This window comes from Fringilla coelebs (genome assembly GCF_963513975.1).
Source record: "Fringilla coelebs genome assembly, chromosome: 4".
NCBI classification, from domain to species: Eukaryota; Metazoa; Chordata; class Aves; order Passeriformes; family Fringillidae; genus Fringilla; species Fringilla coelebs.
In genome coordinates, this window is record NC_140032.1 from 24,837,225 (window position 1) to 24,955,950 (window position 118,726).

The 118,726-nt window shown below is 37.8% G+C and overlaps 1 protein-coding gene across 1 annotated transcript; it reads right to left on the reverse strand.

The window, feature by feature from the left end:
- Positions 1-7,312: 7,312 nt before the first annotated feature.
- Positions 7,313-99,220, reverse strand: KCTD8 (potassium channel tetramerization domain containing 8; the record flags this gene model as incomplete). Its single annotated transcript, XM_084204335.1, has 2 exons — positions 7,313-7,773; positions 98,377-99,220. The coding sequence occupies 2 exons, from the start codon at positions 99,218-99,220 to the stop codon at positions 7,313-7,315; spliced, it is 1,305 nt and encodes a 434-aa protein (XP_084060461.1).
- Between the last annotated feature and the right edge of the window lie 19,506 nt (positions 99,221-118,726).

Sequence of the window (118,726 nt, forward strand, 5' to 3'; positions counted from 1 at the left end):
TAAACATTTGAATAAAGCAGCCTGGTTAGGAATAATTGAAAATTTGGGCTGTATATTTCCAGGAAAAAGCGATGGGGAAAAAAAGAATGAATGAAAAAAGGTGACTATAAAAGCAATTAATAATTCTATATATGGAAACAACCCATCACATTGCAGGAAGGGAATAATCTTTTTTCCTACTTCCATCCTTCCATTACTGGCCAAAACTAGAATCTGTCCATCCTCTTTCCCCAAACACTATTGAACAGTTGGAAGAAGCTCAAGGAGAGTCATGAGATCTATTTGAAACAACAGTCCTTAAATTGCCATGGAAGCTTCAGGTAAGTGTTCACATAAGTGTAGTGACTTCAGTGACAAAAATAGAAGTCAAGCCTACATTTTCACCAGAGAGCAAGAAAGTGCTCTTTAATTTTTCCATTCAGGAAAAATGGGAGACATTCAGGACTGGAACCATAAAACCTGTGAAAGAGCAACTTTTTTCCTGAAGACTGGTCTTAATTCTGCAAGATGGTGAAAGCAAGCTTGCCCTTGGCAAAGGATACACAAGGAAGGGCCCCTCATCCTCCTGCGACTGAGATTGAAGCATCTCATGACATGTCCTGGAGGGCTGGGCTTTCAATCCTTTGGGATGCCTCCAAATCCACAGTGGCATGGAGGACTACTCTTACCCCTGTCTTCTTCAAGCTCATTTCTCAACTGTGTGGCAGGTGTTCAATCACTCAGCAGTCACCTAAACTGCTCATGTCAGAAGTTTACTAATGTAATTTAAATCAGGGGTAGGTATAAATCAGAACAATTCAGGGCCACACTGTCAGAGACTATTTTGCGCTGCATTGAAACAAATGCTACCTTCAACAGAAAAATGACACCATATGAAACACACAATTCACCTAAATAGGAAGAGAAACAGGGAATAAAGCTTTTAAGGGTCATTGATTGATAGTTTTCACAGTTCCTCCTAGGACAAACTAGCAATCCAGTAGGGATGAAAAATATTCTATCAGGTGTTGCCTGCTCTCAAAACTTTACACTTACTATGTACAGTATATATTTATTAAGAAAACAATCTTTCAGCAATATATCAGGAGGAATCTAAGTTTGGAGCACATTATCAATTGATCGGTGTTAAAATAATGAATTGCATGCATGCTAAGCAGATAAGAGGTAAGTGACAGTATTTCAGAATTAAATGTTGCTTTGGAATCTGGAAAGATTATTTATTGCATATTTATGATTTCCATTCCTTCTATGTAAATTTAATTTAATTCTTGTTACTGGCACTCATCTGTTCTGGGGTGACTGCTTGCTAAAAATTACACTGCACGTAATTGAAACACTTAACATGCTCACTGCTAGAACTTCATCTAATATGTCTGTGAAGGATTATATGAACTAGGGTCTTAGAATGAATTCCATCAAGCTATTTCTACATTTCCCTTTTATGTATATAAAAGAACATAAAGTAACATTAACATGGTGAAGAAACAGAAATTTTAATAGGCAATACAACATAGAGACATGGATATTCCCACTATATCCATCTGGTCAATTATTGTTTTTTGTAATTCCTTTTTCTTATTATCTGAGACAAAGAGATGGCCCAGTAAGAACAGGAAGAGTCCCTAGGGGAGGAGAAAACTCTCAAATACTTTTTCTGTTATATTCATCACTAACTGTATTGAGTCCATTTGTGCTTTTCCCCAATGTGCCTTACACAACCTAATGCCTGCAGCTGAGGATTGCCAGGGTGCCAGGCTCCAAACAGATGGGAGCACAGTCGGTGTGTTTCTCTTCTGGGCACCATTTGTACTCTCTTTTCTCAGCACCCCATTTCATGCTGTCACAAGCCCAATTTCAAAGAAGGAAGAGTTTGCTAAAGCAGGAGACATTGCCATTGTCTGTTATGGTTCTACACATAGGAACACTGGGATTTGTTCCCACTGAATGGCTGTTTTCTGTGCAAACAGTAATGATCCACCTGAACAAAACAAGATTCCCACTTCAAATAGTGATGCGAGGTGTTCTGCTATGAAGACAACTACCCACTACAGCAGCCTGAAACAAGCTGTGCATCCCCACAAATGGGAGTGTGGTGTGAGGAAAAGCTCCTCAAGGTCTTGCCTGCACCAGCCTGGTGCAGCCCAGCAGCACCATCCCTGAACTGGGGCGTCCACTTTAGCTGCAGTGCCAACACACAGCAGGTGTAGGTGGCCAGCAGGACACTGACAGCAGCAGTGGTTTATTTTTCAGTGAATAAATGACTTTGTGACTTGTTCCACTGGAGGACTGGTCTTTGCTGAAGGAAGGTGCCCCCAACAGAGCACAAGCTGTAGGGCAATGTGTCTTTGCCTTCCAGCTTGTGCTTTATGGCATCTTCTGGCCAGCAGTGCTGAAGTGATTCAAACCAGTAACACTGCCAGTGTGTCCAGCTTCCCCCACCAGTTTCCAGTGTAGTCTAGTCTCTTCTGAATTTGAGTATGTGTCTTCAGGCAAGGAACAGATAAGCTCTTAAATAAAAGTGACTGTATGAATGTCCATGGTAACAATGAAAAAGAGAGGGGCAGAGTGGAAAATAGGAAGCAGGGTGAAAGCCTCTTCTAGATAACAGATCCTGGAAAATGGGAAACTACTTGCTGGCCTGTAATATATAAGCTGAAGCAATGTGTGAATGTTATTTTTATGATGAGCCACACCAGCAGTGCAATTCTGCAGAAACCTGAAGATTTTTTGATAATTTTTGAGCATCCCAAAGAGCCTGGTTCAGGACATGAGTCACTTGTAAAAGGAACTCAACATTGCCCTCTCATTACTAATTTGGGTTTTCCACCTCCAGGAGGAAGTATATTTTTAAATATCATTACTTGAACAAAGACAACATTAGCAAGTCAAACTATATTGCATAAGCACTATTTTTTTTTCAGGAGGCCATAAAATTATGCATTTTACGCAATTTTTCATATTGCATTAATTCAAAGGAAATAAAAGTGAATTCTAAAATTCTATTTTAGAATTAATTTCAATTATTCTAGTACTTAAACATTTTTGTTAATGCAATAATCCTTCAAAACCAGACTAGTCGAGCACATCATTCTGGGCTTTGTTCACACATTTTCAAGGGTAAACATCACTGCATGGCAAAACTATCTCTGGTCCCCATAACTCAGTTAGAAAAATAAAAACTGCTGTGTGTAACATCTATGATGAGGGCTTAAAACTCACTTGTCTAGCAAATAAGTATGAGAAATAATAACATTACTTTGGCATCAGATTCTAATTAATGACTCTCATTAAATATTAGCTTAACTGTGAGATTATTTATAAAGGAAGATTTTATTTTTATCGGTTTCAAATCTTTAATCTGGACTATACCAATCCATTTTTCTGAACATGTTAAATGTTAAGAATTAAACTCATTGAAAAAACATAATGAGATATGTATTCCATGTTAAATTCTCAATAAGATCATAATGTAAGGAATTGTGTTGATTTAGACAGAAAATCTGCAGAAGAAAGAATTCTATTGCTTTCTTTCCAGAAATATGCTTGCTTAATTTACATGTTAAATTAATTCTTTTTATTTTTTCTTATTTATTTTTTAAAATAAATTTTATCAAAGCAGTTACCACCTAAACCTACCACTAAATCATTCACTAAAACGACTTAGTCTTTAATTACACTAAACAAAATTTGCACCCATCTTTGAAAAGGATGGTAAGGAGGCCCATGGGAACTACTGCCGTGTCAGCCTCACCTGTGTGTCTGGGAAGATCATGGGACAGATCCTCTTAGAAGCTGTGCTATGTTAAACAGCCAGCACAGCTTCACCAAGGGAAAGTCCTGCCTGAACAGTCCAGGGGTCTTCTGTGATGGAGGGACTGCATCAGTGGAAGGGAAGAGCTACAGATCTATCTGCACTTATGTAAGGCCTTTGACACAGTCCCCACAACATCCTCCCCTCTGACCTGGACAGACAAAGGTCTGATAATAAAAAATACAAGATTATAAGAAAGACGCGGAGAAATGTTTAATAGGGCCTGTTGTGAAAGGAAAAGGCTAAATGATTTTAAACTAAGAAGGCAGATTCAGATTAGTTATGAGTATGATATTTCTTATTATGAGGGTGGTGAGACTCTGGAAGAGATTTCTGAGCAACCTGATTTAGTTGAAGATGTCTGTGATCATTGCAGGAGGGTCCCTTGAAGAGTCCCTTCCAACCCAAACCGTTCTATGATTATAATTGAGGATCAACCAATATCAGCATTTGGATTTGTTTTGAGTTTTCTTTTTCAGAAAAACATTATCTTCATAAACTTCAAATGGAGTGGATATTTAGTGTGCTGACTGCCTCTGCTGAAACCCAATAAAAGGCACAGATTCCCATGGTAGACTATTCCAGTGTGCAACAAAGTGAGCAGCTGAAAACAAGAGAAAAACACTAAAATGAAAAAAGGAAAAGCAGCAATCATGAGAAAATCAGAATAATGTAAGACAATAGGAAACAATCAACCCTCCAAGTGCTTCTAATATACCATTCTCTTGTAACACCTGGGAGCTTTCAACCAGCCGTAGCCATCTCAGCACCCACAGGTTCCACTGAATGTCTCAGCTTGTGTTCTCCCTAATTGTCTGAAAACTGTAGAACAATAACTACATAGATAGGGTTGGAGCTCTAACTGGGTGAACTGGATGAAAAGTGTGATGGGAATTAGAGAATACAACTGAGGGATTCTCATGACCTGTGATTCATCCCCCCTCTCTATGACTACAACACATTGGAATTTTTCACTCTGAAAGAAGCACAGTATACACTAATTCCAAAACCAAATTACTCTGTCTTAAGATGCCACTTTGATTACCAAGTAGCAGTAATGTCATTCATCTGCCTAACATGCCTCATGAACACATGGAAAGTGATTAAGGTTATCAATATTCTTACAGTACTTACGTATTAAAAACACATATCAACAGATCCATTCCCCTCAAGAATGAATCAATATGTTTTGAGAAATTTTAGGCAGTATAATAAAAGAAAAAAACAGCTCATAAAAATATTTATATACTGACAAATTAAAACCAATAGACAGGTGAAAAAAATCACCTAAGCATTCCTCAGGCATTTACTTCCTGGAATACTGAGAATAACTGGGAAGGCAAAGCAAACCTCCAAATTCAACCACAAGGTTTACTTGGAATGCTCAAGGCACTGTCTACATCTTAACTGTGTAATCCCAGGTGGAAACAAAGCTCTCAGTATTAGTCTAACTTTGGAGTAAGTAAAACTAGAATTGCATCCACTGGAGGATAAGTGATGATTAAACAGTTGGAAGTTTCATCAGGTAAAGAACAGGAATCCAAAGATTAGAAAAGATAGTAAGTAAATGATAACCTTGTCTGAGAAGCATTGCTCCTTCAAAAGAAAGAGTGGGTCTTTTGGACCAGGAAAAAGCAAGCAAGGAACATAAAGGCAAACCTGAGATGTCAAATGGTCCCATACTGCTCTTCATCAGTTCAGACTAGACTTACACCAGATATGGTCCTTCAAGTTACTAAAAAACTGTCAAAATATGTTGAAGCCAACTAATTATCTGAATAGGAGAACAACTAGTTCTAGATGGGTTAAGAAAAGAACTGGTGAATGAAGTTGCTTCGAAAAAAATATTAGAAGTTTTTTAAAGGGGCCTTTTAGAGGACTAAAAACTAATACAGGTATCAGGAATAACCCTGGAAATTGCAATTCAGGAAGTCCTCAAGAAGTCCTCTTTACTTTAGCTAAAATGATTTAAAAACCATAAACCATTTAAAATTACCATAAGATGTAAAACATCTATTCTTACACAACTGTGCAGTTAGTGCTATAGAACACGTACGGAGATTAACCCTTATAAATTTGGATGTGTACATTTGTGTGCTCACAGTAATAATTTGAAATCTGTAAGAACTCAGCAGCTCTTTTGTGAACTCCAGCAGTCCTTACCCATTTCAGCTGTGGCTGTCTGAACCACAGTCGTTTTCTTGGTGTTCCTGTAATGAGAAAGGAATTTATTTTCCCATATCTGGGCTGAGATAACAGGTTTGCCATACAGAGCTGACTATTCACAGAAACTTTTCATTTGTAAATGTAGCACACTCTGCTGTGGTATTCTAAATTTTCTATTTCTAAGCTGATTTTTGTGAACTTGTCAAATTGGAAATGCTTTCTGCTCTGCTAGTAAAACCACTCAGTTTTTTAGTTCATCCTCTTCTGCTTCTTAGCATAAGTCTCTTTCTCTTAGGGTCTGTATGGCAGTTCCAATTAAACTGCACTACCCTAAATATCTTTTCCCACTCTTGAAATATGTTTTTGTTTTGTTTTTTTATTTCCAGCAGAGTAGTTATGAAATTACTGAACAAAAAGTAAAAACTTACTTGATTCTATTAAAAAGGAGAGGCAATAACAACAGCAAAGAAAATCCACTAGATGGTTCTTTTAATAAATACATTAAAGTCTCTTTTATTTTTCTCCATTTTTAGCGACTAACATAACAAAAACTTTCAGACCATCAAACCAGTTTTCACAATCTGCCATAAATTCGCATTTCACAGAAATAATCCTGACAAGCACTAATAGATGAACGTTGTTGGTGCAATAATAAAACAATATAAGGCATATTTACACCATCCTTACATATAGAAAGAACACTGTACACACAAAAAAATCACAGATCCAGAACAAAGTAAATTCAATCCCTTAGACATTTTACGTTTATAGGCTTGGTATCAAACAAGTAATTCTCCAAGCAACAGACAACCTCTTGCTCTTGTGTGATTTATTTGTAATATTGTGCTCATGCAAAATAGGTATTTGATTTATTGCATTAACATTGAGAGAATGTTGGGAATTAGTTCCAAAACCAGTTCAATTGAATTTTAAACCCTGTTTGTCTTCATCCTTAGTAAGTCTGAGTCATTTTTAATGGTGACATGAAATGAGGTGTTAACTGATGATTGAGATTTTTATTTATGTTCCAAAATAACAATGAAGATCAACAGACTGTGGTTCGAAAACCATCTTTCTTGACCATGCAATTTTTTTCTTTGCTATTATGAAGTGGCTTAGATGAGACACCTTTTGCATTTTTAAAGTTTCTATCTTTATATATATATATATATATATTTAAAGAAAAACATGTACTATCCAACATCCACTGTTCACAGAAAGAAATAAGCAGCAGGAATAGCTCTGGTGGCAGAGTTGGCCAGGAGGAGGACATCAGCAAGAGGCATTGTAACAAACATCAAATGCCTCAGAGATACGCCAGGAAACAGTTGATTACTATAACCCATATTTCTGTAAGAGTTCAGACTGCCAGGGACGTTTGCGCTCTGGAAAGTAATCTGGAATGTGGATTTTTTTAAAATCTTGAATACATTTTCTCATTTCCTCCTCAACGCTCAGCTTCTCACACACCTTCTTTTTGGAAAGGTTTGTTTCTCTGGACTTGCTAATGAGAGTTTGAAAGAGTTCGCTGTTCCTGCGTTTGTCTGGCGCTGGCATCCACTGCACCGGCGCCTTCTTGGATGGACGATCCAGCGTCAGGGTGTTTGGCTGGTGGGCTGTGGATGGCTGAGTGCTGGTGGCATTTTCTTGCGGGGTGCTGGCTTCCGAGTGGCTGTCACAGCTTGAGGTGGACAGCTCGTTACAGGAAGTCCCACTTTCACTGCCCTTGTCCAAAACTTTGTCGTGCTTCCTTTCTTCGTGGTCTTGTTTGGGAGAAACAGTTCGCTGGGGGGGCCCTAATAAAAAGCAGGAGAGAAGAAGTATTAAGCAAGCACTGCTTTACACATAAATCTGATCAGATACCGTTTAGAAAAACACGGTTCAGACTCTCAGCTGGCAAAAGTTGGTCTCATTTCTTTGTAGGCAACAAAAACTATACCCAACTGGTAAACAAACTGAAGGTCTGGTCCTCAAAATTCTCACCCCTAAAAATGTTTACAGCAAGAATAACTTCACTGCCTGCCTCAGAATCCAGGTAACGAAGTGTGCACAATGCTCACAAATTAGCTGCGCTGGAAATCCTTGCACACAAGTTTAAATGAACTAGTTTGCTATTACACTGCAAGAAGTTTATTGTGATAAATTAGATTTCGTTGTATAAGGGAAATTCTACTGTACAATTTGCAAGCTCTTCACTTGAATAAAAATATTCCAAGGACTTGAATTTTAATTTTTTTTTAAGCTCTTAATTCACTTTCCCTGAACAGTCTACTGATACTGTGCTCTGCAGATGTCAAGTCTGCAGAAGCCCTAGACAGAAAAAGGAGCATTAAACCTCAGATAACAGAGAGATCACTCACTGCTGACAGTCTTTAGGGTTTTGGGGTTTTTTATCCTATAATGATCTCACTACACTTCTTACTGTCAGTTGTTACCCAGACTTGGTGCAAGCTCAGAATTCAGCTGTACACCTCGTACTGCACAGGGTGGCAGGGAAAAGGAGGTTATGAAGTTATGGGTAAAGAGGCACTCTGCCATGGCAGGGGGAGCAGCCCACCAGCCTCTTGGCAGGCACTGCTCAGCAATTCACACGCATGAAAATCATATCTAAGCTCTTATTCCCTCCATATATCATTTTTGTTTTGAAGTCTTATGCAGAATAGGAATGTGAAAGATAAGTGGTAGCCACTAAATCTGTACAACCATTTTCAGTTTTGAAGACTTATTGGAAAACTCCAGCTGTGAAGTGAAATGATGCTATGCTGACATCATAGAAACGTCACAATCTTAATTTAGGACACTATCTAAAGATGACAGAAATATCTGTGGAGTTTAAGGAGTGTTGAAGTGGACTAAAGGGAAAAATTTCAAAGATGTTTAAGGATGTAAATGAAAACAGAGTGGGGATTTAGTGGCAGTTGTGTGTTTGCTACAAACCCTAAAAGCAGGTTGGGTATCTAAATATCTTATAAAAACTAGATTATGCCTACAGTGTATCCAGATACCATCAGCATCAGTTTACTGCCAGTGCCAGCACCAAAACTCAGAGTTTGACAGTTCTACCTTGGGTCGCTGGGACAGAGTTGCAAGATTTTCTGATTCATTTAGCATTTTATTGCTCAGAATTACAAATAAGAAATGCAATTACAATTACAAAAAATGCAGAAGCAATATGAACCCCCCAGTGGTCTTTTTGACAGTGCAGTTTGGTGACTCAAAGGAACCTAAGAAGATTGCAGTATTTTATATGAGACGAGGAAAAACAAAACAAAGCAACACACAAAGGAAAAGAAAGATTAGTCCAACAATAGCAGCATTCAACAACCTGCTTTTCTTTTGTTTTAGCCAGCATCCCAGGATGCTGTGTCCCATTTCTGTAGTCCATCTAGAGAAACCCATGAATAATCAAGAGCAAAAGAGAGACAACAATCCTACAGGGCTTGTACTTACATTATGCAGAGTGAAAAACAAGCAATTTTCTACTTCATTATACTCAACCCAAATATTTAACACATGGCTGCAGCGATTTCCCTCCTCCTTCTCTTTCAGAAGTTTGATCACCTTCTTAAATAGATTTACATGCTTTCCTTCTATTGTTGTATCTAGCATTTCATTTCATACCTCAAACGATTATATGAATATGCTAAGTTGAGAGTCAGCTGGCATTATGGAGCTACTCTGGCTTTGCAGCATGCAATTATCAAACTGAGTTGTTAATCAGACAGTGATTTCAGTATTGTTACTCTGATTTCCAGTAACATGATTAACATCAATATCTAATCTAGTTTACAATCTCGGCTTCTTCAAATATAACAACACACTCTGTGACTAAGAAACTAAAGCTTTTTGTTTGCAATATTCAGTACTTCAAATATCTTTTCTGCCCATTTCTTTTCCTGCAACTTCATATATCAAAATGTTATTTCTTGTTGGTTGCTTTGTACTTAGTTCTTGGTACTCCTTGCTTCTCATGGGCTCAAACCCGCAATGTACTAAGGATCTATTTCAGAAAAGCACATTGAAATACACCTTCAAGTATATAAAAAGATCCATTTCCTGCTATAAGATTATTCAGGAGCATGACAATAGGCAGGTATTTAAATGCTTTTTTGGATCACAGCCCTGAGGTTCAGTATCTTACAGCACTGAGTTCCGTATGCTCCACTGAATCACCTAAATTCACAATGACTTGAATCAAAACACAAGTTTCTCCCACATCTCTCCTTTTAAAAATTAACAAATCCTCCCTCACAAAGAATTCTTTATATACCTATGCTCTGCTTTCTCAGTAGTGTGTTATTAACAGAAGCAACAGTTCTGCTAGAGGGGAGGTTTTCCTCACAGTGTTTTCTGCCTGCTTAAACCCAATAGAATTTTAAAATATATACAGAAGGATCTACAAAAGTTTTGTTGAATTTTCAACGCCAGGGACTACTGGATAAATTTAGCTACATTTCTAATTCAAAAAACATCTAGGTTATTGCCCTTTCTGCTGCCACACTTTTCACTGTACCTCCTCAGCTATTCCAAGATAACACCAAAGACATTCAAGTAGTTCAGTCTACCTGAAACTACTTATTTTCCAAAAGTGCAGAATATTTCTTAAAAACTCAGGGAAGGTATATTTGCTCCACTGTGCACACAGAATCACAGGATCATATAAGTTTGAAAAAACCTTTAAGGTCATCAAGTCTAACTCCTAACCTGACACTGCCAAGTCTGCATGTAACACTAAAAAAATCACTGACTTGCAACCTGTCTCTTCTGCTCCTGCCTGTTCCAGGACCTCCAGCTGCTGCTTCCCCAACTTGGAGTGGCTGAAGTGAGTCACTGCATCTTGGTCCTCTCCAACTCATTCTCCTCTGCAAAGACATGTCCTGTTGCTCTCTCCACTGCCCAGTTCTCCAAACAGCTCCCAGGTAGCACTTCTCCTCCAGGCAGTTCCAGTAGACACTTTTTCCTTTAATGATCCTATCTGGCTGCATCTCTCATAGAAAGTTAGAAAGTGAGCTAGCCCTTTACCTGGGCTTACTCATCACCTCTGCTATGGTGGGGTCATGGTTTAATCCCAGCCAGCAACCAAGTACCACACAGCCATTTGCTCACTATCCCACGAGCAGGATCTGGGAGAGAATCAGAAAGGTAAAAGCCAGAGAACTCATGGGCTGAGATACAGACAGTTCAACAGGGAAAGCAAAAGCTGTGCACACGAGTGAAGCAAAACAAGGAATTAATTCCCTGCTTCCCATGGGTAGGCAGATGTTCAGCCACCCCAGGAAAGCTGGGCTCCATCACACCTAACGGTGACTTGGGAAGACAAATGCCATCGTCTCCAATGCCCACCCTCTTCCTCTTTCTTCCCACCACTCTATACAGTGAGCATGATCTCACATGGTCTGGGGTATCCCTCTGGTCAGTTTGGGTCACCTGTCCTGGCTGTGTCTCCTCCCAGCCTCCCACACACCCCCAGTCCCCTCACCAGCCTGGCAGCAGGAAAAGCACAAAAGGCCTTGGCTCTGTGCAAGCCCTGCTCAGCAACAGCAAAACCATTTCTAGGTCATCAGCCTGTGTTCAGCACAAATCCAAAACACAGTTCGCGCCACTGAAAGGAAAATTAACTCTTCCCCAGCCAAAACCAGCACAGAGGGCTACTAGACTCCAAAGTTTAATAAACTTGAAAGAATATTTCAAGGACATTTCTATGATCAGGAAGGCATATTACATTTACTTTGACTGTATTTACTCCTCATCTGTGTTGCTCTCCGTGCAGATTCTAGCCCACATTTCCTGAGAACCAACTAATGAAAGAGTCACTTTCAATCGCTAGAAAATATGCATAGAAAATTATCTAGAGACTTATAAACTTAATTCTCTGAAGTGAAAACCTGCTTCTATCAGTTATGACAACCAAAACAGAAACCAGAAGAAATTCTCTCAGACTTCCTGGTAAAACAGTAACTGAGCAAGAGAACTCCACTCAGAGAAAGAACAGGCCAAAAACCACAGCAAATCAGCCAGTGGCCAAAAACTATTGGTTGAAAATTGTAACCATGTATTTACATAAATTGTTGCAGATATTGATAAACTGCAGTCTGAATAACTATTTTAACCAGATTTTTTAGCTCTATCTCCTGCATCAGAGAAAAATACCACACTGGAAACATTAAAAGCATGAAATAATGATATTCTGCTTGTCTATATTTCAGGTTTTGGATACACTTATTTTCTTAAATACTTGTACAGCAGACGTAACACAAAAGAAATCCTATTCAAGCACTGTTACTAGAGAAGGACTTTGCCAGGAGATGAGCACAGGATGGAGTGACAGGATGGTGCTGACTCCTGGCCTGGTGGAGCAAGATCTGATTAGCACATCCTGGGTAATGCATCCAGGCAAGAATTCCCACCGGGGCAAACTGTGTAAAGAAGCAACTTCTCATGTGCATATCACATATGTGCATCAAAGATCACCCCAAGTTATGGGACAGAGGGTATCTCTGACCACCAATAACCCCCAAACCCCCTGCCAAATGCACCTCCCTTGATACCTGGAGCTTGGACAGTAAGATAAGCCACAGTGGGAACTTGAGATAAGATAAAGGTGGTGCTCCTGTCCAGGTGTTACCTCAGACTGAGGGGCAGGCTAACAAGGCTTGGGGAGAAGGGTGTATCACCAACACTGGGGAATGAAAATGCAGAATTTGCAGGCCACAGGGCAAGCCAACTCAGCAATTATGTTGAGGTCAGCTCTGACAGGGTAAAAGTTCTGGCGGGGGGAGATTGTGACTGCCAACTCAGGGCCCACCAACCCAAAAGAAGAGAAAGACTGAGCATGGGACTAATTAGCATTAGAAGTGAGGAAATGATTTAACCAATAGAATAAGAGAACTGTATAGACAGTAAAAAGCTATTAAACACCTTGGGACCCTCACCACCAAGAACTCCAGGGTGAAAAATGTCCAACAGGATGATGCTGGATTTATGGGTGGTGACTATCTTCTACTTGATTTCTCTCTCTCTCTCTCACCAGCCCCCCCCCCCCCCCCCCCTTTCTACTTGTTTCTATCTCTCTACTTCACATTTACTGTTAAATAAAATCTGTGTTATTGACTTTGGCATGTGGACTCATGTGCATCTTAATTCAGGCAGAGGCATCTCTCATCTTTGCAGCTCAGAAAGTCAGCTACATCCTGGCTGCATCCAAAGCAGCATGGGCAGCAGGGCCAGGTGGGGAACTGTGCCCCTCTGCCCTGCTGAGACCCCACCTGCAGTGCTATGTGCAGCTCTGGGCCCCAGCACAGGAAGAACATGGACCTACAGCAGCAAGTCCAGAGGAGGCTTCAGGGATCATCAGAGGGATGAAGCACCTCTCCTAGGGAGTCAGGCTGAGAGAGTTAGGGCTTTTCAGCCTGGAGAACTGAAGGCTCTGGGGAGACCTGCAGCCTTCCAGTCCTAAAGGGACTACAAGAGGAGAGGCTTTTTAGCAGGGCCTGTTGCAATTTTACAAGGAATAATGAATGATTTTAAACTAAAGGGGGTAAATTTAGACTTGCTATAACAAAGGAAGTTTTTACAGTGAGAGTGGTGAGGCACTGGAACGGGTTGCCCGGAGAGATAGATGGTGGATGCCCCATCCCTGGAAACATTCAAGGTCAGTCTGGATGGGACTCTGAGCTACTCAATGTAGTTGAAGATGTCCAACCTTCATTGCAGGGTGGGGTTGGACTAGATGGCCTTTATAGGTCCCTTTCAACCCAAATAATTATTTAGGATTCTCCTTTTTTTGGTGAAATACCTGGTTTCCTGTATGCACAGTGTCAGACGTGCATACAGATGAATTAATTTCTTCACTCAGCTACTTTATTTCTACAGCGTCTCAAAGATAATTTTTTTTTTTTTTTATAATTCAGTTTATTTTTACTGGAAAATGTTAAAAAAAGTTGTGAACATATGCACAGACTGCTGCAGTTAGCTATTTTAGTAACTACTGTGTTGAAATGAATAATGGAAAATCTTAGCTCTGGAGTACAATAGTTATAGCTGGATGCAAGACATGTAGATGAGCTGAAGCTGATATAAAAATGGTGATTTGGGAAAAAACCATAACCAACACTTTATATGTGCTCAATATGCACCACCTCAATCAAGAAGGATGAAATCTGCTGAAATCTGCTATCTTTTACTGTTTCAGAGAATATGCATAAAAGAAGTGAACTGATTTGAGTTTTATGAATTCCCCTGCTAGCACTATAAAATAAAGCCTGCTTGTTGATTTAAGTAAAAATCTAAACCAATTAAAAAATCAAACCAACAAACCCAAAATCTTGAGTCTTTCTGTGATGTAATTTTAGTAAAAAAAAGTTCTTGAGGGTATTTTATCTTCATAGTTTCCTGTTTCTTCAAATGTACTTAAAAACCCAAACTCAGCTCTACTTGATACAGTCTATGAATTAAATAATCCAATTAATTAAATCAGTTAATTTGAAATGACGTAGCCATAAACAAAACTATCTCCTGCATAAGCAATAAATGTTTTGTAAATATGTTAAATTTACTGAGAATTTCAAAAAACATCATGAAGAACATTTTTTCTTTCAAGAATATCTTCAAAAAATGGCAGAAAAATTTTAATCAAAATTATGATGTAAAATACTGAAACAGCAAATAAATTTCATGTTTCTAGTAGATTTAATAAAAAATGAAAATAGGAAGGCAACAGGGTTTTAAACTGACATTATATTGGATGGTTCAGGAACATAATAGCAATGAAAACAAAAGTTACTTTTATTTGTATCTGCAGAAGGAATTATATCTAATTCAACAATATTATTTGCAGTTTCATTCATAATTTTTGCAGTATGTGAGTTGTACATGACATTGCTTAAAATGCAATTTTTTTCCACATTGTTTCACATAATGAAAGGTCCTTATTTTTAGAGGCTACACAGGACCTTTAGTCTGGAACACAGATACATTAAACTCCTGGATGAATTTCTCCTCCCCCTCCTCTCTCAAAATTACCTTCTAGACAGAGTGAATGTAAGATGAAACCTATTGTGTTTTGTGATTTAATCTTTAGAATCTAAATGAAATTAACAATAATTAATATACAATTATACAATTATGGCTGAAAAGAATACTCATCTAATCTCACCTTGATAACTTATTCATCTAATATATCTAGGGTTTTTATTACCTTTCACCCAGACTGGAAGTATTACACTAAACTGAAAGCTTAGAGAGAAGTCACCTGTGAAATCTGATGACAGATTATGGCTACTGTGGGAACACTTTCATTACCATAAGTTTGAGTACTTAATATCACACTTCAATGGTAAATGATTACTTTTTTATGTCTAATTTCACTTTATTTATAAAAAAGATTACTTTTAAGAGCTCTGAAAGGATAGCTCTAAACCCCTGACATTTTCAGTGGCATATTAATAATATTTCCAGTTTTAGAAGAAAATCCTGTTCTTAGGAGCTCAGCTCAACACATGAATTCAGTTCGAGACCTGCACAGGACTCTGCTGGACTCTTACCACTAGATCTGTAGGTTAAAACTCTACCTTTATGGCTGGCAAATTTACAAGGTGTTTCCTGACTACTGCACTCTGTCCTATTTATCAAAAAATCAAAGCTAAATCCACTCCTAGGACCTAGTAGTAAGAGTTTATGTGGGTTTAACTCCATTCAGTTTGTCAAGAAAAGTTCACTACTAAGTTTAGTTATCACAATTTACATCTCACTCAGTTCTGGGGGACGAGGGGAGAAGGCCATGTCCCATTGAATGCCTATTTTAAGGCTAATATGCAAGCCTACACATGAATTAAGTGGTGTGCAGTCCTCAGCTGTCCCTCTGGCTATGGATGAACTTCATCCATTATGAACATACCAAACAAACAGTACTAATAACTGAATGTATAGTGTGAGAAATATCTAAGTGCTCTTGACAAGCTCTGCTCTAGACAACTTGCACTTGTGGGAAAAATTGAAGAGCTCAGCATAGAAATTTCCATGGATTAAAACTCTGTGTAGGAGTCCTTATGCTGTGTGGCATCAAATCACTTCAAATAAAAAAGCATTCAGTTTCCAAATTGGGTTTCCCCCAGTACACAATTCCAAACCACTTCTTAAATTAAAGGCTTGGTCCAAAGAATGCTTAGTATATAATATCAAAGTATTTTTGAGAAAGGAGGATTGAAATTTAGCCTTTCCTATTTTCTTCCTCCTTTGAGACGAGTGACACATTGCTGTGGATAGCCCAATGCTCACCCTTTCACGTTTTTTGACCCAATTGGGTCTTGGCAATAGTCAATGCAAAGTAGAATAGTTTCAAAAAACCTGAAAATCATGTCCCTTTCACCTTCAATTACTTCAGGGTAAAATAGTAATTTTGAAGAAGTAAGTTAACTTCCCTCAGGCATAAGGGAGAATTAGTATCTGTGAGGCTTTGACTTATTACTGTGCTAAATTCTGAACTCCTGGGTAAAAGGCCAGTGCTGTTGACACATCAACTTCAGTACTTTGAGCAGAACCTGAATTTTATGTGATTTAAGAAAGCCAAGCATGTGAGCCTTCAAATGAGACTGCCACAGAGAGGCTTGTGAATCTCAGCAGGGCTTCTCTGACATGAAGAATAGCACGTAGGTTACTCATACTTAATCAAAACAGTTTTGTAAACATGCCCTGTGTTCTGGCAAAACTTCAAATTCATATCTACAGGGCATGTGAATTGGTTTGGCTTCACTAATAAGATGGTTCTGAGCTGTGAGCCCAAAACTGCAAAAATTTTAAAGAAATTTTTAGACAGAAATGTTGATCCCATTTAAAGACAACGTACTCTGTGACCTTAAGTTAAACAAAATTTATTAAAAAAAAAGCCTGTTCATTCTAGTGTGAATGAAAAAAGACCTTATCAGAAAACCAATTTAATGGAGAAAATAAGGTGAAAAAATACTGTATCTTTTTGAAGAAAAAAAAAAAAGAATGATTTGTATAACTTTTCTGTACTTTGCTCAGAAAGCATATTTTTATTGGCCTCCCTAGACAATTCATCTCTAGATGAAATGATGCAAAATTACTGCAGAGAGAACTTTAGTCCAAATGTTTGAGCAAAAACCTATGAATATTATGTTCTAAAGAAAACTTCACCACAGACTTATCTATCAGTTTTGATAGAATATAGAACCCATAATAATAAACTAAAGTAATTATGAGAAAATGACAAAGAAATCATGATGATTATAAGAGATGAAGGCAAAATCTACTCCTTGATTACTTGGAACTGCTTTATGACATTCAGAATTTAATAGGACGTACAAATTATCCCACAATATTTTCTGTCCTCTACAAGCCCACGATGCATCTCACGTGCTTTGATTTCAACACAGTATTTCAAAGTGTGAACTGTACACCAAAGACTTCTTGGTAATGTTTCAGAGTACTAAGATTTTTTAGAAGTGTTTATTTTCTATTTCATGGATATTTCAATAGGAAGAATATGTCTGTGATTGCAGTCTTGATGAAGCCTCTTATTTAAATCTCCTTACCTGCCATGGAAAGATAAAAAGACACTGTGTAGTGACAGCATCTGTACTGGGCATAGCTCCCACAGGGGAAATTACCCTTTAATAGTGTTAAGCTTGATGGTGTGTGAATAGTTATGTGGTACTTGAAGTGAATGAACCAATTCATCTTTCAGATTAGGGCCACATGCCTGTAAGTGATAAGTGCTTTGTCTCAAAAGAAAAAAAAAAGAACACAACAACATAAAAATATTTTACTGTCACATTTACTGCCACCTGATGTTAAAATAACTTCTAGAAAGGGTGCAGTAGAATGAGTGAAATAAATCAATGAGGAAAATTTCTTTGCTTCTTTCCAGTCAAGCTGTATTTTAAATATTATCATTATTCATGACATAGAAAGACTAATTAATATATAGAGAGGGAGCTATTTTTGTTATATGGAATGTCAGAATAATAAATAATAAATCCTCTGTGCCCAGCTTGACTTCATGAGATATTTCACCTGAATCTTGTATTGAACAAATAACCAACCCACATTCTTCCATTTGTTACTTTTCCAGCTCGGTTTTGTGCTAGCCCAAACCGTACTTAAATAGGAGAGAGATGGAAATTCTGACATAAGCAATTTGTTGCATTCCAGTAAAACCAATGAAGAGACCACAGTTTTTATTAAATACATTAATCTGAAAACTCTGAAGTCATCCTGCAGTGTCTTTTCTAGGCAGATAAGCTAAAGATGACAGGAAAGACCACTGGTTTTCATATCCAACTGCAGAGTCCACTATTGAGGACAGTATTTTTATTTGTTAAGTTAGAGATGCCTATGACATTAATGCACTGCTGGACATAAAAGAAGAAAATGAAAAGTTTGGAATAGGAAAGTTTGGGATAGATAAGACAAGCTGAATCTGTAGCAAAAGATTCAAAGTTAGGAAAGCACCAATACTGCCAATATCCACCCACCAAGTGTTATGTGTGACAGATTTAGCCATTTCTGGATTGTATCACTAGGTCAATATTCTGCAGCCAAAGATGTCAAACCTCCTGCTTACCCTTGAAGAAAGCACTGTTTAGCAAACAGATTGCACAATCTTCTGCAAAATCCTAGAAGCAAAATTAAAAGTCTATCCCAGCTAAAGGAATATTGTAAAGTCACCTGCCAATTTCCTAGCAGGCAACACAAACTTTCAGAGTCAACCAGATGGTTCACATTTTCCACGTTCTGGGAAAATCATCACAATCTTCAGCGGTGGTCATGTGCTATATCACTCTCCACTAATAGCAGAGCAATAGCAATAAAATACAAATATTATAAGAGCAATAGCAATAAAATACAAATATTATACTAGCAGCACTATGGCTGAGTGATTTGGCTATTTTAGAATGAAACTAATTCGATATAAAATAAAAGTATTGGACATGTAGAATGGTGGATTTTTTTTTCCTCTCTCCACCTATAAAAATATTTTTCCCTCCCAAAATCGGAAAATGTAGGTACTTAAAATAATTTTGATGCTTGAAGGAGAATCTCAGAAATTAATGCATTGGTACACATGACAAATGAGTGCAGCTTTTATAAAAAGCATGCTTCTTTCATAACTTTACTTGTTACAGTGAATAGGCCCAATTGCTTTATTTCAGTAACATCTTGGCAACATCTGGCAGATGTGCTTGTCATTCATTTACAAACTGTAGTCGGTTAATACAGCTCTGATCTTGTATTTTTTGACTCATTATTTTCCACTGGTTTTCAGTTAAGAACTAAGATATTTTGTTCTGACCATGAGCAATGCTTATTTGTTACCTTTTAGATGCAGTATTTTCCCTAAAAGAAATAGCTAATTGATATTAAATGCCACCAAATTATACATTTGGCCTGTGAAAGTCAGTAAGACTTATCTAGTGATACTCTCAACACACCACAAAAAGGAGTTAGGGGAATGATCAAAGGCAGGATATTTGATCGTGTTGCTCTTGTAAATTCCCTTAGGACTTTGGTGCTCCTTGCCTTAACTAGTTCTGGGAGTAAGTTTACTTTGTTAATGATTTTGATCACTGGGAGAGTTCTGTGACACAGACTCCTCTTCCAGCTTCTACTTTAGCCCTTGTAGCTAAAAGCAGAGGTGCCTTCTGTTTCTTTCAACACCTAGGATACTGGACAGTACCAGAGAATCTCAGTGGCAAGAATGCTCAGTGTTTTTAAGCTGTTCTTTCTTAACCATTTTCAAGATGCAGGCTTGAGTTACAAAAAGGAAGAAAATTGATTAAAAGCTGACATCATACTTGCAAAAGCTCTAAAAGGGCAGAAGTGACAAAAATAAAAACAATCATTCCACATCACAGAAACACGTCCCAAATGCATCTCCCTCCCATGACTCACAGGACAAACTATAAATGACTGCTTAACCTGTGGGTTTAGATTCTCAGTTCTATTTCCTATTCTAGCTGTTGAGCTGGGGAGGGATACTGGCTTCTATATCCCTCTTTATCCCTGATATAGGCCTCCTTTCCCTGGGGGTCCCTCTGAGGCTGCCCACTATTATCATTCCCCTTTCTCACCTTCCCCTTTCTTCTAAGAACATATTTATCTGCTGGTCAATCAGGCATTTCAGTCTGTAGTCAACCACATTACTGGCTGCTGCATTCTGCTTTGTAAATATTAATATTGGTTGGGCATCTGCTCAAGTGTGAAATAGTCTTTTTGCCACCAGGTCTGTGTTTGGCAAAGTCCTTATCAGACTTCTAAGCAATGTGAAGCTGAATCTCTTTCCACTCAGATAAGCAACACTCTTCTCTGAGCCACTCACATTTCTTTTTTCCTAAACTCATTTTAAATTCTCGTCTGTCAGATGTGGCTCCCTATGTGGCCATATAAATGTTTGTGCCAGAACAACGGGCACCAGAGGAGGGATGGGAAAGGACTGTACCCCTCAGTGATGGCTTACAGCAATTTGAAACATGCAGGAAGCAATTGCTTGCCTTCTTCTGACACACACACACGTTAAATACATTGACTTTATAATGGCCCAAAGAAATACAGTTTACTTTTAATAAAAGTATACATGGAATGTAAAAAATGCCATCTCAAATAAGGTCTACCAGTCAGAAACATATCTCAGTGGAACTTCAGGGATTAAGTCACATCCAAAATCACTGCTTCTCTCAGAGGCTGCAGCATGAGTTAAAGCAGAGGGAGACTGACCAACACAAAGTTTCAGAAATATTTGCTTTGACAGTTTCTTTGTAGAAAAGTTTATTCATAATTTATTGGCACAAACTCTCTTTTTTGGGGACGGTCAGTGGCCTCAGATACCTTGTTCTAACAGTATGAGCAAGAGGAAAAAAAACCCAATAAAAAAGACAAGATCAACCATCATATTTGTGGCTTGTTTTCCCATTCAATTTCAGATACTACACTAGCAGTTTTCCTTGATAATTTTTATTTCTGTTTTTCTGAGTATCATCTCACATAACTTTTCTGTGTCAATTGCACTCTCAGTTCCTTTAAAAAAATAGGAAATCTTCATTTCTTCCTTCCAGCTCTTTCAATTTTCTTTTATGTCTTTCCTTCTGGCATGCAAAATAAATTAATGTGACTTCAGAGAATGTGTATAAGACATGACAATAGGAAGTTGTCAAAATACCATGCACTGGTTTGGTATTAAAAAAAGTCATATGTTAAAGAACTATTTCAGACTTCATCCACCTTGGTGGCTGAAACAGAATGATAACAGGCAATAAGCAAATGCAAAACAATGAGAAATGCAGACTCAGTAACGTTTGCTTACCAAGAACTAGCAGTGGATATATAAACTGGGCAAAAATCCACAGTCAATTAATCACCCTAAGGGTTGAAGCATTAAGAACAAAGCAATTCAGATTATACTCAAGATCATATTTTTATAGTTTATGCCCTTCCTTGCTGGTCCCTGGGATAACAGAAAGTTCTCAACCTGCAAGAATTCTGTGAGAAGACCAGAAATGTTTGCTGAAAGCTTTCCTTAAGTAACAGTGCTAGTCATCAGTGAGGTCCTTCTCACTTCAGTGTGTGCAGCATGAAGCATATTTGAGACTTACATTTCAACTATAGCAGTGCCATACACCTGTTTTATCATTCAGGCCTGGTATGAAAAACTATAAAGTAACACAAAATTATACATGTGGGGCATTCCATCCTAAACCATGTAAACACAGGCCAATAATAACAACTCACTATTTTAGATCCAAATTCCTAGATCACCCTAATGGAATAATTCAAAGAATTCGTTTAAAGCTACAGAAAATATGACTATACATGCAGAAAACAAAAATTATTTATATGATATATTTTTAAATTTTTAAAAAAGTCAATATCTAAGGGATAACGAATTCACTTTGCACAGAACAACTCATTTTTCCTCTGCAAAAAATCAAAATAGTTTGTAAATCAGTTATATTATATATTATATATATATGTATATATATATTTTATATGCATATGAACAAAGTATTATGACTACATAACGTAAGCCCACAAACAGATAAAGAACCCTAGAGGCTGAAATCGTTAAATGAATTCTTCTTGAGAAGCAGTGAAACAACACAGCCAAGCAAACTAAAATCTGTTTGTGATGGCAGTTGAGGTGGTACTTCTTTCCTGTCACCACCCAGAGGTGACAAAAAAAGACCAGGGTATGTGCCTTAGGACTGGGAGGGGAGAACAATGTAACTCCAGTGACTCAGATTTCCAAGTGCAACTGTACAGTGATATATCAGGGAAAAAATGTGCCCTGCTCATTTTTAGTATTCCCCAGAAAGGAGCCCAAGATAAAAATACTCCTCTCTTGTATTCACTGGCCTCAGCCTTCCTGTAGTGTAATATTTTGCTTCCTACATACTTTTTTTTCCTCTATTTTGATTCCCTTATAGGCTAAAACAATTTATCCAAGCTTTACCAATGGTAGTGTATCTTTCCTATTCAGCTGTACATTCAGCTTTCAAATTCAAGGCAGTTACCCTGAACAAATTGGTTTTCTTGCCTGAAAATGTAATTTTCTTTTGCTTTTCACCGTCAATATTAAAGTCAGGGTTCTTCTGTCTCACTTCCCAAGTTTCTCCACCTGTAAAATGTAAGTCATCCCTTCTGTAAAAAGCTTCAAGATCTGCTGCTGAAAATATTAAATGACAACTGATACGAATAATTTATATTATTAAATTGTGCTGGTTTCTTACAAAATAAATTCCAAATTCATTCTGGAGTTATAGATTAAAGTACAGCTGGACCAAGAGAAATTAAAATCCAAAACACAAACTAGGTACCAGTTTTATCTCATGTGACTGTAGAAGGTGTCCCTCTTTTAAATTCTTACTCCTATTTCTGGTCTGCTAATGTGTGTGGTATGTCACACAACTATTGTGTACTGACAAATTTAGGAGAGGAAAGGAAATCAAAGTCCTTAGTAGAAAAGATTAATGGAAGCCCAGGGATTACAAGTTTGGTTCTCCAGGATGCTTCTGATTGACTTTTTCTGATTTTCACTCTACAGTTTATAAAATTCTCCCTTCCATTTTTTTTAAATTAGACTTAAAAAGTGTAAAAGAAGAAAAATATGCTGATACAGAGTCCTACATTCTTCTCACAGGAAGGCTTCTTGCTGTAACTTGCACATTTCAGATCTGGCTTTTGTGCCATGCTTGGTGTGCACAAAGGGCAGAGCTTTAGAGCTGCCTGTGTTCCAGCACAGTCACAGATGGCAGATTTGCACTGGCACGGACTTTTAGAGACAGAAGGAAAACTTTGATAGATCCTTTTGTTTCCCCACACTCAAGCTTCAGGCATCCACAAGTGGGAGTGGCTCCCACACTACCCTGCTATTCCATTGCTCTAGCTGGGTGTGGTTTTGCTAATTATACTAACATGAATTAAGAGGCACAGTCTTGGCTATAAATTCTATTTCTTTAGTGAAAGATTTTAAACTGGATTTTGTGAACCGGTTAGGAAGTACTTCCTGACACAAATACCACCAACTGTTCTTTGTATTAGAACAAACACCATTCTTCACAGAAAACTTGATACCTTTTTGACTGCACTTTTCAACCTAATGTCAATGATGTCATTTATATTTTACACTCCTCAGTAGATGTTCATAATAAGAAAACAGAAAACACAGGGGCACAGGGTGTTTTTTATTATCTAATCATAGCTGAGATACTGCATTTTTTAAAATATATTAAGGTCTAGAAGACAATTGTTTCTTCTCTTGCTCAGGGTGGGTTTTGACTTCTGTCTTTTGTTTTAAGATATGTTCTTTCTTTCCAGCAAGTGAAATGCTTGTATTTTTTTAAAAAAATAATGTAAAATAAATGGGGAAATCCATGTAAGTTAAAAGAAAAAAAAAAACCCCAAAGTTTTTTATTACTTTCAACACTTTTGGAAATCACCTGTTTCTCTTAAATTTTTCTTCTTAAAACTACATTTCTTTTTCTAGGAAAAAAAAATTAAATCTACATACTTAAAATACTTTAACTTTTGATGAAATATTTTTCACTGAAAAAATATTACAGTGTTTTTTTGTGAACACAGCTAGTGCTTTAAATATATTTTCCACATCTTATATCACTTTACAGGAGTCTGTGACATAAGTGAAACAATAATTCCACACATCCCTTTTATGATATTTGTCTGAAGCTCTTTAAATGTCTTTATATGAAAGAATAGAAGGCAGAAAGGGAAAAAAAATTGGAGTAATTTTAATGTGTATGATAAGGTAGTTAGATTAAGGCTATCTCTTGATTATGCAGCATCTATGGTCAATAGAGAAGCAGTACTAGAAGTACAGGTACAGAAATACATTTCTACTAATGGCAAAATATTATATAATATATCCATATAACAAAAAATGACACCTATTTCCTCAGCAGGTAGAGGCAGCTGGTATTTCACAATCATCACCTCCTTTGCTTCCTACTGCTATTGTTGCACTCAATAATGAGATTTTCAGTTCTGCTGTTCATATGGTTACATTTCTTATAGCATGGCTGGGATTCTGAACGCAGTCACAGTGCTGTGAATCCAGCTTCACGTCAGCAAGGATGATGAAGGTGCTCTGCTCTTCATCATGCTCACACATAGGAAGACAAGTCAGGTTCTGTCGTCTCTTTTATTCCTACACATTGACCTAAATATGTGAAAGACAGACATACTCCTACATTGAGCAACGCCACAGCTGGACCTGGAGGTTCTCAGCTCCATTTTAGCAGCTGCTAAAACTTCTTGGTTTCCAAAAACTTGGAAATGTTTTCAATGGTCATCATCAAAAAACTCTGTTAGGTTTATGTTCTGTACTGGAACTATTGTGTTCCCTTTGCAGCTCATTTTGTAGAGTTTCTTTATTTAGATATGTTTTGTTAAAACAAAGCTGTTAGAAAAGGATTCACCATTTTTAGATGATGAATTTTCTGCTTTGTGGAACAACCTCAGTAGGCAGTCCAGGCACAGACATATGGACAGCTAAAAGCCTGGAAACAGGGAAACTCTGCTAGAGATTGTTTCCAGAGTGAAGTGATAGCTGAGCTGAATTTCTTAGGATGACATGTTGCACTCAGCTATCTAAGTTCAACCACACACGCCTAAATCTTCTCTTCTTGATGTGGATTTCAGTTTTACCTTAGCTGGAATACAGCTTAGAGATATTTGCCACTCTCCTGTCATGTAAGCAATGAAAAATTTCAAGTTTTATCCTCCTCATGTTTCTTTGATAAAGACTTTACTAAGCACATCAAGCATTTCAGTTTAACGCTAAGTACAAGCAAAAGCTTACAGCTGGGAAGTAAATGGGTGAGAGAGGTTTGGAAATGGTATAAGCAGTACCTGAACAGAGACAAAGCTAACAAAAATAGCACTGGATGAAATCCACACAAAAATCCTTCTTCAACCAGTACACAAGTGTCCACAAGAGTGTGCCATGCTCCTGTTCTGCCCTGCCTGCCACTGCAGGTTCCTCATCTCACTGGGGGTGCCTGTCCAACGCTGCTCTGATGAACATCCATGCAGGACAAGGGGCACCTGCTTCCTGCAAAGAGATCCACTGCAGGCTGACCACGAGGGTGGTGGGGCCAGGCATCCTGCTCACGTTTGACACATGGCTCAATGTGTCAGGACAGCATCACCCAAGGCAAGAGCCCTCAGGGAAGGGATGGGGGGTGACACTCTCTAGGGAGAAGCATCCATGCTGACCTTCGAGACAGGCTGCAAACCTGCTTCCCACTCCCTTCTGCTCAGGGACACGAGCTAGACAACCACGTCAGTTATACTTATTGTTTTTACTTGAGCGTTTTTCAGAAATAAATGGAACTCTTGCTTGTATCACGGGACACACTGAGAATGGGCTCAATTTATAGCAAAGCAAGTATTGTCTGATGTGCATGACTTCAAAGGAAAGAAACAGTGATAGTCACTGAATGGCAGTCTGCAGCATTAAACTTGCCCCCTCTGTGAGCAGCATGTCTTTTCAGGATTAACAATTTATGAAGTTAATGCACATGTAAGTATGCAGCTGTCCTTTTCTATTTTTAATAACCAAAAAGAAAATGTCACCAAGTAAAAGAGAAAAAAGCTGTTTCTCAGTTGGGACTGTACAGAAAACAGCGGCAGAGTTATTCTCTGTGCTGTAAAATGGTACTAACCAATTTTATCATGGAGCTTAAAAATACCAGATAGACCAAAAAATTTAAACTCTCTTTATTTTGCTTTTATGTTATTATTGAAGTGTTCTTTGAAAGAACTTATTTTAACTTAGATCGTAAAATTATTCCTACACTATGTGTAGCTTCGTATAAACAAGCATTAAAAAACCTACTTGAGATATTTCACTATTTAATTGCATTTTCTTTCTGTTTAACACAAGACTTAATACAAATAATCCCTTACTTTTCTGGGCATTTATGTATGAAGAATCCGTAAGTGCTTTGCAAAGCTACATACATGAAGGAAAAACTTTCAGTGTTTAAATGCAGTGGTCTCTGAGGAGGTTTATATGGAAACCTGTATTTTTCTGCTTGCCACCAGTTTCTTGAACTTTGGTAATGGCTGTGCTATAAATACTTTGATAGGAATAGAATCTGCAGCTGCATGAAAAGATGAATTTTGAGCAATAAATATTTTCCTCGAATATCAGTACAATTTCTCACTCATTCGAAAAGTATTGTGAAACTTGTGCAGTAATGATCTGCAAAAAGCCAGACAGGAAGAAGACTTATACAGGAATACAAAGGTGGTCACAGACTTGACTGTATGGGAGGTGAAGATGAAAATTGAATTGTTGAACTAGAGAAAAGTGGGTTCTTTTGTTCAGAATCATATTTGAGATGAGTCTCATTTAATATCTGTAGTAATGACCTTCACAAAGAAGCATGCTGCAGAAATGTGGCGACACAAAGTTGTAAGATATTACAGAGGAAAAATCATACTGAAAATGAGGTGATGCTGAAGATCTAAATAATAGAAACAGGATGAAAAGTAATGGTACAAAAATGCATCTTGGAAATTATCAACAAGAATTTCTTCTTTAAGCATCTGAGTTGAAAGAAAAGGAGGGCAAAGAATTGGTTGTGCTAATTGATCATAGCTCCCCTGAACAAAGTAACACAGTCTTTTAAGAAGAAGTTGTATGCAATTCCAGAACATAACAAGTGAGGAATACCCAGAAGGAAAAACTGTACTGCTCTGCAAGGTATAGGTAAGACCTGACCCAGAATACTGTGTTTAATTATGGCTTCTCACACTTATGAAAGACAATTCAAATTAAAGAAAGTGCTTCTAGCTTTTTTCTTCCTTTTTTTTTTAATACCTTTTATTTTATTTGAAAGGCCAAAAGAAGAAAAAGCAATGTGAACAGAAATAACTGTGTTGGTACAAAAATAGGTTGATTTTAACCAATTATGAGTTCAGAAGCTTTCTAAAAAGCCAGAACAACAAGGTTTTGCAGTTTGATAAGTTTATACACATGTGGTTGCTTGAGATAGTACAAATTCAGTAAATTAGGAATTGCCTTCCAGCCACATCGATGATGAGATCCCCAAATTAGCTACAACTTTGGGTTGGATCTGCATAGATAATTTTCTTATAGGTGCTTCTCAAAATCTTTTGATAAATTAAGGTGAAAGAGAAGAACAAAATCAAAACCAGGTTTTCCTTAAATTGCTTGTGTTGTGGGCCCACAGATTTTCTTTCTGGGAGCTGCACTCTTAGCAGCTTTGCAGCTCAAATCCCCTCAGAATTAATCTTTCCTCCCTTTGCCCAACCTTCATTGCCCACAGTGCAATGCACCAGCTTACAGAAAAATGAATGCATCCTGCTCTCTGTCATGACTCACAATGAGGCTGGCCAGTTATACAAAACCCAAATTTTTATAAATCCTGCATTCTTCCCAGAAAAACAAACAAAAAACCCCTACCGAGCAGGTCTTTCCAGGAATGTGCTCTACAGCTGGAAGTAGCACGTGCATTGTACACATGGTGCTACAAACATAGTGATTAACAGCCAAGCTCTCAGCAGAGCATGTGGAGTCAAGACAGTGTGCCATCCTGACAAGACAGGGCTGCAAAATATTTTGGATGCAGATGAGAATAATAACCCAAACCAAAAAAATATTGCACAGACTTTATACTGGTAGGAGACAGGATGAGACTGTGTTAGAAGATCTGCTAGATTCGAACAACTTTTATCATCTATTTAAAACTATATATGCTGCTCTTGATCTTTTGGAAACTGTCTTAACAACTCTGTTTATGTGTAATGATAGCAGATCCACCTTTTGGTGAAACCCTGTCATCATAATTGGAGAGTATGTACCCAACATGCTGTTGATTTCATAAGACTTCATCGCTTCCTTGGCTGTCAGTCTCAGCAATTGCAGTGTTATGTTCCTTCCTCCCACACTGTAATTTCTTTAGCACAGGGCAGGCAGTGGAGCATGATGTTTATGCTGCTATCTCCACTGCTGTTGCTACTTCATCGAATGCATCTGTGCTACAAGTTGCTCAACCATTATGAGAATAATAATGTATTATGAAGCAGGCTACTTATTATACCAGAATTATTCAGTAACGGTATTTTTAATGAATATTTAATTTCCATCATCACTACAATTTGCATAGAGCTGCCTATAAGTCTCAAACAAAAACAAATAATTGTAATCCAGAGTCATTAGTGCTACAGTTATGAAGTCAATTCATATACATATGGAAACCTTTATTGTTTCAGAAAGCTAAGTCTTTTGGGGCTATGTCAATAACCTTCTTCCTGAGCTTATCTGCATTAAGGATCAATTAGTGTGCTTAGAAAAAATAGTATACTGTGTTTACTTTTGGGACAACATGTAACACACCTTTTTCCTTTGAAGGTCTCGGCTGCAACTGAATAGAATATTCACTGCCACCAGACCCTAAATATCTGTCCATTGAAGAAGAGCCTTTAAGGTTTCGTCCATATTCCTTTTGAAAAACATGCATTTATATTTATACCTGTGCTATGGCTCCAGGAGGAAAACTTAAGACTTAAAATCCCTCTGGAAGCCAAAGCAATATACCTTTTTTGTAATATATTTATAAGGCAGATACATGGCATACACCAACACAAGTGGTCATTAAGAGGAGCAGAATTCAAGGGACATATATCAGCAGCAAGGGCAGACACCACCTGATAGATTTTGAGGAAGGGGGACAAACAATCTAAAGTTTAAACTCTCTGCTGTTCTCTTTGCACCTCTTTGCACCAATTCACAGCCTGATAACCAAATCTATTAATAAAACAACATTTCAGTGTTGCATTAATAGATATTACTTTTGTTTGGTTCTGACATTGTAGATCAGAGTTGTTCCTTTTATCACTGAGATACCATGTATTTCTAATGTAAACAACAATGCAGCCTTTTAATTTCTATTTTAGAAGCTGTTTTGCACAATAATCCTGTAGTTCACAGATAGTATTTTTGGTGATAAGGTTTCCTGATATGTAGCAAATACTCCACCCATAACAGAATATATTTAATATGATGACTTTATATTCTCTATTATTTCATCATTAAAACTAACTGAAAATTAAGAGAAAAGGTAGATAGGTACAGCCCCTAATTAATTAGCATCACAGTGTGTGCTGAAAATGCAACATAAATGCAACATATCATATACTATGGAAAGCTATTGTGCAGATTACCTGTTATGGCTTCTATTGGGATACTAGATATAGTATACATGATGGTGGCCAGGTAAAGTAGTTTTCATTGATTTCACTGATATCAGTGCTGTTATAACTGTTGAAAATATCCATTTGGACTTATTTGTATTTTTTGCAGTTTTATGAAGCCCAGTCCCACATTCACTACTCTGCAAAGAGTCGATTTTCTTCAGCCTAGAACCTAAATTAATGGAATACACTGAAATCTTTGAACTGTGGCATAAGGCTGAACTGTGCAAAGAAAATCTCTACAGAAAAATGCACTTTAATAAATACAAGAAAACTCATGGAAAACTCTACTGGTCAAGGATTGGCCTGTATCTTTTGCAAGTGGTCCCTTAACAATGGTATGCAATGCCAACAAGCTCTTTTTCAGACAGTGTTTGGGCGCAGCTTTAAAGAGCGTGTGGGTCAGGGTCTGTTCTCACAAGGTCAGTTGCATGTGGCCACAGTGGTTTTGGGTGAAGAGAGGTTTAGTGAATAATTGGGGACCTTTTGTCTCAGAAACACCTTGGTTTTTTTTAAGTTGGTACAAAGAACACAGTAGAGATGGCCAAAATTGACTTAGCGCCAACTTCCGCTTAGCTTTCTTCTATTTCTTTGCTGAGAAACCTAATAAATAGTTCAATAGTTGAAGGATCAAAACCATACAACCTAACTGGTGTAGGACAAGCACTTCTGCCTCCATTTGCCTGCTGCTCTTCTTCACTAATGGCCAGCTGCTCAGACAGAGAGCTTGCAGGCATTACATAACCCTGCAGCAGCTCTGACACTGAGTGAATGTTTCCACAACAGCCCCCCATGCCTTCAGTGCTGCAGGGTGCTACAGAGTCACCCTTCTGAAGTCTAAAGATCCCTACTGGCACAAGGCACTCGGGACAAGGAGTGAGGGAACAGCAATTTCTCCAGTGGCATCTCCAAATGCAACACAGGGGCATTACAGTTTAGCAAGACATCACAGCTGAAATCATTAGGAGTTACTTGCTGCAAAATGGTTTGGAAAAAAGAAAACAATTCTAGCTTGAAATCAGATTTGCATACAGGAACTTAATTTATCAAACTGTGGGATGTATTTTGGAAAAAGAGAGAATACAAGCAAAGAAAAGGAGAAGCAAATTTAGGATGATTATGCCTTGCAATTACATACATCTTTATGCCCTGTACTTATCTCCTGACATGTAGAGTTTCTATTCGCCAAATAAAATACCTCAATACCTTAATTGAAAACAAATATTTTGAAAAACAGAGGAAGAAGCATTTCCTAATCCTGTAAAGTAAAGTGATATAAAGCCAGCTAAGAACACAATAAGATAAGGAATATGGACTAATTGGTGATTAAATGTCAGTATTCCAATAGATGTATGCCCACAGTCCATTAGATTTAATTAGGCTCTCTCAGCAAGCAATAAATCATGCAAAAGATGAATTGAGAAAGAAGTCAACTGACTGCTGGGAAACACTCACAGGCTGGTGTACCCAGGCTAATCTTTAGAGTAAATTAAGAACTAGCCCAGACACATTAAACAGAGAATTTGAAAAAAAGAGCAATGTCTAATATTAGTACAGGATTAAGAGATTACACAAAGGCATTGTTGATCTACTCAGGTTTTAATTATGATATCACTTCTTGATATAATTAAAAAGTATTAAGAAAGACTCAAATGAAAAGAAGAACTAAGCTGGAAAACTGGGCTGGTTACACACAGCCCCATTCTGAAAACCAGCAACAAATCCTGTGCAGCACGTGGACACTGCAGCTTCACCCTGGGCTCAGCAGGGCTCCTTGGAGCTGCCCCTCTGCACTCCATCAAATGGATTAAAACCTACAGTTTACAGGGTGTGCATGGGAAATGAAACACAAATGAACTGGGGGTCACATCTGCAGGATCAGGGCAGAAGAGCAGCAAGTGCAACACACGCTGGCTGAGCGCACAAAACCAAGGAGGAAAAGGGAAAATGACAATGAGGAAATAAAAGCAGTAGTTCTTGCAGCACTGATGAGTGAAAATGCAACATAATTTAAAGCATCTGTTGGAATAAAAACTATGCTTTTTTGCTGACATCAATTATGGGATTGTATTTTTTCTCAGTTTTTAATTAAAAAGGTGTCTGAAAAAGCATGTGATATTTTAAAAAACTTTAAAAGCACCTGAAATACAGAGCACATGAAGAAAAAGAAGGGGAGGTTTTGGGTTAATTTCTGGTGGAGGCCAAGGCACAATAGAAATAAGATGATACAAAGAAACATATTTTTAGATTTGCTCAGAAAGTAACAACTAATTTTTAAAATTGTTTTCTTTTGTTTTTGCAGCCTAATCACAATAGATGTCAATTCTACTTATTTAAAATTGATTGGAAGAAACTTGGATAGAACAGTCACAAAGTGCTATTTCCCACAGGACAGACCTTCTCTTGTCATGTGTAAAAAGCACAAATAGCCTTCTTTTACTCAAAAGTAAATGACAGTAAATACTCAAAACTGTATGACAGTTTGCATCATGCCTTTAGACAGGCATTTAGTTGCATATTACAAATAGAATGGGATTCATGAGAGCAGAAGGTTGAAGACCAACTTTCTATGATTTTTAACTTTCAGGAAAAAATTCTATATTTTTTAAACTTCTGCTTCTAATCTGCCCTTGTAAGATTTTATAGAGGAAAGGAAGAGAGAGTGGAAAAGTTCTCCAAGTCTTTGTAGGTTTAACCATTATTTTGCATTTGCCATTTGAAGCTGTGTATTATTACTCTATGAAATTAGCTCAGTGGTAGGTAGGTAGGTAGGTAGGTAGGTAGGTAGGTAGGTAGGTAGGTAGGTAGGTAGGTAGGTAGCCAGGAGCAGGGATTTATTCTCTTAACTTAGGTACAAAACCCTGGCTTGTTCCGTGCTACTCTTCAGTTTGAGGCCATCCAAGCTCCTGACAGCTAACACATTACATCAAGAATCATCCATGGCATATTTTCAGAGCTGCACCTGAGCACCAGGGCAGTGCTGACACTCATCAAGTGCATCACTTCTGGCATCGGACAAGCTTCATCAGCACTTGCTGGAGATGTGCTCCACTGCCCTGTGCAGACCTGTCCTGTGGGAGGTAGAGTGTCCAAGATCCACTATGCCTTCAGCAGCTCATTCTTCTTCATTTTGTTTTTTATTAATTTGGAGATGTCCTTTTTATTTTAGTTTTTAGAAATGGTGGTATGTCCATGCAGGCTCTGCACATTTGCTGTGTTTAAATGCACTATTACTGTGACAACATCCAATGAGTCCACACAGCAAGGGGAATTCTGCTCAATGATTTCTTTTGTATTGTGCAGGTTTTGGAAGACTGGAGCCTTTCCCTGGCATTTTCTGATAAATCAGAGCTGCTAAATGTCTATTTTCAATGAATTTCCTGGTAGAAATTGGCAGGGTTTCCCCTATTGGATAAATATTTGAGAAAGGTTTAAATCTCCATGTAAATTTATTTGTCGGAATTTTTTTATTATTACCCTTTAGAATGTAATTTAGATGTTAGATCACAGCCTTCTGGCAGTACTAAAGCACTTATTGCTCAAATTCTTTAGTGAAACAACCCCCAAAATAATTTAGTTAGTATCTGCAACTCAGACATGCAGCCACATCCTCAGACTTATGTAGAATGTATACAGAGATAGGATATTTTTGGTAATAACTTGAAGATTTGTTTGATTAGCTAATTCCAGTTCAGAAGAGTTGACCTTGCTGTGACAGAGTGCTTGATATTTGCTCAGTTTAAAATTCTGTACAGTAGCCTAGGTTTGCTGATGTGTTTTTGTGTTTTATTAAAGCCTACTAATACTGTCACATTTTGTAAAATAAATAATTTGCTTTATAAATTTTGAGAAAAGGACATCAAACTCTCACCCAAATTAGTCTTTCTTTCCTGCAACAACCTTGCACTGAAATTTTCTTGACAAACCTACAGAACAAGAATTAAGCATAATTTGATTCTTGCAAACCATCCTGTACATTATTTTAAGAAAACAATCATTACAAATCATATGTCTAGTGGAAATTGGTTATTTAAGGGAGAATTTTGCATTTAATTTTTGTTTCAAACTGTTTGTATAGAAGAAAAAAAATGGAAACAAACAGACCAGACCTGATCAATACAGACTAAAGTAACCAGGCTGAAGAAGCACTTTGGTGATGGTTACCCAAAACTGCTCACAGACTTCTGTTGATGCATAGATGGAATCTTTTAATAATCACAGAAAAATAAAGTTATATGGTGTTTTCTGTTACTGAGTCTGTATTTGGACAATGAACAGCATCTACCTCCCACATCACCTTTGTTGGTACCTTTAAAGCATTTGCTGGTAATGGAAGAAAAGCTGTTTATGCTCCAAAAAGCTTGACCCTGAATGAAAAGTGTGTCTGTATGACCCAGAGCTATTTGGCTACCCTTAGATCTTTCCTTCATAATCCCTGGCAAGGCTAAAGTAAACATACAGGATTGCTGAGGTTAGAATGGATCTCTGGGGATCCCCCAACCCAAACTCCCACTCAAACCAAGATCAACTGCAGCAGGTTGCCTGGGACCATGCCCAGTCAAGTTTTGAGTATTTCCCAGGATGGAGACACCACAACCCCTTAGGACAACCAATTTCAGTGTTCAACCATGCCCCCAATAATAGGAAGTTTTGTTTGTTTAAATGTAATTCCTTCCATTCCCAGTTGTGCTCAATGCCCTTAACCTGTCATTGGGCACCACTTGGAAGGATCTGGCTCCATCTACTTTGCTTTTTCCCAAAGATATTTATACACATTGATAAGTCCCCTCCTGAGTTTTTATTCTCCAGACTAAACAGTCCTAGCTCTCTCTGAGTCTTCCTATGTGACACATGCTCTAAGCCTTTAATAATTTTTGTGTCTCCAGTATGTCCATGTCTTCCTAGTTGTGGGAAGCCACCACAAAATACAGCACTCCAGATGTGTCTCACAGGGCTGTGTGGCTGAGCAGTGCTCAGTATGGATCCTGAGCATTCATGCATGGAAGAAACCTGCTACTTTCCTTTTTCAAAAGAACACCTTTGAATCTCTTGATGTTACAGGAGACAGTAGCTGGTTCATTGGGGACTGTGAAACAGTGCTTAACAAGGAGGTGTGAAGATGCAGACATTAATAGATTTTATTCTAATTCCTGCTCTTTCCTTAGTTTTGCAGTTTGATTTAAGTAATTTCAAATTAAATGACGGAAAGCATACTATACTTCTTTTACCCATGTTGCCTGCATTCTGTATCACTGTGGCAAGAAATTTTAGATTCTCTCAACTAAGCAGTAAAGGTACAGGGAATTCTATGGATTCCCATTCTATGTAAATTCTTACATAGAATGGGAATCATCTAAAAGCATAACACAAACAACTTCCCAAAATTGATAATGACTTGTTATCACATTTTCTCTATCAAGAGCTTTGCACAGGATCCTTCTAGAGAGAACCATGTGAAAAACCAGAAATTACTCAAGGAAGAGCTGTCAAAGCTACCCAGGTAACACCTGAATCACACAACCACAGTTAATGCTTCCCAATCACCTTCTGGGTTGGAATGTGGATTACTGAAACTCTTTTCAGAATGTTGTGGGAGGAGGGTGGGTGCACACTGCCCCTGTGTCCAGCCTGATCTGACTCTCCTGGTGAGGATGCCTGGTGAGGTCTGCAGGCATGCAGAGAAAACCAGGGCATACAGTGGTATCAGCCAGCCTCAGGGCCACCCCTGGGGCACAGACACGGAGCCTTTGCATTCCCAGGGCAGAAGATGCACCCAGAGCTGCCATTAGTGTGAGAGCTTGGACAGGGGAGAGAAATGAGAGCGTCACTGACCCCTTTCTCATGGAGATTTATCACCCTGATATTTTCTGCACAATCCCTTCGCCAGGACTTTTCTCCTGAGAAGCTGAGGAGCCTCAGAAAAGAAATGTAAACAATAACTATCTGATTGCTTTGGAATGTGGTCTGGAGGTTGCTCACCAACAGGTGCATCTTTGATTGGTTCCATGTGAATTGTGTTGACTTAATGACCAATTCCAGCTGTGTCAGACTCTGGCCAGTCAGGGTTGTTACTATTCATTCCTTTCTAGCCTTCTGATGTATCCTTTCTCTTTCTTTAGTATAGCTTTAGTATATAGTTTCTTTCAACATAACATAACCTAACGTAACGTAACGTAACATAACCATAACATCATGTCAATAAAATAAAAATAAAATAAAATAAAATAAAATAAAATAAAATAAAATAAAATAAAATAAAATAAAATAAAATAAAATAAAATAAAATAAAATAAAATAAAATAATCAGCCTTCTGAGAACATGGAGTCAAATTCTCATCTCTCACCTCGTCCTGGGGACCTCACAACACCACAGAGATTCATAACATAATTGGCCACCAAAACAGCAGCGTCTTACTGTTTTTTGGGCTGCTGGAAAATTCTTCAAGCTTTGCAATTAATGTATGTTATTTTTGGGGAGACCTGGGTGAAGCAGGTCATTCTAGTCTCCATTTCCAGGACAGAACACAGTAAAGGGTAGAAGATGTAGGAGTGTTGTAACAGGTTATTACATTTTTGTATCTCAAGAACTTTACAACTTCATACATAGAGTCAGAGTTACTGTTTCTACTTCAAAGATTTTAGTATACTCCCCATCATCTGTGCTTTCCTTACACTCTCCTTCAGATAAAGAAGTAAAATGCATTGATACTTCTAGTAACTAATAGTTATAAGGCAGAAAAACTTCTTTCAAATTGTCATTTCTAACAAAATAATAAACCATTTGTAACAGCCATGCCTGATAAATACAAAGATGAGGAAGATTATGTATTTTCCTACCTGTACATTTCTGTGGTTCATCAGAATTTTTTTCTTCAGAAAATAATTCAAAGCATCTCTGGTTTAAGTATCTTTTTTTGTTATCTATCATACCATGTGTCACTGCATCACAGCCTATATGGCATTAATATTATACTGTGAGGAAAAGTGATTTATTTACTAACACAACAACATAGGCAATAAACATCTATTTAGAAAATGGAAAATAAGTGACTCTGAATTCAGTGTCTATTGGAAATATTTTGAATGTTACACATAGCAGTTCATTTATTTTATTCATTGACTGTTCTTCCAGATAACATGAGTATGCTCTAATGAAGCTAAATTTAACACCTCTAAGTGTTCAGAAGGAAAGTGCTTTTCCTTTGGGATGCATATTCATTCATTTTTTCTACCTAACTACTAGCAGCATCCAGACAAATTCCATGATGAGAAAATGATACTAACCATGTGTGGCATAAAATTGGTGATTTGTGACTGAATACTGATTTGAGTTTTGCAGATATGAGACATCAATTTCCCAGTAGTGGTCCTTGTATAAGAAACTAAAGAATTCTGAAGGTTAGTACTTCCTGAAGTTGAGAAGATTTTAAAGCTTAAAGAATTTTTTAATTGTAGAGTACAGGAAACCTGAAGGAGGTTTTTTAGGCTGGATGACACGAGTCAGGCTGTGGACCATGACTTCAAAGTTCTACATACAAGGCTGTAGGTACTTAAAGATCACAGTTGCCTGTCCCAAAACACGGCCAAGGCAACAAGAGGAACTTGTCATGGGATAAGCCCTGACAGCAGGAACTTGAGATAAGCACAGCTAGGAGAAATTTTCAACAGGAAGGCACTAATTCCAGGTCCAGTGGCTGTGAGGTCTGGTTAGCACATCCTGGTTAATGCACCCAGGCAAAAAGTTCCACTGTGGCAAACTGTGGGAAAGAAAGCAACAGTCTTTGCTTAAAAAACTGCTAAGCTGAAGAAGTAAGAAATCGCTGTTCCTCACAGCACAAACCAAGAAAAAACAATATTTAATAACAGCAACAACTAAATCTCCTCTAAGGGGCTGATAAACTGTCTGATAATAGAAACTTATAAAATTAATCCTAGTAAGCTTAAATTACTGAATTTTACAGTGAATACTATCTAAGAAAAAAAAAATCTAGTGTCCAGTAATAATAATTTGGTGTCCTCCTCAGTTACTATGGTTATATTCTGGATGCTAAAAACAGCAAAATAATAAAACCTAATTGGACTAAAAGGCAAAAATGCTAAGTCCTTTATTATAACAGCTGAACTCAGTAGCATGAAAAGCACCAACATATCCTAAAGGCATATTCTGGAAATAATTATTCCACTTTTATATAAAACAAAGCAGTTAAAAATTCTTTTCAAATGGTCTCACTTATACACACTTATCCATTTAATTCCTGCCACTATATTGTACCAGTAATCAGCAGTAGCAATCACATGTTTTCTGCTTCCATTTAGACACAGAAGTGTTTTCAGCCTATTTGATGAGATTGTGTGAAATACAACCTTTTCCTCACCTGAAAACCATGTCATCCCAACAGAGAAGCTTTATCACTCTCTCAAGAAAAGCAATATGCTTGTCCATATGATTGTCTTTGATAGCACTTGGTCAGAATAGGATTTATTAATGAAGAGTCAGAGAACATCAGTCTCCTCCTAGACCACAGCAGTGATGGGGAAATTAAGCTCAATAATCTTATGCTTTCTGGAGTCACCAAAATGCTTAATTCCATTTCTCCCCACTATTCTATTGGTTGCCAGAGTTCCCTCACAGCAAGAAAGCTGTCAGGAAATAAGAACATGAATGGGGAAACAAGTACTGAATCTCTTCCTGAGGAGTGGCTGTAAGTGAAAGGTACTTTTACCTTCTTCAAAATCAGGATATTAATGCAGTACCTAAAAGAGAGTTTGAATTTTCTGCACAGAGCTTCAAATTCTAAATTCCCTGTTCTTTGAATCCCATGAGCTCCAGTCATGGAACAATCTGTCTAGAACAGGAGAACACATGTTTCTTCAGCTATATTTGCAAATATCCATCCATGTGAACAAAAAAACCAACCAATCAAAAATAACCCCACCTTTTCTACCTGATGTAACCTAATAGCAAATGTGACCACAGACTGAGCTGTCAGGCTGACTCGAGCAACTTTGCCTAGCACACAGGTGATGCTAAGCACTGCAAGGTGATGGGGAAGCCACTGCTAGAGGTCAATACCAAAGTCAGCAGTGACTGCACTGCGGTGCAGAAGCACAGTTTAGCTTTAGTTAACTCAAAGCTACCAAGATCCTATTCCACTAGACATTTAATTACATGTAGAGCTGATCCCAGGCTCACACCAAAGGCTCACACAGTGTTCCTTGAACAATGCTGTGAACCTCACAGCTACAAACTCTGTCTTGCAGCCAGGGCAAGCAACAGCAAAGTCTGCAAAAGAAAAACATCCTATTCCTGGAAGAAGGCACTGAAGGTGTTAAGTTTACTAGAGCAATGAAGAGAAGATGAATCTTGCAGCATCATCTCAACATCTTCAGTTTTAGAGGGAGGGAAAAATATTAATTTATCCTGAAGTTCATCTTGCTCTTCTTTCTGGTGTGGAAGAGACAACTGTTGACTTCAGAGTACTGATAAATGAAGCAGTAGTTAGGCTGAAGTTTCTGAAATGACACTTTCTGAAGTAAATTCCAACTTGTATTGCAGGCAGAAGCAAAAGAGCTGTCAGAGAGATTTACCTCTCAAGAAGCAGTGTTTGGTAGGATGGTAGATCAAGTTTTATGTTCTTATCAAAACACATGAATTCAAAACTGACTTACACTTTAAGGATGAAAATTTATAGACAAAGAGTGTTTAAATTATCATAAGTAAATAAAACCCATAAAAGATGAATAATTCACTTTCATTTATGCTTTAGGCTGTCTTTCTCTTGAGAATTCATTCAGAAAGAAAAGCTATTTGTCCACTCCTGTCCACCACTACTGAAATGGTTCTTACTATTCAAGCAGTAAGGAGGCATCCTCTCAGATCAGGCAGTACAATCAACTGTCTTTTGAAAAAAAAAGAATCTTTAGTTCCAGTATGTATGGGCAGGTTTTAAAGAGAAAATGACAAATTGATTTTTTTTTCTAAATAATATTCTAAATAAGGAAATTGTTACCTATAATTTATAGCCCAAATGATCAAGTACTTGGTAGACAGCTCCAAAACAGTGCTCCCAGGTCTTTTTCAACTTAGTTTTCCTGATACCCACTCAACACAAAACAGAGAACAGTCTTTCAGGTCACCAACACATTTTCTCTCTTAAGTCAGTCTTCATGAATGCCTACTGCTTCTACCTCCCCTAATTCCCCTTAAGGAATACAGTCAATACATATTCAAATTATATTTAGAAAATTAAATCTAAGCCAATATTCACATAATTAAGCAGTTCTGTCAGTTTACCAGCTCAAGAAATGTATATAATAATAATAATAATAATAATAATAATAATAATAGTAGTAGTAGTAGTAGTAGTAGTATAGAAGTTATAGAAAAAGTAAGTGGCAAACTTCAGAAAGTCTCACCATTTTTTATTTATAGTTAAAAGCCCTGATGGTTACAGGTACTGTAATCATATAGTCCAATTAATAAAACTCTTTTTATCTCTCACCAAATATTATTATGGCAATTTTTTAGCAACTTCATTCTAAGGAGGAAGATTAACAGAGTGCATGATTTTGTCAGAACTGGTGGGTCTGTGAATTCTGTCTAAAAAGAAGTTTTATGCTAGCGGAATGAGACATATTTCACATCCTCTGCTGTAGCATGAGAGGAATAACATTTTAAAGGAAAAAACACATACACCCAAGGAAATAATTTCCTAAAGAGAAAGAATTAAAAAATCAAACAAAAGTCTCAAACCATTAAAAAAACCAGGTATTAAGTGAAACTTAGACAGGATTATATTCATAACTCTTGAATGGATGATTCTGGAGTTCATTGCCTGTAAAGAAGATAAAAAGATACCCCCAACTATTGGCATCTGCAGGCCTCCATCAAAGCCAAAGCACTGTGAATTTGTTAATATAGAAATACACCATTAGAAATTGATTTTCAATACACTATATTGCCAATTTTCTCATGTGAAGCCTCCCTGTAAGAAATCAAGATTGAAATCAATTCACTAATGATAGACTGGGAGATTTCCTCGGGATGCACAGGTGTGCACACACACACACACACACACACACACAGACAGCACTTGTCACCTGTGTTTTGAGCCAAAGCCAGGCAGGAAACTGTGGCATGAGAGGAGCACACGTCCCAGGTAAAGAGCTTTGCTGAAAGAGTGGCATTCCTTGAAAAGCAGGCTCAGAACATGTTGCAATGCCCAACTCTGAGCAATGCTGGGATCAGAGCTTCCTCAAATCCTGGGCTGGATTCATCTGCATCAGCCTGAAATGCAGCACCTCTGGTCTCAGAGGAGAAATCACCCTGGCACAGAGACCCCCTGCAATAGGGTGTGCAGACTAGAGGCTCTTTAATGCATCTTGCAGGGGCCTCAAGCTTCTCAAGTACCTGAGTCACCACCAGCTGCCTTGGAACAGCTTCTGAAAATCAGCACCTCTACCTGCACAACCTTCAACACCAAAACACACAGCGGTAAAGATTCTTCTGTCAGAGCAGTTATGTGAGTATTTCTTCACAGAAGATTAAGAAGTCCCCACTGAACAGCAGCAAAAGCTATAAATGGAGACTAAGATGTTAACCCTAAAGTCTTCATATGCTTTATTTCACTAAAGTCTTCGTATTTTTCTCTTAATTTTATAAGAAGATTTATGCGCACCCCTGAAAAAATAATACGATTTTCAGAAAAATTCTATCTTTATCTACTGGAACCAGAAGACAAATAAATTTTAAAATCCTAATTACAGGAAGAGAGATACTAGTCTAGATGCCAAATCAAACCCAAAAAAGCAATAGGGGCAGATGGCCTGAAATAAGAATTCTTTCATGCAATGAAAAATGTCTTTAATCCTTAAAATGGAAAAACCCCCAGGGCTTCTAGAAGTTTTTGGCCTAAAGAGTTATATTTTTAATGTGTTAACTACTTCTGATGTTTTTCTTTATACAGTTCACTGTAGGTTGTATGCATTTTCAAGTATCTGTATGCTAAAGTGGGAGAATACTTAAAACATTTTCTCTGCAATAAGAGGTTTAACACTACTTTGTTGTATTAAAAAAGCTCCACCTCTGATAGCCTTTTTTAAAACTGCATTTCCTTTTTGGTAAGATTTCCTATATAACTTTTTAAACTCTTCCATTTGGTGACATGATATTAAAATTGCAAAATATTTCTTGAAGACAAGGCAAGATGCATTCTTGCAGATTTGGGATTTTCCCTAAGAAATGTACACAGTGGATGAAGGCAAAATATAAAAGAGGGCCACTGTTTTATGTGTCCAGCTTGGGACAAGCTGGGGAGAGGTAATTGATCCTAAATACAATGGAATAGAATGGTGTAATATTTTTGTTAAAAAGCTATACATTGCTTTAAAATCATGGCCTAAAGATTTTCAAGCTTTTCAATCCATACCATGTGGCTCTGGATTCTCAAAAAACTTCCAAGGAAGTTTTAGGTGAATCCAAGTTCTTTTCAGGGTCTGAAGTTTCTGACAGCAAAATCCCCATAAATAAACCCTTATGTACAAGTCCTGTTATATTACCTAAATAAAGTGAATAGTAATTACCACTGCTTGCTTAGCTAGGAACTGCTCTATCGAGTCCTTTTATCTCTTGAAACAAATGGCTGTGGTGTGCTAAATGTGAATCAAAAAGGTACATGACTGTTTCAGATAATGAGAGGGCTTAAATGCTTAAAAACCTCAACTGATCCTGTGACCTCAGGTATTTGTCTTTTCAGCACTGAATCCAGCATGTCTAGAAAAGCTGATTCTACTCCTACCACCATCAACTAGCAGGACTAGGTGAAAATGAATACCTGGCAGAGATATTTTGTTTATTCTACGTTATTTCCTTAAACATATATACATAAACAAATCACCACAGCTCTTTAGAAAATAGGAGGTTTCAATATTGGACTCAGAAACTGACTTCCTTGACCTTATTTTGTAAGGAACAATCCAGACAGTATAACCTTGCTGTTGGCAGCATTAGAGATGAAGCTGATCTTAATTCCAGTTAAAGACTTGCTTGCTCTTTGATCACATGAAACAAGGTCAAACTTATTTTACCTGAAGGTGTACCCTGTAAAACTCAGAAAAGTGCAACAAAGAAGCAATAGAATCATTCATAATTTAAATGACAGCATGTTTTATACAAAGGACTGTCAAGGAATATGATAAGGCTATGAAGTAAATTGAATAGAATTCAAGGAATCAGTTGCAGGTGGTAGAGCTAAATGAGAAGGATTAAAATCAGAGTCAAAAGAAAGGGCACTGGAAATGAAAGCAGTTAGAGACAGATGTAAAATCACTTTAGTGAGTGCCTAGCATATTTCTAGTATTTTACAAAGAAAAAATAATTGCCTATTAGGACAAAATAGTTATTAACAGCATAATAAAAAAGAGAATGGAAAGACAGAAACTTGAAGAACAAACACAGTCAATAAAGAAGATAGGGCAGCCTGCAAACATACTTCAGTTCTAAGCTGAGGTGCTTTTAATTGTTGAATTTTTCTTACTAATGAATACATTTAGAGCCTCTTACACACCTCACATTGTCTTCTGTAAATGCCAGCAAAAAGATGCTGTATAAAGATATCACTCAAGTGAAAATGGAGTAGCTTAAATTCTGGTTTTCCCACTAATTTCTTCAGGATATTTTGTGCAATACTGAGAAATATTGTCTCAGGTGTTTTATTTGACTTTTTAATGGTAAATAAATCAAATTCTTTTTCCTGTCTTCAATGCATGCACATACACAGAGCAGTCTAATAAAACATTAAAACAGCAGAAGAAATAATGTAATATTGCCCAACTGTTTATCTCAATATAAAGCTTTATGCTCAAATTACCAGCAAGCTTCATAAGGGATGAAACTAAAGCAGGGAAAATGAGAAGACCCAATGAGATGAAGCCATGAGACATTCCAGGTTTCTATCAGTATCCATGTCCCTGAAATGTTCTTATTGCCTGGCAGTATCTCATTAAGATGAATGGGTCACTTCACAAGTCTTTGGAGACTTTCTGAAAGGGAATAACGACATGAAAGGGAGAAATAATAGCATTTACTTTCTGCATAATTTATTAGATATTTACTGGCATGGCAATCAGGTGCTTTACATTAAAAAAATGACACAGAGACCCACTCCAGTTTTTTGAGATTTTCCACTTTTCCTGCACAAGCTTTCACACTTGAAACACACAGATATTTTTTTTTTTCTTTTTCTTCTAATTAACTAGCTTAAAGTTTCAAATTCTTGGCAGTTAAAAGCTTCTATTCATATTGGTACCTCTCAAATATGAGGTACCAATGACAGGTAAGTGCTAACATACCTTCAGTGTGTAAAGGTTTCTTTGAAAGCCTGCTAATGCAGCCCTCTTGCTATTTAGTATAGGTGCACCTAATGTACCTTCTCCAGCTGCTCTGAAAGTTGTTAGTTTGTCTTCAGAGTTCACACTGACTGAAATAAAAGTAACCCTAAAAGCAGCAGGATAAGCCTGCTATTAGCTTAGCTTAACAGAAATTTCAGCCTCCTGATCAAAGAAATGGGAGTAGGTAGAAAGACATGGTGGTAACTGAAGATCTGGGATGCCTCTAATTAGGCCAATGTGATTTCCCAGGGAGCTGAGTAAATGCTCAGACAATTTCATGTCAATCTCCTGTTCAAAGTTTGCTGAGGTGGTACACTTCATCCACCACGTGGTGGGGATCCAGCCAAGCTCCTTTCCCCTTGAACCAAACTGCCTCTTGATAAGGTAAAGATTCCCTTGGTGCCCGAGAGAAGTGAAACAGACTCACTAGTGCATCTGCTCCTCATCCTGCATGGATTCTTTCTCTGCCTTCCTTCAAGGAATTCTAAAAGTCAGTCATGGTGCTATGCCTTCACTGCTAGTCAGTGAAGATAAAGGATTTTAGCAACATCTGCTATCTTATCCAACACCTGTAAAGGAGAAGAGATTGCTTGACCCCACAGCTACTTGATGGGTAGGTATCCACGTGATGGAACAAAACAGAGACAGACAGTGGAATAACATGATGTGATCTTGTAGCAACACCTTGGGAGATTCAGGCTGGACATTGGGAGAAACTTTCACTCCGCACAAGCTGCTCAGAGAAGCTGTGGAACCCTTTCCTTTGCAGTTTCCAAGGCTCAGCTGGGCAAAGCTGGCTGACCTGTGAGGTGGGTGAGGGTCCTGCTCCGGGCAGCAGGCTGGACCTGATGACCTTGGGAGGTTCCTGCCAACCAATACGACATTCAGTGAGCACTGTGCTCTTGAAAAGGCCAAGCTGGATGCCTGAAGCAACAAAAGGAACTGAGTCTGTAGAAGTGTCAGATGGCACAGAGATATTTGAACCTGCTCCTTATCTGTGGGACCTTTGGGATTATGAATTTATCTCTAACTAGGTCCTTTAAGCATATCCTGATATTCTTCAAAGAGTCAAAATGGTCTATTAACTTTGTTAGCATAATAAGGCTTTAGCTTTAAGGAATCTGTAGCTTCCTCAGCGGCTTTGAGCACATGAGATCTATATTCCTTTCTCACACCTTTGAAATAATTGCCAATGCCAAAGTGTGTTTTAATGCTAAAAAGTACCAGAGAAGCTTCATTATCCTGAATTGGAATTTCTCATTTCAATATTTTGACAATTGCTTGATATAATATAGCAGCCAAAGCCTCAGGTGATAACACCACCATTTGATGGCATATCTATCACTATATTAAATTTGCATAAATGCAATTATTTAAACAGCTATATAAATAATAGGTTAGCTGAAATTTGTCTATATTACTAGACATAAAAACTACTCAGCATTTTTAGACTTGCTCTGGAGGATCAAGTCTCAATACAAAATATAAAAATCAAGTCTCAATACCAAACAAAAATAAGGAAAATGCAGAAAACATATTCTGTATTTTACAATTATTTCAGGAAGTATTTAAAAGATTCAGATTTTTCTTGAAGCATTTGCAGTTAATTGATAGTAATTTTTAAATAATCTGAAGTAACTAATATGTTGTGAAGTTAAGTGCTTCATAAAGTTACATTTCATAAATAAAAATATTCCACAAAATAACTTCTCTTATGCTAGTATTTTCCTTCCCTAATTTACATTTTGCTTTGGAAATCTACAGTCACATTTTTTCTTAAAAGAAAGGGAAGTTCAAAAATATTTTTTAGTTTATTCTTTTGAGTAAATTATTTTTAAACTGAGTTTTAGTGAAAGGCTGTTCATGCAAACAATTTTGCAACTAAATTTATTGAAAATATCACTTGCTGTTATGAAAAAGTATTGTTCCCAAGGCCTACATTCCAACAGTTTTATAAATAAAAATTCACCTTACACAGACATACATTCAAACAATATTTTAAGAAATACTTTTAAATTATATTTTACATAGAACTTTTTTTACAAATGTGATTTTTTATCATCTCCCAAATATGATACAGTATTTGTAATACCTGAGTATAATTTTTCTATTGAAAATACAGATTACATGATGACTGCTTATCAGACGTGTTCATTTTTTAATCACCATTTCTAATATATCAGTGTCTTCTGTTAAAGAACTGAAATAAAGAATAAAAATATGCACATTAAGCCAGTTGGGTTTATGGCACCTTTGCCTGATTAACTGTTGGACTAGAGAAATTAACATGTCTTAAGCAACTGAAAAAACATTCAATTTTAATGACACAAAGCCATATATCTATGGGAATTAATTCTGTAATCAAAAAAAGTGACAATAACTTTGCAGAGCCAAAGGACACTGTTTACTAAAAGGGTGGTTTTAGTAACTCACAGATAAAGGAAGCAAAGTTGGCATTATCTTTTCTTCCTGTCTTTCAAAAATTCTAGTGAAAAGAACAGCTCATATGGAGCCATTTAACTTTTCTTTTCCTATGTTGATGTCAGCTTTGCAGTTATACTTGGCATAACAGCTTTGATTAAACATTTTATATAATTGTTAGCTTCCTGAGGGGACTCAGAATGGAACTGTCAGGTGCTTGGGTTACATTCCAGATGGCAAGAGATTTGCTCAGCTTCACACTCCTCTTCCCACTGATGATACTAAACCACAGTGGAATTCATTTGCAAGTAATTCCAGGAACCATCAGGCTGAATTTCAAAGAATTAAAAAAAAAACAGCAACTCAGCTCCTAAAACAAAGCAGATGATTTGTAGTATCTGTTTTATAAACAATTCCAAGGCTTTCCCTTGAGGAATTTTTAAACCTGTGTCTGCAAGGTTCGGTTCCAAAAGTGCTGCCGTTACACCAAGGTTACACATGAACTGAAATGTTTTCCAGAGTTAATCCTTTCCCACTCCTCATCTGATGCGTGGCTAAATGGATACTTGAGTCAAAAACCTCTAGAAGCAGACAGGTTTGGTAAAGGCACGCTGAGAAGTCAGCCCACAATCAGATTCATTTGGGCTGCCATCACAAATGGCCACCACCTAGACAAACTTCATTTACCTCAGCAAGCGAGCTCCTGCAAGCAGCCGGGAGGGATCCAGAGGAAGATCCTCTCTTTCTGCAGGTATTGCAGAAACAGCAATACCAAGGCACACCTTCAGGACGTTCAGGAACAAACCTGAGGACAGCTGCCCTATATTCTAGGAAGCATCAGATGTGGAGGTCTTGGAGGACAATCACAATGACCACTCTCAGAAATCCCTAATGCGCTGGACCTGCTGTTTGCCATTTCCCTGTTTCCAGCGAGCCGTCAGTTGTTCATACTTGTATAGATAGATAGATTGTACAGATGGAATGTTTTAAAGTGTGGTTATACATGCATCATGATTGAGCTGGACTGGCTTCAGGAGTTTTTCTATCCCATTAAAGTGACATCTAGAATGGGACTTGAGCACAGTGAAGTATTCCCACTCAAAGCTTCATCACAAAAAATCTCTCTGGCTACTGAACGCTCCTAAGGTCACTATTCTGAGTTCAGACCCAAGACCAAAGCAAGACTGCTTCTTGTCATGCACAAAACTGAACCAGGCTTAACTAAGTACCTGCCACAAGAACTAAATACTGAACTGGACTTTATCTCACTTTAGCATCCTCGAAGCCTTTATCTGCTGGATTTTAGGCTCAACACCCAGCAGCAGACTGGCTTTCTGCCTCCCATTCTCAGTAACACAAAGCTGTGACAGCTTGAGGATGCCTGAGGAAGAACAAGCAGCCATGGGGAAATGAGTACTGGTTTTATATTTCATCAAAAGACAATAATGATGTGATTGTCCTGCTAGAATACAATGAAAGAATGGTTACAGATGGTTACAAAGTCAGAGGAGAGGAGTTTGAAAAGATACTTTTTTTCTAACCTGGAGCCAAAGTTTTGTTCTGTGTGTGGAGCACAGCTGTAAGGCAGAATGAGAACTGAACAACTACAAGAAGTTACTGGCTAAAAATAAAGGCTCATCAGAGAGTATGTGTGGATTCACTCAAAGTTAGTGCAACAAGCAGAAGTGGTAACTGCAGTGAAATTAATGCCTGCTCTGTTGATCCCAATTCCTTTTACTCACTCTGTATTATCCACTTTTTTACTGCTAACAAGGAAAGGTAGAAGAGCAAATACACAAAATTGTATAACTTAATTCTCATCAAAAGCTACAGAGGAAATTGAATACCTTGGAATGGGCTTCCCTGCTATGCAGTAACTCATAGTTTTCCAATCAAGATTCATCAAAATACTGTCAGAATTCATCATCCTCTAAAAAACAATCAAGGAATTTAACTGTGGATAGTAATTTGAAAAATTAACATCAGTAATCTAATGTTGGACTGTCTTAGCAATGTAAGGTACGACTAAGTAATTCTTGGATGTCAGATTATTTCGGGACACAGTTATTTCAAACCCCACTTCATTCTGAGCAAGCAGAATATAGAAACACTGGACTGGAGCATCTTAACATAACAATATGAAGATGAACAAATTAATTTTGTGAAATGACCTCTTCTTTCTTATGAATATAGTTTGCAGATATTCCTTTGACTGGTGGGATGTAAAAGATAAAGCAGTATTTCACTATAAGTGATTCTTTGAATCAAAGAATTAAAAGTAATGTGAAAGAGAAAAAAGGTCAGATATATCTGACCTTGAAATATAAGAATGAACTGCAACTCTTTAAAGCTTCTGAAATCATAAAAATAAATTTAAAAGGAAGATCGTAAAGGATTTATTTAATTTGCTTATGAATAAGACTTTAATGAAAAATAAAACTTCTGTTTTATCACATGAGTAAAATGTCATGCCTGAACTATATTACAGATCCAGCAACATAAATGAGAATTGGAAAAAACATTCTTTCATCTCATATATATAGAAAACTATTAAAAGATGTAAACAGTAATATATTGGTTTAACTATTTTTTTTTCATTAAAATAATGCTTAGGAAATAACACTGTAATAATAGGAAAAGACATATAGAGTCAATTTAAAAATTAATGTATAGCCTAAAGATGTAACTTCAATTAAATTTTAAGTTTGAACTCTGTTTTGAAATTACCATGACAGGCATTTAGAAGTATTTGTTTACAGTACTGGTATTTTTGGTGTAGTTATATTTAAACCTTAGTTCTGAAATTTGATCAATCAGTTTGTTAAAGGGTTTTTTAAAATATTAAAATACCAGTCCTGAGTTTGAATAGAGTGAAGTCTCCAGGACGTAAGCATCAATTATAAACCACTGTTCTGACTGTCCTATTGATTTAAAAATAAAAGTGGAAAGAGCATTCAAGTCATAGCATAGTCTTATGGGACAGGAAGCAACCCAACAGCAGAGCTACAAAAATTACTATTTTATGCCACTTCAGAGACCTGAACTTGTAAAAAATTCAGAATCCATTCAAGGAACAACTACTTGAATTTAAATAACAAAGGATTATATCTTCTGTAGCTCTTACAGAAATCTTTGTGCAAAAGAGTCAAAAATGGACAGTACAACATTAGTCAGGAAGGAAATCTTCAGAAACACAATCCCACATCATTTCTGCAAGGGATGATTTTGCTTACAGTTCACTTGATTTAAATCTACTCATTTCCTTTTCTGTCCTCTACTTAGAAAATTCTTTACAAGACAAGTACTTTCAAAAGAATCTCTGGAATCATTCTCTTTCCATAAATAAAACTACCAATAAATATCTCATACCTGCTAGAAATTGATGTGTAATTATGTAACATCCCAAATTTTGAAAAGTTACATTTCAATGTCATTATGTCTGAGATTACTTGGATGTTCATGGACTTCTAGTCTGTCAATGATATAACAGAAAAAAGTAGGTATTATTACTCTGTTCATGCAAAATATTAATCTCAATTCTTATTAGAGTAGAAGTACTCATAAAGTAGACTCACAAAAAAAAAAAAAACTTCAAGCTATAGTAATTCTTCATATAAAGCTTTTTTTGGAACCTGTGAAGTGCATAGCTATTCATAGTCACATTTTGTCCCTGCCAATATTTGTCATAAAAGTATTCTAGGAAAGCTCACCTCAGAGCAATCTTCATAATTTTTATGAATTTATGTTTTTGCATTCCTTCTATAATGCTGTAAAGTAACAAAATTTCTCTATTCTTCTTGAATTGATTAACAAATAGGTATTTGGAGAGGTTTGAGAGCATGTAAAATGCCAGGAAGTTAGGATGAAAGGATAAAAGTATTTGCAGCTATAGTGATGTTACCATACTGATGTCGACTTAAGAAACAGCTTTGTTGTGCTGTTTACAGTACTTATTTAAACAATAAATACCTGAAACCCCCCAAAATTTTAAAATCTTATCCATCTATTGCATATATTCTACATTTTTAATCCAGCAAGGTCTCCTCTGTTGACTTTTACAGCCTTCTCCCTACTCCTGAACAGAAAATATGACTTTTATCTATGGAGAGAGAACATGGAAGTTCGATCATGAAATTATTTATCAAATGAATAATTTTATACATAGGTTAAAGAACACTCCTCCTTTTTAAGAACGGTGAGCAATCTGAGGCCAAGATTGCCTGACTGACAAGCTAGTCATTACAAGTAACCAGAAAATTTGTGAGGAAAGATGAATTGATGACACCATTTTGATGCATCCAGGTTTTTCTTTTCTTTTAGTGCAGACTTGTTGCCTGTTGCTTTTAGATGTTTCAGGAGACACATGTGAATATTTCAAATAAAAATGTGGCAGCTTAGAAATCTGCATTACACATGTTTCAAAAAGCATTTATGGGTCTGATGGTGGCTAGCTGCATAGAGCTGCAGAAGGGAATAAATCCTCCTAGCTCCTCTTGTGCACCCCTCTGGGAAGAACAGCAGCTTGGACTCAATAACACACCTGTTCTTTCTGCATTTTTGCCCCGAGAGAAGTTTCTGGACTGATTGAAAACATACTTGGGAAGGTAGAGGGAAGTGAATGTTCTGGTCTCTTTCAGCACATGTTCCTTAAGGTGCATTATTATCTGCACACTGTGCCTTTCTGAGGTCACTGAAAGGACATGGATTTTTCCAAAGGTATCTAAAAGAAAAAGTGAAGTAAACGGGCACGCTTAGTTTGTTAAAATACTGCTCCTTGTAACAGTCAAGTGTAAATATGCCTGACCTTCCCCTTTAGCTTGTTCATCTGTAAAAGAATCAGAAAGACAAGTAAATTTCCAGGTACAATAAACAGGGAAATTTGGAAGATGAGGAAAGAGGCAATTTTTTGGTTTCTGACTAAATGAAATAAGGGGAAACTCATCACTTCTAAATATTAGCATAGTGCTTACCCTCAAGGCAAATGAGACAGCTCAGATCGACAAAAAAACCCTCCCACGGCAACCAGTAAAAACAGGTTTGGCATTTTTAGGACAGAGGTTCTGGGACTGCCTACACAAAAGATTCATCAAAAATTTACTGAAGCTGGTAATAGGGCAGCTTTTTTCCTCACATGGGACTGGAGTGAAAACCCACAAATATTCAAACCTTTCTAAGAAAGGCAACAATGTACGGTTGTTTCTGAATGGACTCTTGCATCTGTGTCATCATCATACGTCAAAAATAATTTGGTTATAAGAATTTTTACAACAAATAGAAAGACTTGAAAGACAAGGAGAAAATAAGTGTAATACAGCCAGGAAAGGGAGAGCAAGGCACTTTGGGATTCTATTTTAGGGCAATGTTTTTATTAATTAATCTCACAATCACATACCATCTGTCAGCTATGGAAAAACATTAAGGAAGAATGAATGAAAATTGTACTAGAGAGGAAAAAAATAATGCATAATAAGCTGATTACAAAATTATCTCCCGTAGACCCTCAGAAGAATAGTAGGTTGAATCATACAAGGAACAAACCAAATGTGTTCATACAACCTGTGCTGGGAATGAACAGAGCCACATCTGGCTGAGACAAGGGGAAAATGCTACCTCGTGCTTTTATTCTCATGGGCAGAGCAGATTGACACTATGGGTGGCTGAAACCACAGAGCTAAATATTCATTACAAAAGACATGCATTGCAAATGCAGGTAAGCCTCTTCTGACACAATGAACCATTTGCAGGTGTATGTTTCCCAAATGTGTTCATTTTTTTCATGATTCAGACAATTAAGCTGGATACACTTTTACTGGGAAAAAAAATGAAGAACAGACTGCCTGGACTGTTTTTGCTCCTAATTTTTGGCATAAGTCTTGGAATCAATAAAATGAAATTAAGAATCAGAAAACAGAGAATGGTTTTCATGAGGTACCTATCAAAATGCATTCTGAAATTAAGGTTTAAGATGTGCATATTCCCCTGTATAGACCTCCGCTGTATAATGAATAACAGATACAAGTAATGGAATTTTGATATTAATTTTAAACAACAAACACTCTAAAAAATATTCTCAAGTCCCAAGAATTTTCCCATGCAAACAGAAATTTTCTGTGTAATCATATATAATCAATATTTTGACACAAAAATCACAACAGTAAAGCTTTAATTCATGGAGGTGTTTTACATTTTACTTGTATCGCTAACCACATAACTATTCCTTGTGCATCCCAGAGGTCTCTATGAATCACCTTTTAATTACTTCTCATTTATTAAGAACTACAAAGAAGGTTAATGTTGCCCTTTCATACTCTGTGCACTTTTTTTTCAAGAATAGAGAGTAATTTTAGTGATTTCCTTCAGCTGAGTCCCTGGCCATATTGCTGTGGTGTGTTGGTATTCACAGTGCAGGGCCAGAAATATTCCCACTGTCAGTAACGTCACACGTTGATTCTATACCATTAAAAATATATAGCACCACTGTCAGCTGAAGAAGATAATGAACTGAAAAGCTCCAATGCATTCTTAAAGGATGGCTCCAGTAAAGGACCTCTAAATTTCAGTAACTGCTACGTGGCTATGACCAGGAAAACTACTTCCATGGAGTAAATCCATGGTGACACGATGGTGAATGGGACTGCCCAACCAGCTTCTCTTTCCCTTTCTGCCTGTTAAGAACAGCTGGGTTATTTTTGTATTTCTATTCTCTTTATTCTCAAATACATTGGATATCAAAACATGGGGGAAAATTTTTCTTACCAAATCAATTATTAAAACTGAAGTTGTTTTATTTGTCTTGGCCTCAAATACAAAGCAGATGAATTTTCCTTAATTGCACCTGAGGAATTAGAACTGTGCTGCTAATGTGCAATTCTGCTTTTAACATGCTTTGCCTAATGATATTTAAATGAAATATTTGGTGTGCTCTTTGCCCCTGAAAGTCAAGCTTGTTTTTAATTTTCCAAGATAAAGAAATACTAGTTTTACATTCCATTAAAAGCAATCATTGCAGCAGACAGTTTCCAGCTGAACACCTCCCTCTCTGCCTAGGTGTTCACATGTCCCTTCGTGCATGTCTGCTTTCCTGTAGCAGCTCAACATTTCTCCAATCTACAGTATATGTCACAGCAGGTTATCAAATAAAGTGACTTGGAGCCGTGAAGCAAAAAAGTAAAAGATAAGGAGGTTCTCATCTGTATTTCTGTTTCTTCTTATTGCATTCTTTCTGTATTTCCTCTTTCCCACCTCACAAAATCATAATAAACTCATCATCCAGCCTGGGCCCACAGATGCTGGGAAGCAGACACAAGCAAACCAAGGAGTCTCAGGAGAGGCTGTCCCCAGATACACCATCAGTGTCTCTGTCCAAAGGCCAACACTGCTCGGTACAAAATGCTTCTGAGCAACTTCTGCCAGAGGAGAACTCTATATTCAAAAAGCCTCCCATGAGCACTCATGCAGAATTCACTGAGGGTGTGGAACAAAATGCAAAGGAGTTTGACTTAAAAATTACTCATGCAAGCAACTTGTGACTGTGTACAATGTTCTCCCAGCCAATCAAGCTTTCTCCACAGATCTTTTTTTCCATATAGATAAAACATCTTCCATTCCTAGCATGATTTGTTTTGAACACCTTATTATATACGATTAAAAGCTTAATGATATTTTGATACAAAAGAGCTTTTGCGTAATTACAAGAGAATGACATGAAGATAATACTAAATACAAAATTTTGTCTCTCATTCTATACATGACACTTAGTTAAGCTTTTACAGAGCATCTGCAAATGTTTCCATGAATTCTCCCAGTGTTTGCTTTGGTGTGAACAGAGTTCATCCCTCTAAATTATGATAGCTGCCAGTAACTTTAAATTATTCACAGCTAATGACATAGAGAAAAGCCCTCAGCACTCCTGAGGTTAGAAGGACAGATGTGGTATTAAACTGGTATTCTGTCAGCTGTGAAGACATGATGCCTGCACAGCCACTAAAACAGCCTTAACTGCAAAGATGCCCCTACAGCACTGAAAAGTAATGGCTCTGAAGCCCAGGGTATAGGCCATCATGTTCTGAGAATCCTGTAAAAAGTGAAGTGGATACAGTTCCTGCTACAAAGACAACACTAGTACTCTAATAAACTAACAGGTTCTTACACACAATCTTTTAAAAAAAGGACCACTTTCTGGCCTCAGTTATACTGCTACCAAGCCCCTGTAACTTCCCTGTAACTCATTTATCAGAATTTTGGGCTTTTTTTACAAGGTTCCAGAGTAGGCATGAAATATATCTTTTAAAATGTGTTATGTAACAAGCAAATATCATCAATTTCCCATTAACTCCCATTAATTTCAAATACAACTATTTGGTTGTTCCCTAACAAAATTGCTTTAGAAAGCATAATCCTTCACATATTTTGATTGACCTATGCACTTTTAAATCAGTCAGTTCAATCTTCTGGATTTCAGGATGCTAACAAGACATCTAGACATCCATAGCAGAAAAGAAAGTGCTCATTGCTAGGCAGGAATTCATGCTAGACATGAGTGCTCTGGTACCAAACACCTTATGTGTCACATCATCTACAGGTGACAGCGTCTAGCCACAGCTCAGGGCTGCAGATTTAGTGATCCCAATAATGTACAAGTCTGTATTGGAATACAAAACCATGAAGATACTATAATAATTATTTTTTTCCCTGTGTGCAACCTTGAGTGAAAAGTGTCTCAGTCATCTACTATCTCCCAGCATCTGAGAATTCCTGTAGGACTTTTCCCACCTTTCCCCTTCTTCCCTTCCCAGGAATGTGCATTTGTACAACAGTTATTCTTCCCTGAAATTGTGAAATTTTACAGTAAACTATTTTGAATACAAGACATTAAAAAGGCACTGCAACCTTAAAAAGACAAGTGAACTCACTATATGAAGAAAGATAAAATGATGGTGGGCCATATTGAGAAGGAAACTACAAAATCAGCTTCTTCTTGGTTCATCATTGTCTCCACATCCACGTGGAAACTCCTGCTGAAATAAACAGACATAAAAGTACGTGCACACAGGACTGCTTGCAGTTTCTTGTAAAAAAAATTTGTAATGCATTCTAAAAAAGTGATGACCAAGGAATGAAGTACATGATTTCACAGGTGACTCTTTTTTACAGTAATAGAGAATTATTTTTTTAATTTAATTTTTACCTGTACTGCAACTTGCAGTAAGACTGAGAATTTCTCTTAAGGAGAATCCTCAGCTTACCATGTAGGATACCTTAACTATCAAAAATGGCCACAAAATCACATCACCCTTCTCCAATTACAGTTGTTACAAGTTCTTTGCAATATTTCCATAGATCTTGAAATTACAAGTATGCATTAGAGAAAGATTGAAAAAAAAGAACCTACACTTTCCTGTACATGAATAGTTCAATTGAAACAGATTTTTTTGTTCCATTCATAGATGCAAAGTTTAGGAGAAACCACCAGGCTGAAGACTTATACATTAAGAAGAAATTTAAAAAACAATATGTAATAATACCAGCCAATAATGCCTTTTAAATCACGTCCCAATGACAGCAACCTTACTACAGTTCCTCAACACGAGCCAAACATTTCATTAATAAAAATGACAAATCTCATATCCCATTTAATCTTACTACTCTTATTTACACTGTTTTATAATAAAGACATTTCCTTTTGCTATAATTTTTCTAAAGAAGTGAATGATGCTTCTTTCTGACACATTAGATACATGCACTGTATTTTTTTGTCTATTATATTAGTATTTTATTTTGAAATAATTCCCAAAGGTCTGCTACAAGGGGACAGCAGATGGAACTTCATTCTTTTTAGTGGCTGCAAAACTTTCCAAAGTAATATATGTCTTGTTCATGTATTCATCACTCAGCTCTGATGTATGCTGACTAATTCTCAAGTTAGAAACATACCTACACAGAAATGGAACTGAATACACATTCTCTTTCTAGTCAAGATTTACTCCTCTGAGAGTTTGAAGGGAAGCCCTGAGACCACTCCTTCAGCACTGCTGAACGCTGCCTGTGAGGATGTGAACTCAGTGTCTATGAAGATCCTCTAAACTTTGAAGCTAAAATAGATCTTTATAATTAGTCAGAAGAAGAAAAAAGGAGCAATCTATTACATGCCTGAATAACCTAATATTAATTGCCAGCAAATGAAACCAGCTTTTTCTTTTAATGCCTCAGTCTTCTACATGTTCACCATAAAAAGCTGAATTTGTGGTACTTGAAGGGCAAAGAAACCAATTAAGAGCAGTAGAACCAAATGGACACATTTTGACTCAGGCAAGGACAAACAGTGAAACAGTAAATGCTTTGATGGGAACCTCAGCTGGAGTAAAAGGATGTACATCATGACATGTCGTTACAAAGCACTGAATATGGCACTGAAGTCGCCAAGAGAAGGAGACTGGGTTCCATTCACCTTGGCAAGAACGGGAGGATCAGCATTGTGTCAGTTGGAGATTTTGGTTAATTTTCACATTTGTCTCTAGAATGACATGAGCTGATTAGGTGACATTAATACAACATTCAAATAATTCTAACTAATTTTGAAAAGTCCTATTTTGACTTCAGAACCCGCTGTTTTTTCTGCATTTTTCACTCATCACAGGAGTTTGTGACAAGTTGACCTCCTCTGTGCTCTTCTTTAGGATTGTGCGTAATGGCCTTGATTTTGAGTAGGTTTTTTGGAATGCCATTTTTTAGGTTTTAGATTTCCTTTCCAAGAACTCTTCTTAATACTGTTCTCTTCTCTTCTCTTCTCTTCTCTTCTCTTCTCTTCTCTTCTCTTCTCTTCTCTTCTCTTCTCTTCTCTTCTCTTCTCTTCTCTTCTCTTCTCTCTATATATCCAGTTCTGTTTCCATGCGCATGCACGCCTTCCTGACACCCCTTAGTTTCAGAAGCCATAACAATATGGTTACTTTTAAATAATTTTCAGTTCAGCAAGAATGAAAAAATTTCACAACAGCATTTACTGTTTCAACTTGGGGCAGGCTGCTTGAACTTTCCAGCACTGACCTCCTGGATAAATACTAAACTACAAGGAGGTTCTCCATCCCCTTAGTGAGGAAGGCCAGAAGCAAAAAGAGAAAGAAGAGACATAGAAAAAGATGCCTGCAGGTAAATTTTACCTCTTGTTGCTTTCAAGCACCCCAGCACAATTTCACCAAGGTTTTCAGTGGTGACAGGTAGCTGGTATCACTCACAGCTCACTACATTGTCAAAAAAACAGGGGGGAGACTGAAAGCCCCAGAACTGTAACACTAATAAAAGTTAATAACATAACAATTTTCAGGAAAAAAATCCCTACAGATGGAGAGACATCACTGAACACACACCTCCTCATCTATTCTAGTAAACTTGAAGAGGTACTCCTTAAAGGTGTATCTACTCTCTAATAACTACTGTTCTTCCACAGTGGTTTGCCCATTTTGGATTATGAAAACATTGTGGAATATTTCAACTCTCCATAAAGTGTCCAGAAATTATTTAGCTACCTAATATATTTTAACAGACGGACTTAGTCCATAGCTGAAGGTTTCATCCTCTTTATGAAACATAAGGGGACATAAGTTCACAAAAGTGAACTGTACTTAATGGCTAGTCTAAGGAGACAAAGAAATTTTATACAAATAATACTAATTTCAAGCATTAAAATTCAAAAGAGAAGCCCACAATCATAACATTGGCTTTAAAATCTTGAAAGGAGAAGGGAAAGGGATTCATTGTCTTCATTTCATCCTACTGTGGTGAACTTGTCAATCATTTCTTTCTAACTTCCAAAAGCCAGTAACCACGTTAAAATAAAAATAATAACAATAGTATTAATAATAACAACAAACAAAGCTTAAATTCTGAAGTATAGGTGAACCAAGGAGTTTTGTTTAATTTTTTTGAGAAAGAATACCAAAATTGAGTGGGATATGAGGATTCTTGGTAAATCAAGGAAACTGTCATGGAATTTAGAGTAGGTAAAATGTTACATTACTTCATCTTTTAATAAGGAGATATATTCATGTACATTATAGTGTACTAATTGTATGTGGCTCCTAAAGACATCATCTCATAAATAGATACCAAAACACTTCTTGACAGCAATCAGAATCAGTACAGCTACTTCACAGACGTAAAAACTGGAACAGATGGAAAAACCAGGACACCAAGGACTGAAACTACCAGACAAAGCAGCAGCCAGCAAAACCCTTCCATTGACCTTATAGCTCAAAAATACCACAGAGGTATTCCTTCCCCAACAACATCCCAAAAGAGGCATTTCTACATTTACACATTTTACTCGTAGGCAATAAAATGTCCAAGATGAACAAAATGCAGCTTATTGTGATGTGGAGTATTGTGCAATTTTCTCATCCATTTTTTTCTAAAAATCCTATTTCTATGCTCAGCATCACCACCTGGTAAGAACCATTTTCCTGCAAGCTTCGGGTCTGATCTAAATATAAATACCTGTTCATTTTGTCTTTCTGAATATGTAAAGCTTTCAGGTCTTAAATTAGAGTGAAAAAACACCAAATAAATTCAAATTGCTTTGGTTCTGTCTTTGACACCCAAAAAACTAGGTAAAGGCAAAGTATAAAAAGAGAAAAGAAGAAAGGAAAATTTCATGGTAATATCAATGTCTTTGCCCCACGAATAGAAAAAAATCAAGGAATAGCATGTCATTAAATATAGTTTACCAAGTACAACACTTTTGTGGATATTATGTGCAAATATTTGGCAATCAGCACATAAATTTTATTATTTAATCCTGGGAAGACTTATGTGCAAACTTAAATTTACTCCAATGCCTAAAGTTTATTGTGTGCATAAATCTTCAGTATCACATCTGAGTCATCCATTTAATCTCTATGATATAAAACAGTGTGTCACCATATAAAGTAATGTATCACTCATTATTTTTGGAACAGGAATTTTGTCTGGGAAGATCACTCTGACTACATGGAATAACAAGGCATCATTTCCAAAACTGCACAAGAACACTTCACATGGGAAAAGCTGGACATGCAAATAATCAGATATTCAGAATTACAGCTCATGTTTACAAATCTCAGAGACTTCAAAATACAAGATCATTTGGCTGATTATTCACAGATTACAACTCTTGCCTCATTTTGACCTCTCACACATGACAAGCTATAATGTTTTGAAAATGAAAAAAAAAAATGAAGCATGGCCCTATAAAATAAAGCATAAAAATCAACTTATACTTGCAAATGCTCTGAACTGGAAAAAGGCTGCATTCACAAACAGCTTCCGTTCATTATGGAGCATGTTTCTAATTTCCTAGTGCTGACTCACAGCAATTAAGCCAGAAAATATAGTCAAGATAGAAAGACAGGCAATTCACTATTGGCAGATAAGCTTATTCACAGTGTGAATTTGGCTCTCAGGACAAGAAATGAGGTGTCACAAAATCCTAGAAAAGCAAAGTTTCAGTGAATTTTAATTTAAAAATTGCAGCAAATGGAAAGAGTTATATGGAATAATTAGGCTGACAACATTATGATTTTAGTTACAGCAGGCATAGCATAAACAGACAGCTGAAAACAGAAGGAATATAAAGTACTGATATTATTTTAGTGATGGAATAAACTGTCACCAACATCAAAGAAAATGTTTGGGTAAAAAATGCATTGCTCTGACAATATTAAGCACCACATGCAAACAAAGAAATAAACAAACCAAATGTAAAGTTACAGTGGGCCAAAGAACAAAAGATTCAGAGTCATAAATGAGGCTTTTGCATGCAATCTCATGAGCTGAGTATTCAGAGACAACAAATTTACAATAGCAGGGCAAATACGCATGCACAGAGGCTTGGGTAACGCTCTACTATAGTAATATCAGGCATATTTCAAACATGTAAACTTCAATAATGAGTTTTTATCTCTTTTATTCATTTAAACCAGCTGTGAAACTAACTGTGAAAGTTGAGAGAAGTTTCTGACAGTCAATTGCAGCCACTCATACCAGTGTTTGCATGATGCCACTTCACACCTGGATGTAGCACAGAAGAGAACTCAAAGACCACAAGGGAACTGCTGGTAACCAGAAAGCTGGGATAAAACACTGGCACCATCTTCAACACACTCTCGTAAGCACAACCATGGCAAGGATAAATAGTGGAAAGAACAACTTTTTCAGCTGTCTACCCAAAAGTAACTTGTTAACTTCTTTACCTGTATCTGCCAAGGGAGGAGGAGAGTGGGTGATTTTTAAGGTTCATTCCAACCCCTCAACATTCTATGATTCTGCATTTTAATATCTTCTCATCTGAATCCAGTCGCCAAGGTTTGCACTTTTCATAGGAAAAAGTCTTTTCAACTGTGAGAGGGGACACCTTGCCTAATCTGCTTCATACAGCTAATTCTTCAAAAGTCCCTTTGTCTTCTATTTCCAGAGCTGGCTTTTTCAAAACAGGTTTAGTTTTCAACGAAGGGCATTTCACAAAGGAGCAAATGCCCTGCATGTTACTGCTATTTCACATCACCAGAAGTACAGAGTATTTGATGTTTTAAAAACAACATGTTGAAGAACACTAAGGTTAGATTATGTTACAATGTTCCTCGCAAGAGCTGCTGCTGCATTCATCATTAAAGCATAAAGTGCAAACTACTGGTCTGGGCAAGCCTTCCAGCACAGATGGGCTGCCCCAGAAGGCAGGGATTTTCAGCTAGCTGAAACAAGATAAAATTATTTTCCACTTTACCCCTGAGCATTTAGAACCAAACAAATAAAAATCAATCTTTGATTGGTAGTTAAGTGAAGAAAGAAATACTCGTTGCTAGTGGAAACACAGGACAGGAGCAAACACTGTGCCTAGTCTTCTAAGTAAAAGTAGGTGTCTAAAAAAAGAGGCATAAAATTTACATAACTACATAAATAAGACTAGAGTTTAAAAATATTTTTACAATCAAATGCAGAGAGAGTTATAAATTTTTTTCTTATGCAGATGATGTTAATGTCCTTCACCATCTTCATGCCATTTAAAACGTGAAGTACATAGCAACATTGTTTAGAACTTGGCAACTATTTCTCATTCTCAAGGTCAGATGCTTATCTACAACCACAAGAGTTCAATCAGCACCATTTTTCTTTATGAATAAATATCTCAGACCATGGATTATCTTTCATAAGATGAAAAAAACTTGAGGGTAGGAAATTCCATGTCTACTGCATTCTATAAAAGCACTTCTATCTCCATCCTTTGAGCATTATTTTTTCTCTTCTACTTTTCATGTTGTCATTGACCAATAAAAAAACTTATTCTAAGTTTACAAACATATATTTATATATATGAAGTATATTTAACACTTCTATTCATTGTCACAAACCTTACAGTATTTCATTTTTAGGGGAAATTATAATATATTCAATTTTACATGAGCATTCTCCAATGAAAGAATTTCAGTATCTGGGGTTCTCAGAACTCCAGACAGGAAATTACAGAGACAACTGAAGACTGAGATCCTAATGCTCACAAAAAGAAATTGTTATTTATTCTTATTTCTTCTAGAATAGGTGTGTACAGAGTCCCACCTAAGGGTCAAAAATATCCTACCAGTCCAAACATGTTAAGCATTTGTAAATTTAATAATGGTTAACAAAAAAAAAGGCATACCAGCTCAAAATCATTAACTTAAGCCTACTTCAATTATCAACATCTGAATTTTGATACTGGGAAAGTGTTAGATGTGAAGTATTCATGAAGGAGAGAAAAAAAATCCTGCAGATAAATTATGAATTATTTTCTCAGCTCTTTTTCAGGACACCAAGTGATGTACTTTGGTGTCTCCAAGCTTCCTCTACTTTAAACATAAAACATTATCATATTTTAAAAATTCATGATCAAGTCATCAAGATATTACAAAGGATCTGTGAATAATAGCTACTTCAAGAGTATTTTAGCTAGCTAAAGTTTAATGTTGACTTTAAAATGAATAATTTTATCACTTGCCAACAAAATTGTCTACCTTTTCCTGGTCAAGTTTCTTTTGGACAAGATATATTAAATTTTAGGGAAAATACATAGTTTGCAAAATTATTTTCCAAAGTGTATCCAGACATTTATTTTCAGGTCTCATGCTTTAGTGTACCAGCATCTACATTTCAAATATTAACTGCCAAATATTTTTGCACATTTATATACAAGTAGTGGAATCTATACCATTATGGGATCATCAAAATTCATACACCTTTCGGGGCATTTGCTATTTGACATTGATCTTACCTGTTCTTCGTGGCTCTCTCTTTTGTAGCATTAGCTTTAAGGCCATGTGTACACTTCATTCATGACACCTTCTGCCAGAAGATCTTAATTTTGATATTTTCAAACTCTACTTCTTATAAATGGTTAAACAGCTCATTTTGTATTGCAACATTGTAACTAGCTTCATATCACCTCTTAAAAACATTCTAGACCTATTAAAAATTACAGTTTTATTCAGATGAAGTTTTAATTTTAAGAGCATGAACTTAGCCCCAGCTGAAATCCAGATAACACTAAAGGTGGTCATGTCACTATCTTAAAATATAGATTGTGCTAGTTTTGGCTGGGGTACAGCTAATTTTCTTAACAGTGGCAGGTATGGGGCTGTGTTTTGGATTTGTGCTGAACACAGGCTGATGACCTAGAAATGGTTTTGCTGTTGCTGAGCAGGGCTTGCACAGAGCCAAGGCCTTTTGTGCTTTTCCTGCTGCCAGGCTGGTGAGGGGACTGGGGGTGTGTGGGAGGCTGGGAGGAGACACAGCCAGGACAGGTGACCCAAACTGACCAAAGGGATACCCCAGACCACGTGAGATCATGCTCACTGTATAAAGTGGGGGGAAGGAGGAGGAAGAGGGAACGTTTGAAGTGATAGCATTTGTCTTCCCAAGTCACCATTATGTGTGAGGCAGCCCTTCTCTCCTGGAGATGGCTTGAAATTATAAGTGAAGAGGGTCTGAAGTGAAATGTGATCTAAATGCAACAATATCATAGCTCCAAAGACATCAATTTGCACTTGGAAATCTTTATTTCAATTCATAAAAATTTTATCCGTATACCTAAAAAACAAATTATTGGGGTGTGGCTGAAAAATTGCTTCTTGATAAATAGTCTAGATATTAATAATATATTATGACTTTTGTTTAGATTTTGTATATTTTGTTATGCACTATTATTTCTTAATTATGTTTTGTCACCAGAAAGTAATTAATTTTCCTCATATTTTTTTTATTTGAAAGACTTCAAGAACCTTGAGGCATTCTGTGAAAGCTTTGAACTTTAGATTTCCTTTGTACTTTCCATTTCTCTCCCTATTCTGCTAGTTCATACTTAAATTCTGAAAAACATTGCAAAAAAGGTCACAAGCGAAAAAGAGAGCTGTAGCAGTGCTAAAACAATACAGCATTTGAGTAAATAGAATGAAAAGTAAATCTTTACAAACACAGTTTATGAAGGCGACAGAAACTCTTGTTGAAACAATTCAGTAAATTGGTTTTTTTAGTCACACTGTTATCACTAGACCTTACATCTCAAATCTGATGCTACTATAGAATTGAACAGCCTTGGTATTCAAGTTTTCTAAACCATGAGTTAAATTGAGTCATCAAAGCCCTGATGTTTTTCAAATTTTCCTGGGCATCTCATACTTTAATAACCTTTTTATTTATTATAGAATTCGTGGAAACAGAAACCATTAGTTATTCCCAACTAGGACTGTCATTTCATATATAAACAATTAATATCAGCCAAGTACCTTGAGTTTAGTCTTCTAAAAGGAAAAGGCCACTAAGTATTCCAGAGCATTTCCAAACAGTCATAAGTACATGATTCCCAGGTGGAATAATCAGCTTTATTAGCAACAATTCAACAAAGCATGTGCAATGTCTTCCTAAAATACAGCTATTTAGGAACAGAGTGTAGTTTTGAAACACCAATGGCAAGACTTGACATCAGCCTAATTTATTGTAAGGATCACTGTTTGTGACACACTTAAGGTGACATTGTATACTACCTTAGTTGTATTTTTATATTGTTTAATTCTGTAGTGTTACTTTTCATGCACAGCATGTGTCTAGCTATAGCAATATACCGGTGTTGTTAGCTAAGCATATAAAAAAAAGCAGTGTCATTAATATCAATAACATTAAATTGTTTTCATTAATTTATTAAAATACTGTAAAGTTTCAAGAATTACAAAAGGCAATTAGTAACCAGCAAATTTATCTATTGCAAACAATCTCTCTCTTCAGTGCCAGAAATGCCATAAGTGCAAAGAAATGACATATGGTCATAAAACTAGACAGGCTGATAGCTGGCAACCGGGTAAGTGAACAGTAAAGAGGACAAGTACAACAACCTAAGTCAGCACTTGCCATGGCAGGCTGTTGGTTTGGTTTCTAAAGAGATGCAATGACTAAAGAAAGAAAGCTTAAGAAAAATCTCAGTATTGACAAATGTAAAGAAAGAGGTAATAGCAGTAGTGGTCATGATGGACTTGCTGATTTTCTCTCTGAAAAAGACACCAGATTCCTACATAGTCATGGAAATCAAGGCAGAAGGCAGAAAATATTATGTATGCGTATAAGGCCATTTAAATTATAAGTGGCATAACTATCCAGATAAGATGCCATTACTGCATATGCAAAGTATTGTTTCTGGCCCATGAAGAAATTCCATCACACACAGATCCTCCCGGGAAGGTGATTTTTTTTTAATACTACTAACCACCAGAAGTCATGCTTGTTTGCTGCCAGCTTCTTCACTAAGACATGTCCCACTCCACAAATACAGCCCTGGGGCTCTGGCAGGAAGGGTGTAATCCTGCAGAAGAATGACCAGCACCAGCAGGTGTGCTCCTGAGAGAAGGAAGCAGCAGTCCTGAGAACATGCAGCAAGCTCTCATAGCCTCAAGAGTTGCTCCCATCACTGCAAAAGAGTGCTTGGAAATCGGATCAGCGTACCTGAGATGCATTGAGCAACTCAACATAAGTGTTTCTGCATTCTGAATTTGATCTCTGAGTTCAAGAATAATTTTGAAACAGAAGAGAATCTTCCCAAAATCAACATGCTGTTCTTTCAACTGGCCCCGTTTACCATTATAGGTACTTATTGCACCTGATGTATGGAAGAACAAGATATTAGAAGAAATCATAGCCAGTTTTAGACATTTCTATCTACATCCTCTGTCATCAACTGGATATTTCAGTTCCACAAATTCAGCAAACTGATAAGGGTACTGCTGCTTCCCCTGCTGAGCTCTGAGGAATCTCTGAATATTGCAACATTGGCCATTCCTTCAGCCACATGTTGTGGGTCTGCCCTTCCTCTGTGCAGTACTTCAATCCCCATCCTTGTGATGTGCCACTGCAAAATGCTGCTGGATTGTGCCATTCCCCCTAAAGCAAGTCTGGATATTCATCTCCCTCCTTGGCCAATCAAGTCCTAGAAATTACCACCACACAGCCACCTCCAGAACATGCTCTTCCTAAACATTAAGAGAAAAAAACTGTTGGAAAAATTATTCAGAAGAAAAAATCATGTCGCTATATTCTTGAAGTGACAGTTGTTGAGTAACATTAGCCATGCTACACCATACCCCAAAAATTCTGCGTTTCAGAGCATATCCAGGAGAAAGTGTTAAATGAGTGAATCACTCGACTGATTACTCTGTGTGAGACATGAGATGCTATCCAAGAAGCTGTTGTCTCAAATCTGTATTGATGCCTCTGTGCTTTTCAAAAAAGAACACCCAGACTGTGGCAGATTATTACTTGAAATGAGTCAAGATCACAAACAACTAGTGCAGCAGTTTCTGCTCTTTGTCTGGTGTGACTAATGAATTACCAGGTCCTGTCATATCCAGCAACAGACCGTCATTTCTAATGGATTAGAGGACTCTGCTAGGAATCTCACTCATTTAAGATTCAAATGATCAGGCTGAATAAATGATGTAGACAGTTAAAAGCGCCTTACAAAGAACTGCCAAGGGAGACCAGCCAACAAGACTTGTCAGATCCCTCATCTCTAGCAGGTCACATCCACAGCTGGGCAAAGACAACCTCTGAGCTGCAGTACTACAGCACAGACTGCACCTATGTCTCTGTTGAAGGTAAGGGATTTTATTCCACCACCAAGCAGCCCCCATTCACAGCCCAACTCTCCTTGCTATTGTTACTCGAGAAAGACACAGTGCTGCTGTGTTTGCAGTACAGAGGGACTTGCAGTCTCCCAGAAAATTTGCCCAGTTGAGGGAGGTAGATACATTGCAGATGTGTGCTACATGTGCATGTTATAGAGATGGGTATTACATATGAGGAGAAGGAATGGATATGTACAAGAGAGGCTACAATTTTGGTGAAGAGAATGAAAGTTTACGTAGCTTGTAGGGAGATAATACAAATACAGATGAAAGACTAAAATCTGGATTTAAAGATTGTCCCAGAAACCTCACAGACAGACCAGGCAGTAGAGGCAGGAAATGGGAAGTCATACATACCTGGTATGTATATTTTTTCATGCTGTGAGTAACTGTACAATTGCTAACCATCTCAGTGGTGGTGTAAAGCATGGAATAATCCCGTATTTGAGCCTCATTGCATGTGGGTTAATCAAGCTGCTCTAGTAAAACAGCTCTGTGCATCTTCTGCAGAGACACTCTGTCATCAGTGGACAAGGTCCTGGCTAAGAGGGGACAGGTGAGAGATGGGAAGGTTTTATTCTCACTACTGCAGGAAACCTGTCAGCATGTGCACTGCAAGTTTCAAAGAATCTAGGAGTGCAGGGAAAGAATTTTAGGAAACTTAATTTCTTCACATAGTTTGGTTTAGAGGAATCAAAGACCATCCAGATAATTTGTATCCTTCTTCTGTACTTTTGTTGAGTGTGGGAATATTTGGGGCAAAGATGGCAAGAATGTTGTCTCTTCTTAGTCCCACATGCTTTTCTTTCAGTAAGGGGCCTCTGAAAAACGTGCACTGGTGAGAGATACAGTTTTCAGCCCCGTATAGTTTCAGAGGCAGGAGGGATGAGCAGAGTTGAATGCTGAATGCATCCCTCTTCACCAGCTGTTGGCAAGCAGAGGAGTATTGCACGCCCAAGTAGACAGAAACAGCAGATAATTGCAAATCAAGTCATCTGTGCAGAACCCTGTAGCAGGCTTGGAAAACTGCAACTAAAGGTGAAGATGTGAGTACAGAGAGAAAGTGCAAGAAATAAGGAACAAAAGTTGCTCTTTGAAAGGCTTGCTATTGATGATAGCTTTTGATAAAATTTATATCTTCATTAATTTTATCTGGGCTACTTCTAAAGACTGAGAAAATGGTTCAGGGTCCTCAGAGCTCTTATTCCAACCCTGCCTTGTCCCTTCTATTTCTGTTCTGTTTCTCCTATTCCTATCAGCTTGGCCATGTTCTGTATGCTTCTGGTGACAGCTTCAAGGTGTGGAGCTCACCAGTCTGCTAGGGCAGTGTCCAAAAGGTGAAGATGATCAGTAAGAACACAGTCCAACCCTCACTACATAATTGCTGAGACAGAGAGCCGCACCCTCGCTTTCTACGTGTTTTGTGCAAACTTTACAGGCTCTTAGCTGCTTCTGCATTTCAGTGCTCCTAAAGGATGAGGGATTGCTCCAGATGAATGCCCAGGTCTCTCAAGCACATCTTGTGTACTGTAAAATTAACCTGTCTGGTCTTGTCTGAAGCAGCTGCATAATGATCAAATGTAGCACTTGACTTGTGTGGATTTTAATTGCATCTTAGACATCTAATTTCCCATCTTACAACACAGAAACATATACAGGCCACAAGAAGTCACAAATCTCAAGCTGGATGGGTACTGTTGAGGACAGGCTTGAAAATTTATCTTAATGGGAAGGACGGGCACAGGAAGGTGCAAAACATAACCAAGAATGCATGGGAATGGAAAGGCTGAAGCTAGAAGAGCAGTCACTAATGCTGACAGACTGTAAATAGGGATGGAAGAGAAAAGGCAGATTAAACAAATGGGCATAGATGAAAGGCAGCTGGTTGTGCCTGGGAAGGATGGTGATTCAACAGCTCAGTGCTACTCAGCAAGAGACAATCTTTGTGAACACACAGCTAAAGTGAACTTATTATTTATACTAAAGCTGCTTGAAACAAGTGTGAAAATAGGTCACAACTGCAACAGCCTAAAGTACCACGGGAAAAATGAGCAGAGCATGTTCTGCTGTGAAGCAGAGTCAGAAGTCTGAAATCTGAGCAGTTGTATGAGTGAGAATTACCAGGGAAGTGCTCTCAGAACAGAAGTATCTGTATCTTCACTCAATTCTCCTTTTTATATATAGCAACTTGCTAAAGATCATGACGGATGCATCTGGGAAGTCAAAGACAGATAGATCATTATAAGGGCAGAAACTTTACTTGTGGTTGTGTGCTGTTAATGAGAAATCCTGAAAACTGAAGATTTAAATATGAAACACCTACTTATCTTTATCGCCATATGTTTCAAAAACAAATCCAACCTATGGTGCTATTAGCAACATCAAAGCTCTTGAAATTTTTCTGGAAGAATTACATTTTCCATTTGGCTCAAAGACACAGAGGAAGGCTTTTCAAAGCCTTTGGGAATATATCACAAGAACAGTTACATATATTAATAAGAAAATGCCCTGGCCTTGTAACAAAAAGACCAGCTTGCACATTATAGCCAAGTCCAGAGGGACATATGCAGGTGGCCTGAAATACAGGTGGGCTAATAAGCAAAAATACTGATACCAGCTCATTTCCATTTCAACAGGAGCTTGATATTACATATTAATGAAAAAGTTGGAAATCTTTCAAAGAAAAATGTGCTTGGTATTTCAAAAGCAGCTATCATTTTAGCATATTGTGTGGAACTAAAGGCCAGAGGAAAAGATTACTTTTCAAAATACTCGCTCTTCTTTTTTTTTTTTTTTTCTGCTTAGCTACTCCCCGGCAGAAATAGCAGAAATGTAGATTTTAACCTTTCAGATATGTACTTCACATGATTTCACTGATTGTAATGTTACACTTTCATATTTCTCTGTGAGGCAGTTGATGATATTGATGAAACAAACAGCGTCGTATGATAACAGACATCAAGCCTTTGATTGACCAAGGCTTCAATTACAGACATTTCACAGAAAGAGTATGAAAGATTGCAAAGCTTTAACCTGGTAGGTGAAGTCATGCTGTGCAGTGTTTTGACACACTTTCCATCATGAAAGTAATCAAAAAAATGTAAAGCTTTCTACATGGACTTGGGCAGATCATAGATGCTGGACTATAACTCAAACATAAATGACCATGCTAAGCACTTGAAATGTTGGCCTTAGAAAAATGACAGGTAAAAACCTATGTATTATTAGTAAAACATACAATTTCATTTAAAAGTAACGTAAGTACTTCTCATAGGCAGATTTCCATTAGACTCGCAAATGACTCTGTCTATTAAAGTCTATAAATAGAATGCCAACTCAACACACAGACTGGATTTTGTGCTTGAGAATCAGTTGGTCCAACAGCGCCAATGATGCCTTCTGTTATTATTAAATATAGTTCACAGCCAAAAATTACATATGTGAACATAAGTGTACAATTGGCAGTCCAAAATGCACCACATGTTATGGTGAAGAATTGGAAACCACTGATGAGAAAGTTTTAAATTCTGAATGTAGATGTGAAAATATCACAAAACGGGGCTTGTTGTGAAAAAGAGGTGAATAAAACTACACTAAATTTAAATCTAGCACTACTTCCTATTAATTGCAGAGTGCACCTACTCCAGACAAAGTTCTGAAGTGGACAGTCATGACTTGTATGCAGAAGAACTACATTGCAGGAAAGCTTTAAATTCACTATGTACCAAAAGCACAAGGCAAACAAAATGTCTAAGTAAATAGTAGTAGGAATGTCTTTTTGACTCTAGAAGAGATAATGAATCCTATCACTAAAACACAGCAGTAAGCCTAATTTTAAAGTCACATGTAAGTTATAACTTCGAAATTAGCATTTTTTATTTCACTCCTTCTTTTAATATAGTTTCCTAGCAAATTGGTACATAAAAAATGCCAGGAGAAGACAGCAGGAAACCACCAGGTCTTCCTTATACACTCTCAGACTCTGATAACCTCTGGGTAACTCAAACTCGAGTATGATGCAAGACAAATGGAAAACTTGGTCCTAAGAACACACTGCAGGGGTGTAGTGGGAGAAGGGCAGTGTTGCTGATGAGCGTGGAGTGGGGAAATCCCCCGGCTGGCACCCGGCAAGCAGTCAAGAACAGACTGTGCACTCAGGCTGGGCGCGCCTGCACTCCCCTGAAATGAAACTAGCTCATGAAGAGCCAGCTCCAGCATCTCCACATGAACAGCACACTGAACCCTGAGTCTGAAAGATTATCCTTGGATAACCGAGAGCTGACTGTATCTGGATGAGCTCAGCCCATTTATTAAACACATCACCTCTAACAGTGGCTACAACAAAAAAAGGGGAGTTTTCCTTGCCATATGCTGTTTACTGAACGAGGTTCAAGTGCTCAAAATCTCCAGTGTGTGAGCTGCTTGTTCAGCTAAGATAACACTTCTCATAATGACTTTTTCCAGTATTATGGATGTTGCTTTAGCCTGTCATTTTGCTACTGTTAGTTTTTGATTTTTTACTCAGCATGGAGGACTAGTCTGCACTGAAAAGACTAAAAGTATTTTTCTTCTTTCCTTTTTTTTCTATTTCAAGCACTTTTTATTCATGTAATTCCTCACCTGTGATTTGAATCTGCAAACCAATACAATCTCCAGTTTTTCACATGCTTAGTGTAGCCCTTAAAAATGCTTTGCAGATTTGTATTTTATTCTCTGATTGCATTATACTTTATTTAAAGGAAAAGGTAACCTCACACATTCTGGAGATGATATGAGCACTAAATCATATATTGAAAAGGCATTAAAATCTCAACTGTGATGGACCAAACAAGTCTGAAAATAATATTACTAATACCAAGAGAAATAAGACTAATTGCTGGTTTTTACCTTCTCATACCATTGCATTTTCATTGTCTCTGATAGCAGACATTGCTGTCAGCCTATCTGTTTAGCTTCAATCATAGGATATAGAAATACTTTTACTACAAACTTTGGGAACCACTATGAAACACACAGTATGACTGAAGACTGCTGCTGAAGTTTCAGCTCATTTGACTAAATAGTCTTTTAATGTTTTTATTTACTCCTGGGAAAAGCAGAATTCTGACAGGCTACAACCTAGAGTGCTCATTTCACTCTAACACATGCTAAATTTATAACTTCCCCTTCAAACTTCTAATGTTTAAAAAAATAATGCAATTAGTACCATTCTTTGACTCACCAAGAAAGCATATTTTGCTTTTAAAACATTCAAATGTTCAAGAATTCTATGCAGCTAATTTTCTTGAATCACTACAATAAAATTCATTAACAACAATGTCCAAATCCAAGGAAACAGGCTGTTATGTAAAAGTTTAAAAATATATTTGAATCCAGAACAACTTAGAGCCAAATATATAATGTAAAATCATTTTAACCCTAATGTATGCAGTTGTATGGCCACCATAGTAAAACCACAGTTAATTAGACCAATCATTTTCTACAAAGAAACATGCTGCTATTATCTCAGTGGGAGATAACCCCGGCCTTTAACTTGAAATAACCCTGCAAGTTACCTTCCTGATAAACAATGCAATATTAATATCACAGCTGGGAGCAGTTTTCTGAACACTCACAGCAGGTATCAAATTTGTTGCTTAATTTTTGTCGGAATTGCAGCATCCCTTTCTAATGGATATCTTTAGCATCAGGTAAGAGGGAGAAGTAGAGTTCAAGATATAATTAAAGAAATTTCATATTAAGCTAAGGGACAAAATTATCCACAGAGCAGCAAGTATTAAATCATGAAAAGCATGAAAGTAACAAATTATTCAAGCCGCATTTTAATGGTATGATTAAAGATTCTTAGTTACCAGTAATAGAAAAATAAGTGTAGACAAATTGAAAAAAACCCAAATACCTGGGGAAACCCTTGTGTCTGTGTTCAGCTTATATTGAGATTCCAAGTCAAACTGCATGATTTATTATGGTGTCATAGATAAATTTTGGAGGGCCTGTAGTGACAGGGTAATTGTTTTACACTGAAGAAGGGTCAAATTAGATTAGAGATTTATTTTTTTAACCATGAGGGTGGTGAAACACTGAAACAGGTGGTGGATCTCATAACACCCAAAGAGGTGGTGGATGCCCACTCCCCTGGAAGCACTCCAGGTCAGGTCGGAGAGGCTTTGAGCAACAGGAATTGTTGAAGATGTCCCTGCTCATTGAATGTGGGTTGGAGTAGATGTCCTTTAAAAGATCCTCTCCAACCCAAACTATTCTATGATTCTATAAAAACAGATCTCTCTATTGAAAAAAAAAAAAAATCAGTAACAACATTAAGCACTTTCTAGATTTTTAGAACAGAAGAAACCCTGCTTTGACTGGAAAAGGGCAAAAGCCTGACAGCTATTTCTCCCACTCTGAACACCACCAATCCCGACCAAACCATTCCACACCTTTCAGTATGCACCAAGGTGAGAGGCTGTCTTTTTGATAAAAACCACATTATTTGGTAACAGACTAAAAATCAGATGTAACACAGATGCATAGTAGGCTAGAGTGCTCAGTTATGAGATTATTCCAGATTGTATAACCAATGAATTATCTTGAAAAAACAAAAAAACCCTGTACCTATAGTAAGATTTCCATAACTAACATAATTGTCAATTAGGAAGTTGTAATGAATGACATTGAGTGTTCTGCTGTTCCTTACTCTCAGCTTAATCTTACCCACAGCTCATTCTAGCATTTTTCATGGCTTCTCTTACCTTCTGCTAACACTTGAGATACAAGATCAGGGCTTTGGTCTAATGGAAAAAAAAATCAAACCAGAAAACTGTGTTTCCCAAGGTAAAACAAGACTGCACTCAAAATTTGAAAAATATTTGTTTTGTGTTTGGTGTTTATGACAATCACATTGTAAGGAATCTTATTTTGCAGTATTTAGTTGTTTGGAGTTTTGGGGGGTTTTTAAGCGTCTTTTCCATTGTTCCTACAGTAGCTCTGGCAATCTCAAAGAGCAAGGAGATTTTATAGCTACAGAGTGCTCAGCAGTTTATGCACCAACAGTCAAAAAGAAACTTCTGAAATCCCATAGTCAGCAGCTCTTATCTACACTTCCTTTTAATTCTACATAAAATAAAGTGAGATTAATGAGAATGTCAGCTGCTGCACCTGTCAGTGTTAAATGCTGATGGAATAAACACAACATTGAAAGTAGAGCCTGTGTGTTATAACATATTGATGTTTTGCTGCACAACCAAAAAATATTAGTCAGTAATCTTCTGCTGCCTTTTACAGAATCCTTTTTCCAAAATTTCTTTCGTAATCTTTGGTGTTGAGATAAGATGCATATATATGTTTACACTCTCTCTCTCTCACACACACACACACACACATATATGATATCCAAAAGTTATTCTTAAATGCATTCCCTAACACTAAACCTATGGTTTTCAAACAGATATAGGTTTACATTCTTATAAAAATAATTCAAAAAATCCCCAGTGAAGACTGGCTGTAAAAACATATGCACAGTATGACAAACAACAGTGGATCTAAAGCAATATGAAACAGTACCTGGACTACCTCACTCAAGTAGCCACTAAAACCACATGTTAAAAAATAGTTTATAGAAAGGGAAGGACCTGCACCTGAGGCCACACCTCAAATCCTGCGTCCAGTTCGGGCCCCTCACTACAAGAAGGACATTGAGGAGCTGTAGGGTGTCCAGAGAAAGGGTAACAGAGCTGGGGAAGAGTCTGGAGCACAGGGCTTGTGGGGACCAGCTGAGGAAGCTGGGATTTTTTTGGCCTGGAGAAAAGGAGGCTGTTTTATCACTCTCTCCAACTACCTGAAAGGAGGCTGTAGCCAGGTGGGATCAGTCACTTCTCCCAGGCAGCCAGCAATAGGATGAGAGGACATGGCCCCAGGTTGAGCTAGGGGAGGTTCAGGTCAGCCATCAAAAGAAATTTCTTCACAAAAAGGGTTATTAAGAATTGGAATGGACTGCCCAGGGATGTGGTGGAGTCACCATCCCTGTAGGTGTTCAAGAAGTAACTGGATGTGGCACTTAGTGCCATGGTGTAGTTGGCAGAGTGGTGGTCAGTCAAGGGTTGGATTCAATGATCTTGGAGGTCCTTTACAACTTAAATGATGCTGTGATTCTGTGAATTTGATATTAAAACAAACAAACAAACAACAAAAAAAACCTGCTTTGCATCTTTGCATTTACCTGGCCACACTGTCCTGTATCTCTAGCTTGTGAGGCTTGCAGCATGGTTGCAACATGGTGGTAAAAAGACACAGCAGCTTATAGACAAGAAAAAACACCAAGAAACAGAAGAGATCAAGAAAAGCTCAAGAAAAACCTCCCCAACAATTAACAGGCTAGGACCAAAAGATCATCAAAGTAGTGTGAAATGTAGTGGGGTGAAGTGTAATACTACTACCAAGTGAACTGATTGCTGCACTAATGACAAGAAATTTGTCATCTGAAGAAAACAAGGCATGTGAAAGACATGACTATCTTAAAATAATGTCTGCATGATTTGGCTTTGGGAAAATAATGAATGTTATCCTAAAATGTGTAAAAGCCACAGCAACAATAAAAACTCATTAAATGTAATCTATACAATTCTCTCTCTCTTCAGAAAATGAACAGTTAAACAGAATTAGATGCAGAAAATAAATCTACTAGAGATCAGAGGAATCAAATAATAGCACATGAAAAAATCCTATCTTGTGCATCCTAGCAAACCAAAACACATAAAATATCTGATTGTTCTTTTAGTGGAAGAAGACCCACATGAACTGCAGCAGTAGCAGCACTTAAAAAGAATAAATTGTCTAAGATGAAGGCTGGACATTTTAAAGTGTTTTCTAACCAACAAAAGTACTGATAGTGAACAAAGCAGTAGTTCTTAAATTCATGCAGATGCACATTTAAATTGGTACAGGACGATGTACATTTACTTAGCTCTTTAGAATTTGGAACATTGCTCCCACTCTTGCATCCTACTTTCCTACAAGCCAACAAGTAAAGCTGGAAGCTGCACAGAGAGAAAAGTAAAAGAAAAAGCTAAAGGTCTCTCAATGGGTTACTACAGGAAATCTGTTATTTTATCTTTACCCTTGGTCTTAAGACACAGAATGTATTCCTAAATGAGGATTGAGAAATGAAATAATCCACCTCACTCAATTCTGCATGATAATTGATTGCTATCCTATAAGGGAAGATGCAGTATCATATATAAAATTAAGATTCACTACTAACCTGCAGAATAGAAGATCTATCCTGTGATAAGAGGAATATCTATCACTCCACTCCCACACAGCCACACTAGAAAGACCTAAGAATCTCTAATCTTTGCAGTCCACATTATGATATGATCAATTATATTTTAGCTCACAGAAATAAAATTATTATTGTATCCCATTAATTTAAATACTCTTTAAAGCAAAAAATGAAGCAGACTGAGGCTGATTTGTGGCAGACCTCAGTTAGAGCTAATCCTTCATAGTCCTCCTCAGCAGAACTACTAAAGCAGCCATGGATGTGTGGGTTTGTGGCTCGCTGCTGTATTTGCAGGAATTGTACCAGACCCAGAGTTATTACTTTACAGGGATTGCACTTCCAGAGAACAGAATACACCTTACACCACCAACTGGGCAACAAATATTAGCAATTTTGAAACAAAAAGATATACAACACCAATGGTTAACAAAAATCGGTTTTCAAACCTCACGTATTATACCACGTTTTTCGTAAGAGAACTGTGACAACATGAAGCTGAAGGTTCCAGCTCTCTTCACTTGGCTCTTCCATTAAATACAGTAGATGAATAAAACTTCTGTGACAGCACAAAGCTAAACTTCCTTCATCTGCACGTCACACTGATTGCTGCCTGTACTGCCACGACAAGTCAGAGCCCAGTAAAACATGAAGGAAAATTCATTATGCCAGACTGATCTATTCATACCAGATAATACAAGCAGGTAATAAAATCAAACTTCTGCAAATATTCTATACATGTTACTATGGAAACTTAATAGGCAGGTGTGGTTTTTTTTTGTTTGTTTTTCTTTTCACACATTTTAATGTATTAGAAAATCAAACAATGCCATAAAATCACTTAATCATTTTGGTTGGAAAAGACCTTTAGGATCATGAAGTTAACCTGACACTGCCAAATCCACCACTGAGCCAAGTCCTTCAGGAGGATTCAAAATCTTTTGTAAGCTGAGAGGAGGTGTGAGGTAGCATTCATTATTTATTTTCCTAAAAAACATCACACTCAGAAACAAGTTCCACCCTCCAGTAAGGGAAAGGAGAATTACACACTCAGAGTACAAATTCAGCAACCCTTGCCTAAGGATTTTTGGCAAATGCTTCAAATAAAAATTAACATCACCCCCAACTGAAATGATTTTAAAAATGCAAATGAAAAGGTGGAAAAATACATGATATGTAGTTTAAGAATGGAGGAAAATCTATAATGTGATTTGGGAAGAACACGCAGGACTGGGGTTTTCTCTCCCCATTGTGTCAAATACATCTTCTCTAGCTGTTTTGAAAGATTTTTAATTGGTCTCTCTGATACAGTAAATAAATAGTGACTGGTACTAAAAGGTATAGATTAAAGCTAATGGAAGAGAATGTTTTAGGGTGGATGTTTCATTTTACAAGATTTAATTCCACTGGTACTTTAAATGTCAGAAAGGAAAGTGAGTACACTAAGGCCCAAAATGATAAATATCAGGCACGTCCATCAAAGTCCAACGGGATGTGCTGGTGACCCCACCCTGTTCTGGGTTTTGTATTAGCAGTTGATCAATTAAGTCATTCTTAGCCATTAAGAAAACAAAAATGCTTTCTCTCACCTTGCCTTACCATGTTTCCAGCCTTCTGTGTCTGCCCTGACTGTTTGTCTCTAAGAGGTGTCTCACAGCCCCTCCTCGCACACCAGCCTGCCTTGCCCACGGCTGCCCCAGGAGAAACAGCACCACCCCAGGCTGCCCACTCCATCCAAATGTCAGAAATAGAGATGTGGGGAGCAGCACAGACTATGACAACATGCAGCATCCCAAACTGTAACAAACTTCCAAAGGAAGAAAAGGACTAATTTTAACAGCGGTAAACAAGTTCCACAGGACCAGCCATTTTGAATATTTAAATTAAAATGCCAGATCTGTTTTTGCCTTCTGTCTGTATACACTGCTGTGATCATTTCAGATAAATATCCTCTGTCTTTTGTTGTTGACTTCTTAAGAAATAGCATGATTGAATATGATGTTCCCTTCCCCCTCAGACAACTCCTCTTGAATTTTAATGCTTCATGATTCTCTTGTCATCTTTGTAGAGAACAGTATTTTCCATAAACACTCACTTCAATATAAAATTTCACAAAGCTAAAATGTCAATGAGGCAATGCTAAAATTACATACCTAAACTGGAAAATCAAGTCCACAGGATACAGTACAAGTAATAGAAATAGCCAATAAATGTTTGATTTTTAGGATAGCTTTAAAAACTCTTTTAATAGAATAACTTTCAGGTTGAGTAAAATTGGCCATTTTCCCTTTTATTTCTTAGAAACTTTTTTAAAGATATGAAAACTCACTACATAATGATGTAGCAGTATTAGCACAGATACTATTACATTTCAGTTTTGTAAGTTATTGCCTCTAACAGTGGGAAGGACATCTACCTGAGTGCCTTTGCTCCAATCATTAGACAGCACACTGGTGACTGTCTGAAATGAGGCAAAAAAACCAAAACAATGGAAAAAAATTAAAGAGTCCAACATCTTATTAGCTGTTATTTAATCATTTGCCTACTTTTTGTATGTGTGTCTGTCTTAAGAAATAAAAATGCATAGAGCTTTATTACTTGTGCACTGCAAGGCCAGCCACAATTTACCACATGCACCAACTTTTGAGTATTATGCTGTGTCAATCCTCAGGTCTCCTCATTAAAAAAGTGACATAACTGCTCCACATCTGAAGGAAAGAGGCATTTGCTAAATAAACAAAAAAGACCCCTACACAGATTTCAATAGTAGCCACAGCCTGCAGGGGAAACCAGAGGGCCAAACTTGCCTTGACTTAGCTGGTGCAGGCATCTGCAAGAAAACATTCACCAGAGAGCTGGCTTGGTGGGAACTTGGACATCCCAAGGTATCTTGCTGCCCATAATCTCCCTTTACATTTTTTGGAGAAGTGGCTGCATCTGATGAGAAAGTGTCCTCACCATCAGCGAGGGACCTGCACAAGCTGCTGACCAGGTTTACTGACTGTGAATAACCCAGGGCAGCTGAAATGACAGTGTGAAAAATGCTAATCTGGCTATTGTTGTAGATCCCCCAGCAGAACGTGGTCACAGAGCCCTGCAGACTGTAGAAGAAGTTTCCCGCTTCTCCAGCTGAATCTGAACCTTCTCTCTAGCAAACATCTCAGTTTTTTTCTGGATGGACTGAGGATTTGTATCTACAGCAGTGAACAAAAGTAGTAAATAATTCTGGGTATGCTGCAGAATTTTAGTCAAAAATGCAATAAATTAAGACAGCATAAACAGTGAAATTATGTAATTCAGCTCCTATTAAAAAAAAATGAATTGAAAGAAAAAGAAGGAAGCATAGCATTTTATAAAGAAAATACCAATCTCTTGTTTCTATTGTGCCACCAAAAGAATTTGCATTTATTTAGACCAGCATGTGACCGTAGGAAGTAACAGTTAAGGAATGCCAACAAGGGAACCAGCTGTTTTCCATATGTGTGGCATGATGGAAATGAGAAAACAAAGACAGTTAAGAAACAACCAAAGCTGATGTCTTCTAAAGGTTTTAGTTTTGCTTCAAATGAAATGCAATGTGATAGAGTGGACCAAATGCACAAATCCCACAGTTTTCAACTGCAGTAGAACTATGTATTTCAGTCAGAAGAAATTGTATAAGGAAACAGAATTTTTTTAATTAACACCAACACCAAAATGCACACAAAAGCCCCCAAAACTGAGAAAAGAAATGTAAAAGAAAAACAGTTTCACAGTGGAAAGCATAATGAATTAATTTATAAGCCTCTGAAGAGGAGTATAATCAACATGACCCAGGAATGCACATTCACAGCCCAGAAAGCCAACCTGATCCTGTACATCTTTATCCTCCTTCCTCCTGGAATTTCTATCAGCTGAACACAACCAGAATCATGAGTGGTAGTTAATGTTTGCTCTTTTCTGCACCTTTTCTGTCTTTTTCTTTTTCTAATTGCCTCTTCTCAGAATTCTGAGTAACATTTTGAGAAATCTAAAGTCAGATAGGTTTGGAGTTTGCTAAGTTTAATGGGCTAATCTAAAGTTCTGTGGAATGTTTTAAGTTGATTGAATGTTGCTCAAAAGCTTTTGCCAAAGTTCTCTAATTTTCTAAGTTGCCAGTAAAGGCTTTTTTTGTTGTTTTGACCTCTTGAGAGTATCTTGTTGGTGTTCCTCCCATGCCTCTAACTCAGAATATGTAAAGAAAAGTAAGCCTTTTTAAGTGTCTCATTAAGGTTGTAGTGGCCTTATTGCCTGTTGGAACAAGTCCAGAACCAAGTTGATCACAGGGCTGTAGCACCTCTTGCAGAAGGACAGGCTGAGAAAGTTTGGGCTGTTCAGCCTGGAGAAGAGAAGGCTCCAGGGAAAACCTTAAAGCACCTTCTAGAACTTCAAGGGGACCTGCAGGAGAGCTGGAGAGGGACTTTTCAGAAGAACATGTAATGAAAGGACATGGGGGAATGGCTTTAAGGCAAACAAGGGTATGTATATTTAGATAAGGATGAGATATTGAGGAGAATTTTTTCACTGTGTGGATGGTGAGGCATTGGAACTGGTTGCCCAGAGAAGTTGTGGATTCCCCACCCCTGGAAGTGTTCAAGACCAGACAGGATGGGACTTTGAGCAATCTGATCTAGTGAAAAGTGTCCCTGCTCATTAAGGTCACTTCCAATGTAAATCTTCTGTAATGGCAAGAGAAGAAAAGAAGCTGTATATGTCCAAGTAAGGGAGAGGAGACAAAAATCAGGAAGACAGCAGGAGTACTTAATGAGTATTTTGCAAGAGTATCTGACAAGCAAAGCCATTCAAAATTGATAAAGATTACGATTAGGATGCTTCTCCGAAGTCCAGTGAGTCAGAAGGATATCTTCCAGGCAATGGATGGAGTAATTCAAGTGCAATCTACAAAACTTGATCAAGGCGATGGCATAAAAGCTGCAGTGAGAAGTGCTAACATTAATTTGGCATGAGTGGCAGTGCTCTTGTTCCTGTGGTGAAGGTACATTTTTAGAATCAGAAGGAGGCCAATGAAATAGTGGGAAGGGGAAGCAGCAGTACAAACCCATAAGCAGTACTAGCTAAAGAGAACATCTTGAATATTTCCTTTGTGAATGCCTGATTATCAGAACTGGACAGAGCTGGCATTCATTGGGTTTGTTTTTCAGGAACAGAGCCAGAGTAAACCCAAGGAAACAATCTAGAAGAGCACAACGATTTTTTAGGAAATAGAAGTTTTAATCAGAAGTGTTTACATTTAACAAACAAGGGTAATCCTTATGCTTACAAAATCCAATTCTTGAAGACAAACCTCCTGCTTTCAATTAAATCAGAATATGAGTAAAGACAAATCATTTTGGTGGTTTGAAGTATCCTGGCATTCCTTTGTTCTTCAGATTCAATCAGAACAGATGAGCAAGATAAAAATCTTCTATTAGAGTCAACTTCTCTCAGCTTGCATGAACAAAAACCCAAAAACAAACAAAAAAAGAGACAGTTCCTTCTGTCTTGCAAAGTGCTGGGCATGTCTGATTAAAAGAAGAAGGGGAAATGGCTACAGAATGGCTACAGGTATCCAGTGGGCCTCCCTGCTTCCTGAATACTTGAATGCTTTCTACAATCCAGTTTTGAAAACTGGGTACTTTGGAAGAGTGAAACTCCTTATACCAAGGGAAAGTCCCAGTTTTACCATCCACCACAAGATGAAAGAGAACCAACCACGACAGAACACAAAAACAAACAAGTAACATCCCCAGGTTCAAATTTCTGCATAATACTGTCCATATAAATATTTTTTCTTAAACTCTGTGTCATTCTTCCTACTGATGTGAAGAAGCCTAATTGGAAGGGAAGTTTCTGTTTTATGAAAATCTCTGAGGGAAGATATTTATATTCAAATTCAGAAAGAAAAAAATACCTGTTGCAAAATGAATAAGTATATCCCTTGACAATCTAACCTGGCAGTTTGAAAACTCATCTGGGAGGTGGGAAGTCTATATTCAATCATTTGTTCTCTCTGATTTAAGGAACTGGCAACTTCTACCTCCCACTTAACAGCCCCAAGACTAAAGCTCATTTTCCCACACCAAACTCCAACTTAGAACCATTTGTTGCTTCCACTAACTAGCAAGGAATCATCTAAGCAGTACTATCAAATATAATTTGAATTGCATTTTTATAGTAAGCCATCTGCATCTTCTGCTCTGGCAGAGTTATGTAATAAATTACAGACAGGACTATCACTTTCTGTGACATGCAAAAAATGACAGCAAATAGCAGCATATTTTTAAAAAATATTCAGTTTCTGTGAATGCTACAGTAGAAGAGAGATAAACATCTATTTGGCCTGCTTTCCTTCCAGCAGTATTAATGAAATTTCAGCTATGGCAGAACCAGTAAAAAAGTAAGAGAAAATTTGTTTTCCTGTATTTCAATTTGGCGTTATCCAGCTCATTCAGGAGGGATGCAGCAAAAGAAATCCTGAATAAATAAGGCAGAAAATGCATGCAGTGAGGTCCCAGGAGCCACCAAGCTAAGCTAAATTTTCTTTAAGAAAATGTATTCATGGCAGTATGTTTCCCAGCCTCAGGCAAGAGCCTTCCAGATTTTTAAATGTTTAACTCCAATGAAAAAGGTGAAGGTATTGCATCAAATTTTCCTTTGTGAAGTATAAATTGGACAGAAACTTGAAGCCATCTTATTTTTGAATAAACCATACAATGAGAACAGTCTTCATAAATTTTACAAATGAAAAATGTCTTTGACAACTCTTGACTTTCTAATTTTTTGGGGTTTTTTCAGGTGCTTTTATACCTTCTTCCTTTCATCTATTCCTCATACAGTCAATCAATCCTATGTCAGGTGTCTTCTTTTTTTCCCTACTCTTGTAAGATATTTAATTTCTCCTGATAATGATATGTCTATTTCTTTTGTCTTCACTGCAGAATCTCTTGGTATTTATTGTTTCAAAAACTTCTGTCCCCTCTTTTCAGAGCATTGACTGGAGGATTTCTTTCAAGAGCGTTGAAAATATGAACAGTAGAGACAGATGCTTGCTTTAATAACCCTCTGTTTTCAAGGACCTCATCCATAAATTTTGAACATTGTTTACTAATTTTAAATTGAACTCCAACTACATTTACTCTTCCAGAGCCCATTTGTTTCTAATCATGGTGTCCCTCAATCCTCATTCCAATAACCTTTTAGTTAAAATACTACAAGTCAGCAAACTTCCAGTCTTTCAACTAACACACAATCCAGGATTGCATCCCAGTTCATAGGTGGAATTATGAGCCCCAGTACTTTTCCAGCACTAAAACAACAATATGTAGGTGCACCCCAGCACCTCTCAGCCCTCCACCACCACCCCTCCAGCGCTTGGTTTTCTTGGAAAGAGAAAGAAGCTGTGTTTTCTCTCACTGATTTCTCAGTATAGACAACATATGGCTCAAAACTGTGAGGCAATCTGCTAAGAGTCTGGCTGCACTCTCAGCTCTAACTCAATACAGCTTTTCACTTGAAGTTTCTATGAGTGCAATTCCTTGGGGACAGCATTGAAAGACAGCCCCAGTTCATCTCACATCCAGCCAACTCAAGCCTGGTTCGATCAGCTTGAATAGACTTCCATTTGTACAAAGAAAAAGGGAAAAAAAAATTTGCATTTTCCTTTGCCCATCCATATGTGGCTCATCAAAATCCAGTCTCCCACCTGCAATTCTTTAAGCTATGTATGTAGAAGGAAACATGAAACAGAAGGATTTCTTCCCCTCTGGATAAATTAAATCAATTCCCCTGTCATGCACTACTGCTAAGGCACTGCCATCTAGTGTGGAAAATCAATATAACAATGAAAGAGGAAAAATAGAAAGGAAAAAAAAAATATAGAGCATTTACAAAAAGGCAGATGAAATTCTATTGACTTCCATCAATTTTGAATACCGACTCATGATATGCACAACATTCATCATTCCACTTTATGGCAAAGCACAGCAAACCTCCCTTTTAAGGAAAATCCCTGACCTGATGGGCTGCAATGGATTTCATTAGATGGTACTGCATCATGTCAGACAAACTCAGCAGAGCCCTTAGTCCCAGCAGCCTCATTTGGTGTAACTCTGTGAAACTAAAATTCTACAGTATTTAATGGCAGGAATCTCTCAGGAGAAAATAGCTTTTTCCTAAATGCCACACATTTTACTGCAAATTTACAGTTTCAAGACTTGATTCTCTAAATCATGTTATATGGAAAGTATTGTAACATAGCAATCTGCAAGACCAGAAAATCAGAAATTTTTGGCTTTTGCCACTTTGTGTACCAGCTGGAGATTTTCTCTTGTCTTCCAAACATTCCTCTCCATGCAGCCCCAGTTTCCTTTGTTTTATGTCTTGTGAAATTACCTACAATTGTTCAATGAACATGCAAAGGATTTGACCTGTTTCGCTTGGACCAGCTTTGTACAGATGAAGTTAAGTACACATGACACGAACCAATGGAGCATAGATAGGATAAATTTACAAAAGTTGCAGAGCCCTCATGAAGACCAGCGATTACAAACACCTTTATATTATTTGGTATTTCTACAACTTGTTATAATCTCTGTATTACTGCCGTTATGATCAAGAATGTTAAACACCTGATTAACACTGTTGCAAACTTCCTTCCAGAACTGCAGCAAGAGAGTTTCATGTATTGCTGGTACAGATACTCTGTGTCATCCTGAACAAAAGCCTCTCTAGAATACAAGCTACATCAATGACTGAAAGTTCACACAACACACGCCAAAGGGTTTTGAATACCGTGTCACTTGAGTTTTGATTTATATTTAATGTGGACAGAAAGGGACAGACTAGCTGACACCCTCAAGACATCCAGATGTTCTCTAAGTGGATGTAGGCGAGCTCATAACAAGGGTATCTGTACCAACCTGCCCAATCCTTCCATTGCAATAAATAGTGATGGAAATACACTATGCCTTAACAACATATGCCCCACCTAGAAGAATAACTTTGGAGAAGAAAACATATTACTAGGCATAACTGACACAATTTCATTGATATTCAGTGTTTTGACAACCTGCAATTGACACAAGAACTTACTTAAGATCTTTTTATTATGCTGCTTCCCTATGATCATGTATCTATATTTAACTATTAGGTGTCAGTCAAAGCAAACAACATTTCTGTTTTAGTTTGTTGTCATAAGGGAATTTTTAACAGCACAAAGAACCTTCAGCTACATCACTTCAGCAATCCTTTCAGTAATGTGGGAAACGCAAGAGGAATATCCAACTTTTTTTTTTTTAATATAATCCTAGTTACTAGTGCCTCATGTTCTATTCTTACATTAAAATTTCAGGAAGGAAAAAATGCAAACTGTTGAAACCTCCTAATAATTAACTACCTTGTATTTATGATATGTATCCATTCCACAGTGTTTTGCTAACAAGTAACTCCATATTGTTCATATTTCCTTTAATATTATTTTTTAATAGTAAAAAAGGCTACCAAAACAATCCTCTTCAACATTTTTGCAGTTGCTGCATAAATTGATTCAAGCTATGCTAGGGGGAAAATACAGAAGCTGAAAATCAGCAGCAAAAAAAATATGCCACAATAAAGGAACTCAACACTGATTAAAACCATCAAAATGGAGAGAAACTCAAAGAAATCCAAGGCAGTCTGTCACCTTTTTGAGAGATTGCACCAGAATCTCTCTAAAGAATGACAATAAAAATTATTTTAAACAGTGGTGATTATTTAAATTTGTGACAGTTCTTTCTTCAAGCAACATGTGATCAACAATGGCAGCGCTATCCAATAAGTGGTTTGATTCCTTTTTTAGACACTCTCTTAACTGTGGCATATTTAAAAATTCTATGGATTTGAACATGGGCCAAAAAGTCCTACAAGAAACTTGATCCTGAAGCAATTGTTTCCATTCTGATAGAACACACTGATGTAAGTAAAAAGACAACATAAAGCTAAAACTTTGAAGTTTATGACTTTGAGAATAATCAGAATTTATAGCTTTCTAGCATCTACTTAATTTACCTGCAGCAGTTCACTTCCCCTTTTCTGAGAAGTGTCTTCAAATAGCCAATGTCGATGTAAATCACATCAGAGAAGAGAACCAGAAGATAACCAAGGAGCAGTCCAACCTCCTGCTCAAAAGCATGGTCAGTTATGAGGTTGGATCAGGTCAGCAGGGCTTGATGCAGACAGGTCCTGAAAGCCTCAAAGGCCACACAACATGCACAGCATCACTGCACAGACTGTTCCAACACCTCCTTAATGAAGGAAATGTTTTGCCTTTCAAGGAACTTTTAAGTCTATTAGGAAGCTTGAAGGCTGAGTTCTATGTGCCTACCATATGTAAGGTTTAACACTCTTAATTTCCTGATCCACAGTCTAAAACCATATACCTTTTTGAATTGAAATTATGGCAACATGCTCTGGACCAGCAGTAATTGTCTAGTAATTTGCAATAGTCTTGGTACATGACTGCTTGATAATAGCTTTTACTAGCATTGCTTTCACTGCTACAAACTGACCCAATTGAGCAAATTAATGAATGAGAGCTAACCACTACTGGAAAGCAAGGTGAATTTTGATAAAATGTCAATTTCTGGATTGCTAAACCTACGCTATAGCCACAGGATAAGGAAGGAAAGAAATAAGTGTGGTTTATTGCCAGTCACAGAGGTGATAAGAAAAACTACATTTTCCAAACCAGCAGTCTAACTTCAAATTTTTCTATCCCTGCTGCTTGCCTGATGCTCAAAGTGTAGATGGAAATTTTTACTGAACTTCTTGATTTTCTGAAAATACATTCAAGATTGAAAGCATTGATTTGGAGGTCAATTTTAGTCTCATATTATTCTCAAATGGGATTCATTACATGGTTCATTAAAAAGGGTAACTATTTTTGCTAGTAATCTCACTATGATGACAGAGGATAATTCTGATTCCAAAATCATGTATTTAAATATTTTTAAAAAACAAAGAATATCTTCTCAATGTTCAGAATATTTTTTCTGTATTCAGAAAATTCAGCTAAGCAACGACTCCAGGTTCCTTTGTACCTTTATGCATCACGTGTGACAATACAAAAAGTCTTCCATACATCATTAATATTAATTATGAATGAAAAAAAATTGCCACAGTCTAAAAAGCAAATAATTTTTCCATTTTTTTAATTTCAGGTTACTTATTGCTTATAACAACTGCTTTTGTCCCTCCATACTTTGCAGACAAATAAAGAATATTTAGATTAACTGTGTTAAGTTTGAGGTTACCATTGAATTTAAGCCGCTTCAGCAGCATGGTTGCAGGAACACAAACAGTGTGCCATAACTCTGCATAAATATTAGTTAGATGCAACTCTGGTCTTACTGGTGCCTTTGACCAAGAACCCTTTGGTTTGCATGCATAACAATACCTCAAGGAGTTATTTCCAGGTAGTTTGTGCTATACAAGTTTTTAATTGTGAATGCCCCACCCTGACTCATTGCTCTGGCACCGGAGCACTGAAGCACACCTGTGACCATGGTGCCTGGCCAGAGGTCACTGGAGGATGCAGGTTCTGACTTATTTGCTGGTATTCACAGAGGGCAGACATGGGAAATATATATAAATAATATAAATATACATATATAGCCATGGGACACCCCCAGGGCTGTAGTAGCCCTGACAGACCCACTGGGTTTGCCCAGCCTGCCCAGGAGCCATTCCAGCTGTCCCCCCTCGGGATGGCAGAGCCCAGGGCAGCAGCACAGACACCCTCCAGCTCCCCATGGCCTTACACCCGCCTTGCCAAGGGCACCCAACAGCACCATGAGCCCCACACACGCTTTTGGCAAGGGTGGGCAATGCTCTGCCCTGCTCCTAAGTCCATGTCTGACCCTGCAAACCAGAAAAGCAAAACCATCTTCTGAAGACATGGACTTGCACAGGCCATGCAGTTTTTATTCATGGCATCCCTAGCAATGGGATTTAGGAAGGAAGCACTGCCAGGAGACAGTAGCTGGGGAACTGATTAGACAGAGAGCATTTAACCTAATCTCCTCTGCCACGAGCACATTCTGCTTCCTGTAATTAAATGTGATCACAGATGCAATTATGTAGGGGCATAATTCCACAAATTTAGATGCCAAACTACTCCAGCTACAGGTGGAAAAAATAAATACTGAAAGTAGAGGAATAAAAATTGAGTGTTATGACTGGAGGCTGAACTACTAGGTAGCTAAAAGTTACATGAAGATATAAACTTAGCAGGTTATGAGGTAAAACTTCAAAAATTCCAATAATCTTCAAGTATCTAAATAACAAACAGTTCTGAAAAGTTTTCCCTTCTATCCTAAAGAATTACAGGATTATTTTGAAGCCAAAGGATGTCATTATCTGCTACTCCATATATTTCAGGGGGAACAAAACCACACAGACTGTGTCTCTCTACGTCTAAAAGATTTAGAGAGGTTATATTCACTTCCTCTATCCCCAGAAACAAACTGACAGTGTGAAGATGAGAAATTTATATTTGCAAGCTACAATATTAAGATAGGTAAACAAGCACAGCTTTCTGAGTGATTGGCAGCAGAAAATTGAAATCTCTGGGTCCTGGGAAAGTAAAAATTCCAAGCAGGATTGCTAATTACAGTGGTCTTAGCTCTGTTTCCTAAAGAGTTTTGTATTACTCCTTAAATATGATAAGGTTTAACTACACATAGTTCTTCTCCAAAGATGGAGATGAGAAATTTATATTTGCAAGCTACAATATTAGTCAAGTAGAAAGGCAGGTGTGGGACTTGATGCCAAAATTTTGAAGTTAAAAGAGGAAACAACTTTGCTTGAACAACAGTCCCATTCTATCTTCCATCGTAAATAGCCAAATTATTTTGTTCTTTCTTTTTCTCCCCCTGAAGTCCATGTAGCTTCAGCAATATTGATCAGCATTTGTATAAAGCTGTATAATGGTATTTTAAGAAGGACAGAATGAGTGATATTTATATTACCATACACTGGAAAGAGGCAAAAATAGATAGAAAGGCAAGAGTAGCCATGCCTCTCCTTTGTTTCAGAGCTGCTCAAAAGCCACAGTAGGCATTAACAACAGAAATAGTAACAGCTGTCTGAAAAGAACAATACTGGCGAGTGACTGCCTATAAAAGGGTGACTGTGAGAAGAAAGGGAAAGAAAATGTGTTTACTAAGAAAAGCTTGCAAAAAGTATTGTTTAGTTTTAATCTTTCTCCACTGTATTATCTACACATTACACTAATTAAATTGTTGGCACTCAATTTTACTGATTTATTTTATCTGCCTTCTAGCCCTTCTGTAGTTGATTTTCATATTATTTTGTATTCATGAGTTTCAATGAGAATGAAAAAGCTTGGATTAAGAACCAGAGTGTTAGAGAATAGTTCTGTATACACAAACTGGACATTTGTCATTGCTCTCATAGGTACGGTGGTTTTAATGATAATTTGAGTAACAAAAGAGGGGGAATGTCATTTAATAAACTGTTAGTAAGAGGTAATGAAATTAACCCTTTCACAGAAAAAATATTTATATAATCATGAATATATGTGTCTTTTTGCTTCTATAATTAAAGAGTTTCACAGATCCCTGTGACATACAAAATATTCACTAATACAAAGCTTTTGGAATGATAGTACACTTCCAATGACTCCTGTGGAACACACTGACATAGTTGTAATCATTGGCAGAACCTCTGAACATCTACATTCAAGAAATACAGAAAAATTTCACTACTAACTTAAGTTGTAGGAGAATGTTTACAACAAAATGTGACAAGAGTCCCTTAGCACTAGAACTTCTCTCTTTGAGGATATTTGTTAATACTATTAAAGGGTAAAACCCAGCAGGCATGAAAGACAAAAGATACAAATGCATCTGAAGGTTATTGTTGTTCGCTTATGCAAAAATAAAATACACTGACTAAGTTTCTGAATAGTATCTTTCTGATAATGCAAAGAGAACATCTCTATAATTATTAAATACAACTGAACATATGCTAGGCAAAGACTTGGAATCCTTACATTCATTTATGAAAAAAAAAAATTATGTTGATTTTTCCCCTCAGTTTCCCAGTAGTTTCTTCTACCCCTGAAGAGGTGTGCAGAATACCTATTTCAGTTGCACTTGTACCTGAATTGCTGTCTCTGCAAGGAGTTATTCACAGAATTTTTTTAAAAAAGTGTTGTACCATTCCCTTCAAAAGGAAGCACCATTATTTTTTTATTCCATAAGCTACTCTAGTTTTCTTTTTTTGCTAAGTGCATGTCATTGGGACAGGAGCAGATCAGGTACAGGGTAGATGGCTGGAGCAGTACAAAGCCAGCCCAGCGACAGTCCCCAGAGGCTGCAGCCCCTGCCCCTGCACCTCTTGCTCAGAGCCTCTGCCACAGGGTTCAGGCGTGTTAGGAACAATGAGAAAGGGCTCAACTACATTTTGACCCAGCTGCTCTCAGCTGCCAGATATTGATGAAGGAATCATTGCACCAGCTGTAACCCAGAGCAGTCCTCACATTGCTCAAGGCCAGGCAGACCCCACAGCACAAGGAACGGGCAAACACACTGCTCCAGATCCCTGGGGGAACAGCTCCTCCTCTGAGCAGCCTGGGAGAGACAACATACAAGTAGCCTCACAAAGAAATAGCATTTGCATAAACGTTTTTAAAGCATTGTGTTCATCTCTTTGCTAGAATCATGCAGCTCATTAACACCACTGTGATTTTTACTGGTGAAGTCCCCCAAATATTTAGAGCTGTGATGATACGAATGGAGTTGCGCCTTGCAGCAAGATGCACCCTTTAGTTTGTCTCCTGAAGCTACACTGTCAAAATGCAAAAAACATGGTTTTAGCTACCACAATCTTAGAAAATGCAACCAAAATGGAATGGCACCAGCTTCTAAAGTTACCACAAAAATTACAAATCATCACTGCGTAACTCCTGACAGGGTTTTGTGTATTAGAAACAGTTACAAAACCAAGTTACCACTCGTGTAGTTTGAATTTCACTTTTATGTGAGGGACTAGCACAAAGCCATTTGTTGCTTCATTCCCAGTGAAGCTGCAATTTTGAATGGAACTTTATTCTCAGTTTCACACACTGTTGGTTCTTATATATATATGATTAGTTCCATTTAGATCAAAGAAAAAAAAAAAAAAAGGAATTAATTCTCTTAATATTCCTGAATTTATAAGAGGTAAAAGCTAAATGTGCAATTACTGGCTTAAAAATAAAAAAATTTAAAAATACAAAGCGTTTAAATGAAAGTACTCAAATTCTGCTGAGAATCATATTTTACACATAGGACTTTTTTTCTCCTAACATTTATTCAATATATGAATTTTAAGTAGAGTATAAATTACTTCTTCTGAAAAAGAACATGCAGTTTGATCAAGCTGGAGTGAACAACCTCCACAGGAAATCCATCATGAAGCATTTGATTTGCTAAAGCAAAATGGAATTTGCCTAGTAATTTTTTTAAGGATTTTCCACTGGACTTCCAGTGGCTTGGTTTATAAAAGAGCTATGATTTGAGTGGCATTAGTACTCCACATGCTTTAGGAAGAAAAGCATGTCTTGTAAGGAAAAGTGAAACAAAATCATCCTTGGATATCAAAATAACATCAGTTTGTTAGGTTAGGATCTCAGCTGGTATAGTGCCTTCAACTTTTTTCAATCACAGCCAAATAACCACCAACAAAATAAGCAGTCTGTAGTGTGAAAAAGCCCTGCAAACACAACCACGGCCAGTTTAACTCTGTCACAGACTTCTGACAGTGAAGTACTCCAAAACTGGAGAAAGAAAATCTGAAGAAATAATCTGGGAGCAAAAGCAGAGCAGGGCTGCACCACTCGCCTCTCCTGCAGCGTGTGACACCCAGCACCTGCTGAGACAATGCAGGACAATGCTCAGCTGGCTGCAAGCTCCACCAAGCAGCACACCAGTCTGGAGCTGCTCAGGATGCCAGCAGGGTGAGATGGATGCACACCACCCTGTGCACTTTCCTTCCTGGCCCACCTGGGCATTCTGAGCGCATCCTTACACTGGTAACACACCAGAACACAAGGAATTCCTTCTGGCTGCTTTGTCCAGGCCAGGCTGGTGTTCAGCTGGACCAAGAAAAGGACCATTCCTGACACTCTTTCCTCCTCACAGCCACAGGATCTTACTTTTGGCCTCTGAGAGAGCTGCCTGAGCAGCTTTTAATTTCTGGACACCTGTGTGTGGAACTATGGCAAGAAAGGGGATAATCAATGAACAACCTGGTGGTGCAAATCTCAGTGAATTCTCACAAATTCTCACCACAGTGTAACAAATGTGGTATTTGCAGCAAAGGGGAAGGCCAGACATAGTGAAATACCAGCCATAGCATACTGAGAAAGCAAACATTGCAAAATATATTTTATTAGCAGTAATGTTTTAATTTTAAATCATCTGCCTGGAATATTAAAATAAAGTTTTTGTATGCATAACTTCTGTGCTTGAACAGTAGATAACTAGAATTTTGTGTGGATGCTAAAGAAAAAATAAAATAAGATTTGCTTATCTTACTGTGAAAAAATAAACATTTCCCAGCAACTACTGTCATAAATCCTTGAAAATCTATGAAATGATCTGACACCAAGAAGTGGCTCTCCTGAAAAATATTACAGATCCAGCAAAGTCAGCTTTTCTAATTCTGTCACTTTTCCCCCAAAGTAATCCACAAGAAATACCAGTCTGGGATAATATCAAAACCAGTGTGTTTCCATTTCCTGACATCAGAAATAACAGCTGCTTCCATCAATTCTTGCTTATTCTTTATCTAGCATTGCTCCTGGTTTATAATTCCAGGACAGTTGGTTTTCTTAGTTAATCTCTAATTCTATTTTTTAAATACCACACAACATTTTCAACACTCAGCTCTAAATATTTTAAAGGCTCCACAATACTTAAAATATGATTTTACTGTAGTAAGACCAGAAACTGGAGACAACAGATAAAATGTGATCACAAATCATTGTATTGAGTTATGCATATTTTGAAAGAAGTGTAAAAAAAAAATCAAGAGGTTCCTGGTATAGTTTTTTACTGCAGCAGTGTCTTTATATCAGCTGTAGAGGAATGCAGGTTATTTTAATTTTTTATTAGAAAGCCAAATCTGTTCAAAGTTCTTTTTAATCTCATATTTTAAAATATTTCTGAGATAAAGTCTATTGGTTGAAATGATGACTAACATCAGAATACCAGTTTCAGCAGACTAGATTATCACACATTATATCAAGTGGCAGCATAATAGTAATATTCCTATATTATTAATTATGACTGCACACTTTGATTCATCCCTTTGCATTCAGGAACATATATTTTGGAAGAATGACAAGAGAAGAAGCAGAGCATTATTTACTTAATTTTAAGCTGTATTAAGTGCTGAGCTGAAATTATAAAACAGAACATCCTGAAGTTCTGCACCAGTTTTCCAAAGTCAAAGGACTGCTGACAAAATCTCTCTTTAAAGGGCTTTGCTCAATAGTCCTGCCAGAAACAACATTCTAGATCTTGAAACTGTTAGAAATCTGAAGCTTTTCTACACTGTGCTTGTGATACTGATTTAATCCTTCACATCACCTCATCACACTAAAATTTGTACTCTAATCTTTGATACTCTGGTTCAGGTTCAAAGTAAATTGTCCCAGTTTATCTCCATGTGTCACAGAGATGTAATTTCCTTGGTCTCCTTTTTCTCCTCAATGCCTTACATATATTTATTCCACATTAAAAAAACTCCACCAAAGATGCAGCGATGGATGGAGAAGAGCTTGACATGGTCACAGGAACTATTTGCAGGATGGCTCTCACACCACTCTGCCCTTGGAAGAGCAGTTTAGGGTTATGTGCCACCCCACCAACCCCTCACTACCCCAGTGGATGCTGAACTGGATTTGGCACTTACAACACCTCAATGTATTTTACATGCAACCACACAATCAATGTTGGTTAGGTTTCATTGTTGTTGTTGGGTGGGTTTTTTTTTTGGGGGGGGGGGCGTTGCTGCTATCATTTGTTTGAGTTTGTGGGTTTTTTTAAATACCATACTTCCTCCTAAAAATTCATTTCTTCTAACTGCTTATTCCCCATCTGATTACAAAATTATTATCACTTGTTTATGACAATTTCCACAGCATCCAATGTAATCAGAAAGTGCTGTGACTTCTAGTGCAAAATAAGCACCATAAATCCATGCTAATGTCACCTGTTATAAAACAAAAACAGGAGAAAAGGAAAACAGAAACTGTCATATGTGAAACAGGAGTGTCAACACAGAAAGCATGTCAAAATTTTCAGGGAAAATTACTGTATTCTTCTTATAATAAAGATGTCAGTTCAGCATAGTAGGCTTTCAGCTGAACACAATACTCTCAAAACCCCTAAGTCACATTGCAGAGCAGATGTTAAAAGCAAAATCCATTAGGACTAATTAGATTCTACAGAAGAAAAAAAACTAGTAGTAGCATGCACAGGCAATCTTGCATTACACAACAGTACTGAGAGATAACATGAACCACAAAAAAAATTCCCTCAAAAACATTAAACATGTAAATTTCACCCTTTTCTCACAAAGATGTACACTAACAGAAGACATGTTACAGTGCTTGCAGCCACAGGAAGGAGCAAGGTCTCCTGTCTCCAGTTGGAAGCAACTTCTGTGATGGCCATAGCCTGTACATCAACAGGTAATTAATTAATCTGTCATCCTCTATGGCAGTGTGAAACTAAGCAGCAGAAGAGTTTGAGCATCCTTCCCAAACTGCATATGCATCTCACGTTACACTAACCTGACCCAAGTCATCCTCACATGTTCTAAGGTGAGAGTGTTAATAGCATGCAGCCAAAAAAAACCACTTTGTGGCAGTCTCTGATAGAGCCTTTTCACTACCACATAGTAGTTTACTCCTTTAACTGACCATTAGGAGACAGAGACTGGATTTGTAATGGACATCTGGAACAGATCTATGAGCACTTTTCAGAATTGAGCCACCAATGCAAGGTACAGGCTAAATTCTGGCTATGTACTAACTGTGTAGACAAATGAATCTGACATTGCATACATGATAGCTCAAACACCACTAGGGGCAAAGAACTTAATTTTTTTTTATAGGATTTATACATACTAAGAAGGAAATCTGGTTTTGTATTTGTCATGACACATTGCCAAAGGCTGGAGCGTTATTTCCCGGTAAGCAGTGTCAAATAACCTCTGGTTCCTCAATCAGAATTAGTCTGCATCTATCCCTAGATATTAAGCTGTTCATAAATGAGTTTAATGCATATGCAGTATCCCAAGTGAATTTGATCTTCCAGAATGTTTAAGAATATAATTTCCATTTTTTTAGAAAAGTGATAGATGATCATTTCAACTCAAAAATCCTACTAAAGTTTAAGAGATCCTAGAAACATATGTTTCACAAACCACAGATTAAACCTTTGTCTCTCTTTTGTGGCTCTTGGGTATAAACTCATTCAGCTACTTATGGCCCCAGAAAACAGACATGTTTTTCCTCATGTATGTTCCCAATCATTTTACTATCTACCATTACTAGGAAACAGAATTGTCCACAGTCCTCAGGAGAAATGGTGAAAAATAAGCTAATGGGACTGCTATGGACTCACAGACCAACAAATAATACAGTTGCTGCTGGTTGCAGATGCTCATGCTGTGAATAACAAATGCAAATGCAGGTACAGCTGTTTCCAGTGGGATATAAAACTGGGTTTCTTCTTTGCTAGCACCAAATTAAGTCTCAGGCACTGTCCAAAACTGGAATAGGCTCCCTAAAGTCTTTAGTCTTGATATTTTTTTTGCCTGTAAAACTTAGTCCAGGGCCGGACATGAGAGCTCTTGAAATCATCAACTTCCCACCAAAAACTGCTTCCCCTTCAGGGTTCATGGGGACATTTGGCAAGGAATGAATTGAAAAGCAACTGCTCTTCTTCTTGTGTCTTAAGCTCTGCTCATGAGCAAGGAAGGAACGTGGCCCTGGCTAAGGCTGCTGGAGAGCTTAGAGCCAGTAGCCCTGATCCCTCTTGTCACTCTTGCTGCAGAGCACAAGGCTTCCAAGGCTCACTCTCCATTTGCTGGATTCTTGAGCAGCTGTCAGGCAAGGCAGCAGCACACACACAATCCATCCAGGGCGTTTTATAACCATTATCATAATAAAGTGTTGTTTTATCAACAGTCTCCATCAATTGGAGATTTAGTCAGACTAAAAAAAAAGACAACAAAAAAACCTAGAGCATTTACTCCAGGCACTGTTTCACATGTTTCTCTTCCCATTTTGGTGATTTTCTTTAGTGCTGTTTCCATATTGCTATATTTCAGAGAAATGTATCTGATCACAAAACAATGTATAAAGTCATTATACAAAAAAGATTCTAAATGCATAGCAAGCAACCAAAATTAAAATATGCCCAACATCTTTTCAGCCTATTTTTTTCTTAGTCATTTTTTTGCATTCAGAAGTAAAACAAAACAAAACTCCCACCTGAAAAATTAAGCAAAACCATAAATTTTCAGTTAACTGTATCAATTTAAGTAATTAACTAACTAGTTTACTTTTCACATCAGAAGCTTGAAGACTAAAAACCAAAACAAAAATCATGACATACAACATCCAGTTCATCCCTGGCATTATTCCAAATAAATCAGTGGTATTACGCTGGGGATTAATTTGGAACACTGATGTGAATTAGAGGACTGTTCTATACAGCAGCCTCATTGTAACATACACACAAAAAAATAACCAAAACATTATGAGCATCACAAATGCTCATGAAAACAATTATGCACCTACAAATCTATTTAGAAGCAAACAGTACATACTATTTCAAGGAAATTTATTATTTAGAAAATAATTATGTCAAATTTTCTGAGAAAGACGGTTTAATAATCATGTAAAATACTTGATAGAATCCCACCCAGGAGAATTTGAAGCTCCTCTAGAGCTCAGTTTTCACATATCCCATTGAAATATGACCAGTGATAGGTTATGCAATTAATCCTCAAAAACAGTTTTAATCCAGTTTTAAAGATTGATCTGAGTACTAAAGTCTGCTCAGCAAATGGAAGTCACCACCTATACAATATAGAACAATATAAACTAATGAATTTCTCCTCCCAGTAGAAAACCATTCACATTTTCCTCCTCTGTTAAATACCGTGCCTAATTCCAGTTTTGCAGGGCAAACAAGTTGTTTCTGTTCAGCTGCCTAACTAGTGAAGTTAGTCAGAGGCTGCATCTCCCGCCTCACCACAGAGGCAGGCAGATGCTCTGCCAATTCATCCCTTCTTTGCTCAGAGAACGTGAGACCACACAGAGGCAGGAGAAGAAAGAAGTGAATGCAGACCACATCTCTCTTCTGCCGGCTCGCTCGACTCTCAAACACATCTGTAATGTTTAAGGCTGCCTCTGCCTTTCGAAGACAAATCTCTGCCAGGGGATGGTGTTCTCGATCCAGCTGCAGTTTCATGACCCGAACCCGCTGCTCAGCCAGTGCCCTACATAGCACTACACACTTTGCCAGACTGAAAATCATTCGTCATCTCTCGGTTTTCCTATCTGCGAGTGACCCGAAACCTCTAATGCTACCCACAGCCAACCAGCGGAGTTGCTTAGGAGCTGGCTATGGAGTGGTTAATTTCTCTTTTCCAATTTTCGTCCACCTTGGAGCCAGACTCTTTCTTGCTCCTTGGGAAGTTGGCTGTGCCCTCGCTGCCCCTTCCCTCACGGGGACCGTGCCCAGGCGCAGTGCGCTCACTCGAAGGAAACGCAGCGATAAAATATTAAAACCCTTCCTTGCTCGGGGATCTCTGCGTCGCCTCGCTGGCGGGAGCACCGCAACGCTCCGCGCCGGAGCCGGAGCCGGAGCCGCGCCCGCACCGCGCACCGCGCACCGCGCCCGCCCAGATGGGCAGCATCACCCCCCCACACCCCCCCCACCGAGGTCGTAGCCCCCCGATCCGCAGCCAGTGACCCTTCCCCCGGAACATCCCGACACGCAGGGGCTGCCTCTCGGCACCGAAAGGCGGGATCAGCCCAGGCTGCCCCACGGAGTGTGCGTGGGGAAATGCTCCCACGCCGCGCTCCGGACGGGGCAATTTAGGCAGTCCTGTCCCGCCCCCACAACGCACAAAATGAAATTTGAACTATGGCGGTGACAGAGCAGAGTGAGGGGAAACGGGGAAGCCCCCATGTCTCTCCAGCTACATGTTGCTTTGGGACAGCGAGCGCTCTGGGGGTGCAGCTGTACTTTAGGAGCACCCGCCGGGGACGAGGGCGAGGGGGACGACACCGGGGCGCGGGCAGCACTTACTGAAGAAGATGTACTCTGTGTAGCTGCTCCAGATCTTGTCGTCCCTGTACTGGTTGATGAAGGCGGCAGTGCCCGTGGAGTTGCAAGCCACCATGTGGAAGCCCGCCTCGGACAGCCGGTCGAAGGCTTGCTCCAGGTAGGTGAATTTGAGGTAGAAGCGGGAGGTGTACTTCTCGGGGGGCCGGTCGGGGTCACGGCTCTCGTTGAGGGTCTCTCCGAAGACCTCCTTGGCCAGGGCGATCCTACCGCACACCATGATGCGGGCGACGCGGCGAAACTTGGCGTCCGCCTGGTTGTCCCGCACCGTGGTGTAGGAGCCGCGGTAGCCCACGGTGAGGAAGCCCGAGCGCTTGTCCAGCGCCGCCCGCTGAAGCCGGTCGCTGCTGCCCTGCGAGTTGCTATCCTCCAGGTCGCTCTGGCAGCCCTCGTCGTTGAGTGAGCTCTGCTTGGTGACCTTGGGCGACAGCAGCTTCACCAGGTCGCCCAGCTGGAAATACTCGGCCTCCCGCAGGAGCCGTTCCTTCTCGGGGAAGTGCTCGGGCAGCGCCAGCTGCTTGTCCCGCAGGTAATCCAGCACGTACCTGAAGAGGAAGCCGTCGCGGTCGATGAAGAAGCGCGCCCGGCTGTCCCTGGGCAGCTGGCGGGCCGCCGCCGGGCCGCCCCGGCACGGGGAGAACATGGTGGCCAGCGTGCTGTCCGGGACGCTGAGCAGCGTGGAGTGCCTCGTCACGTACACCTGGCCCCCCACGTTCAGCTCCACCACCTCGGGGAACGGCGAGCCCGACGGCCCCGATACCATGTCGCTGATGGGCAGGATGCTGCCGCCCGCCTCCTTCAAAGCCATGGCTGCGAGCGGGCGGCCGCGAAGGAGGGTCTCCCTCCTAAAAAAGCCGGCCTCCCTCCACCCCTCCTTCCCTCCCCTCCCCTCCACCCACACCTCCCTTCCTCCTCCTCCTCCTCTCCCTCCTCCTCCTCCTCCTTCTTCTCCTCCTTCCCCCGCCGCCCGGCGCGCCCGGAAGCGCCTGGACGGAGCCGCTGCTCCGCCGCCCTCCGGCGCGGCAGCGGGCGGCAGGACCCCGGCCCGGGCGTCCCCTCTGTGCCCCGGCGGTGGGACAGCCTGGGCAGGGCTCTGGGCTGGCCCGGCGAGACCGGACCCGAGCGCCCCCCGGCCCTGGCTGCTCCGCCCGGCGGGGCGCGGGGCCCGCAGCCGCGCTGGCCTCGGGGCCGAGCGGCCGCCGGAGCCGGCTGCCACTTTGCCAAGCGCTGCCGCGCTGCCAGGCTCGGCCCAGGGAAGAGCCAAGCCCATACCGGGCTCCTCCCCTCGCTTCGGCTGGCTGGCTTGCTTCGGTTTGAAATTAATTTTTTTCCCCCCCTTGAAAATCTCCCAGCCTCCCCCAGATGCCTCTGCCTGTCTTACACTGTCGCTCCGGTCGGCGCTTGCAGTGCTAGAATGATGGTCGTCCTTCCAAGAGTAGCATCCAGCAGGATGCATATGACAGCATTTTTGCCCATCTTTCCTCTATCAGCATGCCTTTAATACGAGTGAAGAGGGCGTTTAATAGAGGGCACAAAAGAAGCCAGCGTTCAGCTGTGCTCGTGGCACAAATCTAATGGGTCCTGATGGGACACCAATGCTGTTTTTGATGTTGTGAGGATTCACTATGGCAAGGCACACTGGATCTTGATTTTCAGAGAATCTAAGCATGCTGTCTAGATTGATGATGGAATTGGGGTGATTCAGAGCAGAAAAAAAAGTCAGCTGCCTTTTGGATCCAAATGACAGACATTGATTTGGAACACATTAAAGTCTGGATTCTTGGCTGTGAGGCACCTCAATTCTACTATATTAAAGCAGTGTAGAGTTTTTAATTTTTATCTGTTTCTAGTGAGAGCCACAGCTCACCTGCATCCAGATTTCTGATGCATGTATTTCCAGGCTGTGCTGCTGGAATATATTAGGGCCCAGATTTGTGCTCATGCATTGGCTGAGAGATGTACAATTGCATTTGCCAGTAAAAATCAAGCCCTAAACCTGACTGTGTTACTCTGACTACCAGTGCCAGGCCTAAGTGTGACTGTTAAGCTGGGTGTTTCATACATGGGCATTTTAGCTTTTTTTTCTGTAATCCTTTAAATGGTGAGTGTTCAACCATTAACTGTGCCACATATGAGGAGCCCAACTTGCTCTTCATTTAAACAAGAGTGACTTCAGGACTGGGGGTAAAAGTCATCAGCAGGTAGATAGCACAAGTGTGCTGTGACCAAGATGACCAGTCATCCAAAGCTTGGTCAGGGTCTTTAAACTAGTAGTACAGACCTGTCTGCTTTAATGCAGTGACAAACACATCTACAGCACTTCATCTGACCTGTGTTAGACATCTCCTTCAGGTTGGAAGGAATCGGTCCATGGTGATACTTTCCTCACTTCATTTGCTATAGACTAACCCTAAATCTGTGTTTAGAGAGAGCTCCTTTAGCTTTTACTCAAGTTTCTATTCTTTTCTCAATTTATGGCTAAACTGAGAAAAGAATAGAAAACTAGATGTGTTGTGCTTCAAACATAAGACTTTTGTGGTATTTAAGGGGCGTGCAGACAAATGTGCAGGAAAGATTTCAGAAAGATTTTTGCAGTGCCCCTTCTTAACCACTTAACCACTTACTGAAACCAATTAATCGCTTTGAAAAAATAAATAACTGTAAGAAACAAAGTTTCTTTCCTTGTTTGTTTTGTTTGTCCCTTTCCTTGTTTGTTTTGTTTGAAATGGTCTTAAAGGCCAGAAAAAAACATCCAAATTGCTAGACAAGAAAGAAGGGCATAATTTTTTATTAACAATTTTTCCTGTATGTTTCTGTAGGTTTAATTCCTTGGGATATGAGAGGAGTCAGTTTTCATTGCCTTGTTCATTTCTGCAGGGGATATTGTTTCTCTTGGGGATTCAGATGAAATGTTTCTGCTGATTTCTAAGAGGACAGATTTCCTGTCCACTGTCTTCTGTGCAATATAGAATAATAGTTTGCCCACATCTAAGACAACTCACTCCAGAGTATTGCATGGCTGTGACACTGCAGCACCACACTTATGAGCAGCACTGAACTGTTCCTATGGTCAGAGTGGTGCCAGTAGCAAGAGGGTAATTGCATTTGGTTTTCCCCTTCAGAAGCTCACAGCTGCAGCAGAACTGTATCTTAAATATTCTCTCTGGTGACTTGTGTTTGCAAGGATGTGCAATCTAAGAATACATAGTTCAACAAGGTAGAGTGAGATCACTTGCCACACAGAATTTATCAGTTTGTCTGTTTGCATAGATGTCATGCATAAAACAAGTATTAATGTATTACTTATGGCAGTAAGAAGTTTCTTCTCAGGATTATCAGTGAAAGAGGGGACAATCTTTCTACATTCTTTCTAGGCTCAACAGCCACTGTGACACTTGAAAAATCCATACACCAAATGTTACAGTCATTTCCATACTAAGCTCCTGCATGCTGTCTATTGTTTGGTCAGCTCCTGGTTACCTCTGTGAATAAGCATATGCTAGGCCCATCAATGTCTTTGTCTTAGCTGATGAAAGTAACCCATGTAAACTTCAAAGGTAATTTTTTGTGAGAATGGACAGAGAGAACTTGTTTGTACTCTGTGGAGTAGGAGCCATCTTCTTAGAGGTCTGCATTATGTATTGTAGCAGCATCCTGCAGTGCTATTGGAGCGAAGTCTAAGGGCGGTACAATGGAGAAAAGTACATCTTAGAGTACATAAGTAAATATCCTTAAGCTTCAGACATGCAGTGGTTTCTGATGCTTAAAGCAAAGAAGAAAAATGCAGGTGAAAATCTGTCATTGTGTGTTTCTTTATCTGTCAGGACTGTTTTGAGATTGGGCTGAGGAATTCATGTTAGTTGGAGACTCCCTTAGGTAGGCAGTCTGGTGCAAGCAGCAGGCAGCAGCAACAACAATCCTTTTGGAAGTAGCCTGGAGGGGCACAGTCAGGATAAGTTCCTCAGATAAAAATATTTTCACTGCAGTCCTCCCTGCCCTGGAGTCAGTTGGTGTGCTGGTTTGACCAGTCTGCATGATAAATCTCAACTAACCTGAGAGGATCATGCTGAGAGAGGGGAAAAACAGTAAAGAGGGTCAGGAAGATCATCTGGACCACATCATGTCGATCAACCAGGTCATTCTAATGAAACATTCATGGAGATAAAAGTATGCATTTACTGCTGCTCAGACAGTTCTAAAATGGAAATTAGAATGTCAGGAATTAATACATTTACTTGGCTTACTGCTTAGCCATGTTTTGAACTGATTTACACAGGTAAAGGTAAATTTTTTACATATAAGAAATGCTACACTAATCTCTTGTGAAACTGTATTTGGTAAAATTGTTAAATAAAATAGCGTTTCTGAGAAGGAGAGAGGTGAGAGTGAGAGTTTTCTTCATGAGAGACTTGTTTTAAAGACACTCTTGAGTATGATTTTAAAAAAATCATTCACTATTACAATAAAAGGTGATTGGATAACATGAAATAAGGGATACATAACCACTTTTCAAATTAAATTATATAAAAAAAATCTTATTTCTCTATGAAACTAAAGAATTAAGTAAAGGATAATGTGTAGTAAAAGAACAGATACTCCCTTAGAGAGGGAGAAATATAAGAAATTCTTTAGTCCCAGCAAGGGAATGAATTAAGTGAACTTTTCTAGTAAGGAGAAAATTCTTCTGGTGGGCTCCTGGTGAAGTCAAAGAGACTTGGTCCTTTGTTCTGAGTTGCAGGATCAGGAAGGAAGAGTTCCTGCAAAATAAGTGCCCGATGATTACTCTGAGCAGGTCTGCAATAATTACAGAAATCACCTAATAAGCACTTAAGATCATTATGTTGTCTTTCAAACAGTCATCAGCACAAAAAATGGTATAAAAATTGTAGACAAGAGTGTGAAAAACTGCCAGTATAACCATGTTTCCAACACTGTTGTCTTCTGGCTCGGTAAGCCTACAAGTCTTGGCCACTTTCACAGTCTCTTCTTTCCTTTTGGTTGTCATTTCTGTCATTTTCACAGATATTAATATTTTCCTGTTAAGAATTCTTCCTGTTAAGGTCTTACTTGCTTCTCTGTTGGCAACAAAACATCATTCCAATGTACTGATTTTTCTAAAGACTTTGAGCTTGTCTGTTTTCCATCCACCTACCAGTCAACACTTCAATACATCTGTTCTGTTTGTTCCTTATTAGCTCATTCAGCACATTTTCCTTCCAATCCTAAGATTCATCCTTTTTAAACCTTAGATATACTTATATGTAACATTTCGTTATTCTGAAATGATTGGAATTCAGTCCGACAAGAATTTAGAAATGTTTGTATTTACATTGTATTTATGTTATAACTATATGTAGTTATCAGAGATGAAGAGAAGCAATCATACATGTAGATGTGCTGTGGGAATTTGTACATTCAGGACATTGTATACATTTGGGTTAGGACTATAGATTCTTTACTTGCAGTACTGGGACTTAAGTCAGAAGAAATTAGCCTGTAGGCCTGATTCTGGGAATCTGGGAACTTTCTTTACAGTCCATAGTTATTTATCGCTCTAATTTAAGTTGCATTTGAAACATAGCAAGCAGTTATTAAGATTTTAAAAATGATGCATTCTCAGGGAAAAAAAAAAGACCTGGTGAGAAGTTTTGTAAGCCAGGTTAATCAAGAAAGAATGTAGCAACTTTTGCTTCCCAAGGACTGCAAGTTTAACTCACTAATAGTTAATTTATCTGTTTTCTGACAGTATTTACAGAGGTTACCACTGTGAAGTCAGCTCTGTCATACTGTGGCCAAAGTGATTTGTTTCAATTATTCATGACAACAGCTGCATTAGCTTTACCTGACAAGTTCTTCAGGTCGAGATTCATTTTTCACTGATGAAAGTTAAAATGATGCTTGTGCTTTCATACTGTAGCAGTTTGGAGTATTCCCTCCTAATGAACTAGTATTCCCTGCTAACAATACCAAAGTGAAACTAAAAGAAAAAACAACCCCAGGAATTATAAACTTTTGTTCGAATATTTCAACTGTATTTTTTTACCCAGAAATATATGAGAATATTTTGATATTTTATATTATTGGATTTATTCCATGAAAGGTGCACAATTTCTTTTCATCATTAAGATTAGCAATCAGAATTAGCATTCCAAAAATATTTAGTTCGTAGTTCCTTTTCAGAGCAGAAATGTGTCTTCTATGTAAATTTACACTAGCCTAAATCTGACTAAATTCTAACTTCAATGTGTCAAACTCTGCATTTAACATATTCTGCCTAAAAACACCCCCATAGCAAGAATCTGTTCACTTGCTGTTAATTAGGCCTAATAGCCTGAACAGTTATGCAAGTGTATTCCAAGTATGACAATGACATTTTTCTCACTTTTCTCAGTGTAGGCTGTGTTTAGCATTTGAATGTACTATTTTTTTCCTTCTTCATTCATTTATCTTTTTGAAAAAAACATCATTTAAATGTTGATCAGTGTGAAGTCATTTCCACAGAAGTACTGCTTATTGATGTTCTGCTCAGCTGCTCATTTCTTTCTTATTCTCAAGCAGCAATTTACCAGAGCCTGCTGAAATGAACAGCTTGACAGAACATATATATATATATATATAGAGAGAGAGAGAGAGAGAGAGAGAGTATCATATGGTTTCCTTATAGTGAAGCTAGGCTGTATTTCATTAATGCTTCCTTAATATTAAGACATTTATTATGGTCACTTGCTACAGCAACAATTTTTATGCAATTACACAACTTTTTGCTGTGATCAGAACAGGGAACCTCATATTCTCTCGCTGCCACTTCATTATGAAGCTAAATTGAATGAAATACAGACATCTTGGGTAGTGAGGACAGAGGTGTAGTGGTACACACTTGTGCTGGAGTAGTTACAGTCTGAGTCTAACTGTTTTGTGAATAAAGATTTTGCTTTTTCTGTGTTTTGATAGAGTCTACACAATCACAGCTCCTTTTGGTTTCAGCTTGTGTTTGCAATGTTCAGGAGTTCTGACAAGTAGGCACTTAGTGTCTGAGTGGGTATGAATCTACAGTCTAGCACACAGAAATGAATGCAGAGTGTTTATTTCAGGAACTCCCTACAGTAGTGCAAATTATGGCTTCTCTAAATTCAATACTGATTTTTCCTGTTGGCTCCAGGTTATCTAATTTTGGAATAGATGATCATAACAATCTTTTCCTTCTTCATTAAGGGGGAAAATTTCAAAGAAAATATAATGCACAATGCTTTTCCAGTTTAAATTATGCCTGAGTTTCTACGCGCACAAAACCAAGAAAAGTCAGTGTTCTGGTAATATCCTAATTTGCTAGGTTGTATGTCAATGTTTCTGCTAGTTAAGTGAAAAAGGAAGAAGACATGTCAGTCAAGGCTCTGATTATGCAAAATACTTAAGGCCACATCTATAACAGAATATTCAAAAACCTTTCCCAGTTCACAAAATTTATTATGACTGAGGTGCCTAAACAGGAGGTATTATTTTGGCACTGGGCATACAAACATTTTTGCAGTTTCTGAAGAGCCCTGTTGCTTATGATGAGAGTACTGATTAATGTAAAAAGTATGCACATGCAATGCAGGATCAGAGATTATACTAAGTCTTTGCTTCTGAGTTAGTTATACTGCTGTTTTGTTAGTATAAATAGTATTTCTATAAAGCTTAAAACAATAATTCATTATGTTTTAGAGCTTACTGTCTACTCATGTCATTCACAATAGGAAAAAGAGCATAATGAAATATGATTATTTGTTTGTAATTTCCATATATTTTTATTCTTTCTTTGTGTACTTGTTATTTTCTTCCTGATGTTCCATTGTAAAACTAAATCAGAATACAAAGATAGAATTTCTTTGTCATGCGAGGTGCTGCATTCACAAAAGAAAGCAGCAGAAGGTGTTACAATGATAAATTAATGATAGCTTTAAAAGAAAAAAAGTATGGAAGTGACAAAGCTCCAAAGAATAGCACAGTAAATTAACACATGAGAATAAAAAAGTCAGTAATACTAATAACAATGTGCATTTGATTCTACAGCCAACCAAATTGTTATCACTATCAAAATAGTATTAGACCGTAAGGAAAAAATAAGATAGTAAAATTCATAGAGGTGTCTGCCTCCCACACTGTAGAAGACAATAAAAAAAGGCAGGAAAATAGACAAAAAATAGACACATAACACAGTTAAAGACATTTTGGTTCGAATGCTGTACCACATTATTTTCCCTTACTGTCATGCTGATAGTTTGAAACTCTTCTGTGTTGTAATTGGCTGACATTTTTTAAGGGTATAACTATATCTTAAAAGGAAAGAAGTCAAAACTACAGAAGCTTGTCATACTTGGTTGCACAAAATGAAAGCTGAGAGGTGTACAATTACTGTACATGACTATGGTATGAGTTCTGAAATCCTGAATGGCCAGGCTGGCCCAAGGCCAAATAAATTGAAACTGATCCTAGATACATTTATGCTGAAGACAGGAAGGAGGTCAGTTTCAGGAGAGGGGGTTTCTGACCGTCATACTTTATTGCTAGAATCAAAAGGATGAAAAAAAAAAAAAAAAGAAAAAGAAAAACCTGAACCAAACAACAGCCTCAACAAAGCTGCCTTAATTTGTTTCAAGATGTTTCTAGGAAATAATGAAATAATATATTTTATTTGCTAGCCCAGTCTCATATTCCTGGTTTCTCTGTTTGAATTGGAGCACCATATGTGGATGCAGAATTATAATGTTCCTGGCACAGCCAAATTTCTGGTCACAGGCACTGGTTCTCCTGGCACCTGCTGCAAAGGAAAGGGCATTGGGGAGTTTTCCAGAGGTTGTCAGGGATGACACACATACTGGAAGGACTAGCCTGGGGTGATGTTGTCCTCGATGTAAGAACAAGGAGGAACTGTCAGGGCTGAAACAGTAAGACCCATCATTGTAGTGATGGGTTTCTAGTCTTACTTTTACCGCTGACATAAGTCTGGAAACTTTTCTTGTTGCCATTGATGCCCTGGTCACATTTAATTCTGTCGGGCATTACCTCGCCTAACCTCGTTGCTGGCTGGTAGGACAGTCTGTATCCCTCCAAGGCTTGTCCTTGCTTTCCCCCTTTGCTGTGCAGCAGCCTTGGCCCAGGCACCTGTAGCAGACTCCCACTATGAAGTCACCTGTCCCTGCTCTGTATTTCATCCTGCATCCTCATAGCCAACCCACAGGCTTTTGCCTGGCTCCACTTCCACTCCCAGGGGGAGCTCCATGCACTCCAGCTGCTTATTGACAGAGAGTGTGACACCCTCTCTAGCCCTGCAAGATCAAGGAGCAGATCCTCCTGGATCTTCCCTGGAAATTGTGCTAAGGCACTTGGAAAATAATGAGGAGATTGGTCACAGCCAACATGGCTTCAGTAAGGGCAAACGGTTCCTGACAAATCTGGTGGTCTCCTACAGCAGGGTAACAGTGTTGGTGGATAAGAAAAGGGCAACTGGCATCATCTGTCTGGACTTGTGCAAAGCATTTGACACTGTCCTGCACAACGTTCCTGTCTTTAAACTGGAGATATGTGGATTTGGTGGATGGACCACTTGACTGATTAGGAATTGGTTGGATGGTCACGCTCAAGGAATTGCAGTAAAAGGCTCAAAGTCCAAGTGGAAGCCAGTGATGTGATGTTCCTCAGGAGACAGTACTGGCAGGGACTAGCACTGCTTAACATCTTTTTGTTGGTTACACAGACTGTGGGATTGAGTGCACCCTCAGCAAGGTTGCTGACAGCACCAAGCTGAGCATGCAGCTGACATGCTGGACCGAAGAGACCTTGACAGACTTATGAGGAAATAGATGATCTTTGAGGTCTCTTCCAGCCCAAACCATTCCATGTGATTCAACTTCCCTGTCTCTTGTGAGAATCTTTCAATAGCTGCTAGCCCCTTCTCATTTAAAATAGTAAATGGGGAGGAAAGACTTCTGGAAATTATCTGAGTGCATCAGTAACTCAGTTTCTTGGGTATTGTAATATTAGAAGAACATCTTATAGTCAGCTGACCCTATTCAAGCAAACTGTAGTCTTACCTTAATGTGGCCTATCTAACAAATACATACATGAAGAGGATGAAAACAAAAAGGGTAAATGTAAGCAAGGGTTTGGGTGGAGTTTATGTGGTGGGAATGTGCTATATGACAGATTAATGGGAAATTGATAGACATTAATATACAATAATGTAAGCTCAGTAATAAAAGGATGTTGAATATATAAATGTAATATACATAATATATTGAATATATAAAAATGGAAATATGTGTGTATAAATTATTATATAAAAATGAATATATAAAAAAGGGAAATATGTTTAACCAAGTAGATGGGAGGGTGAAAGAGCTAGTCATATGAGGAGAAGTAGGCTATTATGGCCACAACTTAAATCTGGCTTGAAGATTACGTTATCTGGGCTATTAAAAATAACAGTCACAGATTAGATGAAGTCAGCAGAAATGTGAAATGAAAAGTTTGTGAAATGGGAAACCTTTGCCTTCCTTATGAGCAGCAGCCATCAGGAATGAGACCACTTAATTCCTTTTCACTTTGGGGCAAAGGAGAAGGTAAAAAAATGTTGTAATACCAACTTAAATGAGCCAGAAAATGTAATGTGAAGAGGAAAAATTTGGGTTTTCCTTCCAGCTGGTCTAATCCATACTATGAGAAAAGGCAGAGAGGAATCAAAACATTCCCTTATGCATTCTCTCCCATGGCTGGTTTTCACGTAGTCATTGACTTGCTTGTTACTTGAGTGAAAAATAACTGTGACCTGGTTATTCCTAAGGCTGCAGTGTCATTCAGCATTGCATCTGAATTGGTCTCAGAGAATAAACTGGCTGTACCAATATGCTATATTTTACCTTCTCCCGAAACAAGAGCTCATGTGTGAAATGACTGAGTAAATTAAAAGGCATATGGAAAGGTCAAGAGAGCTGTAGGAGTAATGAGAGATTTTCTTAACCTAGTCATAGATTTGAGAGACTCAAGTAGAAGAAATGAAGCTGGTAGTATTTATATGGCAGTAAAACCCAGCCACTATTTTCCTACATCATAAGATTCAAAATAGTTTTAGCACAAATACTGCTGAGAATTACAAATCCCACGAATATGAAGAAAGAAAGTATGGAAGATGTCAAGCATAAAGATGAAAGGAAAAGAAAAAATTGAGGTGAAACGGAGATGAGCACTATTAAGCATCAAACCAATGTGTTTCAGGAACTAATAATTAAAATCCAATGGCTTGAGGTACTAGGGGATAGAAAGATATTTCAATTATTGAACATACTAAAGGTACTTAGTGCTTCAAGTAGGTAATACGTGTAATATAAATACCAGCACTAATAAAGCATTAACACAGGATTAAGAACATGGCCAACTAATTTTAGATTTGACTAAAAAATGTTATCTTAACATTGGTTCCAGTTTTATAATGCACACTTCATAGTATAAATCATGAAATATTATAGGTGTTGCTCATTTTCCATCTGCAGGAAATTGGGATTTGGTGGATCATATTTCTGAAGTCATACTTTATTTTAAATACTTAATTTATTTATTCTTTGTGTATGTTGCAAATGCATCTTAGACCTATCATTGACAGCCTGTGTTCTTTCAGCTCCTGGTGTCAACACAGCAAAATTACTGCTATGAGGTTGGAGTTTACTTAAGATTAGGACATAACCCCTTGCAGATGATGCTGATCAAAAAAGGTTGAAATCACCACTTTAGCTGAATATAAGATCTGTCTTCCTCACAACAGTCACCTACTTAAATAATCTCAAAGCTTTTTATAATAAAATATTATCAAGTAACTCCCTCAGTTCTGTTGCAGTAACTGAATTGGGGATGGAGGCAGAAAAAAAAATTATACCATTTTTATTTTTTTCAGACTGTGACCTACATGAATAATGACCTACATGAATACTTACATGCTTTTTCTTGGTTCAAGTTGTATCTGCCTGGCTGATGACAGGTTTTGTTGGCATGCACAAGAGCAACGTCACCATCCCAAAGTGAAATATATGTTATTTCTAAGATATATTATAGAAAAAGGGATTTTTTTATAAGGCAAGATAAAGAAGCACATTCTAATTACTTACAGAGTCTGCATTGCATGTAAATTATAGAAGAATTTGGCCTATGGAGCCATGTTTATCTCTGGGAGAAAAAGCACATCTTCATCAATAATGTCAAACAAGCCAATGACCAAACTTTGCATTTGTGGAGGGTGTGCTCTCAGCCAATTTACTCATCTTTTAGGCACTATGTTGTAACATATTATTAGGTTTCTACTACATAGGTAATCATAGAGGCTGTTTTTTTATGAGGTAAAGAGGCTGGCTGCCATCCAAGAATTTTTACTGCATTAAAAGAAAATTTGATGATAGTGCTAAATTCATATTATCTGTATTGAGAGCATCCTACCTAGGAGCACACAACACCACATTTTAACAATTATATCCAAAGGATCAACACCTTTAAACTCTTTTACTTGCAAAGAGGTAGAAACAAAAGGCGTGTTTTTTTTTTTCTTGAAAGCTTTTCAGTTTAGTTTTCTTATGGTTATGTTTAGTGTTACCTAAGTGATGATAATGGGCTCAGAACATAAAACTTAATGGGCACCAGCCAGAGCTGACTCTTGAGGAGAGGTAATAAATTATATGTCGGACCAGATATATTCCTTACAGATCAGTGCACCAATATATTTTCATACTGATGAGTAGGAAAACTTCCTAAATAATTGATTGAGACTACCTGATCTTTGGGAGGTATATTTGTAGGGAAGAAAGTGATTGCTTTCAAGAGCATGGAAGTCACCTTGAAGAAAGCACCTTTGTATTCCACTGATCTATATGACTTACTGTGTAGAAACCAAAAAGGAGAATACAGAAAATTGGATCAAGAGAACAGAAATTTAAATCTTAGAAAATTAAAAAGCAAAGAAATCAAGTAAAAACCCTAGCTTCCCTGAAATCAGCTGCAAAATTCTCATTTACGCTGATGAAATTTTGCCTGAGAAATCTAGAGTTTATCTCAACTAGAACTCTAATTTAAAAGAAAATAGATCTAAGTAGACAAATTCAATGTTATTATAATGCAGAACAATAATGTAAAGTCTCTAACATGATATGAAATTACTTGCTTTCCCATCCTCAGCCTTTTCTAGACCAATGCTGGCTTGAGGGGATTTGTTATACTTGGATGAAATATGTGAGACAAAAAGCTAAATGAATCATGCAAAAAAAAAAGCAGTGAAAGTGCTAGAAGGTGCAGAGGAAAAGATTGCCTGTTAGAGAATTAAACAGAAAGGAGAGTGGAAAGGACACATTTTTTGTACATGTAAAAATATCACCTGAAACAAAAAACTCTATAAAAACATACTCTAGAGACTTTAGGAAAAACATGTAAGTTTTTTATTAATTTTTTTTTAATAGAGGTTTGTATCTGATCTATGGCTATTAATGATGAAATTCTCATATTAAGAAGCAGTACTGGGCCTGTGTATTCCTTAAATCTCACTTAAACCTTGCAAATTAGGTGTGAGACAATAAAATGCTGTGCATTTTGTGAACAATGTCATAGAGCACATTTTCCAGTTTTTATAATGAGATTGAAATACAAGCAATTATTTTCCTCAAATGAGCAGTGAAATGCTTTCTCCATGGGTCAACCATGTCCCATTGTTTTGTTATCACCTGCATGCTTTAGACAGATACTGAATTTCATATTCAGTTGCTATACTGCATAGACCTTTTATACAGAGACTTCTCTGAGTAAGGTTACATTTATATTCAAATGACAAGTTATGATTCATATTTTTAAATTTTGTTTGATAATGCTAAATAGCCTGATTAGAAATATATCATTATGGTACATTATGTCAACCAAATCTTTATGAGACAACAATGAAACTGCCTTTAATGTTTATCTTCAGTGACGTCCAGAAACAGAGACTGAAGCCAAGCATGATCATGCCGAGAATAGAAATTTGAGGAGTTGTCCTCATTTTTAACAAACACGCCCAGCTGGGTGCACAGCTGCTAACTAAGGAGCCAAAGCACTAGCTTCCTGCTGCCTTGGAGGGTCTAATTACAAAACCCAACTGGACTGGCTTTGAAAACTACAAACATAGGGTCAGGATTAGTTTAAGCATAGTCTGGAATACTGTCAAGGTAAGACATCCAAAACAACCTAAATGTCACTAAGTGGGGATATTTTATACAGATCCAAAGGGCTATTAAGTGAAAATCAAGTACTGTACTTCCTGGGTACTTAACTTCAAAGTCCTAACTGACCCAGTTTGCCTGATCTCCTTTTACAATACCATTTGGAAAAAGAAAACAAAAATAAAAAAGAAGAAAAATCACACCATGCCAATCCACTGGTTCTTCTTCAAAATGGAAGTCGAACACATAAGCAGAAAAATTGCCCTTTTCAGTCCAACTTATTTAGCACATCTCATTAAATGAAGATCTAGAAAATCAGATAGAAAAATACAATGTATGGGTCTATCTTCCTTATTCTTGTTGTATAATCCAATGTTACGATGAACTAGGAAGCAAAATTGTCTTCACTATATTTAGATATTATTGTAATTTCACCACAGTTTTCTACGTTTTGGAATACTTTAAGATAGCACAGGAAAAGGATTTCATAAAAATTAAAAACTGAATTTAATTAGTGTCTAGGGGCTTACCAACAATTGTGGACCAGCCATTCTAATGGGAGAACCCCGACTGTAAAGTCTGCACAAAGTTTCCTTTGCTTTGTGTGCATCATAATATTTTAACATGGGGCTTAATATCTGTCAATAAATCTGTATTTTAGATAAAATTTGTGTCCCAGACTTGGTGATTAAGTTACTTCATTTTACATTTTTTCTTTCTGATAATTTCTTTTTTTTTTAATTTTTCCTAGTTAGAATACTGTTTCTCATAAACACTTAAAAATGAAAAGTTCAATTATTGTACATATGTTGTACTGTGCAAAAGAGTGGGCAAATCAATTAGAATCCAAATATGTCACTTAAAGATAATAATACAAACTGAATATATTTTGTCCAAAGAGCAGATCCTGCATGCATTCTTAAAATATCGGTAAATATCCATTTATCAGTCAAGTTCAATTATAAAATTCTACAATCAAGTGATGAATGAATGGTGTAAGATGGTAACACAACAGGAGGATATGTGAAATTATGTGCAAGATTCTTTCTGCATTTCCTCTAATATCTGCCTTACCTGTTCTCCCATTCTGCAACTTTATCTGCTGTCACTCCTTGCCTTATCCCCTTACTGTCTTCTTTTCCTTAAGTTTCAGGGATCTTCCACTTTTCTATAAAGCATCAGGAGACATTCTTTAGAAGCAGCGGGTGAAAATTCTTTTTCTTGCTTCTTTGCTTGAAAAATTGGAGCAGGTTGTTGTAAGAAGGGCAAATCCTTGCTCTGTCTCCCCACTTCCTTTTGCGCTTGCATGGAAAGGACAGTTGTCCCAGAAGAAGAAAATAAGTTTTTCTTTTCTTAGTACAGACTGATAACTTCATGACATATGAAGTCAGAAAAGCTAAAAGCCTTCTCAGATACCTTTTTATGCTCTTTGGGATTACTTTGTCTGGCATTTTACCAAACAGTGAGGCATGCAAAATTTCAAGGAAGGAGGAGGGAGTTTTCTACTTTCTTTGTCTCTTGGAGCATTTTGATCACTTTTGAGTTCTTTGACTTCAACAGTCAGACAGTTCACTTATACAAGACAGAAATCTTGTAGGAATTTGTGAAGTTCCATTGCCCACACTGTCAAAACTTTCACATGAGTGGTAACATGCTTTTCATGCATTCTCTGCTCTTGGGCAGCTGCAGAGGACTATCCCATTCAGACAAACTAAGGAGATGTTTGCACACCAGAGTTCTGTTTAAATGAGATTCGTATACCCCCAATCACATCCAAAGGATAGCTTGATCCACATGGATTTTTGGTGTGGGGATTTAAAGTCACCATGGCTTTGAAAAATGGACAGCACTAAGATAGTATCTTTAAAGTGTCTATGTTGTTTTCCTTCATGTTATATTGTAAGGTCATGGCAGACAAAAACAAAAGTTCAGGCATCTGTCTTTCAGACAATTTAAACCCTTTGCTATAGCTGTCAGTTTTAGCCTCTCCAATCACAATTTTGTTTTCATTCCAAATCAGAGTTCAGGTCCAGGTACTTGTTTTAATTTGTGCAGCTATCATTGAAGGATTATTTTTTTTCTTGCAGTCTGCTTCCCACTGTGTTTTTCCTTTGTTACACTTACTTAGAAAATAATTTTCTTAAACACTGTTTTAAATTAATTTCTGCCCCATCTTCCTGTTCTTGCAGATGCTTCCTGCACATTCTGGAGTGCATTCCTGCAGGTGCCTCCACTGCTCAACCTGGGACTCCTGGAGGCTGAACATGGCTGAAGAACTTGTGGGGAAGCACCTCCAGACTTGAGCAGCTCTGATGAACAGCCTGAAAGGCAAACTGTTAAATGGAGGAGAACATTATTTGCCCTTCTTCTTAGATTTCTGCCATCATATTACATTACAAAAGGATTCAGGACTCAGGAGCAGATGCTGACCTGTGAGAATGCAAGGCACAGATTTTATATCCACTTGCAAGTGTGTTGCATAGGATCAGAGCATAAAAGCAAGTTTAATCTTTTTTATTAATTAATCAGCTACAAATCTGGTTTTTTATGTGTGTGTAAAGATTCTATTATCTAGACTCTAGGCATCGGATTCCTAGTGATATTAATGAGAATGATGTAAACTTAGTTGGGATGACATTAGTTATAGAAAAATGTGTTTCCAAGTAATGTAGCAGTAGTTTTCTAGGACACACATGTACCCTTTTTCATCAATAGATGTGCTTGTGGTTTCCAGGAACACTAAGTAAATACAATATAATATTTATTTAAGATACAACCTGGACAATTCTTTTTTCCTTAGTATTTTAGTTTCTTTTTTCCTTAGTATTTTAATGATGTGGAACAACTTAATTCTGATTATGTGATACACCTGTACATCATTGAAATGTTCTCATATTGAAAATTTCCTTCTACAGAAAACAGAACTACAGATGCAAAGTGGTTGTTTTCTGTGACTCATCTACTGCTGCTGGTTTCTAAAACTGTCCATGTGTTATTATCTAGAGTTATAATTTCTAAACCACACCTTATATCTATGTTGTCCTAAAGTTCTGCTAATTAGAATCTTAGAATCTTCATTTTTTTCTGTGGATGGATAACTGTAAATTGTGCAGCAGGCTCAGATAAATTTCTACCTGTTGTTACCAGCACAGTAATGGTACAGGGGGAAAAGAACTCAGGATTACACCAAATCCTAACCATTCTAGTGTTTCTTGCTTATTTAATGCAGGAAATAACATCCTCACAAAATCCATTTTGTACCTGCTGCCAGACGATATTTCTCTGGTTCATGGAGGAAAGTCTACCTCTTTCATCCCCTCTTTCACACAGGCACATGTATGGCAATCTGTCATCTTGTTCTTAACCAGAGGAAAATTCAGGCAGAAAAATGCAAGGCAGTGATTAAAAGTTGAAGTTACAGGTAGTGGTTCTTCGTTGATTCTAAGAAAGGTTGTTACAGCAGCCAAAAGACACACGCCTATATATCACAGAGCAGTGCCACATCTAGCAAAAGAAGCTTGATGCTGCCAGCTTCCTGGTAAAAATCCCTTTTAAATCATAATAAAAGACTAAATCCCTAGCATAATGCTTTCTGAAAAGAAAAATACAGCCTGCCAGTATCCTGCCTCAGCTGGGAGGTAAGGAAGATTTCATTCACTGTTTATCAGTGTTTATTCCCATGCCCTTTCTGTACAGATGGAAATGTAGTGAAGCAGAAGCTATTTGGGAAATAGAAGCAGGCTGGCAAAGACTTACAGCAAGATATGAAAATAAAAGGCTCAGTACTATTTGTTAGAAATGGCAATGCAAACTAGCTCCATATCTGGAATGAAGGCTTCACTTTTTCAAGTGTTGTTAGCTTGTGGGTTATTTGTGGGTTTTTTCCACAGTTTCTAGTCTTGAATACTTATTAAAAGGGTTCTTAATCAAATGGCTGGTTTATATTTAAATTATATTATATTAAATTAAATTATATTATATTTCAATTCCATAGGAATGGAAAGCTGACCAAGGAGGAAGAAAACTAAGGTGTCAAATTACTGTGTCTGAAGGTTTTTAGAATTTTTTTTAAGACTGTTTAATATGCCAGTGTCACTGCTGGTTCTAGCATGTATTCTTCTGTCTCCTGTACTAAAAAATGGCTTGATGTCTCCTGAGGGACTGGATATTTTTTTTTTCTATTAAATACAGGATATGTCCTCAATCTTTCAGAAGTGTGTATTTCAAAATATTGGAAACAATAATTGAAATAATTAAATGCTCACACCCAAACATACAGAGATACTTTTTTTTGAAGGCTAAACAAACCATGGATCCATAAAACAGGGGCAAGAAGAAAACCCTCAGACTCCTCTACATAGGTCTACAGTCTTGAAGTCAGTGCTTAGGAAAGGCAGCTAAGCTTGACAGGAAAGCAGGAAATGAAAGAAAATATGTAGACATGCTCCAATCCCCAAGGCATTAACTTCTCTGCCCTTCCTCCACCTTACCTGTACTGCCAAGAGGCTTACCCTTGTGCTCTGCACTCTAGTGCTGATCAAGGACTCAAACTGCTTTTTTCCAGGGGAAAGCCTGCTTAAGAGAGGCTGCCTTTGCCCCGGCACAGAAACTCTTCTCATCTGCATGGATGAAGTGAAGGGTTAAGCTGAAGTAGTTAAAGCAGTCATCTTATTTAATTTCAAACAAGATCAAAAGCAAACTGAACAGAGACTGAAGCATGTGGTTTAGAACAGAATATCTCTGGAATCCCTTAAGCCCTTCACAACTAAAACATCATGACAGATTTTAGTATTTTGGAATCCCTCCCTTTCTCCTACTACTTCCAGAAAACCCTTGATGTTCAATATTAGGGAAAGTTTATAGGCAGTATTATGTTCACTGGTATTATGCCAGTTTTCTAGCCACCTCCAGAGCAGCAGCTTTTTTTTTTTTTTTCTCTTAGTCAAGGATATTCTTTTACTGGCAAGAGTAGTATGAAAAAAGTACTGCAGTATTTTCTGTGGAGACCAGCCAAAAAAAAAAAAAAGGCAATTATTGGTGAAAAAATGGGAAAACAATTGGTTTCAAATCCTAAAATAGCATTATGTTGACATATAGTTGCCAGAAAGACAAAGAGATAATAAAATTTATTCTTCCTTTTATTTTTTCTTTATCTCAGTTCCTTGATATTTTCTTGCCCTGTACCAATTAAATTTTTTGCCAGACTTTTTTTTTCCCCCTTGACTAACTTTGGTTTTTTACTTTCTAGCCAGGTATCGTAAGCATTATTTTTCTAGATTATTGGGGCATCCTCTCATTTCTACTTTTTTGCTGTGGTGAATCAACCTTCACTATGCATCAGTGCAGTGTTTTATTCATAATACAGTGGCCACAGTCTCTGGCTATCTACTAAGATCATCAGTTTTAATACATCTCTTTTAAGTGACTTCTTCTTGCTGATCAAATAGATGGAAAATAATAACAGGGAATCAAAAGACAAAACCAATTGCAATCTGTATTTCTAATGAAATGAGAATTGCTAGTAAAGCACTAACTTTTGCGTATCTGAAACTAAAAAAGTTTTCATTACCGTGGGAATATGAGGACAGCCAAGGATGAGCAATAATTCAGAATCAAACCTTTTCTATAAAAGTATCAGTTACTGCAAGAGAGTATGGCTATAATCAACTCCATCAATATATAGAAAGATATTATTAGGAACAGTAAATATGTGGACCTTTGCCAAGATGTTCAAGACTAAATTTCCAAATCTTATTCTCTTAGCTATCTTTAAGTACTTTGTTCTTTGTAAAATATATTTCTATGTATAATCCTGCACACAAGAATGACCCTATGGCCATGAAAATTCCTTTTTCTCTCAGAAAACTTTGAACAAACTACATTCTATTCAGAAGGGTATGTGTACATCTGCCTCGTCCTTCACAGTATTTGTAGAAACTAAGAATTTGTAACTTAAAGGCTAAAATAGAATCCAGAGAATCACCAGTGTCCCAGAGCCATATAGTGACTTGGAATTTATCAGGTGAAAATTTCCAGGACATCAGTTACTGTTGCTTGCAAATACAGATGAGCACATCACATCATATCATGTCTTTTAGTGTCTTCTCATA